We start from the raw sequence: 144,179 nt of genomic DNA on the forward strand, positions 1-144,179 counted from the left end.
AGGCCACAGAAGTTGGGGTGACTTGGGGTTATGTTGGGGTGCTACTTGTGTTCATTCCAGGGACTCTATGTGGGTCATTACCTGAATCTCCTGCAAGACGACCTCCTGGATGATCGCCCCCCTGTGGTAGTAGAAGGGCAGCACTGAGTACACGGCCCTTACTCAGTCATCGCAGCGCTCCTGCATTTCTGCTTCTCACATGCTAATCCAAGTTTGTAATTAGGTTGTTTGACAGGGGCCACAAAAAAAAACAAACTATGTTTTGGAACCCCAGGTGACCCTTCGTGCGGATGGCGAGAGGGCGAGTGTGGATCTCTGCCGCGGCGATAAAGACGTCATATCTCGGGTGAAGTCACATAAAAATAAATCATTTTATTCTGGAACAATTCACTTTATTTGACATCCCAAATCACACCATCCCCCTCCGCCCCATCATGTGACCTGCGCCCCATCCCTGAGGGAGTACCATAAGCGGGACACGGTAGCAGATTATAGCAGCTGGACATATAAGCGGGGTGCACAGACACCCGAGGGAGGGAAAGGCTCACACACGGCAAACACACTGAGGGGCCAGGGGCTCCTTCCTGTACATGGACCCTCCCAGACGCTGACTGACAGGCCTCGCAGCCAATCAGAGCTCACCAGACCCTCCTCTGCCCTGAAAGGCTTAAAAGCTGCCCTTCGGACTAAACGGATCCCATCTAATCCCTACAATCTTCATGGCTATGGGTTTGAGAAGCAGAGCGGCACAAATATGGCGATTGTCCATTATCCACCAGCGGCATCAGTCGAAGCCATGCCAGTCACTCTGCTCCGAGTCGTACTCCGGCTCGGCCCCGACGCACCGCACGCCCTCCAGCAGCATCGGGGTGCCGTGATGACGGTCTGCAATGAAAAAAAAGGGAGGTCAGGCGAACGCCGAGGTGATGAGAAGGAACCTGCAATGCAGCATGACCTCAATCAGCAACCCTGGAGCATCCCTGTGATGTAGCACTACAAGTAGCAGCACGTCATTTGGTTCTAGGGGCCACTTTGCACCTTCTTCGGCTGCAGTCAGACCCCTGAAGCCCATTTCTGCTCCGTGACGATTACTACACGAGGTCTGTAGGATACTCACTGAGGACTATGCTGGGACCACGTGGGGGTTGGGCTGGTACACCGCCACCATGGTTGGTCTATGACTACTGTAGGGACACGGCGGAGGCGCGATGGCAGCAGGCGCGTGGATTCAGAAGGACATCGATTATCAATCTAACAGGCCATTTAATATCTTGGCTTGTCTGAATGGGAACGCACTTGTTTATAGGGGAACGCGCCGTCACACGGGTGGGACGAGCCCACAGGACGCCGCGGACCACCGGAAACTGGGCATCGATCCGTCTGGACTGTCATGAAAACCTGCGATGAGGCTTGTGCGCTTTGGGTTGGTCCTGCGGCCCGTGTAAGAGCGCCATAAGTGCTACAACTGGCCTCCGCCTCAGAGGGTTCCTATCCTTTCACACAACTCACCCCCCCCCCCCCCACAGACGACTTACCCAGCACCCGCGCCTGGACCACCACCTTGATAAGAGTCTTCTCGTTTGCCTCGCTTGCCAGAATCATCTCTTCCCTTAAGACTCCTTCCTTCTGAGCCGTGTATTCACACGTAATGCTGTGTCCTGTGGAGAGAGGAGACGGACGGATCACCGATCATGTACCTCGTAGAGGATTCCTCAGCCAGGGGTCAGGTAGCTGCTGGTAAAGGCTTTGTTCACATCTGTATGAGAGATATTAACCACTTCAGCACCGCAGGGTGTTTATAGTCATTTGGCGGACCTGAAGTGTGTAAGGTGCGGGCTGGGGAGCAGAGCCCACTACGAGCCTGGCAGCTGTTCCGAACTGCCCGTAGCTGTCACGATCAGAGTTGGCGCTGACAGCGGCAGTTAACTGCTTAAGTGCCTCGTTCAAAGCTGCCCAACCACACCCCACTGGCAGCCCCCACAGCACGACTGGAGGGTGACTATGGGCTAGCCTGGAGCTGACTGAAATCTCCCAGGGCTGCTGTGCCTAGATGCTTGTGGGGGAATGGGGGTGGCTTGATATACAACATCCAATATCACAAATATAGTACAAGCGATGAAACATCACAAGTTCATGTGGGAATCAAATAAAGTGTAGGGGATAAAAAAAAAACGTACATGTTTGCTGAAAATGTTTAAATATCCTAAAAACTAAACAGTTAAAAGCGTACATATTTAGTATCGTCATGTATGCAGCAGTCCGAACTACGCAAATACCACAATATGTATCCTGAACGATAAGATATCAGGAGTGGCAGTGCCCACGCTGCGCCATCTTGTCCTGTCATAATGCCGCACACAGTGATGGAAACCCAACGGTCCCCCATTTTAGTCTATCGGGGCCATTTGGGCGCCCCTGGTATCAGTCATGTGACAGATCAGGGACCAGTGTCATGTTCATACTCGTGACGGAGTGTAATACAATGATCGGTGCAGTGCTCCTCCCCCCCCCTGTAGTGATATACAGGAGATAGCAGATACAGCAATCCCTGCTAACGCGGTCATAAATGAGACCAGATGTCTCACCAAGGACATAGAGGCCTGCGCATGGCTTCCCAGCTCACTCCCTCCCCCCCCAGTCACGGCGCCCCGCTTCCTCCCCCCCCCCCCTCTCCCCCTAGTCACGGCACCCCGCTTCCCCCCCCCCCCCCTCTCCCCCTAGTCACGGCGCCCCGCTTCCCCCCCCCCCTCTCCCCCTAGTCACGGCGCCCCGCTTCCCCCCCCCCTCTCCCCCTAGTCACGGCGCCCCGCTTCCCCCCCCCCCTCTCCCCTAGTCACGGCGCCCGCTTCCCCCCCCCCTCTCCCCTAGTCACGGCGCCCCGCTTCCCCCCCCCCTCTCCCCCTAGTCACGGCGCCCCGCTTCCCCCCCCCTCTCCCCCTAGTCACAGGCGCCCCCGCTTCCCCCCCCCCCCCTCTCCCCCTAGTCACGGCGCCCCGCTTCCCCCCCCCCCCCTCTCCCCCCTAGTCACGGCGCCCCGCTTCCCCCCCCCTCTCCCCCTAGTCACCGCGCCCTCTCCCCCCCTCGTCACCGCGCCCCTCTCCCCCCCTCTCCCCCTCGTCACCGCGCCCCTCTCCCCCCCCTCTCCCCCTCGTCACCGCGCCCCCGCTCCCCTTCCCTCCCCCTAGTCACCGCGCCACGCTCCCCTTCCTCCCCCTAGTCACCGCGCCCCGCTCCCCCCCCCCCTCCCCCTAGTCACCGCGCCCCGCTCCCCCCCCTCCCCTAGTCACCGTGCCCCGCTCCCCCCCCTCTCCCCCTAGTCACCGTGCCCCGCTCCCCCCCTCTCCCCCTAGTCACCGCGCCCCCACTCCCCCCCCTCTCCCCCTAGTCACCGCGCCCCTCTCCCCCCCCCTCTCCCCTAGTCACCGCGCCCCTCTCCCCTAGTCACCGTGCCCCGCTCCCCCCCCGCTCCCAAGTCACCGTGCCCAGCTCCCCCCCGCTTCCCAAGTCACCGTGCCCAGCTCCCCCCCGCTCCCAAGTCACCGTGCCCAGCTCCCCCCTCCTCCTACTAGTCACCGTGGCACCACATACAGGCTGCGGCACACGATAAACTCCGCAGTAGGGAGAGTACTAAGCTGGTGCGAGACAAAAGCTGGAGAAGCGACAGACTGCAGTGCCGGGGACAGAATAGGGCCGACCTGCGCCAGCCAAAAGACAGAGGGACACTCCGACCCCAGACAATGCTGCAGTATTGTTTGAGTCAGGAAAAGCAACAACACCCGTGCATCAAAGCCGCAAGTGAGGCCGGCCTCAACTGATAATGTGTGCGCACAGCAAACGTGGGCCCCCACTTATGCCGGCCTCTACATGGATATGGTATAAGAGTCGTACATATATACCTCCCCAGCCTGGACCAAGGTCCTGGTCTGCTGGGAGGTCTATTGATGACATTTTCTTCATTTGACGCGGTAGTGAACTTGAGTCGCTTGAGTTCCACCAGGAGATTAATCCAATTACCCCTGAACTCAAGTTCACCATCGCCTCTTCACCTAGCCAGATACAATTTTTAGACGTGTTAGTCCTCAAGCGCTGCGGAATAAGTTGGCGCTATACAAATAAAGATTATTATTATTATTATTATTATCAAGCCACCATCTGAGGAAGTGACCGACCGCTTCGTGACACCAACAGATCGCAATAATCTGCTGCTTACCGAAGTTACCATCCTCCACACGGATCCAGCTGCTCAGGGTACGGCGGATCGTGGATGGACCCCGATTTGATTCCCAGGTTGAGTCTATGTGCTTAAAATTCCTTGATGGGGGGGGGGTTACCCAAAATCTCTCTTGGATGGTCTGTCGACAAATTCTTTCTGTACCCAGTGATTCAACCCTCAGATAGGGTCAAAACGGGTGCCCTTTGTTTCCACCTTTGGCCCCGTTAGTGGCAGAGTTTCCAATATTCTTAGGAAACATTGGCCGATGTTGGGAAAATGCCACCCATGTGTGGAGGAGTTCCGGAGTCCCCCTTTGATGCGCTATAGCCGGGGACCCAATATCAGGGATTTGGTTGTTAATACTAGTAGTGAGGTCCCTCCTACTAGGGTTGGTCATTCTTTCTTACCTGGGCTAAACGTGGCTGTTTTCCATGCCTGAATTGTGCCAGTTGTGGCAACCTCATTCGAGGCGATTCATTTTGCCACCTGAGAACTGGCGAGATTTGACATCCGTGGTAGGTATACGTGCAGCTGCCCCTGTGTCCAGAAGGAGGCATCACCGCTGGTACGGACTGCCCACGGTCCTAGGAGATCAGTCAGCGCTTGTAAGCCAACAGTGTCCAGAAGGAGGCATCACCGCTGGTACAGGCTGCCCACGGTCCTAGGAGATCAGTCAGCGCTTGTAAGCCAACAGTGTCCAGAAGGAGGCATCACCGCTGGTACAGGCTGCCCACGGTCCCTAGGAGATCAGTCAGCGCTTGTAAGCCAACAGCGTCCAGAAGGAGGCATCACCGCTGGTACAGGCTGCCCACGGTCCTAGGAGATCAGTCAGCGCTTGTAAGCCAACAGCGTCCAGAAGGAGGCATCACCGCTGGTACAGGCTGCCCACGGTCCTAGGAGATCAGTCAGCGCTTGTAAGCCAACAGTGTCCAGAAGGAGGCATCACCGCTGGTACAGGCTGCCCACGGTCCTAGGAGATCAGTCAGCGCTTGTAAGCCAACAGCGTCCAGAAGGAGGCATCACCGCTGGTACAGACTGCCCACGGTCCTAGGAGATCAGTCAGCGCTTGTAAGCCAACAGCGTCCAGAAGGAGGCATCACCCGCTGGTACAGGCTGCCCACGGTCCTAGGAGATCAGTCAGCGCTGGTAAGCCAACAGTGTCCAGAAGGAGGCATCACCGCTGGTACAGGTTGTCCACGGTCCTAGGAGATCAGTCAGCGCTTGTAAGCCAACAGCGTCCAGAAGGAGGCATCACCGCTGGTACGGACTGCCCACGGTCCTAGGAGATCAGTCAGCACTTGTAAGCCAACAGTGTCCAGAAGGAGGCATCACCGCTGGTACAGACTGCCCACGGGTCCTAGGAGATCAGTCAGCGCTTAGAAGCCAACAGTATCCAGAAGGAGGCATCACCGCTGGTACAGACTGCCCACGGTCCTAGGAGATCAGTCAGCGCTTGTAAGCCAACAGTGTCCAGAAGGAGGCATCACCGCTGGTACAGGCTGCCCACGGTCCTAGGAGATCAGTCAGCGCTGGTAAGCCAACAGCGTCCAGAAGGAGGCATCACCGCTGGTACGGACTGCCCACGGTCCTTGGAGATTATCGGCAGAGATGCAGCTGATGGGTAATTGTAGAGCTCAAGCGCCACTGGCATCGCCAGCTCTGATCAGTACGAGGTTCCTTTAACCCTTAATGACGCGGCCCCCCTTTTTCTTTTCCCATTTTCGTTTTCTCCTACCCGTCAAAAAACTCATAACTCCTTTATTTACCCATCGCCGTCGCTGTATGAGGGCTGGTTGTTGTTTGTGGGACAAGTATTTTTCAGTGGTGTTATATAGTGTACCATATAATGTACTAAAAACGGTTAAAAAATTGTAAGTGGAGTAAAATGGGGGGGGGGGGGGGGGGTGGGGGGGGGTGGGAAACAACCCGACATTCCGCCATCTTTCAGGTGCGTCTTGTTTCTACGGCGCACAAACGGCACCAAAAGCGACATGGTACCTTTATTCTATGGGTCGGTACGATTACTGCGATACCAAACGTGCAGAGGGTTTTTCTTACTATACTACCCTTTTTTTCCCCATTTTTTTGCAGGATGTCCTGTAGCTTCCGTATCAATCTGGAATACGTACGACTTTTTATTCAGACGACGTTCACCGTGCAGGAAAAATAATGCACAACTTTGATAGATCGGGACTTTACGGACGCGGCGATACCAAATATGTATTTTGATTTCATGATTTTTTAATAATAGATATGGCAAAAGGAGGGGATTTATAACTTTTTTTTGCTTTGATCGCTCCTGCAGTATGATTTAATGCTATAGCAATACGTCATAACTGCCATTTAACAGGCAGTCCTTCAAGCCATCCCACGGGGGATGGCTTGATGGCTTGATAGGCAGTCTGGTAAGGCAGCCCTGGGGCCTTTCAGAAGGCCCCCCGGCAGCCATGACACCTGTACGGCTCCCCCGATCTCACGGGGGGGGGGGGGGGGTTAATAGCTGCGATCAGCCAAACGGCCGATAGCGGCTATTGTCTGCAGGTGTCAGCTGTAACAAACAGCTAACGCCCGCACTGTATGAAGAGAGGTCACCCCGCAACCTCTCTTCATACATAACCCATTCCCCCTCCATGATCTATAGGTACGTCATGGAGCGGCGGGGGTAAGGAGTGCAGATATTCCAGTACTTGTATACCCCATCTGCCGTGTCTGGTGTATTACTGCAGTAAGCCTCATTCATCTGCTAACAGGAGTAACTTGTATGCCGGGAAACAAGAGAGCCATCTGTAGCCAAGCGCGTGTGTGCGGGGAATAGCCGGAATACGCCAGCGAGGGGGTGGGCGCCAGAGGGCAATATATATGCATGCATTACATTCCTCTATACATACACTGTTCAAAGACCATTAACCCTTTCCAATCCAATTTGTATCCTGGTTTTCCTAGTGGGGGGCTTACTCTTTCTGCCATTATACAACAGCGCTATCTGCTGGCTAAAGCCAGTACTGCATGAGGTGACACGTTGGATAGGCTCCGACAGCAGTGTGACTGGCATATACAGTAAGAGAACCCCGACAGACGTCTTCCAACATCGGAGCTGTACAGCCTTAAATCATAATGTCTTAAGAAGTCGGACAGTGGCTTGGAAAGGGTTAGGGGACAGCGGAACTGGTGGAATCATGTCGTGGGGCAGATTCTGCAGCGATGGGCATGGAGAGCACCCGGATGGCAGGTAGAGGTGGACCGCCCATCGGATACTCCATCGCTAATCTGCATATGGCACATGATACAGTTGACAAGCCATATCTGGAGAGTGGAGACACTGAGGTTCTGTTTGGAAAGAAGTCACCGACCTCCATCATCTCTAGACCCCCATCGCCCGTGCAAACTTGCGATTTTCCCAGCGAGTGTGATGAGTTTTGTGAGAAAAATCTTGTCTGTGCGTGCGATGGTCATACAGATGGAAACAGTCAGCGAGGGGGGAAAAAGGCATTGCAGCTGCCTGAAGCTCCACCAGACTATCGCGCCCGTGTAATAGGACCACAACATGCATCAAGATACCGAGGGCCAAAGCCAAGAAGGAGCCACACGTGAGCCCCGGTGGCAGCCTCCGATCTGCGCAAATTGATTTCCCTTCCTCTCCACTGACGAGCCTTCTGTTCTCCTAACGAGTCGGACACTCGGGATCCCTTTACTATATGATCAGCGGGCCGGAGGGACCCATCACTACTCCCTGGAGATCCATCACCTGGCAGGAGAGCCGCAGATCATTGCTCCCCCGGCCACAAGATCCCCCCATCTATCCCAGCGGTGTCCCCCACATATTACGGCTCTGCGGCACTATGAGCCATGTAATACGGCGGTCTTAGTGCTCTGGTATATCTTCTGTACACCCACAGCCTCATCCCGTGTCTCCATGTAACGTGTTCTCCTGGAGTATCCTCCCCCACCAACCTGAGAGCGGGACCCTGCAGCATGTCTGCACAGTGTCAGTCAGGGGATAGTCACACGGAGGGGTTTCAGCGATTTGTTTTTCCTCTGTTTCGCCTGTGATCGTACCCCACGATGGCCCACATGAGGCCATTAAAGGTTCGGCACTTTTTTTTTTTTTTTTTATTGGTTACATGCTATAAAAAGTGCCTGCAGATGGCATCAAACAAGGCGGTCAGTGAGGCGGTCAGTGAGGCGGTCAGTGAGGCGGTCAGTGAGGCGGTCAGTGAGGCGGTCAGTGAGGCGGTCAGTGAGGCGGTCAGTGAGGCGGTCAGTGAGGCGGTCAGTGAGGCGTCAGTGAGGCGGTCAGTGAGGCGGTCAGTGAGGCGGTCAGTGAGGCGGTCAGTGAGGCGGTCAGTGAGGCGGTCAGTGAGGCGGTCAGTGAGGCGGTCAGTGAGGCGGTCAGTGAGGCGGTCAGTGAGGCGGTCAGTGAGGCGGTCAGTGAGGCGGTCAGTGAGGCGGTCAGTGAGGCGGTCAGTGAGGCGGTCAGTGAGGCGGTCAGTGAGGCGGTCAGTGAGGCGGTCAGTGAGGCGGTCAGTGAGGCGGTCAGTGAGGCGGTCAGTGAGGCGGTCAGTGAGGCGGTCAGTGAGGCGGTCAGTGAGGCGGTCAGTGAGGCGGTCAGTGAGGCGGTCAGTGAGGCGGTCAGTGAGGCGGTCAGTGAGGCGGTCAGTGAGGCGGTCAGTGAGGCGGTCAGTGAGGCGGTCAGTGAGGCGGTCAGTGAGGCGGTCAGTGAGGCGGTCAGTGAGGCGGTCAGTGAGGCGGTCAGCCGCCCTCTTCCCGGCTTCACATTTTTAGCTCATTCTGTCAAGGTCTCAGAGAGAAGTTACAGTTTATCCCAGATGCGAGATACGGAGGACAGACCCCACAACCCCGCCACGACGGGACCGGCCCACGGCGTGAGAAGTGTATAGAGGGGGATTGCAGGTTGACCACGCTCCACACAATGCGGGCGCCGGCTGTTTCTCACACCTGACCCCTGCACACAACATCTCCAATAAGCTGTGCCACTGATCGGAGTTGTCGCCGTCAATTGACAATGGCATTTAAATGCTCTGACCGATGTTCGGGGTCCTATACAGCCCCCCACAAGGAGATTGCTGGTTTCTGGATGGTGATCATGGCAGCCGAGGGCCCAGGGCTGCCATTGCAGAGTGCCCATCAAGGCATGCCCGTGGCTTTGATGAGTAGAAGGTCTGGCAGATTGCGGTATAATGTAACGCTATGGCAATGACTGCATACTGCAGGAGCGGTCAAAGCATCGCAGCCTCTCGCCTCCTCCGGGCACAAAACCAGCCCCCCGTTTTGCCATATAACAGTCTAATCTATGAAGCATACATGTATAACAAAGGTGATTGGTTTTATGATGTTCCAAATAGATCCAGCAGTGCAGACAAATCCATCTGTGGCATCGCAGCAGCCGGAAAAATCCAATCTGGAGGCGGCCTGGGTTTTCCTTCCTTAGTTAAAAAGCTGGTGCTTCATGTACCTGAGTGGCGCATCACTTGGTCCGAGGACGCATGGTATATTTATGTCACGCAGACAAGGCGCCCCCTGTTGGATTCTTCTCCATACTCCTACCATACCCCCCCCTCCCCCCCACGTCTTCTAGTAGCATCTCAATGACACAGAAGTAGCCTTCAGAATAGCCCCTCCCCGATCCTCGGCTCCTCGATGCCGCCCGTCTTACACGTTCTTCTCCTCGTCCCGCAGTCTCATTGGCACCTGCTCATCCCATCACAATAGAAGCCTCTCAGTCCGGATCCTTACAGGGAGCCAGATAATGGCCAGTTAATCACCAACCCCCAGAAAGACGAGGATGCCCAGACTGCCATCTTCATCCTCCAGCAAACACCATCCAAAAACCGCTGGCATCAGTATATGCTCCGTGTCTGAGCGGAGTGCGCTCTGGTGAGTTGCATTCTGGGAAATGCAAAAGTCTTTACACCCGATGTGCAGCTATCTGAAGAGGGGAAACCCAGCGCCCCCCCCCCCCCCGGGGTAAGATCTCATCTGTAAGAAGTCTTTGAGCAAGCCGATTAACCATTTCCAACAAGCAGAATTAGGAGTGCAGCTCTGGGGTATAAAACAAGCTGTGCAGCAGTTTTGCCGCTCATGTACAATCAGAGCCTTTCATCCAACGCATACCTGCGAGGAAGGAGACTCCTATGGAATCCACTTAGTGGGTGGCGGAGATGACCGCATGATACACCGGCGGTCACACTGCAAACACAGGGCCAGTCTGATGTGAGGCGAGGCTAATATCTACTGGCAGGGAAGGAGAAGCACCAATCAATTCTGGATCAATGTTCATCTGCTACAAGTGGAAAGCTCCGGCTCATCCGGGGGGGGGGGGGGGGGGGGGGGGGGGGGTCCACGCTCAAGTTCCTTAGGAGATTAGTTGGTCTCCATTGAGGTGAACACTTCCTGTAACCCACATGGGACTAACTGGGGCGAGCAAGCCTGTGGGAAGCCAGCCATCAGTGGGGAGGGGTAGTCAGAGATCAGTCCTACGGCCGGCGTGTGGTTGGAGTGATGTAAGAGTACTTCCCTCCCAGAACACTGAAGGGAGTCGTCACATGTTCACAGTAACCGCAGGAAAGAGTCCGAGGGATCCCTGATCCACAGCAGGTCACTATACTGCAGACTATTCTGGCAGAGCGTGGAGAGTTCTGCAGCAAAATCCACACAGATTTCAAAAGACCTGCTTTCTCTGCTTGTGGAGCTGTGGGTTCAGAGCTCAGCGAGAGGTACCTGTGAAGCCGCTCCTATCCTCTTTCTCTGAATGTTTCATCCTATATTCTAGCGGTCCTCCTAGCTTTCTCTGACATGCCTGCTTGTGGAGCTGTGGGTTCAGAGCTCAGTGGGAGGTACCTGTGAAGCCGCTCCTATCCTCTTTCTCTGAATGTTTCATCCTATATTCTAGCGGTCCTCCTAGCTTTCTCTGACATGCCTGCTTGTGGAGCTGTGGGTTCAGAGCTCAGTGGGAGGTACCTGTGAAGCCGCTCCTATCCTCTTTCTCTGAATGTTTCATCCTATATTCTAGCGGTCCTCCTAGCTTTCTCTGACATGCCTGCTTGTGGAGCTGTGGGTTCAGAGCTCACTGGGAGGTCCCTGTGAAGCAGTTCCTATCCCCTTTCTCTGAATGTTTCATCCTATATTCTAGCTGTCGTCCTAGCTTTCTCTGACATGTCTGCTTACGGAACTGCGAGTTCAGAGCATAGTGGGTATTCTCTTCCCTCCATGGCATAGTTAATTGCAATTTATGGGGGAAAAAGATAATTTGAAGATAATCTGTGTGAGAACAACAGGAAGCACTACAGTTCTCAGCAAAAAAAAAAAAAAGTGAAATGCTGCCACAACGGGAGTATCCCCAACGTGCAAAACACTTATTATTTCCCCAAGCACTAATGCTTTTATACTGCAGGAGGCGTCTCCAGGATGTTCAGCATTTACTTGTTTACTCATTAAACACAAGTCGCTTTTGCACGGTTCCCACAATCTGCAGGGAAAACAAAAACCCTGATGACTTGTATATTGTGACGGCTGCTCATTATAATCCCAGCAGCACGATAGACCAGGATTAGTACCAGATCTTCCTTCCTTCTGAGCCGCCGGTTTATAGCTCAAGGGATGAGGAGATTAAAGGCAACAAGATATAATCTGAGCAGCCTTCCCGGGGACACAGATCCCAAGAACCATTTGTTGGTCCCTTAAAGGGACACGGTCATTATGCTTGAGCCCCATAAACTATGTTCTAGGGGTCTAAGGCGATAGAACTGGGAGCGGCGTTAAATACCGGCCCAGCACCCCGCTACATCTGTGTCCCCGTCCGCCAGCAGCTACACCCTCTCTGCACGCGGATCTCCCATGGGAAGTAGGATATGTCCGTGCAAAGATAGTCAAACTGTCAGCGCACGGACATAGCGGAGATACAGCGCTGCAACGGGGCGCCTGACGAGAATAAACCAGCTCTTCAGATCCCTTTAACATCCATACCTTGCTTATAGCAGAGCCGGCTGATGCTACACCTTCCTTACATGCATCATTCTGAGAACACTGCTGCAATACTTAACCTGTAACATGCCAGAAGGAGCGCCTCCCTCAGGCTGTACCTACACCGGCGACTGCCCTGTAACCTGCCACGAGTAGCGCCTCCCTCAGGCTGTACCTACACCGGCGACTGCCCTGTAACCTGCCAGAAGGAGCGCCTCCCTCAGGTTGTACCTACACCGGCGACTGCCCTGTAACCTGCCAGAAGGAGCGCCTCCCTCAGGCTGTACCTACACCGGCGACTGCCCTGTAACCTGCCAGGAGTAGCGCCTCCCTCAGGCTGTACCTACACCGGCGACTGCCCTGTAACCTGCCAGAAGGAGCGCCTCCCTCAGGCTGTACCTACACCGGCGACTTCCCTGTAACCTGCCAGGAGTAGCGCCTCCCTCAGGCTGTACCTACACCGGCGACTGCCCTGTAACCTGCCAGGAGTAGCGCCTCCCTCAGGCTGTACCTACACCGGCGACTGCCCTGTAACCTGCCAGGAGTAGCGCCTCCCTCAGGCTGTACCTACACCGGCGACTGCCCTGTAACCTGCCAGGAGTAGCGCCTCCCTCAGGCTGTACCTACACCGGCGACTGCCACTGTAACCTGCCAGGATGAGCGCCTCCCTCAGGCTGTACCTACACCGGCGACTGCCCTGTAACCTGCCAGGATGAGCGCCTCCCTCAGGCTGTACCTACACCGGCGACTGCCCTGTAACCTGCCAGGATGAGCGCCTCCCTCAGGCTGTACGTACACCGGCGACTGCCCTGTAACCTGCCAGGAATAGCGCCTCCCTCAGGCTGTACCTACACCGGCGGCTGCCCTGTAACCTGCCAGGAGTAGCACCCCCCTCAGGCTGTACCTACACCGGCAGCTGTCCTGCACAAGCTTTCTGCTCTGCGAGAAGCATTCTAATTATCCTTAATGGTCTTCGTTTTCTCTCGCAGCGACTCCGTGAAGCACAAACATCTCAGCAGCTTCTGTTTTTCCACAATTTTGCCAGAAACTCACCAGTAATGTCCTGCGTTATAAGCAGCGCCTGGCTGCGGAATATGATGGCGCTATACAAATAAAGGTTATTATTATTATTACTTGATATCCGCGGGAGTTCTGCTAGTCCAATGCCATTTATTTCCCTATAGAGAAGCCCCGCAGTCGTCACGCGTGTTCAGCGATGCAGAGCCGATCTCTTGTAACGGACGTCGCACTCGCAGTGAAAATACATGTTTACAAGCGCCGTACCGGCTTCATGTCCTCAGACCAATTGTGGGAAAACAAACTGCCCCGTGCGTTCCAGAATCCAGCCGAGCCGTCAGGGCGGCCGCAGAGAAGCACCCCGGCCACGTCCAACAACCACGGCCACATATTTACCATCAGTATTACTTGTTGCCTCTTTAAATAAGTCTGTGACTACGTAATAAACCGCGGCTCCGAGACCCGCTGGGCAGGGGACCCTCAGGGCAGCTTCTAGAAGAACAGAGGCCCAAGATGGGGATCGCCCATCATCCATACGCTCCAATAGGACCATCCCCTATACAGGATCTGGTTAGACACCCCGTATACCTGCAGCACATCCAAGAGCCATCAGACACCCCCTCCTACAGCGTATAAGTACCGGTAGCGCAGGAGGGCAGCTCTGCTATATGTAGTCACACAGCTCATCCAGACCACTTACCTTGTCAGCAGGAGGGCAGCTCTGCTATATGTAGTTACACAGCTCATCCAGACCACTTACCTTGTCAGCAGGAGGGCAGCTCTGCTATATGTAGTTACACAGCTCATCCAGACCACTTACCTTGTCAGCAGGAGGGCGGCTCTGCTATATGTAGTTACACAGCTCATCCAGACCACTTACCTTGTCAGCAGGAGGGCGGCTCTGCTATATGTAGTCACACAGATCATCCAGACCACTTACCTTGTCAGCAGGAGGGCGGCTCTGCTATATGTAGTCACACAGCTCATCCAGACCACTTACCTTGTCAGCAGGAGACTTCTGGTCTTGGAAAGCAACAAAGACCGCGGTCGCCGACTGCAAATAACGAAGTGTCGGAGCAACGAGGCACAGGAGTTACATAGAATGTTTACCCGCTGAACGACCCGTCCGCGCTGGCGCTTTAATGTCTCACAAAAACCAAAAACCCCACACGATTCTATTAAACAAAAAAAAAATAAATAAAATCTTACGTAGCGGGGCCTCTTACACCGGTGGACACTTACCAGAGTATTCCGCTTACACCCCAAGGGGTGGGACAGACGTCCCGTAGCCCATTATAGCCTATGGACCCGTCACACCAGGCTTTCATCAGTCTTTCTGGACAGTGTTGTGTCCCAGATGAACCTACGGCCCGTGTGGACGGCGCTAACTGGGGTGAGAACGCCCATCAGGCGGCACAAGTAAGAAGCCTGCAGCAGACTGCCCGGTCGGCGACTACTTACCTTCAGGCACTGCTGTGATGTTGGTCACTCTGAGGTGCAGGTTAGGCAGAGGGACGGCGCAGATATTCCTCCCGAGGCGCTGCAGCGTGGGCAGCGTGAAGGAGATCTCGTACTTGTGCAGGATCTTCAAGAAGCCGACCTGCGGAGAGAAGCAGAAGCTGAGACGGCGTACGGATGAGAGGTCGGCCCCCGGGACCCCGTCCAGCAGGCAGCCGCGGCAGCTGAGGGGGGCGGTCACAGAAACAAGTCATTATATAGTGGAGCGCATGTCCATATAAAGCGTACCCATGGACTTCTTGTATCATACATGTAATAACTGCCAAACAGAACCTGAAGGTGCAAGATGAATCCCAAGAAGCCGAGAACACGAATAAGACGAGTATCTTCACCGGGACCTTCTGTGCTTCCTGCCATCAGATGCTGCTGTCCATTTGTGCCGGGTGTTCCAGCAGAGTCCGCAGTAGTCCGCCATCATAGGCTCCTCCCAGTCCACAGTCCCATTCTCCCACGGTCAGCAGTAGTCCGCCATCATAAGTGTCTCCCACCGTTCGCAGTCCCGTTCCCCCACGGTCAGCAGCAATCCGCCCTAAGCCCCTCCAACCGTCCGCAGTCGGGTTCCCCCTACGGTCAGCAGTCTACCATCATAAGCCCCTCCCACTGTACGCAGTCCCATTCCCCCACAGTCAGCAGCAGTCCGGAGGGCGACCGGTATCATGGTATAATGCCATCAGGCAGGTCTCAAAAAACGGAGCTCCTAGAACCAAACGGACGGGATCAGAATCGGCGGCACAACAATACCCAGAATCAGGCCTACCATCCCGGGCCCCGGGGGGCCCCCCTGTTCACAGCGTTGTTAGCATTCACTTGTTGTAACGATTTGTGAACGGTAATCGTTCCTCCTGAGAGCACCTGACTGATGGCCGGACGCCTGTCCCTTAGCATCCTCACTCAGACCGCCCCCTGCTGCTGCGTCTATCACCTGGGACTAAGAACAACCCCCAAACTGGGGGAAGCCTTTAAATATCTAGCTGCTACACCTCCAGCCACGAATACCTGCACCGTGTGGCCAGGAGGAACTACAGAGACACCACCTCCAGCCACGAATACCTGCACCGTGTGGCCAGGAGGAACTACAGAGACACCACCTCCAGCCACAAATACCTGCACCGTGTGACCAGAAGGAACTACAGAAGCACCACCTCCAGCCACAAATACCTGCACCATGTGGCCAGGAGGAACTACAGAGGCACCACCTCCAGCCACGAATACCTGCACTGTGTGACCAGAAGGAACTACAGAGACACCACCTCCAGCCACAAATACCTGCACCATGTGGCCAGGAGGAACTAGAGAGACACCACCTCCAGCCACAAATACCTGCACCATGTGGCCAGGAGGAACTACAGAGGCACCACCTCCAGCCACAAATACCTGCACCATGTGGCCAGGAGGAACTACAGAGGCACCACCTCCAGCCACAAATACCTGCACCATGTGGCCAGGAGGAACTACAGAGACACCACCTCCAGCCACAAATACCTGCACCATGTGGCCAGGAGGAACTACAGAGACACCACCTCCAGCCACAAATACCTGCACCATGTGGCCAGGAGGAACTACAGAGACACCACCTCCAGCCACAAATACCTGCACCGTGTGGCCAGGAGGAACTACAGAGACACCACCTCCAGCCACAAATACCTGCACCGTGTGGCCAGGAGGAACTACAGAGACACCGCCTCCAGCCACAAAAACCTGCACCATGTGGCCAGGAGGAACTACAGAGACACCGCCTCCAGCCACAAATACCTGCACCATGTGGCCAGGAGGAACTACAGAGACACCGCCTCCAGCCACAAATACCTGCACCATGTGGCCAGGAGGAACTACAGAGACACCGCCTCCAGCCACAAAAACCTGCACCATGTGGCCAGGAGGAACTACAGAGGCACCACCTCCAGCCACAAATACCTGCACCATGTGGCCAGGAGGAACTACAGAGACACCGCCTCCAGCCACAAATACCTGCACCATGTGGCCAGGAGGAACTACAGAGACACCGCCTCCAGCCACAAAAACCTGCAGCATGTGGCCAGGAGGAACTACAGAGGCACCGCCTCCAGCCACAAAAACCTGCACCATGTGGCCAGGAGGAACTACAGAGGCACCGCCTCCAGCCACAAATACCTGCACCATGTGGCCAGGAGGAACTACAGAGACACCGCCTCCAGCCACAAATACCTACACCATGTGGCCAGGAGGAACTACAGAGACACCGCCTCCAGCCACAAAAACCTGCACCATGTGGCCAGGAGGAACTACAGAGGCACCGCCTCCAGCCACAAATACCTGCACTATGTGGCCAGGAGGAGCTACAGAGGCACCGCCTCCAGCCACAAATACCTGCACTATGTGGCCAGGAGGAGCTACAGAGGTACAGACCTACGGTAGAGGAGTGATGAGGGTACTATACGAGTAACTATCCACAGACAGGTGTAAGTGTGGCGTCTACATTCGGCCATCTGATAAATGCTGAAGTTTCGCTCCAAACACCGTCATTTTCAATAACGCCCCTTTAAGAGATAAGGCATCGGACTAGGGCCCAGATTTCTACCATCTGCCATCATTGGGCACAGTGCCATCGGCAGGCAGGATACACACAGTAAGCAATTAGAAGACAAAGAGGTGGATGAGAGGCGCTCGCTGGGCTCTGCTGTAATCACCTCCTATAACATAATAAGCTCAGCAGAGCAGAAGCAGAGGAGTCCTGTGGGGGCACCGCTGCTCCTGCCGGCAGATCAGCAGAGCAGAGGCAGAAGAGTCCTGTGGGGGCACCGCTGCTCCCGCCGGCAGACCAGCAGCGCCCCAGGAGAAGCCCCCTCACACCTCCGTTGCCCCTCAGACCTCTGTACCTTTACTAAGTAATTGCCGCCTTCCTCCGGAGAGACCATCACCACCGAGTCATGCAGCTTCTCATCAAAGTGCACGTGACTGGGGGCCCCGTCCTCCGAGAGCCCCGCCGCGAACCGCACGCCGCACACCTTCGGCTTCGCACCTGCGGAGGGAGGAAATGCATTACAGTCAGGAAGGAAGACGATTAACTCCGCGAGCTCCAGGTTATAACAGAAGGAGAGCCTCAGAGAGAAGGCAGGGGACATCACACCGCCAGCCCGCCGGATTACATAGGGGGCGGTATTATAGTAGTTATATTCTTGTACATAGGAGGCAGTATTATAGTAGTTATATTCTTGTACATACGGGGGCAGTATTATAGTAGTTATATTCTTGTATATAGTTGTCACCGTAGCAATGAAATCCTTTTTCAACTTTAATGAAACTTGTCACCGAAAGGACCAAAAATAATAAAACTTAGCTTTTATTGATTTTTAAATAATAAAAAGGCGTCCTTATATTTTCTCATATGTGCTAGAAGTCACACAATAATTAAAAACAGTAGGGCTTAGATATATAGATGAACACTGCTCTGTCCCAACAATCTAGGTGCATTAGCCGGGAATCGAACCCGGGCCTCCCGCGTGGCAGGCAAGAATTCTACCACTTCTACCACTTTTGTATTCCCTGATGTCTTTTTCTATCCAGGGTTACTCAGATTTCTATTTGTCAATGACTTGCACCACCAGATGTTTATTAAAGTGTGGTGAAGCACTCACTGTCAATGACCTTGAACACTTTTAATTCACTATCACAGGGTAGGCCTGATGTCCTCTGATTAGTCACGGTACAGTGATGTCTGTTAATTTACAGTCAGTAATATTGTACCTGACACACACATTTACTAGTACTGTCGTCCCATTTATAACAGTTGCTCATTAATATTGCTTGGGTCGTATTTGTTCTTATTATTTCTAGAACAATATCGCGGTGATTGATTTATATAGAAATCACCCCGATATGTCACCATTAGGTGTTAGGTCCGGAGTATGTTTTTGTATAACGCAGACCCAAGCTTATATTGGCTTGATACTCTATGGTATTCCCTTATGCCTATGACTGATCGCATGAGCCATTCATTTCTTATGGCTCATGTGATTATATACCAAGGTTAATTGCAACCAGACGACAGTTTCAGTGATTATCAAGGATAGAGATAAGTTGTTCCAAATAATAGTGTGTTTTCAATATGTTCTCTCTCCTACTGTTTTTAATTATTGTGTGACTTCTAGCACATATGAGAAAATATAAGGACGCCTTTTTATTATTTAAAAATCAATAAAAGCTAAGTTTTAGTATTCTTGTATATAGGAGGCAGTATTATAGTAGTTATATTCTTGTACATAGGAGGCAGTATTATAGTAGTTATATTCTTGTACATAGGGGGCTGTATTATAGTAGTTATATTCTTGTACATAGGGGCAGTATTATAGTAGTTATATTCTTGTACATAGGAGGCAGTATTATAGTAGTTATATTCTTGTACATAGGGGGGCAGTATTATAGTAGTTATATTCTTGTACATAGGGGGCAGTTTTATAGTAGTTATATTCTTGTACATAGGAGCAGTATTATAGTAGTTATATTCTTGTACATAGGAGGCAGTATTATAGTAGTTATATTCTTGTACATAGGGGGCAGTATTATAGTAGTTATATTCTTGTACATAGGAGCAGTATTATAGTAGTTATTTTCTTGTACATAGGGGGCAGTATTATAGTTGTTATATTCTTGTACATAGGGGGCAGTATTATAGTAGGTATATTCTTGTACATAGGGGGCAGTATTATAGTAGGTATATTCTTGTACATAGGGGGCAGTATTATAGTAGTTATATTCTTGTACATAGGGGCAGTATTATAGTAGTTATATTCTTGTACATAGGTGGCAGTATTATAGTAGTTATATTCTTGTACATAGGGGCAGTATTATAGTAGTTATATTCTTGTACATAGGTGGCAGTATTATAGTAGTTATATTCTTGTACATAGGGGCAGTATTATAGTAGTTATATTCTTGTACATAGGAGCAGTATTATAGTAGTTATATTCTTGTACATAGGAGCAGTATTATAGTAGTTATATTCTTGTACATAGGGGGCAGTATTATAGTAGTTATATTCTTGTACATAGGAGCAGTATTATAGTAGTTATATTCTTGTACATAGGAGCAGTATTATAGTAGTTATATTCTTGTACATAGGAGCAGTATTATAGTAGTTATATTCTTGTACATAGGGGGCAGTATTATAGTAGTTATATCCTTGTACATAGGAGGCAGTATTATAGTAGTTATATTCTTGTACATAGGGAGCAGTATTATAGTAGTTATATTCTTGTACATAGCAGCAGTATTATAGTAGTTATATTCTTGTACATAGGGGGCAGTATTATAGTAGTTATATTCTTGTACATAGGGGGCAGTATTATAGTAGTTATATTCTTGTACATAGGGGGCAGTATTATAGTAGTTATATTCTTGTACATAGGGGTCAGTATTATAGTAGTTATATTCTTGTACATAGGAGGCAGTATTATAGTAGTTATATTCTTGTACATAGGAGCAGTATTATAGTAGTTATATTCTTGTACATAGGAGCAGTATTATAGTAGTTATATTCTTGTACATAGGAAGCAGTATTATAGTAGGTATATTCTTGTACATAGGGGGAAGTATTATAGTAGTTATATTCTTGTACATAGGAGGCAGTATTATAGTAGTTATATTCTTGTACATAGGAGCAGTATAATAGTAGTTATATTCTTGTACATAGGGGCAGTATTATAGTAGTTATATTCTTGTACATAGGGGCAGTATTATAGTAGTTATATTCTTGTACATAGGAGCAGTATTATAGTAGTTATATTCTTGTACATAGGAGGCAGTATTATAGTAGTTATATTCTTGTACATAGGAGGCAGTATTATAGTAGTTATATTCTTGTACATAGGAGGCAGTATTATAGTAGTTATATTCTTGTACATAGGGGGCAGTATTATAGTAGTTATATTCTTGTACATAGGAGGCAGTATTATAGTAGTTATATTCTTGTACATAGGAGCAGTATTATAGTAGTTATATTCTTGTACATAGGAGCAGTATTATAGTAGTTATATTCTTGTACATAGGAGGCAGTATTATAGTAGTTATATTCTTGTACATAGGAGGCAGTATTATAGTAGTTATATTCTGGTACATAGGGGGCAGTATTATAGTAGTTATATTCTAGTACATAGTGGGCAGTATTATAGTAGTTATATTCTTGTACATAGGAGGCAGTATTATAGTAGTTATATTCTGGTACATAGGGGGCAGTATTATAGTAGTTATATTCTAGTACATAGTGGGCAGTATTATAGTAGTTATATTCTTGTACATAGGGGGCAGTATTATAGTAGTTATATTCTTGTACATAGGGGGCAGTATTATAGTAGTTATATTCTTGTACATAGGGGGCAGTATTATAGTAGTTATATTCTTGTACATAGGGGGCAGTATTATAGTAGTTATATTCTTGTACATAGGAGGCAGTATTATAGTAGTTATATTCTTGTACATAGGAGGCAGTATTATAGTAGTTATATTCTTATACATAGGGGCAGTATTATAGTAGTTATATTCTTGTACATAGGGGGCAGTATTATAGTAGTTATATTCTTGTACATAGGGGCAGTATTATAGTAGTTATATTCTTGTACATAGGGGGCAGTATTATAGTAGTTATATTCTTGTACATAGGGGGCAGTATTATAGTAGTTATATTCTTGTACATAGGAGGCAGTATTATAGTAGTTATATTCTTGTACATAGGGGCAGTATTATAGTAGTTATATTCTTGTACATAGGGGGCAGTATTATAGTAGTTATATTCTTGTACATAGGGGCAGTATTATAGTAGTTATATTCTTGTACATAGGGGGCAGTATTATAGTAGTTATATTCTTGTACATAGGGGCAGTATTATAGTAGTTATATTCTTGTACATAGGGGGCAGTATTATAGTAGTTATATTCTTGTACATAGGAGCAGTATTATAGTAGTTATATTCTTGTACATAGGGGGCAGTATTATAGTAGTTATATTCTTGTACATAGGGGGCAGTATTATAGTAGTTATATTCTTGTACATAGGGGGCAGTATTATAGTAGTTATATTCTTGTACATAGGAGGCACTATTATAGTAGTTATATTCTTGTACATAGGAGCAGTATTATAGTAGTTATATTCTTGCACATAGGAGGCAGTATTATAGTAGTTATATTCTTGTACATAGGAGGCAGTATTATAGTAGTTATATTCTTGTACATAGGAGGCAGTATTATAGTAGTTATATTCTTGTACATAGGAGGCAGTATTATAGTAGTTATATTCTTGTACATAGGAGGCAGTATTATAGTAGTTATATTCTTGTACATAGGGGCAGTATTATAGTAGTTATATTCTTGTACATAGGGGGCAGTATTATAGTAGTTATATTCTTGTACATAGGGGGCAGTGTTATAGTAGTTATATTCTTGTACATAGGGAGCAGTATTATAGTAGTTATATTCTTGTACATAGGAGGCAGTATTATAGTAGTTATATTCTTGTACATAGGAAGCAGTATTATAGTAGTTATATTCTTGTACATAGGAGGCAGTATTATAGTAGTTATATTCTTGTACATAGGAGGCAGTATTATAGTAGTTATATTCTTGTACATAGGAGGCAGTATTATAGTAGTTATATTCTTGTACATAGGGGTCAGTATTATAGTAGTAATATTCTTGTACATAGGGGGCAGTATTATAGTAGTTATATTCTTGTATATAGGAAGCAGTATTATAGTAGTTATATTCTTGTACATAGGAGGCAGTATTATAGTAGTTATATTCTTGTATATAGGAAGCAGTATTATAGTAGTTATATTCTTGTACATAGGAGGCAGTATTATAGTAGTTATATTCTTGTACATAGGGGGGCAGTATTATAGTAGTTATATTCTTGTACATAGGGGGACAGTATTATAGTAGTTATATTCTTGTACATAGGGGGACAGTATTATAGTAGTTATAGTCTTGTACATAGGAGGCAGTATTATAGTAGTTATATTCTTGTACATAGGGGGGCAGTATTATAGTAGTTATATTCTTGTACATAGGGGGGCAGTATTATAGTAGTTATAGTCTTGTACATAGGAGGCAGTATTATAGTAGTTATATTCTTGTACATAGGGGGCGGTATTATAGTAGTTATATTCTTGTACATAGGAGGCAGTATTATAGTAGTTATATTCTTGTACATAGGGGGCAGTATTATAGTAGTTATATTCTTGTACATAGGGGGCAGTATTATAGTAGTTATATTCTTGTACATAGGGGCAGTATTATAGTAGTTATATTCTTGTACATAGGGGCAGTATTATAGTAGTTATATTCTTGTACATAGGGGGCAGTATTATAGTAGTTATATTCTTGTACATAGGGGGCAGTATTATAGTAGTTATATTCTTGTACATAGGGGGCAGTATTATAGTAGTTATATTCTTGTACATAGGGGGCAGTATTATAGTAGTTATATTCTTGTACATAGGGGCAGTATTATAGTAGTTATATTCTTGTACATAGTGGGTAGTATTATAGTAGTTATATTCTTGCACATAGGGGTCAGTATTATAGTAGTTATATTCTTGTACATAGTGGGTAGTATTATAGTAGTTATATTCTTGCACATAGGGGTCAGTATTATAGTAGTTATATTCTTGTACATAGGGGCACTATTATAGTAGTTATATTCTTGTACATAGTGGGTAGTATTATAGTAGTTATATTCTTGCACATAGGAGGCAGTATTATAGTAGTTATATTCTTGTACATAGGAGGCAGTATTATAGTAGTTATATTCTTGTACATAGGGGCACTATTATAGTAGTTATATTCTTGTACATAGGGGCAGTATTATAGTAGTTATATTCTTGTACATAGGGGGCAGTATTATAGTAGTTATATTCTTGTACATAGGGGGCAGTATTATAGTAGTTATATTCTTGTACATTGGGGCAGTATTATAGTAGTTATATTCTTGTACATAGGGGGCAGTATTATAGTAGTTATATTCTTGTACATAGGGGGCAGTATTATAGTAGTTATATTCTTGTACATAGGGGGCAGTATTATAGTAGTTATATTCTTGTACATAGGGGGCAGTATTATAGTAGTTATATTCTTGTACATAGGGGGCAGTATTATAGTAGTTATATTCTTGTACATAGGGGCAGTATTATAGTAGTTATATTCTTGTACATAGAGGGCAGTATTATAGTAGTTATATTCTTGTACATAGGGGGCAGTATTATAGTAGTTATATTCTTGTACATAGTGGGTAGTATTATAGTAGTTATATTCTTGCACATAGGGGTCAGTATTATAGTAGTTATATTCTTGTACATAGGAGGCAGTATTATAGTAGTTATATTCTTGTACATAGGGGCACTATTATAGTAGTTATATTCTTGTACATAGGGGCAGTATTATAGTAGTTATATTCTTGTACATAGGGGGCAGTATTATAGTAGTTATAGTCTTGTACATAGGGGGCAGTATTATAGTAGTTATATTCTTGTACATAGGGGCAGTATTATAGTAGTTATATTCTTGTACATAGGGGGCAGTATTATAGTAGTTATATTCTTCTACATAGGGGGCAGTATTATAGTACTTATATTCTTGTACATAGGAGCAGTATTATAGTAGTTATATTCTTGTACATAGGGGGCGGTATTATAGTAGTTATATTCTTGTACATAGGAGGCAGTATTATAGTAGTTATATTCTTGTACATAGGGGGCAGTATTATAGTAGTTATATTCTTGTACATAGGGGGCAGTATTATAGTAGTTATATTCTTGTACATAGGGGGCAGTATTATAGTAGTTATATTCTTGTACATAGGGGCAGTATTATAGTAGTTATATTCTTGTACATAGGGGCAGTATTATAGTAGTTATATTCTTGTACATAGGGGGCAGTATTATAGTAGTTATATTCTTGTACATAGGGGGCAGTATTATAGTAGTTATATTCTTGTACATAGGGGGCAGTATTATAGTAGTTATATTCTTGTACATAGGGGGCAGTATTATAGTAGTTATATTCTTGTACATAGGGGCAGTATTATAGTAGTTATATTCTTGTACATAGTGGGTAGTATTATAGTAGTTATATTCTTGCACATAGGGGTCAGTATTATAGTAGTTATATTCTTGTACATAGTGGGTAGTATTATAGTAGTTATATTCTTGCACATAGGGGTCAGTATTATAGTAGTTATATTCTTGTACATAGTGGGTAGTATTATAGTAGTTATATTCTTGCACATAGGGGTCAGTATTATAGTAGTTATATTCTTGTACATAGGGGCACTATTATAGTAGTTATATTCTTGTACATAGGGGGCAGTATTATAGTAGTTATATTCTTGTACATAGGAGGCAGTATTATAGTAGTTATAGTCTTGTACATAGGAGGCAGTATTATAGTAGTTATATTCTTGTACATAGGGGACAGTATTATAGTAGTTATATTCTTGTACATAGGGGGCAGTGTTATAGTAGTTATATTCTTGTACATAGGAGGCAGTATTATAGTAGTTATATTCTTGTACATAGGGGGCAGTATTATAGTAGTTATAGTCTTGTACATAGTGGGCAGTATTATAGTAGTTATATTCTTGTACATAGGAGGCAGTATTATAGTAGTTATATTCTTGTACATAGGGGGCAGTATTATAGTAGTTATAGTCTTGTACATAGGAGGCAGTATTATAGCAGTTATATTCTTGTACATAGGAGGCAGTATTATAGCAGTTATATTCTTGTACATAGGAGCAGTATTATAGTAGTTATATTATTGTACATAGGGGGCAGTATTATAGTAGTTATATTCTTGTACATAGGGGGCAGTATTATAGTAGTTATATTCTTGTACATAGTGGGCAGCATTATAGTAGTTATATTCTTGTACATAGAGGGCAGTATTATAGTAGTTATATTCTTGTACATAGGAGGCAGTATTATAGTAGTTATATTCTTGTACATAGGGGGCAGTATTATAGTAGTTATAGTCTTGTACATAGGGGGCAGTATTATAGTAGTTATATTCTTGTACATAGGAGGCAGTATTATAGTAGTTATATTCTTGTACATAGGGGGCAGTATTATAGTAGTTATAGTCTTGTACATAGGAGCAGTATTATAGTAGTTATATTCTCGTACATAGGGGGCAGTATTATAGTAGTTATATTCTCGTACATAGGGGGCAGTATTATAGTAGTTATATTCTCGTACATAGGGGGCAGTATTATAGTAGTTATATTCTCGTACATAGGGGGCAGTATTATAGTAGTTATATTCTCGTACATAGGGGGCAGTATTATAGTAGTTCTATTCTTGTACATAGGGGGCAGTATTATAGTAGTTCTATTCTTGTACATAGGGGGCAGTATTATAGTACTTCTATTCTTGTACATAGGGGGCAGTATTATAGTACTTCTATTCTTGTACATAGGGGGCAGTATTATAGTACTTCTATTCTTGTACATAGGGGGCAGTATTATAGTAGTTATATTCTTGTACATAATAGTATTATAGTACTTCTATTCTTGTACATCGGGGGCAGTATTATAGTACTTCTATTCTTGTACATAATAGTATTATAGTAGTTATATTCTTGTACATAGGGGACAGTATTATAGTAGTTCTATTCTTGTACATAGGGGGCAGTATTATAGTAGTTCTATTCTTGTACATAGGGGGCAGTATTATAGTAGTTATATTCTTGTACATAGGGGGCAGTATTACAGTAGTTATATTCTTGTACATAGGAGGCAGTATTATAGTAGTTATATTCTTGTACATAGGAGGCAGTATTATAGTAGTTATATTCTTGTACATAGGAGGCAGTATTATAGTAGTTATATTCTTGTACATAGGGAGCAGTATTCTAGTAGTTATATTCTTGTACATAGGGGGCAGTATTATCGTAGTTATATTCTTGTACATAGGGGGCAGTATTATAGTAGTTATATTCTTGTACATAGAGGCAGTATTATAGTAGTTATATTCTTGTACATAGGAGGCAGTATTATAGTAGTTATATTCTTGTACATAGGAGGCAGTATTATAGTAGTTATATTCTTGTACATAGAGGGCAGTATTATAGTAGTTATATTCTTGTACATAGAAGCAGTATTATAGTAGTTATATTCTTGTACATAGGAGGCAGTATTATAGTAGTTATATTCTTGTACATAGGGGGCAGTATTATAGTAGTAATATTCTTGTACATAGGACGCAGTATTATAGCAGTTATATTCTTGTACATAGGGGGCAGTATTATAGTAGTAATATTCTTGTACATAGGACGCAGTATTATAGTAGTTATATTCTTGTACACAGGAGCAGTCTTATAGTAGTTATATTCTTGTACATAGGGGGCAGTATTATAGTAGTTATATTCTTGTACATAGGGGACAGTATTATAGTAGTTATATTCTTGTACATGGAGGGCAGTATTATAGTAGTTATATTCTTGTACATAGAAGCAGTATTATTGTAGTTATATTCTTGTACATAGGGGGCAGTATTATAGTAGTTATATGCTTGTACATAGGGGGCAGTATTATTGTAGTTATATGCTTGTACATAGGGGGCAGTATTATTGTAGTTATATTCTTGTACATAGGGGGCAGTATTATAGTAGTTATATTCTTGTACATAGGGGGCAGTATTATAGTAGTTATATTCTTGTACATAGAGGCAGTATTATAGTAGTTATATTCTTGTACATAGGGGGCAGTATTATAGATACTACATTAATTAAGAGATAGATGACGTACAGAAGATCTCTGCTACTTAGGTAAAGCAAATAATGTTTCATCCTGGCACATGATGGAACAATTACCACACAGATTCCTGCAGGCGATATTGATTTTAAGTGTGAATCTACTCTTTTCAGCAATAACGCCCCCAGCTGTTTGAGCCGTGACACTTATGTAACAATAGGCAAGGACATCTCTACATTAATGTATTACAACAGTTGATTATGAGGTTTCTGAGTGACCCCATTAACGCTGCAGACATCTTTCACATTCTGACTCAGCAGGGGCGACACATCCCGGGTTTAGTGCCGACAGCTATATGGGCCTCTACCATATGCAGAAGTACAAACTGAGGTCTATCACTTACAGTGCAGGGTGACCGACTTACCTTTCCTAGCTGCAGCCATCGATGGTACCAGATGAAACCCTCCAAGTCAGAAATCTGTGGCCATCCTGGCACAGCGCCCCCAACTGCCAACACAGAACATAAAGTCATTGTTTATAGATGTACAGCCGGTAGGTGACCTACTTCACCAGGGATGTCGCAGGTTGTGTGCTGCCCGGGGCGGTTTACATGCCATGCTACACCTGCTGCCCGCACCACGCCTTTGTTGTGTGCTGCCCGGGGCGGTTTACATGCCATGCTACACCTGCTGCCCGCACCACGCCTTTGTTGTGTGCTGCCCGCGGGCAGGTTACATGCCACGCCTTTGTTGTCTGCTGCCCGCGGGCAGGTTACATGCCACGCCTTTGTTGTGTGCTGCCCGCGGGCAGGTTACATGCCACGCCTTTGTTGTGTGCTGCCCGCGGGCAGGTTACATGCCACGCCTTTGTTGTGTGCTGCCCGCGGGCAGGTTACATGCCACGCCTTTGTTGTGTGCTGCCCGCGGGCAGGTTACATGCCACGCCTTTGTTGTGTGCTGCCCGCGGGCAGGTTACATGCCACGCCTTTGTTGTGTGCTGCATATTGTATGGTGTAGCTGTGAAGCAGATCAGGAAGGAGATACAAGTCTGACAGCCAGGATGGAAGCGGCACGGATGCAGTTCTCATCATTTTTGCTCCTCCGGCTGTTTGTGCAATAGTCTCGGAATCAGACAATGGAAACAACGTGGTCCCCCGGATACCAGAGCTTCAAGGGAAGAGATGAAGAGCGCAGCAGCATTGTGCTGCACCGCCCTGCAACAATGTATGCCAAGGTGACTGCAGTGCACTTTGTACCACGACGGCGGGTGCGCTGCGTATAACACCCACGGCACGCCTGCCCGCAGCTGTCCACACCTTCCAGGGTCGGGCCGCAGGGTCCTTTGGGACCTTCCAGGGGTCCGGCCATAGTTACACAGGCGAGAGCGATATCGGTCAGAAACACAAAGCTGATATCACACCCAGATGTGGCTGTTACTGCGATGAACAGGCGCTCTGTGGGGGGTAACAACACCCACCCACACCGTGCCGCCTCAGTCACCCCCACTTCAAACAAACGGAATAGGTTGTATGCAGGATGTCCCGCAAACACCGCGCCTCACAGCTGTCACCGGGACACGAAGTCAGGGCGGCCAGAAGACGGGCAGAGCGAACAATTTATCCAAAGATATCTAATCAAAATGAGTACAGAGAGACTATACATGTGTGCGTGTCATAATCCTACTCATCACCCAGCAAAGCTGGCATTTTTGACGTAGTGCGCCGCCAAAACAACCCCCCCCCCCCCCCCCCTCAAGATGGCAGAATTTTTTCTTCTTCCATGTCACAATTTTGGAGGTTCTGCAGCCGTTATACGTTATAGTACCAGCGACAGAAGCGAGCGGCCGGCAGGCAGCTAGGGACACCCACAAGTAAAAGGATTTGTGAAAGAGGGGAGTCACTGATGTGGCCTATACATCCGAAGCCACCGACCGGAGACATAGCACCCGGGGGGCCGACTGACTGCCAGCTCACCAGATCCTGGACTCATGTCAGATGCAGACCAAATCACACCCCAACACAGCTCACTGCCACCACCGACCGCCCGGCAGGCCAGCCCCCCCTTGCTGCCACCACCACCGACCGCCCGATACCCAGCATGATCCAGTATTGTAGTAGGCATCGTAGTCATCTAGATAGATTTCTGATAATGTATTTTGAGTGCCGGCGCCCCTCTCTGGTCTCCGCTTCAGTCGTTAGTTGCAGCCATGTTTAGCGCACCGATTGATTTACTGGGAGTGCCGACCTTTCTCTCGGTAACAGCCAACACTTCGGGGTTATGGATACGGCGTGCAAGTACAATGACTAATAAAGAGTAAAGCGTCGTTATAAGAAGGGTTCATAGAGCTTGGATAATATATACAAGGAGATATTTACTGGGGGGGGGTACAAATACTAGGAGGGAGAAGAATAGAAAGTCCCGGTCTGCGAAGTTGTTTCCCCTAGTCGAGGCGCAGAGTATGCGGAACGGGGGACAGCGTCCATTAGATGCCACTACGGGGTATGACAATTCAGGGAAGGGAGCCCCCCGAGTCACATCTCCACCAATCTCGTCTTTCACATCATTGATTGGCTGAGCATGTGCGCCAATCTTCCGGATTCAAACTCAATTCAACATTTTCGCCATGTTTCCCCATAGTTCCCATTTAAGTGAATGGCCTGTAATACCAAGTCTGGCCACTTCAGTGAGAACAGGGTACATGAGCACGATCGCTTGGGAAACAGCTGATCTGTGAGGATCCTGGGCAGCGAACCTCCATTGGTCTGCCATTGATGATCTATCCCAAGACCAGAGACTGAGTAGTTTACAACTGAACCCCTTCACAGGAGATCTCACACCGTACTGTGGGTTATTCTGACTAAGGAGTAAGTAGGACATCTCATCCTCTGTATCCCTACTAATAATCCTTGACCTCTGATGCGTGTTACACTGTTGACCATGAGCACCTCCTCAGTATGCTCTGCTCCATCGGCCTACAGGACACTGCTCTCACCTGGTTCTCCTCCTACCTCTGACCGCTCTTTCAACATCTCCTTTGCTGGCTCTACCTCCTCTCCACTTCCTGCCACTGTCGGGGTCCCCCAAGGCTCAGCCCTCTGTCCCCTCCCACCTCTTCCACTTGCTGTTGGGGTCCCTCCAGGCCTCGGTCCCCGGCCTCCCCCCCCCTCCCCGCTTGCTGTTGGGGTCCCTCCAGGCCTCGGTCCCCGGCCTCCCCCCCCTCCCCCCTTGCTGTTGGGGTCCCTCCAGGCCTCGGTCCCCGGCCTCCCCCCCCCTCCCCCCTTGCTGTTGGGGTCCCTCCAGGCCTCGGTCCCCGGCCTCCCCCCCCCTCCCCCCTTGCTGTTGGGGTCCCTCCAGGCCTCGGTCCCCGGCCTCCCCCCCTCCCCCCTTGCTGTTGGGGTCCCTCCAGGCCTCGGTCCCCGGCCTCCCCCCCCCTCCCCCCTTGCTGTTGGGGTCCCTCCAGGCCTCGGTCCCCGGCCTCCCCCCCCCTCCCCCCTTGCTGTTGGGGTCCCTCCAGGCCTCGGTCCCCGGCCTCCCCCCCCCCTCCCCCCTTGCTGCTGGGGCCCCTTTAGGGCTCGGTCCCCGGCCCCCTCCCCCCTTGCTGCTGGGGCCCCTTCAGGGCTCGGTCCCCGGCCCCCTCCCCCCTTGCTGCTGGGGCCCCTTCAGGGCTCGGTCCCCGGCCCCCTCCCCCCTTGCTGCTGGGGCCCCTTCAGGGCTCGGTCCCCGGCCCCCTCCCCCCTTGCTGCTGGGGCCCCTTCAGGGCTCGGTCCCCGGCCCCCTCCCCCCTTGCTGCTGGGGCCCCTTCAGGGCTCGGTCCCCGGCCCCCTCCCCCTTGCTGCTGGGGCCTCTTCAGGGCTCGGTCCCTGGCCCCCTCCCCCGTTCCTCTTGCTGCTGGGGCCCCCTTCAGGGCTCGGTCCTCAGCCCCCTTGCTGTTGGGGCCCCCTCCCCCCTCTAATACGAACCTTACATGCTCGCCTACAGGACTTCACCAGAGCAGCACCGACACCCTGGAACGCTCTACCCCAAGACAACCGGACAATCTATGATGCACGGAATTTCAGACGTGCCCTAAAGACTCATCTCTTCAAAGAAGCATATCAACTCCCCGCCCTCAAATTATACCCATCATGATTATCTCCTGCCCATATACCTCCCCACCACATTCCCAGATCCTTTACCCGTTCCTCATAAGACATGATTTGCAGATCGCTCACCCTTTTGGTAACTTCTCTGAACTTGCACCAGTTTGTCTATTTTAAAGTGGGGCGCCCAGAACTAGATATTCCCGATGAGGTCTGACTAAGGCCGCCTGCAGACGGGTCTGATCCTGCTGGGAGAACTCTCGCAGCGGGATGTAGACCCGTGCCCTGCGGCTCACCCGCTTCCAGCGTCTTCCGCCTCTATGCGCCGCCTGCAGGCCAGCCGGCACATGTGCAGAGCGTAGCTGATGCGTTGCTACTGACGTTTCTGTGCAGGTCTCTGATGACCCGCACACAAGTAGGACAGGCCGCCATTTGTTTTCCGCGTGTTTTCGTGTAGACAAATCAAGCTTTTCTAGATCTTTTTGAATCCTCTCTCTCTTCCCTAGTGTTAGCTATCCCTCCTAGCTTTGTGCCGTTGGCAAATCTGATCCGTTTCCCATCAATTCCCTCCTCCAGATCATTTATAAACATATTGACCCCCTCGGACAGAGCCTTGTGGTCCCCCCCTTGATATGTTCTTCCACTTGGATGTGCAGCCATTTAGGACCCCTCTGAGTACAAATCACTCAAACAGTTGTGAATCCAGACTGTTAGGGGTGTTGGGACCAGTGGATGGGGGCACACAAGGTGACCGGGCTCAGGACGCCCCCTACAGACCACCAGTAGAGAGAAGTGTCTGACCAGACTGTTAGGGGGTGTTGGGACCAGTGGATGGGGGCACACAAGGTGACCGGGCTCAAGACGCCCCCTACAGACCACCAGTAGAGAGAAGTGTCTGACCAGACTGTTAGGGGGTGTTGGGACCAGTGGATGTGTGAGGGCACACAAGGTGACTGGGCTCAGGATGCCCCCTACAGACCACCAGTAGAGAGGAGCATCTCACCAGACTGTTAGGAGGTGTTGGGACCAGTGGATGGGGGCACACAAGGTGACCGGGCTCAGGACGCCCCCTACAGACCACCAGTAGAGAGGAGCATCTCACCAGACTGTTAGGAGGTGTTGGGACCAGTGGATGGGGGCACACAAGGTGACCGGGCTCAAGACGCCCCCTACAGACCACCAGTAGAGAGGATTGTCTGATCATCCGACAAGCTCCAACTGTTTCATTGTCCACCATCCAGAGACAGGGGGCGCCATAGTTACACCCCTGTGTCTGTAGGAACCATTTCCAGGCTCTTAGCTGAAGAACATTTGGTTTCCCAGCCCCCATTACACGTCGGGCCTCCGACCCCCGGCGCCGCCCCCATTACACGTCGGGCCTTTGACCCCCGGCGCCGCCCCCATTACACGTCGGGCCTCCGACCCCCGGCGCCGCCCCCATTACACGTCGGGCCTCCGACCCCCGGCGCCGCCCCCATTACACGTCGGGCCTCCGACCCCCGGCGCCGCCCCCATTACACGTCGGGCCTCCGACCCCCGGCGCCGCCCCCATTACACGTCGGGCCTCCGACCCCCGGCGCCGCCCCCATTACACGTCGGGCCTCCGACCCCCGGCGCCGCCCCCATTACACGTCGGGCCTCCGACCCCCGGCGCCGCCCCCATTACACGTCGGGCCTCCGACCCCCAGTGGTGTTGTTATCGATGAAAATGACGGTATGGGTTGTCTTCCGTGATGAACCCAGGTTTAGTTTGGATGCCAATGACAGTATTTGTGTCTGGAGACCTCAGAGTGAGCACCTCTGCCCCCTGCTGGTGTAATGGTTTGGGGGTCGATCGCATACGACAGTCGGTCACCCCTCATAATGGTATAAGCGATACTGACAGCTCAGCGATATGTTCATCCTGCAGGATAATGCTCGGCCGCACACACAGGGGGCCCCCAAGAGCCCCCACAACATTGTCACTTCTGTGGCTGCCCGTCACCAGATTGATCCCCAATAGAACATGTATCGGACCAGCTGGGACACCAACTGCAACAGCCGACAAGTTTGTAAGCATCCATACTCGTCTATATCAGATCTTGTATCCAAATTAGAGGCGGTACAACAGGGTACTAGAGCCTCCATGTCTGTCCGTATCACATCTTGTATCCAAGCTAGAGGTGGTACAACAGGGTACTAGAGCCTCCATGCCCACCTGTATCACATCTTGTATCCAAGCTAGAGGCGGTACAACAGGGTACTAGAGCCTCCATGCCCATCTGTATCACATCTTGTATCCAAGCTAGAGGTGGGACAACAGGGTTCTAGAGCCTCCATGCCCCCCGTATCACATCTTGTATCCAAGCTAGAGGTGGTACATCAGGGTACTAGAGCCTCCATGCCTGCCTGTATCACATCTTGTATCCAAGCTAGAGGCGGTACAACAGGGTACTAGAGCCTCCATTCCCTCCTGTATCACATCTTGTATCCAAGCTAGAGGTGGTACAACAGGGTACTAGAGCCTCCATGCCCCCCGTATCACATCTTGTATCCAAGCTAGAGGTGGTACATCAGGGTACTAGAGCCTCCATGCCTGCCTGTATCACATCTTGTATCCAAGCTAGAGGCGGTACAACAGGGTACTAGAGCCTCCATGCCTGCCTTTATCACATCTTGTATCCAAGCTAGAGGCGGTACAACAGGGTACTAGAGCCTCCATTCCCTCCTGTATCACATCTTGTATCCAAGCTAGAGGTGGTACAACAGGGTACTAGAGCCTCCATGCCCCCCGTATCACATCTTGTATCCAAGCTAGAGGTGGTACATCAGGGTACTAGAGCCTCCATGCCTGCCTGTATCACATCTTGTATCCAAGCTAGAGGCGGTACAACAGGGTACTAGAGCCTCCATTCCCTCCTGTATCACATCTTGTATCCAAGCTAGAGGCGGTACAACAGGGTACTAGAGCCTCCCTACACGGGGTCATTTCTCCACAATAAGTGATACCTCTGATCTGATATTGAAATCAGTTAATAACATTTAATCACACTGAAAGCTCCGCCCCTCTTCTTGGGCAGGGATGTTACTGACATACTATACGGCCAGCGCTCGGCCTGACAGCTCAGACGTCTCCTGGGGCTCACGAGCCGCCATCACAGAGGCGGATGGAGACATTTGTCTGATAACAGAAACAGAGGCTTCGGAAATAATGCTGCACTCCTACCAACTGCAGGGAGACCCCAGAGCTTCGGGGAGGGTCAGGAGACCTCAGGGGACCCACCACATGCTGCCCCTCATACTCCGGCCTGTGGGGGTCTGCCATTTGGTGTGAAGATTAGATGGTGATAACCAGTCCTTCCCCTGGCCTTCATCAGCAGTACCGCAGCGGGTCAGACCATAGTGCGGTCCAACTCATTGCCCAATACACCGCTCTTCTGAAGCTAATACTCTGGTCCAGACACTGGTGGCCGCTGCAAAACCTTCCCTCGCTGCAGACACTCAGCCTGACTTTACTGCTGGGATCACTAGTACGTCAGGAACGCCACACAGTCAACGTCCCCCGTACCACACGGCAAACAGCATAATAGCAGGTCCCACTCTTCTACATACACAGGAGGGGCAGTGGGCGGACCTCGTTAAACCCTGCCCCCACCCCCCCCCATGTAGAAGAGCGCACCTCATTAAATCCTGCCTGCCCCCCCACTACTATAATAGTAGTTATATTCTTGTACATAGGGGGCAGTATTATAGTAGTTATATTCTTGTACATAGGGGGCAGTATTATAGTAGTTATATTCTTGTACATATGAGGCAGTATTATAGTAGTTATATTCTTGTACATAGGGGGCAGTATTATGGTAGTTATATTCTTGTACATAGGGGGCAGTATTATAGTAGTTATATTCTTGTACATAGAGGGCAGTATTATAGTAGTTATATTCTTATACATAGGAGCAGTATTATAGTAGTTATATTCTTGTACATAGGAGGCAGTATTATAGTAGTTATATTCTTGTACATAGGGGGCAGTATTATAGTAGTTATATTCTTGTACATAGAGGGCAGTATTATAGTAGTTATATTCTTGTACATAGGGAGCAGTATTATAGTAGTTATATTCTTATACATAGGAGCAGTATTATAGTAGTTATATTCTTGTACATAGGAGCAGTATTATAGTAGTTATATTCTTATACATAGGAGCAGTATTATAGTAGTTATATTCTTATACATAGGAGCAGTATTATAGTAGTTATATTCTTATACATAGGAGCAGTATTATAGTAGTTATATTCTTGTACATAGGAGGCAGTATTATAGTAGTTATATTCTTGTACATAGGGAGCAGTATTATAGTAGTTATATTCTTGTACATATGAGGCAGTATTATAGTAGTTATATTCTTGTACATAGGGGGCAGTATTATGGTAGTTATATTCTTGTACATAGGGGGCAGTATTATAGTAGTTATATTCTTGTACATAGAGGGCAGTATTATAGTAGTTATATTCTTATACATAGGAGCAGTATTATAGTAGTTATATTCTTGTACATAGGAGGCAGTATTATAGTAGTTATATTCTTGTACATAGGGGGCAGTATTATAGTAGTTATATTCTTGTACATAGAGGGCAGTATTATAGTAGTTATATTCTTGTACATAGGGAGCAGTATTATAGTAGTTATATTCTTATACATAGGAGCAGTATTATAGTAGTTATATTCTTGTACATAGGAGCAGTATTATAGTAGTTATATTCTTATACATAGGGAGCAGTATTATAGTAGTTATATTCTTATACATAGGAGCAGTATTATAGTAGTTATATTCTTATACATAGGAGCAGTATTATAGTAGTTATATTCTTGTACATAGGAGGCAGTATTATAGTAGTTATATTCTTGTACATAGGGAGCAGTATTATAGTAGTTATATTCTTGTACATAGGGGGCAGTATTATAGTAGTTATATTCTTGTACATAGGGGGCAGTATTATAGTAGTTATATTCTTGTACATAGGAGGCAGTATTATAGTAGTTATATTCTTGTACATAGGGGCAGTATTATAGTAGTTATATTCTTGTACATAGGGGGCAGTATTATAGTAGTTATATTCTTGTACATAGGAGGCAGTATTATAGTAGTTATATTCTTGTACATAGGAGGCAGTATTATAGTAGTTATATTCTTGTACATAGGGGGCAGTATTATAGTAGTTATATTCTTGTACATAGGAGGCAGTATTATAGTAGTTATATTCTTGTACATAGGAGGCAGTATAATAGTAGTTATATTCTTGTACATAGGGACAGTATTATAGTAGTTATATTCTTGTACATAGGAGGCAGCATTATAGTAGTTATATTCTTGTATATAGGGGGCAGTATTATAGTAGTTATATTCTTGTATATAGGGGGCAGTATTATAGTAGTTATATTCTTATACATAGGAGGCAGTATTATAGTAGTTATATTCTTATACATAGGAGGCAGTATTATAGTAGTTATATTCTTATACATAGGAGGCAGTATTATAGTAGTTATATTCTTATACATAGGAGGCAGTATTATAGTAGTTATATTCTTATACATAGGAGGCAGTATTATAGTAGTTATATACTTGTACATAGGAGGCAGCATTATAGTAGTTATATTCTGGTATATAGGGGGCAGCATTATAGTAGTTATATTCTTGTACATAGAGGACAGTATTATAGTAGTTATATTCTTGTACATAGGGGCAGTATTATAGTAGTTATATTCTTATACATAGGAGGCAGTATTATAGTAGTTATATACTTGTACATAGGAGGCAGCATTATAGTAGTTATATTCTGGTATATAGGGACAGTATTATAGTAGTTATATTCTTGTACATAGGGGGCAGTATTATAGTAGTTATATTCTTGTACATAGGGGGCAGTATTATAGTAGTTATATTCTTGTACATAGAGGACAGTATTATAGTAGTTATATTCTTGTACATAGAGGACAGTATTATAGTAGTTATATTCTTGTACATAGAGGACAGTATTATAGTAGTTATATTCTTGTACATAGGAGGCAGTATTATAGTAGTTATATTCTTGTACATAGGGGGCAGTATTATAGTAGTTATATTCCTGTACATAGGGGGCAGTATTATAGTAGTTATATTCCTGTACATAGAGGGCAGTATTATAGTAGTTATATTGTTGTACATAGGAGGCAGTATTATAGTAGTTATATTCTGGTATATAGGGGGCAGCATTATAGTAGTTATATTCTTGTACATAGGGGGCAGTATTATAGCAGTTATATTCTTGTACATAGCGGGCAGTATTATAGCAGTTGTATTCTTGTACATAGCGGGCAGTATTATAGCAGTTGTATTCTTGTACATAGCGGGCAGTATTATAGCAGTTGTATTCTTGTACATAGGGGGCAGTATTATAGTAGTTATATTCTTGTACATAGAGGACAGTATTATAGTAGTTATATTCTTGTACATAGAGGACAGTATTATAGTAGTTATATTCTTGTACATAGAGGACAGTATTATAGTAGTTATATTCTTGTACATAGAGGACAGTATTATAGTAGTTATATTCTTGTACATAGAGGACAGTATTATAGTAGTTATATTCTTGTACATAGAGGACAGTATTATAGTAGTTATATTCTTGTACATAGGGGCAGTATTATAGTAGTTATATTCTTGTACATAGGGGCAGTATTATAGTAGTTATATTCTTGTACATAGAGGACAGTATTATAGTAGTTATATTCTTGTACATAGAGGGCAGTATTATAGTAGTTATATTCTTGTACATAGGAGGCAGTATTATAGTAGTTATATTCTTGTACATAGCGGGCAGTATTATAGCAGTTATATTCTTGTACATAGCGGGCAGTATTATAGCAGTTGTATTCTTGTACATAGGGGGCAGTATTATAGCAGTTATATTCTTGTACATAGAGGACAGTATTATAGTAGTTATATTCTTGTACATAGAGGACAGTATTATAGTAGTTATATTCTTGTACATAGAGGACAGTATTATAGTAGTTATATTCTTGTACATAGGAGGCAGTATTATAGTAGTTATATTCTTGTACATAGGAGGCAGTATTATAGTAGTTATATTCTTGTACATAGGGGGGCAGTATTATAGTAGTTATATTCTTGTACATAGGGGGGCAGTATTATAGTAGTTATATTCTTGTACATAGGGGGCAGTATTATAGTAGTTATATTCTTGTACATAGGGGGCAGTGTTATAGTAGTTATATTCTTGTACATAGGGGGGCAGTATTATAGTAGTTATATTCTTGTACATATGGAGCAGTGTTATAGTAGTTATATTCTTGTACATAGGAGGTAGTATTATAGTAGTTATATTCTGGTACATAGGGGTAGTATTATAGTAGTTATATTCTTGTACATAGGAGCCAGTATTATAGTAGTTATATTCTTGTACATAGGGGGCAGTATTATAGTAGTTGTATTCTTTTACATAGGAGGCAGTATTATAGTAGTTATATTCTTGTACATAGGGGGCAGTATTATAGTAGTTATATTCTTGTACATAGGGGGCAGTATTATAGTATTTATATTCTTGTACATAGGGGGCAGTATTATAGTATTTATATTCTTGTACATAGGAGCAGTATTATAGTAGTTATATTCTTGTACATAGAAGCAGTATTATAGTAGTTATATTCTTGTACATAGGGGGCAGTATTATAGTAGTTATATTCTTGTACATAGGGGGCAGTATTATAGTAGTTATATTCTTGTACATAGGGGGCAGTATTATAGTAGTTATATTCTTGTAAATAGAGAGCAGTATTATAGTAGTTATATTCTTGTACATAGGGGGCAGTATTATAGTAGTTATATTCTTGTACATAGGAGCAGTATTATAGTAGTTATATTCTTGTACATAGGAGCAGTATTATACTAGTTATATTCTTGTACATAGGGGGCAGTAATATAGTAGTTATATTCTTGTACATAGGGGGCAGTATTATAGTAGTTATATTCTTGTACATAGGGAGCAGTATTATACTAGTTATATTCTTGTACATAGGGGGCAGTAATATAGTAGTTATATTCTTGTACATAGGGGGCAGTATTATAGTAGTTATATTCTTGTACATAGGGGGCAGTAGTATAGTAGTTATATTCTTGTACATAGGAGGCAGTATTATAGTAGTTATATTCTTGTACATAGGAGCAGTATTATAGTAGTTATATTCTTGTACATAGGAGCAGTATTATACTAGTTATATTCTTGTACATAGGGGGCAGTAATATAGTAGTTATATTCTTGTACATAGGGGGCAGTATTATAGTAGTTATATTCTTGTACATAGGGAGCAGTATTATACTAGTTATATTCTTGTACATAGGGGGCAGTAATATAGTAGTTATATTCTTGTACATAGGGGGCAGTATTATAGTAGTTATATTCTTGTACATAGGGGGCAGTAGTATAGTAGTTATATTCTTGTACATAGGAGGCAGTATTATAGTAGTTATATTCTTGTACATAGGAGCAGTATTATAGTAGTTATATTCTTGTACATAGGGGGCAGTATTATAGTAGTTATATTCTTGTACATAGGGGGCAGTATTATAGTAGTTATATTCTTGTACATAGGGGGCAGTATTATAGCAGTTCTTTTCTGGTATTGAGTGTTTACATACAACCACCTGTGATAAGATAATCTTTAGATATCTGGCCTCTTGTGGTCATTAGATAACAGGTGAAGGACGTTGGTCAGAAGTTAGAACCACAAAAACAATTTCCAAGGTCAAATGAAGTACAAATATAGAAACTGCCAGGACTTTATAGAGCTGACTGGATCTGTCCATGTACTGCAGTGAGTTCGGCTCAGTACTGCCCCCAGCTGTTGACAGGAGATGTACACGGATCATTACATTGATTTATGTCTTCGTGATCGCTCAGATCAGATCACTTTGCCCCTTTACTGAGGCAGGATTCTGATTTGTCAATATCGTGAAATTTACGTAAGCCCCGCCCCCCATTGTGTCACAGCGATACGAATATTGTGCTTCAGAGCAGTTGATGTGTGGAGGCGCACACGGGCTGCGTATTACATGCAGATTTACTGTGTATCATACCCCCATAGCCTACACTGCAGGCAATACACAACATCGGATATACAGCAGCCCAGGGTACATGACCGGTTTGTAGGACTAGTACACCGTCCCACCAACACCCGAGCGAGTCCCAAGTCACATGACAAACCCCCTGAGAATACATGGTCCAGTGATCCCTGGTCTATCGCAGTGATAACGTTCCAGAGACCCCCGCCATACGATCACTGGAGCAGCGGCGTTATATTTACACAAACCAATCTGACGGGTGAACTGCCAATCACAAAAGGGAAGCAACAGACCGACGCTGTGATCAGTGAGCCAATCAGAGGCCAGGATACAGAGCACATTCCATCAGCAAATAGTGTGCCGCGTACAATCTCGCGTTGGCAAGCGCCAGTGGTGTACTGTATATAGCGCCAAGCTCCACGATACAGCGAGAAACTCTGCGACAGCAGAACTCCATATGGGCTACAATCAGTCACTAAAGCCGCCCTCCCCATACAACCAAATCCCCGGCGCCCTCCCCGTACAACCAAATCCCCGGCGCCCTCCCCGTACAACCAAATCCCCGGCGCCCTCCCCGTACAACCAAATCCCCGGCGCCCTCCCCGTACAACCAAATCCCCGGCGCCCTCCCCGTACAACCAAATCCCCGGCGCCCTCCCCGTACAACCAAATCCCCGGCGCCCTCCCCGTACAACCAAATCCCCGGCCACCTCCCCGTACAACCAAATCCCCGGCCACCTCCCCGTACAATTACCCTCCCCTTCCCATACAACCAAATCCCCGGCCACCTCCCAATACAATTACCCTCCCCTCCCCATACACCAAAATGCCTGGTCACCTACCCATACAATTACCCTTCTCCTCCCCATACACCCAAATCCCTGGCCACCTCCCCAGCCATCTCCCCATACACTCATCTCCCCCATACAATTACCCCCCTCACCCGCCTCCCCCCCCCAATATTCCATCCCCAGCCGCCTCCCCAATATTCCACTCCCCCCCCCAATATTCCATCCCTAGCCACCTCCCCCCATTGCATCTCCATCCCCCTACCCACAAGATTCCATCCCCTCCGCCTCACCAATATTCCACTCCCCCCCCAATAGTCCATCCCTAGCCGCCTCCCCCCATTGCATCTCCATCCCCCTACCCCCAAGATTCCATCCCCTCCGCCTCCCCAATATTCCACTCCCCGCCGCCTCCCCAATATTCCACTCCCCCCCCAATATTCCATCCCTAGCCACCTCCCCCCATTCCATCTCCATCCCCCCCACCTCCCCAATATTCCATCCCCCCAAAAAAAATATTCCAGCCCCAGCCACCTCCCCTATATTCCACACCCCCAATATTCCATCCCCGGCCGCCTCCCCATATAACCAACCCCCCCAATCACATAACACCCCAAGATTCCAGCCACCGCTCCATAACACCTATTACATCCCTCTCCCCATACAGTAACCTCTAACATCTTTCTCCCCTATAAACCCTTATTACACCTCCAACTAATTTCACAGCCACATATTACATAACTCTTTATTACCCCACCAGCTGTGTACAATAACTGCAATATCACCTCCCGTACAGCAACTACCACAGACACTATAAGGAAGATGTAATATGAAAGATGTAATATTAAGTCTTATCGTATGAAGGCGTAATGGGGATAGTGTTATATGGGGTGCCTATATGTAGTGGTTACTGTGTAATATTATATGCTGTGGCACTGTATAGCGAGGCATGTAATATAATTATATGTGACTGTATGGGAATATTGGAGTAATTGCAGCGATATTCCCTCCCATAGTCAGCATATAATAACCCTCCATTACACCTTCATATAATAACTATATTACATGCCTCTTCATATAACCCCTCCACATACCCCATACAATAAGCACCACATATAACACCCCCATATCGGCTCACACAGACTGAAGTTACTTCACACCAGTCGTCATAATAGGGGGGAGCAGAGACAGAGGGCAGCCATCTCCTCACCTGTCACAGGCAGTGAGTGATGAGGCAGCAGAGCGTTCCTCCCCCGGCACGTCCGTCACCAGTCCGGCGCTCAGACTGAGCCGGTGCTGCTCCGCTCCCTGACAAGACCGCAACTACAACTGAGATCCCGCCCACCGCTTCCTCATTGGCCGAAGCACATAAGCGGCTTCAGTCTCAACAGACCACGCCCATCATCAACTCTCATTGGTCAGCACAATCCGCGCCGTTTTCCTTCTTCCCGCCCCAATGCTTAATGAGTGGCGTCACCTCCGCCATCTTGTGTGTGGCAGAAAGGGCTTGGCTGTGTCTGAGGGCTGAGAATGTGAAGGGAGCCGGGCCCGAGGCTGCAGCCATGTAATACTGGTGTGAGGGCTGAGAATGTGAGGGAGCCGGGCCCGAGGCTGCAGCCATGTAATAGTGGTGTGAGGGCTGAGAATGTGAGGGAGCCGGGCCCGAGGGTGCAGCCATGTAATACTGGTGTGAGGGCTGAGAATGTGAGGGAGCCGGGCCCGAGGGTGCAGCCATGTAATACTGGTGTGAGGGCTGAGAATGTGAGGGAGCCGGGCCCGAGGGTGCAGCCATGTAATACTGGTGTGAGGGCTGAGAATGTGAGGGAGCCGGGCCCGAGGGTGCAGCCATGTAATACTGGTGTGAGGGCTGAGAATGTGAGGGAGCCGGGCCCGAGGGTGCAGCCATGTAATAGTGGTGTGAGGGCTGAGAATGTGAGGGAGCCGGGCCCGAGGCTGCAGCCATGTAATACTGGTGTGAGGGCTGAGAATGTGAGGGAGCCGGGCCCGAGGGTGCAGCCATGTAATACTGGTGTGAGGGCTGAGAATGTGAGGGAGCCGGGCCCGAGGGTGCAGCCATGTAATACTGGTGTGAGGGCTGAGAATGTGAGGGAGCCGGGCCCGAGGCTGCAGCCATGTAATACTGGTGTGAGGGCTGAGAATGTGAGGGAGCCGGGCCCGAGGCTGCAGCCATGTAATACTGGTGTGAGGGCTGAGAATGTGAGGGCTGAGAATGTGAAGGGAGCCGGGCGCGAGGCTGCAGCCATGTAATACTGGTGTGAGGGCTGAGAATGTGAGGGAGCCGGGCCCGAGGCTGCAGCCATGTAATACTGGTGTGAGGGCTGAGAATGTGAAGGGAGCCGGGCCCGAGGCTGCAGCCATGTAATAGTGGTGTGAGGGCTGAGAATGTGAAGGAGTCGGGCCCGAGGCTGCAGCCATGTAATAGTGGTGTGAGGGCTGAGAATGTGAGGGAGTCGGGCCCGAGGCTGCAGCCATGTAATAGTGGTGTGAGGGCTGAGAATGTGAGGGAGCCGGGCCCGAGGCTGCAGCCATGTAATAGTGGTGTGAGGGCTGAGAATGTGAGGGAGCCGGGCCCGAGGCTGCAGCCATGTAATAGTGGTGTGAGGGCTGAGAATGTGAAGGGAGCCGGGCCCGAGGCTGCAGCCATGTAATACTGGTGTGAGGGCTGAGAATGTGAGGGAGCCGGGCCCGAGGCTGCAGCCATGTAATAGTGGTGTGAGGGCTGAGAATGTGAGGGAGCCGGGCGCGAGGCTGCAGCCATGTAATACTGGTGTGAGGGCTGAGAATGTGAGGGAGCCGGGCCCGAGGCTGCAGCCATGTAATACTGGTGTGAGGGCTGAGAATGTGAAGGGAGCCGGGCCCGAGGCTGCAGCCATGTAATAGTGGTGTGAGGGCTGAGAATGTGAGGGAGTCGGGCCCGAGGCTGCAGCCATGTAATAGTGGTGTGAGGGCTGAGAATGTGAGGGAGCCGGGCCCGAGGGTGCAGCCATGTAATACTGGTGTGAGGGCTGAGAATGTGAAGGGAGCGGGGCCCGAGGCTGCAGCCATGTAATAGTGGTGTGAGGGCTGAGAATGTGAGGGAGCCGGGCCCGAGGCTGCAGCCATGTAATAGTGGTGTGAGGGCTGAGAATGTGAGGGAGCCGGGCCCGAGGGTGCAGCCATGTAATACTGGTGTGAGGGCTGAGAATGTGAGGGAGCCGGGCCCGAGGCTGCAGCCATGTAATACTGGTGTGAGGGCTGAGAATGTGAAGGGAGCCGGGCCCGAGGCTGCAGCCATGTAATACTGGTGTGAGGGCTGAGAATGTGAGGGAGCCGGGCCCGAGGCTGCAGCCATGTAATACTGGTGTGAGGGCTGAGAATGTGAAGGGAGCCGGGCCCGAGGCTGCAGCCATGTAATAGTGGTGTGAGGGCTGAGAATGTGAGGGAGTCGGGCCCGAGGCTGCAGCCATGTAATAGTGGTGTGAGGGCTGAGAATGTGAGGGAGCCGGGCCCGAGGGTGCAGCCATGTAATACTGGTGTGAGGGCTGAGAATGTGAAGGGAGCGGGGCCCGAGGCTGCAGCCATGTAATAGTGGTGTGAGGGCTGAGAATGTGAGGGAGCCGGGCCCGAGGCTGCAGCCATGTAATAGTGGTGTGAGGGCTGAGAATGTGAGGGAGCCGGGCCCGAGGGTGCAGCCATGTAATACTGGTGTGAGGGCTGAGAATGTGAGGGAGCCGGGCCCGAGGCTGCAGCCATGTAATACTGGTGTGAGGGCTGAGAATGTGAAGGGAGCCGGGCCCGAGGCTGCAGCCATGTAATACTGGTGTGAGGGCTGAGAATGTGAAGGGAGCCGGGCCCGAGGCTGCAGCCATGTAATAGTGGTGTGAGGGCTGAGAATGTGAGGGAGCCGGGCCCGAGGCTGCAGCCATGTAATAGTGGTGTGAGGGCTGAGAATGTGAGGGAGCCGGGCCCGAGGCTGCAGCCATGTAATAGTGGTGTGAGGGCTGAGAATGTGAAGGGAGCCGGGCCCGAGGCTGCAGCCATGTAATAGTGGTGTGAGGGCTGAGAATGTGAGGGAGCCGGGCCCGAGGCTGCAGCCATGTAATAGTGGTGTGAGGGCTGAGAATGTGAGGGAGCCGGGCCCGAGGGTGCAGCCATGTAATACTGGTGTGAGGGCTGAGAATGTGAGGGAGCCGGGCCCGAGGCTGCAGCCATGTAATAGTGGTGTGAGGGCTGAGAATGTGAGGGAGCCGGGCCCGAGGCTGCAGCCATGTAATACTGGTGTGAGGGCTGAGAATGTGAGGGAGCCGGGCCCGAGGCTGCAGCCATGTAATACTGGTGTGAGGGCTGAGGCTGCAGCCATGTAATAGTGGTGTGAGGGCTGAGAATGTGAGGGAGCCGGGCCCGAGGGTGCAGCCATGTAATACTGGTGTGAGGGCTGAGAATGTGAGGGAGCCGGGCCCGAGGCTGCAGCCATGTAATACTGGTGTGATGTGCTGAGAACCAGTGGCAGGAACAATACATCTATCTGTAGTATGTGAGCAGTGCCCCCATAATAGCAGAGGGCGCCCTCCAGAGGCATGATAGGAGGGACGTGCAGAACGAAATCCGGTGCCTTAGTGGGTGTGAGCGCTGCCGGCGACATCAGTGGGTGTGAGCGCTGCCGGCGACTGAGCGACATCAGTGGGTGTGAGCGATGCCAGCGACTGAGCGACATCAGTGGGTGTGAGCGCTGCCGGCGACATCAGTGGGTGTGAGCGCTGCCGGCGGCTAAGCGACATCAGTGGGTGTGAGCGCTGCCGGCGACAGAGCGACATCAGTGGGTGTGAGCGATGCCAGCGACTGAGCGACATCAGTGGGTGTGAGCGCTGCCGGCGACATCAGTGGGTGTGAGCGATGCCGACGACTGAGCGACATCAGTGGGTGTGAGCGCTGCCGGCAACTGAGCGACATCAGTGGGTGTGAGCGCTGCCGGCGACATCAGTGGGTGTGAGCGCTGCCGGCGACATCAGTGGGTGTGAGCGCTGCCGGCGACATCAGTGGGTGTGAGCGCTGCCGGCGACATCAGTGGGTGTGAGCGCTGCCGGCGACATCAGTGGGTGTGAGCGCTGCCGGCGACATCAGTGGGTGTGAGCGCTGCCGGCGACATCAGTGGGTTTGAGCGCTGCCGGCGACATCAGTGGGTGTGAGCGCTGCCGGCGACATCAGTGGGTGTGAGCGCTGCCGGCGGCTAAGCGACATCAGTGGGTGTGAACGCTGCCGGCGACATCAGTGGGTGTGAGCGCTGCCGGCGAGTGGGCGACATCAGTGGGCGTGAGCGCTGCCGGCGACTGAGCGACATCAGTGGGTGTGAGCGCTGCCGGCGAGTGAGCGACATCAGTGGGTGTGAGCGCTGCCGGCGAGTGAGCGACATCAGTGGGTGTGAGCGCTGCCGGCGACTGAGCGACATCAGTGGGTGTGAGCGCTGCCGGCGACTGAGCGACATCAGTGGGTGTGAGCGCTGCCGGCGACATCAGTGGGTGTGAGCGCTGCCGGCGACAATAGTGGGTGTGAGCGCTGCCGGCGACTGAGCGACATCAGTGGGTGTGAGCGCTGCCGGCGACTGAGCGACATCAGTGGGTGTGAGCGCTGTCGGCGACATCAGTGGGTGTGAGCGCTGCCGGCGACATCAGTGGGTGTGAGCGCTGCCGGCGACTAAGCGACATCAGTGGGTGTGAGCGATGCAGGCGACATCAGTGGGTGTGAGCGCTGCCGGCGACTGAGCGACATCAGTGGGTTCGAGCGCTGCCGGCGGCGTCAGTGGGTGTGAGCGCTGCCGGCGACGTCAGTGTGTGTGAGCGCTGCCGGCGACGTCAGTGTGTGTGAGCGCTGCCGGCGACGTCAGTGTGTGTGAGCGCTGCCGGCGACGTCAGTGTGTGTGAGCGCTGCCGGCGACGTCAGTGTGTGTGAGCGCTGCCGGCGACGTCAGTGTGTGTGAGCGCTGCCGGCGACGTCAGTGTGTGTGAGCGCTGCCGGCGACGTCAGTGTGTGTGAGCGCTGCCGGCGACGTCAGTGGGTGTGAGCGCTGCCGGCGACGTCAGTGGGTGTGAGCGCTGCAGAGGGTTGAGCGACATCAGTGGATGTGAACGCTGCCGGGATTGAGCGACACCAGTGGGTGTGAGCGCTGCCGGCGGCTGAGCGACACCATTGGGTGTGAGCGCTGCCGGCGGCTGAGCGACACCATTGGGTGTGAGCGCTGCCGGCGGCTGAGCGACACCATTGGGTGTGAGCGCTGCCGGCGGCTGAGCGACACCATTGGGTGTGAGCGCTGCCGGCGGCTGAGCGACACCATTGGGTGTGAGCGCTGCCGGCGGCTGAGCGACACCAGTGGGTGTGAGCGCTGCCGGCGGCTGAGCGACAAAAGTGGGTGTGAGCGCTGCCGGCGGCTGAGCGACACCAGTGGGTGTGAGCGCTGCCGGCGGCTGAGCGACACCAGTGGGTGTGAGCGCTGCCGGCGGCTGAGCGACACCAGTGGGTGTGAGCGCTGCCGGCGGCTGAGCGACACCAGTGGGTGTGAGCGCTGCCGGCGGCTGAGCGACACCAGTGGGTGTGAGCGCTGCCGGCGGCTGAGCGACACCAGTGGGTGTGAGCGCTGCCGGCGGCTGAGCGACACCAGTGGGTGTGAGCGCTGCCGGCGGCTGAGCGACACCAGTGGGTGTGAGCGCTGCCGGCGGCTGAGCGACACCAGTGGGTGTGAGCGCTGCCGGCGGCTGAGCGACACCAGTGGGTGTGAGCGCTGCCGGCGGCTGAGCGACACCAGTGGGTGTGAGCGCTGCCGGCGGCTGAGCGACACCAGTGGGTGTGAGCGCTGCCGGCGGCTGAGCGACACCAGTGGGTGTGAGCGCTGCCGGGACTTAGCGACATCAGCGGCTGTTTGCGCTGCCCGCGGCTGAGCGACACCAGTGGGTGACGTTTTTTGCACGCTGCCATGTTTTTTCTCTGCGGTGACGTTTCTTGCACGCTGCCATGTTCTTTCACCTTCTCTGCAATGATGTTTCTTTCACGCTGCCATGTTCCTCTGCCTCCTCTGCGGAGATGTTTCTTGCAAGCTGCCGCACTCCGCCTCATCTGCGATGACGTTTCTTGCACGCTGCCATGTTCCTCCACCTGCTCTGTGGGAAAGTTTTTTTGCACGCCCCCATGTTCCTCTGCCTCCTCTGCACGGACGTTTCTTGCACGCTGTTGCATCCTGCCTCCCTACGGGGACGTTTCTTGCACGCTGCCATGTTCCTCCTCCTCTGTGGTCACGTTTTTTTGCATGCTGCCATGTTCCTCCATCCCCTGTGAGGTGATGTTTCTTGCATGCTGCCATGTTCCTCCTCCTCTGTGGTCACGTTTTTTTGCTTGCTGCCATGTTCCTCCGCCTCCTCTGCGGTGACGTTTCTTGCACGCTCCCATGTTCCTCCTCCTCTTCATTGGTCACATTTCTTGCATGCTGCCATGTTCCTCCTACTCTTCATCGGTCACATTTTTGCATGCTGCCATATTCCTCCTCCTCTTCATCGGTCAGATTTTTGCATGCTGCCATGTTCCTCCTCCTCTTCATCGGTCAGATTTTTGCATGCTGCCATGTTCCTCCTCCTCTTCATCGGTCACATTTTTGCATGCTGCCATATTCCTCCTCCTCTTCATCGGTCAGATTTTTGCATGCTGCCATGTTCCTCCTCCTCTTCATCGGTCAGATTTTTGCATGCTGCCATGTTCCTCCTCCTCTTCATCGGTCACATTTTTGCATGCTGCCATATTCCTCCTCCTCTTCATCGGTCAGATTTTTGCATGCTGCCATATTCCTCCTCCTCTTCATCGGTCACATTTTTGCATGCTGCCATATTCCTCCTCCTCTTCATCGGTCACATTTTTGCATGCTGCCATGTTCCTCCTCCTCTTCATCGGTCACATTTTTGCATGCTGCCATGTTCCTCCTCCTCTTCATCGGTCACATTTTTGCATGCTGCCATGTTCCTCCTCCTCTTCATCGGTCACATTTTTGCATGCTGCCATGTTCCTCCTCCTCTTCATCGGTCACATTTCTTACAGGCTCGGTCACGTGCAGTACAAAAAGAATAGGCAGATGTAAACAATAGTAATTAGTCCCAACGGTGTTGTCACGTGACGCCAGTACCTCTTTTCAAGCAAACGGTTGCTCATAGTTAAATAAGGGAGTCCACAGATACAGAGAGAGTTTTCATACTGGAGGTTCAGGGTTTTTCTTTACTCAGTCCAACTTTGATTATCCAAATATAAAGCAAGTTGTGGGTCTCAGACACAAGACCTCTGGCGCCTCCTCCTGATTCTACTCTGTTACACACACCTTCTAGGAGAAATTTCCTTTCCTTAATCTAGGTGTCCTCAGTCTAAGTTATCTGATAGACAATGCCGGGAGGGGGGGCACTCCCGCCACGGCAGGTTCACACACAACGCTTGCCTTTTTGTGCTTGCTAGTTACTCCTCCAGTGTTGTTCTAGCTGGGACTGTTACTCTGAGCTTCAGTCCCCGGAGGAAAATGTCCCGCTGTAAATGAGAGGCTGACGGCTGTGCTTCTTCCTCCTCCACCGACTACATCTCTGCACACTCCTCACTCTCACTACTCTAGACTCCGCCTCGCAACTTCGACTAAACTCCCACAATGCCACAACAACAAGTTAGGTAGGACAGATTTGCCACAACAACTTACATAGAACAGATCAACACCAGTTTACACAAAGCGGACAACATAGACCTACTCTGAGGAAACCCAACTCTGGGCCACTACAATTGCACTGGTTGTAGATGCTCTGCAGCACATTACACTTGAGGTATCTATGATCTGTAGCCCATTGTACTGGCTGTATATCCTCTGCAGCACATTACACTTGAGGTATCTATGATCTGTAGCCCATTGTACTGGTTGTATATCCTCTGCAGCACATTACACTTGAGGTATCTATGATCTGCAGCCCATTGCACTGGTTGTATACCCTCTGCAGCACACTGCACTGGTTGTATCTATGATCTGCGGCACATCACACCTGTTATATACCCTCTGCAGCACATTGCACTGGTTGTATATCCTCTGCTTCACACTGCACTTGTTGTATATCTAGTGCAGCACATTGCACTGGGCCTATCCATCATCTGCAGCACATTGCGTAGTCCGGGCTGATTATAGCTCGGCGCAGGCTGGTGACCAGTTAGCGGGCAGATCACAGATGTCACCACCTATTTGTAGAATTGGAGTCTGATGCATTTTCCATTTCTCGACTTGTGTGTTTAGATGGAGATAAACATCTGCAATAATCCCAGCAGCGCTGTTTATGCTGCAGCCAAAGTGGATGAGACAATCACTTCTGGTTACTCTCATCTAGATGTAGAGCGCGTCACAGAGACACGGGAGGGCGGATCGGTGTCCATGCCCCATGCCACTCACAGGGCCCTGTCCTGTATAGCAGAGCCTCCTGACAACACTAGATCAGCTGGGTCCTGTCCTGTATAGCGGGAACCTCCATCCGCTGACAACACTAGACCAGCTGGGCCTGCCCTGTATAGCAGAGCCTCCTGACAACACTAGACCAGCTAGGCCCTGTCCTGTATAGCAGAGCCTCCTGACAACACTAGACCAGCTGGGCCTGCCCTGTATAGCAGAGCCTCCTGACAACACTAGACCAGCTGGGTCCTGTCCTGTATAACAGAGCCTCCATCCGCCTGACAACACTAGACCAGCTGGGCCTGCCCTGTATAGCAGAGCCTCCTGACAACACTAGACCAGCTAGGCCCTGTCCTGTATAGCAGAGCCTCCTGACAACACTAGACCAGCTGGGTCCTGTCCTGTATAGCAAAGCCTCCATCCGCCTGACAACACTAGACCAGCTGGGCCTGCCCTGTATAGCAGAGCCTCCTGACAACACTAGACCAGCTGGGCCCTGTCCTCTATAGCAGAGCCTCCTGACAAGACTAGACCAGCTGGGCCTTGTCCTCTATAGCAGAGCCTCCTGACAAGACTAGACCAGCTGGGCCCTGTCCTCTATAGCAGAGCCTCCTGACAAGACTAGACCAGCTGGGCCCTGTCCTCTATAGCAGAGCCTCCTGACAAGACTAGACCAGCTGGGCCCTGTCCTCTATAGCAGAGCCTCCTGACAAGACTAGACCAGCTGGGCCCTGTCCTCTATAGCAGAGCCTCCTGACAAGACTAGACCAGCTGGGCCCTGTCCTCTATAGCAGAGCCTCCTGACAACACTAGACCAGCTGGGCCCTGTCCTCTACAGCAGAGCCTCCTGACAACACTAGACCAGCTGGGTCCTGTCCTGTATAGCAGAGCCTCCATCCGCCTGACAACACTAGACCAGCTGGGCCCGCCCTGTATAGCAGAGCCTCCTGACAACACTAGACCAGCTGGGCCCGCCCTGTATAGCAGAGCCTCCTGACAACACTAGACTAGCTGGGACCTGTCCTGTATAACAGAGTCTCCATCTGTCTGACAACACTAGACCAGCTGAGCCCTGTCCTGTATAGCAGAGCCTCCTGACAACACTAGACAAGCTGGCCCTGTCCTGTATAGCAGAGCCTCTGTCCGCCTGACAACACTAGACCAGCTGGGCCCTGTCCTATATAGCAAAGCCCCCATCTGCCTGACAACACTAGACCAGCTGGACCCTGCCCATGTATGGAATAATCCTTATGAGACCATATTTACACAGATGAAAAAATCAGACCAATATCGTACTCGTGAACGTGATTTTACCCATGATTGTAATGCATTTAGCAAGTAGTGACAAACCACAGCAGCCCCCAATATAGTAGTGACAAACCACAGCAGCCCCCAGTATAGTAGTGACACCCCCCAGCGTGCTAGTGACACCCCACAGCGGCCCCCAGCGTGCTAGTGACACCCCACAGCGGCCCCCAGCGTGCTAGTGACACCCCACAGCGGCCCCCAGCGTGCTAGTGACACCCCACAGCGGCCCCCAGCGTGCTAGTGACACCCCACAGCGGCCCCCAGCGTAATGGTGACACCCCACAGCGGCCCCCAGCGTAATGGTGACACCCCACAGCGGCCCCAAGCGTAATGGTGACACCCCACAGCGGCCCCAAGCGTAATGGTGACACCCCACAGCAGCCCCAAGCGTAATGGTGACACCGCACATCGGCCCCCAGCGTACTAGTGACACACCCCAGCGCCCCCCGCCGTGTAATAATGACACTCCCCAACTCCCCCCGCTGCGCAATAGTGACACCCCCAACCCCCCCTGCGTAATAGTAACAGCCCCCAACGGTCCCACAGTCTGTGCTACAGCCGCTCCGTGTCCTGCTCTCTAGCTGCTGCTGCCGCCACTCCCTCCGGCCTCTGCTGGCAGTGGCTGTGCTCATGCTGCCGGCGCTCCCTCCAGCGCCCCTGCTGCTGCCGCCGCCGGCGCTCCCTCCAGCGTCCCTGCTGCTGCCGCCGCCGGCGCTCCCTCCAGCGTCCGTGCTGCTGCTGCCGCCGGCGCTCCCTCCAGCGTCCGTGCTGCTGCTGCCGCCGGCGTTCCCTCCGGCGTCCGTGCTGCTGCCGCCGCCGGCGCTCCCTCCGGCGTCCGTGCTGCTGCCGCCGCCGGCGCTCCCTCCGGCGTCCCTGCTGCTGCCGCCGCCGGCGCTCCCTCCGGCGTCCCTGCTGCTGCCGCCGCCGGCGCTCCCTCCGGCGTCCCTGCTGCTGCCGCCGCCGCCGGCGCTCCCTCCAGCGTCCCTGCTGCTGCCGCCGCCGCCGGCGCTCCCTCCAGCGTCCCTGCTGCTGCCGCCGCCGGCGCTCCCTCCAGCGTCCCTGCTGCTGCCGCCGGCGCTTCGCCTCCTGCTGCCGCTAATTTCTCTGCTCGGTCTGCTGCTGTTCCCTCTGCTCCATCCACTGCTGATGCCACACATGCCCCCGTCAGAAGCTTACATGTGAAACCCCTGTATTATGTTGCCACCCCTAACTTCTGGTGGCGACATAATACAAGAATACTGGGGAGCCGTGGCCCCTGCCGGTATTCACTAGTCGTGGATGTCCGATGGCGGCGCGTGCCAGCAGGGAGGGCTCTGCGTGCCACCTCTGGCACGCGTGCTATAGGTTCGCCACCACTGATATAAGGGCTCCTGCACACTTGCGTTTTTCTTGCGCGTTTTTTCCACGCGATTGTCAATCGGACTTTCTAATACAGTATTATAAATGCATCGCACATTCCCTTGCTTCTGTTTATGAAGCCCCTTAATTTAAGGACTGTAAAGTTTATATATTTTTTCCCACCTGCATAGTCCAATGCTACAAATAGCCTATGCTATCTTTATGCCGTTTTGTATGGATATGTTTATGTAACGTTAAAGTGTAAGATTATGTGCGGGAGGAGAACAAAGTCATACGCAAAGTAATGTTAATATTCTAAAAAGCTCCTGTTTCAAAGTGACCTCGCGAATAACGTGAATGATAAATGTGTATGAATGGAGGTTTTGTTCCCCACTGCGCGTCATTTGTGCCAGTGTCTGTTCACTGTCCTAGCTATCCCAGTAGACGGGGCATCCTTTTTACCTCATCCCCTAGTCCTGGATAGGGGGGTATTGACTTAAGCTACCATCAGTTAGAGTCTTTTCGTTTTTCAGAGAAAGTGATGGTCATTCCACTTGTTTTCCTGCCACTCGCCCTTCTCTATTCTCTAGTATCGGATCAGTGTTGTATTCTCTTTTTCAGAGGAAGTGATGTTCATTCCACTTACCTCATATCTTTTGGGAAAAGAATGATGTATGTGCCCCATAGCTTTGCCAGTGCATCCTGAATTTAGTTTAGCCTAACAGAAGTTCCTTCATGGTTTTGGCCAAAACCGTTTCATACTCGCTGTTATAATGTAGTGCTATACTAAGAAAGTGACATTCTTCAGGTGTCTCAGAACACCAGAATGGGTTAATGTTCTGTATAAATAACCGGAGGGTAGGAACTGTATTTATAGGTTTTGCCTTGCACACTCCGAGACTGCGCAGTGTGCCTAGAGGTGATTTTAAGTAGGGGGGAACTGTAGTGGTCTGAAGTCTATATATCTGGCCCTTCCATAATTGCCATACATGTCATTTCTTTAGTGTGGATGCTCTGTGCAAATTGTGTTGTAGTTAGTTATGTGTATTACACAGCTGCAGCATGTAAGAGGTTAATGTCTGTGACTGGCTGGGATATGTCTGGAAAATGTATCAAACTGTCTTGTCATGTGGCTATGAAAGGTATAAATATGAGTGCAAGCCAAAAGGTGTAGTCAGTCAGTCTGGTGCAGAGTTCCATTGCTTCAATGGTAGAGTGTGGAGGGAGAGTGCCGGCCACATGGTGGTACCTTCAACCCTTATGTGGTGAAGTATGGAAGCTGGGGAGAGGTATCCCGATGTCCTCATCCCAGGACCCCTACTTTAGGCCGCCTGCACACGGGCCACTGAAAGTTTGCATAGGAGTGCATTACAATATGCACTCCTATGCAGACGGCCGCGGTTTGGCCGCGCGAAATCTCCTCAGTATATACACATAGAGGGGAGGTAGATTCTCCTCAGTATATACACATGGAGGGGAGGTAGATTCTCCTCAGTATATACACATGGAGGTGAGGTAGATTCTCCTCAGTATATACACACAGAGGGAAGGTAGATTCTCCTCAGTATATACACAGAGAGGGGAGGTAGATTCTCCTCAGTATATACACAGAGAGGGGAGGTAGATTCTCCTCAGTATATACACATAGAGGGGAGGTAGATTCTCCTCAGTATATACACATAGAGGGGAGGTAGATTCTCCTCAGTATATACACATAGAGGGGAGGTAGATTCTCCTCAGTATATACACATAGAGGGGAGGTAGATTCTCCTCAGTATATACACATAGAGGGGAGGTAGATTCTCCTCAGTATATACACATAGTGGTGAGGTAGATTCTCCTCAGTAAATACACATAGAGGTGATTTAGATTCTCCTCAGTATATAAACACAGAGGGGAGGTAGATTCTCCTCAGTATATACACACAGAGGGGAGGTAGATTCTCCTCAGTATGTACACACAGAGGGGAGGTAGATTCTCCTCAGTATATACACATAGAGGTGAGGTAGATTCCCCTCAGTATATACACACACAGAGGGGAGGTAGATTCTCTTCAGTATATACACATAGAGCGGAGGTAGAGTCTCCTCAGTATGTACACATAGAGGTGAGGTAGATTCTCCTCTGTATACACACATAGAGGGGAGGTAGATTCTCCTCAGTATATACACATAGAGGGGAGGTAGATTCTCCTCAGTATATACACATAGAGGGGAGGTAGATTCTCCTCAGTATATACACATAGAGGGGAGGTAGATTCTCCTCAGTATATACACATAGAGGGGAGGTAGATTCTCCTCAGCATATACACACAGAGGGGAGGTAGATTCTCCTCAGTATATACACATAGAGGGGAGGTAGATTCTCCTCAGTATATACACATACAGGGGAGGTAGATTCTCCTCAGCATATACACATACAGGGGAGGTAGATTCTCCTCAGTATATACACATAGAGGGGAGGTAGATTCTCCTCAGTATATACACAGAGAGGTGAGGTAGATTCTCTTCAGTATATACACATAGAGGTGAGGTAGATTCTCCTCAGTATATACACATAGAGGTGAGGTAGATTCTCCTCAGTATATACACATAGAGGTGAGGTAGATTCTCTTCAGTATATACACATAGAGGTGAGGTAGATTTTCCTCAGTATATACACATAGAGGTGAGGTAGATTCTCCTCAGTATATACACACAGAGGGGAGGTAGATTCTCCTCAGTATATACACACAGAGGGGAGGTAGATTCTCCTCAGTATATACACATAGAGGGGAGGTTGATTCTCCTCAGTATATACACATAGAGGGGAGGTTGATTCTCCTCAGTATATACACATAGAGGTCAGGTAGATTCTCCTCAGTATATACACATAGAGGTGAGGTAGATTCTCCTCAGTATATACACATAGAGGGGAGGTAGATTCTTTTCAGTATATACACATAGAGGTGAGGTAGATTCTCCTCAGTATATACACATAGAGGTGAGGTAGATTCTTTTCAGTATATACACATACAGCGGAAGTAGATTCTGCTCAGTATATACACACAGAGGTGAGGTAGATTCCCCTCAGTATATACACACAGTGGGGAGGTAGATTCTCTTCAGTATATACACATAGAGGTGAGGTAGATTCTCCTCAGTATATACACATAGAGGTGAGGTAGATTCTCCTCAGTATATACACATAGAGGTGAGGTAGATTCTTTTCAGTATATACACATAGAGGTGAGGTAGATTCTCCTCAGTATATACACATAGAGGTGAGGTAGATTCTCCTCAGTATATACACATAGAGGTGAGGTAGATTCTCCTCAGTATATACACACAGAGGGGAGGTAGATTCTCCTCAGTATATACACACAGGGGAGGTAGATTCTCCTCAGTATATACACACAGAGGGGAGGTAGATTCTCCTCAGTATATACACACAGAGGGGAGGTAGATTCTCCTCAGTATATACACGCAGAGGGGAGGTAGATTCTCCTCAGTATATACACACAGAGGGGAGGTAGATTCTCCTCAGTATATACACACAGAGGGGAGGTAGATTCTCCTCAGTATATACACACAGAGGGGAGGTAGATTCTCCTCAGTATATACACACAGAGGGGAGGTAGATTCTCCTCAGTATATACACATAGAGGGGAGGTAGATTCTCCTCAGTATATACACATAGAGGGGAGGTAGATTCTCCTCAGTATATACACACAGAGGGGAGGTAGATTCTCCTCAGTATATACACATAGAGGTGAGGTAGATTCTCCTCAGTATATACACATAGAGGTGAGGTAGATTCTCCTCAGTATATACACATAGAGGGGAGGTAGATTCTCCTCAGTATATACACACAGAGGGGAGGTAGATTCTCCTCAGTATATACACACAGAGGTGAGGTAGATTCTCCTCAGTATATACACATAGAGGGGAGGTAGATTCTTTTCAGTATATACACATAGAGGTGAGGTAGATTCTCCTCAGTATATACACATAGAGGTGAGGTAGATTCTTTTCAGTATATACACATACAGCGGAAGTAGATTCTGCTCAGTATATACACACAGAGGTGAGGTAGATTCCCCTCAGTATATACACACAGTGGGGAGGTAGATTCTCTTCAGTATATACACATAGAGCGGAGGTAGATTCTCCTCAGTATGTACACATAGAGGTGAGGTAGATTCTCCTCAGTATATACACATAGAGGTGAGGTAGATTCTCCTCAGTATATACACATAGGGGTGAGGTAGATTCTCCTCAGTATATACACATAGAGGTGAGGTAGATTCTTTTCAGTATATACACATAGAGGTGAGGTAGATTCTCCTCAGTATATACACATAGAGGTGAGGTAGATTCTCCTCAGTATATACACATAGAGGTGAGGTAGATTCTCCTCAGTATATACACATAGAGGTGAGGTAGATTCTCCTCAGTATATACACACAGAGGGGAGGTAGATTCTCCTCAGTATATACACACAGAGGGGAGGTAGATTCTCCTCAGTATATACACACAGAGGGGAGGTAGATTCTCCTCAGTATATACACATAGAGGTGAGGTAGATTCTCCTCAGTATATACACATAGGGGTGAGGTAGATTCTCCTCAGTATATACACATAGAGGTGAGGTAGATTCTTTTCAGTATATACACATAGAGGTGAGGTAGATTCTCCTCAGTATATACACATAGAGGTGAGGTAGATTCTCCTCAGTATATACACATAGAGGTGAGGTAGATTCTCCTCAGTATATACACATAGAGGTGAGGTAGATTCTCCTCAGTATATACACACAGAGGGGAGGTAGATTCTCCTCAGTATATACACACAGAGGGGAGGTAGATTCTCCTCAGTATATACACACAGAGGGGAGGTAGATTCTCCTCAGTATATACACACAGAGGGGAGGTAGATTCTCCTCAGTATATACACACAAAGGGGAGGTAGATTCTCCTCAGTATATACACACAGAGGGGAGGTAGATTCTCCTCAGTATATACACACAGAGGGGCGGTAGATTCTCCTCAGTATATACACACAGAGGGGAGGTAGATTCTCCTCAGTATATACACACAGAGGGGAGGTAGATTCTCCTCAGTATATACACACAGAGGGGAGGTAGATTCTCCTCAGTATATACACACAGAGGGGAGGTAGATTCTCCTCAGTATATACACACAGAGGGGAGGTAGATTCTCCTCAGTATATACACATAGAGGGGAGGTAGATTCTCCTCAGTATATACACATAGAGGGGAGGTAGATTCTCCTCAGTATATACACACAGAGGGGAGGTAGATTCTCCTCAGTATATACACACAGAGGGGAGGTAGATTCTCCTCAGTATATACACACACAGAGGGGAGGTAGATTCTCCTCAGTATATACACACAGAGGGGAGGTAGATTCTCCTCAGTATATACACATAGAGGGGAGGTAGATTCTCCTCAGTATATACACACAGAGGGGAGGTAGATTCTCCTCAGTATATACACATAGAGGTGAGGTAGATTCTCCTCAGTATATACACACAGAGGGGAGGTAGATTCTCCTCAGTATATACACATAGAGGGGAGGTAGATTCTTTTCAGTATATACACATAGAGGTGAGGTAGATTCTCCTCAGTATATACACATAGAGGTGAGGTAGATTCTTTTCAGTATATACACATACAGCGGAAGTAGATTCTGCTCAGTATATACACACAGAGGGGAGGTAGATTCTCCTCAGTATATACACACAGAGGGGAGGTAGATTCTCCTCAGTATATACACATAGAGGTGAGGTAGATTCTCCTCAGTATATACACATAGAGGTGAGGTAGATTCTCCTCAGTATATACACATAGAGGTGAGGTAGATTCTCTTCAGTATATACACATAGAGGTGAGGTAGATTCTTTTCAGTATATACACATAGAGGTGAGGTAGATTCTTTTCAGTATATACACATAGAGGTGAGGTAGATTCTCCTCAGTATATACACATAGAGGTGAGGTAGATTCTCCTCAGTATATACACATAGAGGTGAGGTAGATTCTCCTCAGTATATACACATAGAGGTGAGGTAGATTCTCCTCAGTATATACACACAGAGGGGAAGTAGATTCTCCTCAGTATATACACACAGAGGGGAAGTAGATTCTCCTCAGTATATACACACAGAGGCGAGGTAGATTCTCCTCAGTATATACACACAGAGGGGAGGTAGATTCTCCTCAGTATATACACACAGAGGGGAGGTAGATTCTCCTCAGTATATACACACAGAGGGGAGGTAGATTCTCCTCAGTATATACACACAAAGGGGAGGTAGATTCTCCTCAGTATATACACACAGAGGGGAGGTAGATTCTCCTCAGTATATACACACAGAGGGGAGGTAGATTCTCCTCAGTATATACACATAGAGGGGAGGTAGATTCTCCTCAGTATATACACATAGAGGGGAGGTAGATTCTCCTCAGTATATACACATAGAGGTGAGGTAGATTCTCCTCAGTATATACACATAGAGGTGAGGTAGATTCTCCTCAGTATATACACATAGAGGTGAGGTAGATTCTTTTCAGTATATACACATAGAGGTGAGGTAGATTCTTTTCAGTATATACACATAGAGGTGAGGTAGATTCTCCTCAGTATATACACATAGAGGTGAGGTAGATTCTCCTCAGTATATACACATAGAGGTGAGGTAGATTCTCCTCAGTATATACACATAGAGGTGAGGTAGATTCTCCTCAGTATATACACACAGAGGGGAAGTAGATTCTCCTCAGTATATACACACAGAGGGGAGGTAGATTCTCCTCAGTATATACACACAGAGGGGAGGTAGATTCTGCTCAGTATAAACACACAGAGGGGAGGTAGATTCTCCTCAGTATATACACACAGAGGGGAGGTAGATTCTCCTCAGTATATACACACAAAGGGGAGGTAGATTCTCCTCAGTATATACACACAGAGGGGAGGTAGATTCTCCTCAGTATATACACATAGAGGGGAGGTAGATTCTCCTCAGTATATACACATAGAGGGGAGGTAGATTCTCCTCAGTATATACACACAGAGGGGAGGTAGATTCTCCTCAGTATATACACACAGAGGGGAGGTAGATTCTCCTCAGTATATACACACAGAGGGGAGGTAGATTCTCCTCAGTATATACATACAGAGGGGAGGTAGATTCTCCTCAGTATATACACATAGAGGGGAGGTAGATTCTCCTCAGTATATACACATAGAGGGGAGGTAGATTCTCCTCAGTATATACACATAGAGGGGAGGTAGATTCTCCTCAGTATATACACATGGAGGGAGCTCAGTGCACTGCACCCGGCCTGTCCCCCCCCCCCCCCCTTTCAGAGAGGGACACTGTGTAGCGGGAAAACCTAGCCGATGTCGGTACGTCTGAATAAGCGCCCACCGTGTTACTATGTAGATGCTGCAGCCATTGCTGATCGTGGTATCTAAATGTCTTTACAGTATAATAAAATGTCCATTTTTTCCCCTTAGGCCGCCCGCGGCTCCTAATCCATGGATTAGTCAGCCATTTTGCAAAAATCTCGTCCACACGGGGTGGCCAATCCGTCGCAGCAATGTCGGGCGGAACCGTCGCAGCAATGTCGGGCGGAACCGGCGATGCGTCGCGAAATGGACAGAAGCAGGATGTTAATTTTTTTTCCTGTTGCGGCCTCACTCCTCTATATGGGGAGAGAAAGCTGGAACAGAAAGCCAGCGGCCGGACCGCTCCAAAACCCACAGCAAAATGCCGCAGGTTTTGAGGCTGCGGCTCTCCCACAGAAATCTCGCAGCTTTTCAGTGTGGCCCAGCCTAGAGATTTCCATGGGACTTCCGTCCCGTAGGACCCAGCCTTACAGCTGCAGTGCTGAAAAAAGTTATGTCCCCCGGAACACTAAAGGGAAACGATTTATTGGTCTTGAGGAGGTTGTCCAGTTGCAGACTACTTGGGATAGACCATTAATATAGAGGGGTGGACAATAACATGGAAACCCCTGACCAATTTGTTCTTGGGCCGATGTTCACTTCTGCTAGGCGGCATCTGTGTCATATTACCTCCACTTATAATCGGTCTCCACACGTCTTATTGATATAATTAAAACTTACTGGTAGTATTGTAAAATATGATTTATAATCCCATGTAATTTAAGACTTACATTTTCTATGGTATTTCCATATTTTTGTTCACCCCCTGTAGGTCGGTAGTGGTCTGCTGTATAGGACCCCTGCCAATAAGCTGTTCTCTGAGCCTGTGTGATGGTGCATTGAGCTGATTTCTGCAGGAAGCATGCAGCTCCATTCTCTCGGCAGTGGCCAGGCTTGGTATTACAGGCAAAGTTACCATTGCAGTGACTGGGTGTAATACCAAGCTTGGCCACTGCCGTGAGAACAGAGCTGTCAACTTCCTGCAAAAATCAGCTCAGCGCATGCGCGCACAGAGCTGGCAAACAGCTGGGATCCTCAGCGGCAGATCGCCACTAATCTACTATTGATGTCCTACCCCAAGGATAGGCCATCAATTGTTTACAACTGGACAACCCCATTAAGGTTAAAATTAGTTATGTCACTAAGGAGTTAAAAATGCACTTAAGGTGACAGAGGTCTGCACCAAAGATATTTACATGAGACATAAATTCAAAAGCTAAAATAAGTGACATTTTCAGGAGGGTCTTTCCAAATTTAAAGTGACTGGGGTTAAAGCTATCAGCACCTCTCAGCCCTAAAAACTATGTTATGGGGTCAATGGGGAGCCAATAGGGAGTCTAGGCAACATCCACTGTTCCAGCACGGCACCCCGAGTAATCAGTGCACACGCAGCGTGACCGCTCAGAAGGCTCAGTGCATGCGCTCTCCCATAGAGATCAATGCGAGAGGCACCAAGAGCCTGCTGAGGAGTCACGCCCACTTGTCCGCTGATCATTGATTCCCACAGAGCTTAAAAATACTCCCTGCGAACAGGAAGATGTACAGCTGGCCTAGGGGTGACGAGGGATTCACAAGGGATTGTCCATCCCCGTAAACCAATTCTTGGCCTGTGTACAGGAATGGATTCAGGTGTGTTAATTAGCACTCGTTAGATTCCCTCCTGCTTGTAGCTGCAGTTTCCCTTTAAGAGAGTGTTACACCCCATGGGAGTTGCTGCCATCGTTGGGGTATACTCACCGCCTCCCCTGCAGGCGATTTATAATGTTTCGGAGAAGATAATCCGGCATAAATCGGATGAGGAGCTTTTTTGTTGTATTTGATGAAGTGAAATAATGAGAATTGCGTCCCAGCTCAGGAGATTATCCCCACATCACCCTGACACCGGAGGTTATAAATAGGAGGCGACATCCTATCACCTGCGCACAGAGAGGAGTTTGCGTTCGCACTTAAAGAAAGTCAAAGAACAACAAGCAAAATTTATGTAAGTGCTGAATAATCAGAGAAGGTAAAGGGATCATCTCCCTCCCATAAAGGCACTTTGTATAGAGGGTGGGGCCCACAGCCATACATTTATCACCTACCCTGACTGGGGGTCATCAGAATTTGTGTAATGTCCTGGATTTGAGGGACATCTCCTGCAGGAACAGTGTGACAGCCATCTGCAAGGCCAGCCCTAGCTATGTGTGACCAGTGAGGTTACACGAGGTATTGGTTTGTATTTTGGCCAAGACACTTAAGCCCACAAGCCTACAACAAGGGTCCTTGTTGTCTCATGCGTCCCTATTCTCACAAGAGAACTTACCCCAGTAGGGCAGTCATCCTAATAGGAACGGCCCCACGCTGGAACCTGAGGAGCTAACTAGCCTAAGATGGTAAACGATCCAAGCAAACAGGACACAGTTCACACCAACACACCAGGGAATGCATCCCACATAGAACAGGACTGTTCATGCCACCTGCTCAGACCCACAGAACATGTCACTGTCCACACCATACAGAACACCATGCATGGAAGCAAACACCAGGGTGTTGGGAAAACAGCATCCTCTAGCCAAAGAGGCTGGTATATACCCTGTTTCCCTGAAAATAAGACATAGCATGATTTTCCAGAATTTTTGAGGATGCAAAATGATTTTTCAGGCTTTTTGAGGATGCTTGAAATATAAGCCCTACTCCAAAATTAAGCCTTGCTAACAGTTAAAGGGGTTGTCCCGCGCCGAAACGTTTTTTTTTTTTTTTTTTAACCCCCCCCCCCCCCCCCCCCCCGTTCGGCGCGAGACAACCCCGATGCAGGGGTTAAAAAAACACACCGGGTAGTACTTACCCGAATCCCGGCGGTCCGGCGTCTTCATACTCACCTGCTGAAGATGGCCGCCGGGATCCTGTCTCTCTGTGGACCGCAGGGCTTCTGTGCGGTCCATTGCTGATTCCAGCCTCCTGATTGGCTGGAATCGGCACGTGACGGGGCGGGGCTACACGGAGCCGGCATCCTGCACGAGCGGCTCCATTGAAGAAAGAAGAAGACCCGGACTGCGCAAGCGCGGCTAATTTGGCCATCGGAGGACGAAGATTAGTCGGCACCATGGGAACGAGGACGCTAGCAACGGAGCAGGTAAGTATAAAACTTTTTATAACTTCTGTATGGCTCATAATTAATGCACAATGTATATTACAAAGTGCATTATTATGGCCATACAGAAGTGTATAGACCCACTTGCTGCCGCGGGACAACCCCTTTAATTAAAAAAGTCAAGGTAAATAGTGTCCAGGCAGCTATACATGTAAAAAAGTTAAACCTTTTTGAACAAAAAATAATATAAGACACTGTCTTATTTTCGGGGAAACACGGTATGTGCCACAGACTAGTGGGGATTAGCTGGCTGGAGAAACTCTACACCCAGCCAGCACAAACATCACACACCTGTGAAGTTGTTCTCCTGGAAACCCATAGAACTACAGGTCCCAGAAGCACAACCTAACAGCCGCAGCATTTTGTGGAGCCATATGAATCATCCTCCTTTTGGCTCTGGCTCCTCTGATGTTCTTAGGTGCTGCTGTCAGCCTATTGGGGCCACCGCAACACAATCACTTAGTTCAACTACTGTGTTCATGTTATGAGCTTCGTTCTGTTGCTGTATTTATGTTGCATACTCCATTTAGGTGCTGTATTTATGTAATGAGCTTAGCTTGGTTCTGCTGCTGTATTTATGCTATGAGCTTGGTTCTGGTGCTGTATTTATGTTATGAGCTTGGTTCTGGTGCTGTATTTGTTATGAGCTTGGTTCTGGTGCTGTACTTATGTTATGAGCTTGGTTTGGGTGCTGTATTTGTGTTATGAGCTTGGTTTTGGTGCTGTACTTATGCTATGAGCTTGTTTCTGGTGCTGTACTTATGTTATGAGCTTGGTTCCGGTGCTTTATTTATGTTATGAGCTTGGTTCCGATGCTGTATTTATGTTATGAGCTTGGTTCCGGTGCTGTATTTATGTTATGAGCTTGGTTCCGGTGCTGTATTTATGTTATGAGCTTGGTTCTGGTGCTGTATTTATGTTATGAGCTTGGTTCTGGTGCTGTATTTATGCTATGAGCTTGGTTCTGGTGCTGTATTTATATTATGAGCTTGGTTCCGGGTCTGTATTTAGTCACTGAGCTGTTGTGGATGCGGGTATGCTGCTGTCCTCCTACTCTCTTCACAAGCTGAATACAGACAGACTGCTCTTCAGTGCAATGTATATTGTTTTTTCCTATGGGGAGAATTCCCCTCAGGGTGCCATCAAACCTAAGGCCGGCACTGGCCATCTGTGCGCCCCATGTATATGTGTGCGCTGGGATAACGATGCACAAGAGCTCTTCCCAATATGAATGTGTAATTAAGCAAATAACACAACTGCAGCGGCGATACAATAACACAGAAAGTTCTCTAACTTTTAGTGTAACTTCCCCCTCATTAGAGCGGCGAGAGCTTCCGTATTTAGGGTAAAATGAGATTTACCAATCAGGAGTAATGAGCGGTGTGATTACCAGACAATAGATATGTTCTCCTCTCGGTCTGCGCACATAACGACCACTTACATCCCACCGTTAGCATCCAGGCCTGACGTAAGAGCCAGATGTAGATGCTACAGGGTGAAAGTGGCTCCTGCCGGGGCTCATTGTGCCGCTCTGAATGGCTGGCAGCTGCTCGGATGGAAGAGGCATGTAATGAGGATGATGGATGTTGATCTGTTTTTACTGAGTTGGGTTGTGTAAAGCCGGACTCACATGGCCGTAAGTAGCTGCACACTGAGCGCGTCTCTCATGTGCGAAGCCATGCCTACTCGCTGCATGTCACCAATCCCCGTACAGTGATAACCCCTTAGTGACCAAGCCTGCGTGCGCTTTAATGTGCAGGCCAAACATTGGTAATTGACATGTGTCACTTTATCAGAATAACCTTAAGGTGTTGTGGATGTTTAGGCGCCGTGACTTAGTCCCTCCTATATCTATATCGGACAATTTCCACTCTCGTCCTTAGAGGTGATTCATTTATCATTTGGTATACTGCGGCGCACACACCACTCCCCGCCCAGTATATTATGTATGTGATACGTGTCAGTCTGTCTGTATAGGCCTGTTATATATGAACTTGTATACTGCGGCACACACCACTCCCCGCCCAGTATATTATGTATGTGATACGTGTGAGTCTGTCTGTGTAGGCCCGTTATATATGAAGTAATATTAATAAAGTACCATATCTGTTTAACCCCTTGTATACTGCGGCACACACCACTCCCCGCCCAGTATATTATGTATGTGATACGTGTGAGTCTGTCTGTGTAGGCCCGTTATATATGAAGTAATATTAATAAAGTACCGTATCTCTGTAATCTGTCTACTCCTGTGAAGGGCTGCAAGTTCAAGTATAATAGACATTTACTGCCTCAGTGAAAAGCAATGTCAAATATGTGCAAACCTGCTGTAAGATATAGATTTCCATCTGTTTACTTTATTTTGGAAGCACATTGGAAAAACTTTAGCCACTTTTTTAACCATTTAAGAGACGCACAAATTTAACATCGATTGTTAAACTTTTGAGGAACATTTTGTTTTCTTACACCAAGAAAAGATTGCAAAGGCTCATAGAAGTCAGAATGATGGATACCCCCACAAATGAGCCCATTTTAAAAACTACACCCTTAACAAATTCATCTAGGGGTGTACTGCGTATTTTGACCCCACAGTTTTTGAATGAATGTAAGCAAAGCAAAAGGAAAAAATTAAGATTTTCACTTTTTTAGCAATTGTATCGTTTTAAAAAACAGGGTTTTTTCTATAGTGGACATGAAAAAGAGGATTTGCACCTCCAAAATGGATATTTTTGTTTGCCCCGTGTTCAGAAACAAACCCACTGTAGCCCCAATCTGCTTATAGGTCACATGGCTAGTCCTGCAATGGAGGGACCACCGATTGGATTTCAGGGAACAAGTGAATAAATTCCAGGCCCCGTTGTTCACTTGTAGAGCCATTAAGCTGCCAAAAGGAATGCCTCCCACAAATTACCCCTTTTTGAAATCTAGACCCCTTAGCCCCTTTATCTAGACCTGTACTAGTTTTTTGCAAAAATTATTATAAAAGAAAAGGTAATTTTTTTTTTCACAAATGTCACTTTCATGACGTTTTCTTTGTTTCAAGCAGGGAAAACTGGGGAGACATGCCCCGAATGTTATAGCACTAGTTCTTCTGTGTTCAGCAATACCCACAATGTAGCCCCAACCCGCTAACTGGACACATGGCTAGTCCTTTAATGGAGGGACCACCGATCGGATTTCAGGGCACAAGGAAATAAATTCCAGGCCCCGTTGCTCACTTGTGCAGAAAAAAATTAACTCCCTAAAAAGATTTTCCTGATGGGCGCAAGCAGAGAAGTCGGGGAAGGTCTGTGGATAAAGAGCCCGTCAGGGACTAAATCGGGGGTCTTAGGTAAGTAATTTCATCACTCCTCATAGATACAATTTGTGAAGGGGGATGAAACTTAAGGTTTTTTTTTAACGTTACATGATCTCCATTATCCATTGGATAACAATGATCACATGACCAGGGACCGCATACCGGTCATAGCGGGAAAGTGTCAGGGAAGTGCTGGAGAAGAGCGGGAAAGTGTCAGGAAAGGGCTGGGAAGTGTCAGGAAAGAGCTGGGGAAAGCGCGGGGAAGTGTCAGGAAAGGGCTGGGGAAAGCGCGGGGAAGTGTCAGGAAAGGGCTGGGGAAAGCGCGGGGAAGTGTCAGGAAAGGGCTGGGGAAAGCGCGGGGAAGTGTCAGGAAAGGGCTGGGGAAAGCGCGGGGAAGTGTCAGGAAAGGGCTGGGGAAAGCGCGGGGAAGTGTCAGGAAAGGGCTGGGGAAAGCGCGGGGAAGTGTCAGGAAAGGGCTGGGGAAAGAGCGGGGAAGTGTCAGGAAAGGGCTGGGGAAAGAGCGGGGAAGTGTCAGGAAAGAGCGGGGAAGTGTCAGGAAAGGGCTGGGGAAAGAGCGGGGAAGTGTCAGGAAAGGGCTGGGGAAAGAGCGGGGAAGTGTCAGGAAAGGGCTGGGGAAAGAGCGGGGAAGTGTCAGGAAAGGGCTGGGGAAAGAGCGGGAAGTGTCAGGAAAGGGCTGGGGGAAGTGTCAGGAAAGGGCTGGGGAAAGAGCGGGGAAGTGTCAGGAAAGGGCTGGGGAAAGAGCGGGGAAGTGTCAGGAAAGGGCTGGGGAAAGAGCGGGGAAGTGTCAGGAAAGGGCTGGGGAAAGAGCGGGGAAGTGTCAGGAAAGGGCTGGGGAAAGAGCGGGAAGTGTCAGGAAAGGGCTGGGGGAAGTGTCAGGAAAGGGCTGGGGAAAGCGCGGGGAAGTGTCAGGAAAGGGCTGGGGAAAGAGCGGGGAAGTGTCAGGAAAGGGCTGGGGAAAGAGCGGGGAAGTGTCAGGAAAGGGCTGGGGAAAGAGCGGGGAAGTGTCAGGAAAGGGCTGGGGAAAGAGCGGGGAAGTGTCAGGAAAGGGCTGGGGAAAGAGCGGGGAAGTGTCAGGAAAGGGCTGGGGAAAGAGCGGGAAGTGTCAGGAAAGGGCTGGGGAAAGAGCGGGAAGTGTCAGGAAAGGGCTGGGGAAAGAGCGGGAAGTGTCAGGAAAGGGCTGGGGAAAGCGCGGGGAAGTGTCAGGAAAGGGCTGGGGAAAGCGCGGGGAAGTGTCAGGAAAGGGCTGGGGAAAGAGCGGGGAAGTGTCAGGAAAGGGCTGGGGAAAGAGCGGGGAAGTGTCAGGAAAGGGCTGGGGAAAGAGCGGGGAAGTGTCAGGAAAGGGCTGGGGAAAGAGCGGGGAAGTGTCAGGAAAGGGCTGGGGAAAGAGCGGGGAAGTGTCAGGAAAGGGCTGGGGAAAGAGCGGGGAAGTGTCAGGAAAGGGCTGGGGAAAGAGCGGGGAAGTGTCAGGAAAGGGCTGGGGAAAGAGCGGGGAAGTGTCAGGAAAGGGCTGGGGAAAGAGCGGGGAAGTGTCAGGAAAGGGCTGGGGAAAGAGCGGGGAAGTGTCAGGAAAGGGCTGGGGAAAGAGCGGGGAAGTGTCAGGAAAGGGCTGGGGAAAGAGCGGGGAAGTGTCAGGAAAGGGCTGGGGGAAGTGTCAGGAAAGGGCTGGGGAAAGAGCGGGGAAGTGTCAGGAAAGGGCTGGGGAAAGAGCGGGGAAGTGTCAGGAAAGGGCTGGGGAAAGAGCGGGGAAGTGTCAGGAAAGGGCTGGGGAAAGAGCGGGGAAGTGTCAGGAAAGGGCTGGGGAAAGAGTGGGGAAGTGTCAGGAAAGGGCTGGGGAAAGAGCGGGGAAGTGTCAGGAAAGGGCTGGGGAAAGAGCGGGGAAGTGTCAGGAAAGGGCTGGGGGAGAATTGTTAAGCGTCAGGGTAGTGCTGAGGGAGAACGGTGAAGTGTCAGGGAAGTGCTGGTGAAGAATGGAGAAGCGTCACAGGAGTGCACGGATTGTTCCCTTGGCGCTCCGGGAGGAAGCAAGCTTTCCGTTCTTATTGAATAAACCGTTTCACTGCGGCATGCAGACGGGCTGTGTTGTTTCCCGCGTTAGTGATGCCAAGACTGAGAACCGGCTGATACAAGTGATAGACAGTCCGGTGAGTGAGGTCCGATGCTGTGGAGCCGGGCTGAGGATGTGGACATACAGTTTATCCTGGAGGACCTGGACCCCCCAGAAACTGCACTGACCCCGGTGAGCTGGGCACTGCCCGCTCCAAGCCTTCACCCACACCTGCCTGCGGACCGTCGGACAAAGAGTGCGATTATTACAGTGTGCGGTCCTGGTGTCATCTGCATAAACAGCCCCCATATAACCTTCCGCGACTTCACATATCCTCTTATCATCTACCGCCCTTCTATACGCACCAAGAATCTGGCACAAACATTCACCCAAATTGTCGTTTACCCGCTCATTGCACCATTCGAACGCGCCTCTGCAGTAACGAGCGCCAATCATCACGCCGTTTGTCGATCAGTTCTTGTTGTAACAGGCAGAGAATCGGTCTGTGTGAACGGGCCCGGACCCATCAGAGAGCTGTAGGCCAAATGCTGATCTGGCCCAGCCCACTCGGCAGCTAATGTGTATGGCCAGCCTAGCTGTAGTGTAAAGTATGGGGGAAGGATAGAGCAACAGCCTGACCCTCCAATAAGACAAACAGGCAAGAAAGGATTTTGGACGACCCCAGGCTTTATTACCCATTGCCTTTAACTACGCCCAAAAGAAACAACGCTGCAGTGTAAAGCAGGGGAGGAAGATCAGCAGAATCTGTCCCTGAATGACAAATCCCTCCGGTTCCAACAGACAATACAGCTCAGCTTAAGGGCTTCTACCAACTAGCGGTTTTTTATGCTGCAATATCGCTGCGTTTTTTTTCAATGGGACTTTCTGTTAAAATCGCACAAAAATTGCAAAAGCACAAACTTGCGATTTTAACATTAGAAAGCCCCATTGAAAAAAACGCTAGCGGGTAGAAGCTGTAAAGGCGCGGTCTGACTTTTTTACGTATAGCCGCAAATGTGTTAATATAACAAAAGCAGAGGAACCCCGCGTTCCTCCGACCCGACCGCTGTCAGTGGTCACATGACGTTCTCCTGGCCCAGCCTCTGCTCTGAGAGCGCCGAGGACGGGTAAGTACCGCTGTTTGTGTTATTTTAATACATTTTTGGCTAGTCTTAAAAAAAATGGACTGGCAGCGGACCGCCCCTTTAAGTCACTGATCAAAGTTGTACTATAAAGCATGGAGGATATGGAGCAGCGGCTCATGATATAGGAAGTGGTTCCAGATTATGGCATACTCTAAAACGCCCCCTTCACACGAGACCCTTAGGCCGGTGTCACACGGGCAGAAGCACATTTGAATTTGCACTGTGTATGTGTGGAATGGGCGCGGCGTATTTGCGCACACAAGTGTGTTTTACTGTACGTTTTGAGCGTGCAAATCCTGCGCAAAAAAACTCGCAGCCACGCACCCGTTCACTGAAATGGGCACGTGAGTTCAGGAGTCCAATATGTGCTATTTTTGTCCACAAATGTGCAGGAAAATACAACATGCTGCGTAATTGTGTGCGCAAACAAAACGTTTACGCGAAATGCACGCACGAGAACGAATGCACTGAAACCAATGGGCTCTATTCACTGCGTATCGCGCATGCACATTTTATATGTGCAAACATGTTCGTATGACACCGGACTCTGCTCTGACATTACCGTCCTTTTCGCATCCCATTCTATTTCTATGGCGCTCTTCGCCGTCCGCGGATATGAAATCCGTTTCATAGGAGGTAAAAAAATACATTAGTGACACATCTGTTCTTGATGCAGAATCCACCCTTAGGAAGTCCACAACCGGATGATCGCCCTCGGGGCTCAGCCCTGGATTTCTGCAGGGGGTCATGAGGTGACGAAGCCGTAGCGGAGGCCGCCAGCGCGCTCTTATGGAAGACATCTAAGGAAACGTTTACAGCGCAAAATTGTGTGGCATTTCTGCATCCAAGATGGGGTCAAAATCTGCAAAACAGACAAAACAATCGAACCGCGAGACGGACATGAAGGGCGCTGCGAGCGCCGCGGCCGTATAAAACCTAAATAAATACTTTATTTCTGTTACTTATAAACATCCAGGAAGTTAAAGGGACCATAAACCATCTAATCACAGTATATATATATATACTATCACAGCATATGGCTAGAGGGGTCCTGTACAGGGGGTGCAGAGGAGGTCCGGACATCCGGGGGTCATTTCTTCTCGGCCTCCTGCAGACGGCGGCTCAGGTCGTCTATCCGCACATTCTTCAGGTGCAGCAGCTGCTCCATCCGCCGCAGCTTCGCCTGTAATATCTGACAAGACACCGCTGATTAGTGACGGCGGCCATGCTTGTTACATGGAGGTCAGCTAGACCTGAGACTAACATGGGCTCAGAGTATCCGGTTGGATTTAGCTTCCTCCCCCTGGTGATCACTGTAGAGCTCTGCATGTAGAGGGAGAACAGGAGAAGCACCAGAACCCTTCCCCAGCGAGGGATGTAAGGCTTCCTGCACACGGCTGAGAAACTCGTACGATGTCCCCACGGATGACAGGCGCTCGTGTCAAAAACAACTGCCATCACTTCAGTCCTCCGGATCGGCAAGTGCTTCCCATGGTGGTCAAGGGAAAACCTCCATCGCACGCGTCCACCTCGCACTCCATTAAATGTGTTTGTCAGCCCCATTGAAAGCAACAGGCGCGGCGTTCCGCGGGAACACCCAAAAATAGGACATGCTGCGACTACGGTGCAGGGAAAGAACATCCGGCATGTGTCTGACCCCATTCAGAAGATGGCGGTGTATATTGGTGTGAGGTCTGCGCCTAAACGCACACATCTCTCACGATTCTCTGGTCGGTGTGAAAGCGGCCTAAGAGGCGAGTAACACGGAGGGCCTCTTCACGTCGGCAGGAGAGCGTCCATTTGGAACCTCCGTCACTGAATTCCGGTAGAATACATCATGAAATCGTGCGTCACGCTGCGCTACTGCGTCCTGTAAGACGCCGGGCGGACCCCAAATGACCCCATTATAGACAGCGGGTCCGTGCGGCGCGGTTTGTTCCGTCATAAGATGGATCTGTTTGGCCCCTGGCTGCCGTTATCCTGCAGACGTGCCCGAGCCCTCAGGGTGCTGACACGGGCGGTTCGCATGTGCGTGTAAACAACACGCCTGACAATCACACGTCACAGAGATGCCATTTCTTTTTCTTGTAAGACGCATCGCACTCACAGCAGAATTCGCAGCGGTCATGTGCATGCAGCCTCAGTGCTCACTCAGGCGGACGTGGCCGGCGCATTATTCACGGATTGTATACGCAACGCATGTAATACACGTGTAACATGCAGATTTGCTCCATACGTTATATCCCCGTAGCCTATACTGGCGCCTAATTGGCACAAACATAGGACATGCTGCGGTTTTTTCACGCGTATGAAAAATATATAGGTGCAAATGGCCCAATAGAAATGGGTTTTTAAGACCGCGGGATCCGCAGGCCACATATGAGCGAACCCGTGCGAGCGAACCCTTACGCTGAGTTTCTTTAACACAAGGGGGGTACGTTCGTTTTCCATATGATTGTGCAGTGCAGACACTGAACAAGCAGGGATACTGGGATATTTCATCCTTGAAGCCTACAGAATTATGATTGCAGCTCTGGAGCATAATATAAGATGGACTACTGGATACATAGTGAGGTACTGCAGGTCCTGGACACAAGGGATGCTGGGAGTCCTCCTTACCTGAATAGTCTCCTGGGAAGCCACCAGCGCCCGCTCCTTCTCTGCCAGTTGGGCACGGAGACTGTCATCTGAGTGGGCAGCCTGGGTGTACCCCTGCTGAGCTCTACTGGGAGAAGCCAAACCAACATTAGAGGAAATAATGCTAATTACATTCTAATGTAACAGTAATATACAGCGACGACGTCCTGGGGCAGCGGGGTGTAAACTGATGATTACCTCCGTGGACACTCGGGAGCGCCCCCACCTGTATAACCAGTGAGGTGCTATCTTATGAGGCTGAACACTGGCCAGCGCACTCATGGAGACACAACGTGCATTCTAGGATGAGGCCTGATAGGGGCGCCAGATGGACGGGGCACTGCACCTCTGAAGTTGTGTTGGTATTCACCATTGCTCCGCAGTGTAACGTACAAGGAATACGGCATAGAAGACATTACCGCCCACAGCGGACGCCCATGGAGGCTTCATTATGGCGACCGGCAGCGTCTGGCTAGTACTGTCCGTGAGAACAGAGAACCGTCTCCGGCAGAAATCACATCCGTATTCAGAGCAGGAGACCCCACAGGTCAGCGCAGGAGGCCTGACATGTATATCCCGCTGGTCAGCGCAGGAGGCCCGACGTATATCCCGCAGGTCAGCGCAGGAGGCCCGACGTATATCCCGCAGGTCAGCGCAGGAGACCCCACATATATCCCACAGGTCAGCGCAGGAGACCCCACATGTATATCCCGCTGGTCAGCGCAAGAGGCCCGACATGTACATCCCACAGGTCAGCGCAGGAGACCCCACATGTACATCCCACAGGTCAGCGCAGGAGACCCCACATGTACATCCCACAGGTCAGCGCAGGAGACCCCACATGTACATCCCACAGGTCAGCGCAGGAGACCCCACATGTACATCCCACAGGTCAGCGCAGGAGACCCCACATGTACATCCCACAGGTCAGCGCAGGAGACCCCACATGTACATCCCACAGGTCAGCGCAGGAGACCCCACATGTACATCCCACAGGTCAGCGCAGGAGACCCCACATGTACATCCCACAGGTCAGCACAGGAGACCTCACATATATCCCACAGGTCAGCACAGGAGACCCCACACGTATATCCCGCAGGTCAGCGCAGGAGACCCCACACGTATATCCCACAGGTCAGCGCAGGAGACCCCACACGTATATCCCACAGGTCAGCGCAGGAGACCCCACACGTATATCCCACAGGTCAGCGCAGGAGACCCCACACGTATATCCCACAGGTCAGCGCAGGAGACCCCACACGTATATCCCACAGGTCAGCGCAGGAGACCCCACATGTATATCCCACAGGTCAGCGCAGGAGACCCCACACGTATATCCCACAGGTCAGCGCAGGAGGCCCGACATGTATATCCCACAGGTCAGCGCAGGAGACCCCACATGTACATCCCACAGATCAGCGCAGGAGACCCCACATGTACATCCCACAGGTCAGCGCAGGAGACCCCACATGTACATCCCACAGGTCAGCGCAGGAGACCCCACATGTACATCCCACAGATCAGCGCAGGAGGCCCGACATGTATATCCCGCTGGTCAGCGCAGGAGGCCCGACATGTATATCCCGCAGGTCAACGCAGGAGACCCCACATGTATATCCCGCAGGTCAGCGCAGGAGACCCCACATGTATATCCCGCAGGTCAGCGCAGGAGACCCCACATGTATATCCCACAGGTCAGCGCAGGAGACCCCACATGTATATCCCACAGGTCAGCGCAGGAGACCCCACATGTATATCCCACAGGTCAGCGCAGGAGACCCCACATGTATATCCCACAGGTCAGCGCAGGAGACCCCACATGTATATCCCACAGGTCAGCGCAGGAGACCCCACATGTATATCCCACAGGTCAGCGCAGGAGATCCCACATGTATATCCCACAGGTCAGCGCAGGAGATCCCACATGTATATCCCGCAGGTCAACGCAGGAGACCCCACATGTATATCCCACAGGTCAGCGCAGGAGACCCCACATGTATATCCCACAGGTCAGCGCAGGAGACCCCACATGTATATCCCACAGGTCAGCGCAGGAGACCCCACATGTATATCCCACAGGTCAGCGCAGGAGACCCCACATGTATATCCCACAGGTCAGCGCAGGAGACCCCACATGTATATCCCACAGGTCAGCGCAGGAGACCCCACATGTACATCCCACAGGTCAGCGCAGGAGACCCCACATGTATATCCCACAGGTCAGCGCAGGAGACCCCACATGTATATCCCACAGGTCAGCGCAGGAGGCCCGACATGTATATCCCACAGGTCAGTGCTGGAGACCCCACATGTATATCCCACAGGTCAGCGCTGGAGACCCCACATGTATATCCCACAGGTCAGCGCAGGAGGCCCGACATGTATATCCCGCTGGTCAGCGCAGGAGGCCCGACATGTATATCCCGCAGCTCAACGCAGGAGACCACACATGTATATCCCACAGGTCAGCGCAGGACACCCAACATCTATATATCCTGCAGGTCAGAGCTGGAGACCCCACATGTATATCCCACAGGTCAGCGCAAGAGACCCCACTTATATCTCGCAGGTCAGTGAAAGAGACCCCACATGTATATCCCGCAAGTCAGCGCAGGAGACCCCACATGTATATCCCACAGGTCAGCGCAGGAGACCCCACATGTATATCCCACAGGTCAGCGCAGGAGACCCCACATGTATATCCCGCAGGTCAGTGCAGGAGACCCCACATGTATATCCCGCAGGTCAGCGCAGGAGACCCCACATGTATATCCCGCAGGTCAGTGCAAGAGACCCCACATGTAGATCCCGCAGGTCAGCGCAGGAGACCCCACATGTATATCCCACAGGTCAGTGCAAGAGACCCCACATATATCCTGCAGATCAGCGCAGGAGACCCCACATGTATATCCCGCAGGTCAGTGCAAGAGACCCCACATGTAGATCCCGCAGGTCAGTGCAAGAGACCCCACATGTAGATCCCGCAGGTCAGCGCAGGAGACCCCACATGTATATCCCACAGGTCAGTGCAAGAGACCCCACATATATCCTGCAGGTCAGCGCAGGAGACCCCACATGTATATCTCGCAGGTCAGTGCAGGAGACCCCACATGTATATCCCACAGGTCAGTGCAAGAGACCCCACATGTATATCCCACAGGTCAGTGCAAGAGACCCCACATATATCTCGCAGGTCAGCGCAGGAGACCCCACATGTATATCCCACAGGTCAGCACAGGAGACCCCACATGTATATCCCACAGGTCAGTGCAAGAGACCCCACATATATCCCGCAGGTCAGCGAAGGAGACCCCACATGTATATCCCGCAGGTCAGTGCAGGAGACCCCACTTCTTTATAACCTGCAGGTCAGAGCAGGAGACCCCACATGTATATCCCGCAGGTCAGAGCAGGAGACCCTCCAAGTTGTCCAGAACTGGTTGGAGGAGCATTCTGGAGAGCTCCTATAAATGGTGCGGCTGGCATGCTCACCCGACATGCATCCAACTGAGTATTTATGGGATGCGGTGGAGAGGACCACACCTGAGATCCTCCTACACCTACAGATACCCCGGAGATGTCTTCTGTCCGCCTGTGGAATTGATGCCACATGGCGTTGCTGCACTTTGACGGACAAGAGGGGTCTACATGGTATTAGTTCTTGTCACATATCAGTGTACAATAATAATCACCATACTAATATAACAATCATAAAAGAGTAATAATACAACCCCAATTCCAAAAAAAAAAAGTTATGCCGCTGTGTAAAATGTAACAAAATGTGAAGAATATAAGAATGTGATGATTTGGAAATGTCATCTAATCATATTTTACCCACAATAGAACATGGAACACGAATCAGAAGGGAAGGGGGGGGCGGCATTGTTCTATTTCAATTTAAGAAATTAAGTAATATAGAAATTGGTGTTCTAGTGACCCAAAACACCATCCTGGTCCCCTCCATAAATGTCATACATGTGTGGTCCTATGTCAGTGATTCCCAACCAGGGTGCCGCGGCTCTCTGGCTGGAAATCACATCGGTAGTGGCGTATCTTGACGCCACCAGAAGGTAGGGGTGTGACAGGGCTTAGATAGAGGGACGGCCGTGTCCCACCTCTAGGTGGCGATTGGCTCTTTGGTGCCACCTGCCGTACTCTCATTGGCACAGCGGTCCCCCCTGCCAGCATGCTAAATACTGGCCTCCGCTGCCAGTGGCGCCGCTGAAGGAGCTCCCCCCTCCCCGGTTGGCAGTAGCAAGGACACACACGGTGTCCACACACAGCTGGAGCGCAGCAGGGAGCAGGCAGCGGCGCGCTGCACTGCCTGACATGCATCACCCGCACACAGCATGAGGAGAGCAGGGAGCCTAGAGGGATGGCAGACACTCAGGCTGCTGCCGCATACACCAGGAGGACGACAGCTGGGAGGCCACAGCGCCGGGGCAGGGGGACAGGCAGTAAGCTGGCCACAGCTGTTCAGTGGCATTGCACATACAACGGCTCACTGCACTTACGTTTAGCACCTTCCAGGACCTTCCTGTCTTGACCCTAGCGGAAGCTAGGGGTGTGGGAGCAGCATTCCTCCTGTCAAACCCCTAGCTTCTGGTGGCGTCAAGATACAATAATACCCTCACTCAGGCCACAGGCTTTTCCTGTGCGGCTGTCCATAATTAGGATCACCACGCAGAGGTACTTTATTGTGACACCCACACGTCTGCTGTGCGGGGTGCGTATTGGCTAAGCCTTCAGTTAATACTTGTCTGCCAGAGAGTCTGCGGAGTGACCCCCTTCCTCCTCTGGAGTGCTCCCAATCCAGGACCAGTGACATACAGATAACGTGGACTGTGGGGCCGTATTCATCCTGTGTATCCTCCCTACCTCTTAGCTATAGCCTGTTAATGCTTAAAGTGAATTGTACCTGCATGACCTGTTAAACAAGTCATTATTCCTAAGCAAAGTTATACCGGGCCCTAACCGTTCCTGGGAACCCGGCGTACTATACACAAGTCTCCATGTTCATTACTCCGCCTATAATATCGGTTTGTGGGAACGGTGGCGTTGCGAGTGATTTTTATTACTACTCCCTCCATCCCCTTTACTGGTATTCCCTATCATAGGGTTGTCGAAGCTGGCCTGCCATCCTGCTCTGGCCTTGGGTACGTGTCATCCCTCAGGGACCACAGCCCGGTAAGTGCCACCGCGATGAGACACTTATCCCTCCCAGCTCTTCATGTTAGCCAGGTGCCCAGAGTCACCCCTCTGCAGTGTTGCAGTGGCAGCAACACCTCTCACAAAGGTTGGGAATGGTCCGTGTCTGCCGCTATGTAGCGTCCCCTCTTCTGGGCAGGGAGGAGGCCAGTTGCTGGAGTTTTGAGAGAGGAATGTTGTCCCATTCATGCCTGATGTAGAATTCTGGCTGCTCCACAGTTCTGGGTCTCCTCTGACGGATTTTTAATTTCATAATGCACCAAATATCTATTGGTGAACGGTCCGGACTGCAGGCGGACGGTTCACCCCGGACTCTTCCTCTGGAAGCCATGCTGCTGTGATGGAGGCAGTATGTGGTTTAGTATTGTCTTGCTGAAATATACAAGGCCTTCCCTGAAAGGATCGTTGTGTGGATGGAGTATATGTTGTCCGCTAACCTCTATATACCGCTCAGCACTGTTAGTGCCTGTAAGGATGTGTAGGCTGCCCGTGCTGTAGGCACTAATGCAACCCCATAGCGCAGGCTGGAAGGTCCCTCCCCTATTGGGTCTGCAGGACGTGGCATCCGTGGTTTCCAAAAGGAATTTCACATTTTGCTGCATCTGACCGCAGACCGGTTTCCACTTTGCCTCAGTCCATTGTAAATGAGCGTTGGCCCAGAGAAGAGGCCGGTGTTTCTGGACTCTGCTGATATACGGCTTCTGCTCTACATGATACAGCTGTAACTTACATGTGTGGCTTGTATGGAGAGCGGTGTTCACAGAAGTATCCTGAGCCCTGCAGGGATTGTATTACAGAATCACGCCTGTGTTTCATGCATTGATACCGGAGGGCACATAGATCCCAAGCAGCCCATATTGACCGTCAGCCTCGTCCCTTGTACACATGAGTTTCTCCGGATCCTCTGCATGATATTCCGGGCTGCAGACGGCGGGATATTCAAAGTCTTCACAATTATATGTTGAGGAACATTTTTCTGCAATTGTTCCACAATTTAAGGACGGTTCTTCACACTGGTGACCTCTGCCTGTCTAACATGCTCCAGTCTTACTTCTCCAGCCTTCTGTTCCCACTTTTGTGAGATGTGTTGCTGCCATCATTCCCCCCCCTCCCCCCCCCTCCGATACGTTCTCTGTTCTACTGTGAATAAAACATAGATGAGATTTCAATTCATTGCACTCTTTTTCTTTCCATTTACATACATTTTACACGGCGGACGGACTGTTTTAGCATGGTGGTTGTATAAGGTTATACCGCCTCACTATAAGACATGCTATTGTGATAGACATGTTGATTATTTTGGTATAAAATGTCTATCGATTTGTATAACCCAAATGTATTATGCTATTGTAATGACTTCAGCCTAATGTGGAACTCTGCTGCATAAGGAAAGAGTTAAATCACAGTGTTATATACAAGCAATATATATATATATATATATACATATATATATATATATATATATATATATATATATATATATATATATATCTTGGATGAATCCCCAGCTCTGCCCCCCACGCTGAAACTTCTACAACAAAGGAATTCCTTCAGCCTGAGCACATGTTGATAAGACTTGCCACATACACAGAAACTGCTTAAGGTTGCCTGCATAGAGGGCTATAGTGTTATGTGTATATCCTGTGTTCAATACTGAGTGTTTACCTAGGCCCCCTTCCTCTCCTCACCCAGGCTAGTTAAACAATGATTCATCACTACACGGAGCTGACTTCAGCTAGGACAAAAGTCCATGCTACATCAGCATTTGGAAGGGGGTGGGCAGAGAGGTGGGGGATTCTATATGATCCGACAAATGAGAATCTTATATGTTACTGATGTAATCTGTTGCACGCCCATTGAAGGGCGGTTGTCATGTGTTATAATAAAAGGCTTGAGGGGGCGTGGCCTGGCTATGGAGGAGTGAGGACACGTTTCTCCTCGGCTCCGTCTTCATACCCAGAGAAAACCAACAAAAATGGCACACAAAAACAATAAAACGGGCAATAGGAGGAAGAAATCGCTGAGGAGCAACACCCACCTACCAGACAATCCGACTCCAGCGGGCATCCAGCGGTTCTTCCCCGGCCAGAAGCGTCCCGAGGAAGAGGAATCCCAGCCTGGCATGGCGGCCGCGGCACACCAAAGCTCACCACAGACGGCGCAGCGGGAGGACCCCCCACCACCTGCACGGAACATAGCAGCGGCGGGAAACAAGGCGGCAGGAGAAGCAGAGAGCCGGGATCCCCCCCCTGCGCAGAGCGGGTCCCCTACACCAGCGCTGCCGGCAGGGCAAGACTTGGCAGCGGGGACGCCGGCGGAGATCTCTCCCGACAGCTCCATGACAGCGGAGGAGCTCCCGATGACGTGGGACGGTGCAGAGAGAAGACAGAGGCGGATGCGCTCCTCGGCGCCGCCGGAGCGCCCAGCAGAGGTGAGCGGGGGCCCAGCAGAGGTGAGCGGGGAGCGGCGGTCTCATGGCCCCACGCCGTCCAAGATGGCGGCCGCAGCGGGGCACACGTGGGCAGAGGCTCCAGAGGAGAGCGGGAGCGCTGAGGCATTCATGGACACCCCCAACAGAGATCCACAAACCCCAGTAGTAAGAGCTAATCCAGACTCCCCCAGTCATACTCAGAAAGCTCCTCCTGGCAGTAACATAAACATCCCTCTTGGAGGTACTGAGGTTGCTCTTCCTGGCAGTAACAAGATTGCTCCTCCTGGCAGTAACAAGATTGCTCCTCCTGGCAGTAACAAGATTGCTCCTCCTGGCAGTAACAAGATTGCTCCTCCTGGCAGTAACAAGATTGCTCCTCCTGGCAGTAACAAGATTGCTCCTCCTGGCAGTAACAAGATTGCTCCTCCTGGCAGTAACATGATTGCTCCTCCTGGCAGTAACATGATTGCTCCTCCTGGCAGTAACATGATTGCTCCTCCTGGCAGTAACAGGATTGCTCCTCCTGGCAGTAACATGATTGCTCCTCCTGGCAGTATCATGATTGCTCCTCTTGGCAGTAACATAATTGCTCCTCTTGGCAGTAACAAGATCGCTACTCCTGGCAGTAACATGATCGCTCCTCCTGGCAGTAACATAAACATCCCTCTTGGAGGTGCTGAGGTTGCTCTTCCTGGCAGTAACATGATTGCTCCTCCTGGCAGTAACATAATTGCTCCTCTTGGCAGTAACATGATCGCTCCTCCTGGCAGTGACTTGATTGCGCCTCCTGGCAGTGACTTGATTGCGCCTCCTGGCAGTGACTTGATTGCGCCTCCTGGCAGTGACTTGATTGCGCCTCCTGGCAGTGACTGGATTGCGCCTCCTGGCAGTGACTGGATTGCGCCTCCTGGCAGTGACTGGATTGCGCCTCCTGGCAGTGACTTGATTGCGCCTCCTGGCAGTAACATGATTGCGCCTCCTGGCGGTAATGAAAAGGCTTCTCCTGGCAGCAACACAACCACCCCACCCAGCATGATTGTAACTGCCCCACATGGTGGCAACTGGTTTGCTCCTCCCGGCAACATTATGAGCGCTCCTGCCGGCAATATCATGAGCACTCCTTCCTGCAGTAACACGAACGCCACTCCCGACAGGAGGAGGAGCGCTCCTCCAGGCAGCAAGACGAGCGTCCTCCCCGGCAGCAAGACGAGCGTCCTCCCCGGCAGCAAGACGAGCGTCCTCCCCGGCAGCAAGACGAGCGTCCTCCCCGGCAGCAAGACGAGCGTCCTCCCCGGCAGCAAGACGAGCGTCCTCCCCGGCAGCAAGACGAGCGTCCTCCCCGGCAGCAAGACGAGCGTCCTCCCCGGCAGCAAGACGAGCGGCCCTCCAGGCAGTAACAACAGCGCTCCTCCCGGCAGTAACAACAGCGCTCCTCCCGGCAGTAACAAGAGCGCTCCCCCCGGCAGTAACAAGAGCGCTCCCCCCGGCAGTAACAAGAGCGCTCCCCCCGGCAGTAACAAGAGCGCTCCCCCCGGCAGTAACAAGAGCGCTCCCCCCGGCAGTAACAAGAGCGCTCCCCCCGGCAGTAACAAGAGCGCTCCCCCCGGCAGTAACAAGAGCGCTCCCCCCGGCAGTAACAAGAGCGCCCCCCAGGCAGTAACAAGAGCGCCCCCCCCGGCAGTAACAAGGGCGCTCCTCCACAGTCTGCCAACATAGACTGTACAAACACAGCTGCCTACCCACCATCTAGAGAGTCTGCAGGCACCTCGGCGCTCACAGACATTGGAGCCCTCAGCGCACATATCCTGGCGATCCCAACAAAAGCAGACATGGAAGCGTATATTGCAAGGCTTGAAAATACTTACAAAACAGAAGTGGCAGCGGTGCGAGAAGAAGTGCAACAGGTAGATACGAGAGTCGCCACAGTGGAGACGTCCCTGACAGAACTGGCGACCAAAGTGAACGCTCAAGAAGCCTTATTACAGACCCAAGCCCTCCAATTACAATATCTGACGGACTCGCTGGACGATGTGGAGAATAGAGGGAGAAGGAACAACATCAGAGTCCGGGGCATACCGGAAACAATAGAACCACAACACCTGGAGGACACTCTTCGCCACCTCTTTAACCTCATCCTAGAGGTCCCGCCGGACACCCCGCTGGAGCTGGATCGCGCTCACAGATCGCTAGGCCCTAGAGCAACAGACCCAGATCGGCCACGGGACATTATCTGCCGGGTCCATAAATATAGAGTGAAGGAAGCCATAATGAAGAGGGCATGGGAGACCAGCCCCATACAATTCCAAGACAGGCCCGTACAGCTGCTCCCAGACCTATCACGACTCACTTTGATGAAGAGAAAATCCCTGCGCCCCCTGTTGGATATCATGCGCCAGCACAATATGGCCTACACCTGGGGATTCCCCTTCCGTCTGCAAGTCCGACATGCGGGCCGCCTAATAGTACTGCGAAACCCAGAAGATCTTGCCAACTTCAGCGTGGCTTTGGACATTCCTATGCCGATTATTCAAGACTGGCCCTGTCTGCCCTTGCCTCCTGGGGGAGGGGCCCCACGACCACAAAGAGAGAATTGGGGAAGAAGAAGAGGGGACGGAACAGGCCGACGTCGCAGATCCCGTAGTCCCCTAGCCAGATAAAGGACACTCCTAAACCTAAAAACCCTAGACCTCAAAGAGACAGGAGAATTGAAGAAACCCGCGACTCCACCTGAAATGGCGCATCTCCCACCGCCAAGCAAGCAGCATCCACAACGAGAGAAGAGTTCCAGATAGACCCTCACCTTGCCAGTCTTCTTTCTCCCTCCTCCCCTCCTCCCCCTCTCTCTCCTGCTCCTTTTTCTCCCATCCATATAGACTTTCCAATAGCAAGGAGCAGCGGCCTGCAATGTTCCTCACATCGTGGAGGGGATGGAGAATGGAGAAGGGAGGAACCCAGCACACAAGAGTTTCCAAGCCTCGACACCCAGCAACGGGAGGAAGAGAGAGACTGGGCATCACCACACCAGAAACCGGCGAGGGTAACGTCCGGATGGACAACCTACACAATGCACATACACAGATAGCGTTAGGCTTACTAGCGGTGGGAACACGTAGGCGCAACACAAATGATAGGTGGACATGGGGGTCGGTAGGCTAGATTTCTCAACCTGTTATAATAGTTAAACGTTCATGGTTATGTCCTCTGCCCATTAAAGCCATTTAGCTAGAAAATATAGTGCCATATACAGATAACTTCCCATAACATAACATTTCTCTGGGGTGAGGGAGAGCTCCGCCCAATAGAAAGCCCGCTACCCACTGGACCCCAGTGTCCATTAAAAACCGGACGCTAGCTAAATATAGAGCTGCCCTATACCCTCTCTTTAAGGTAGTTGTTCTCATCTGACATACTACCTCTACTAATCTTTCTTTCACCCTCTCCTCTTGCTAATTCTTCCTCTACTTCGTAGGTACTAGTTGACCTCCTTATTTAGGAGCAAATCGTTGTTAAGTGTTTGTCTCGTCTTTTTGCTTGTTTTTCGGTTTTGTTTTGTACGACCCTTCCCCCTCCTTTCTTTAACAACATGGCACCACTCAAACTTAGTTCACTAAATATTCGGGGATTTAATGTTCCCCAGAAAAGATCACAGGTCTTATACCAGCTACACAAGCAGAGGGTCCAAGTGGCACTATTTCAAGAGACACATTTTAAAGTGGGACACGTCCCTGCCATACGGGATAGGTATTACTCGCATTGGTTCCACAGCGCCAACCCCGACAGCCGGGCGGGTGGGGTTTCCATCGCGATACATAGGTCCCTAGCTCACCACCTCATAGAAACCAAAACAGACCCTCAGGGACGATATGTCCTCATTAAAGTGAAAATAGGAACCACTAAAATCACAATCGCAAACTGGTATGCACCAAACCAACAGCAGGCAGTAGCTAACCAGGCCTTCTTGAAGGTAGTGGCAGAGTTCGCAGAGGGGGTTGTCGTGGCTGGAGGGGACTACAATATGACTTTAAACCCAGAAATAGACTCCTCGGCGAACAGAGGCAATGTTCCCCCTGGGCAACTACGGACCTTTAAGAACGCAGCGCATGCACTCCAGCTGGTGGATGTGTGGCGTATCCTGCATCCACAGGATAGGGACTACACCTTCTTCTCACATCCACATAATTCCTACAGTCGCATAGACTACTTTCTTATGGGACACCATGCCCTGTCATGGCAACCTACGGCCACAATAGGGGATATGGTTTGGTCGGACCACGCTCCTGTATTCCTGACCCTAACCTTACCAGATCAAACAGACCGCCAGTGGACGTGGAGGTTGAATGACAACCTCCTGAAAGATAGCGTATGTGAAGCAGAAGTTAAAGAACAGATTGAAACATTTCTTGCGACACATGCCACAGACACCACTTCAGCTCCTATACAATGGGAGGCACTGAAGTGCGTCCTGAGGGGCACTCTAATAAAACATGGCTCTCGGCTCAAAAAAGAAAGAGCCACTACTATTACTAAACTCCTTAAACAGATCCACACCTTAGAGTCTGCGCATAAAAAAACCCTCTCGCCAGATACCCTGGCAGATCTGGTTCGGGTCAGGAAAGAGCTAAAATCTAAATTAGACCAGGCTTATACCCATCTAAGAAACCAACACAAGCGCTTTCACTATGAGTATTCTAACAAAGCGGGCAAACCCCTGTCCCGTCTGATCCACCCGAGGGCCACACAGACATTTATTCCACGAATCAAAAACGCGACGGGCACTGACACATATAATCCCACGGAAATCCTGGATATATTTCAGAAATACTATTCCCAGCTCTATAATCTTAAGGGACAATTCGCGGATATGAACGAAAATTTACTAAAAGACCGAATTTCCAAATATGTAGCAGAAACAGCCCTGCCGCTACTGGACCCCGACCACAGTGACGCATTGGAAAGGGATATCACAGCGGAGGAGATAGAGGAGGTTATCAAAAGCACCCCTGCGGGGAAGAGCCCAGGGCCCGACGGTTTTACCCCCGCCTTTTACAAATTTCTTAGACAGCAGCTCGCCCCTTTTCTAGCCAGGGCATTCTCTGCGGTCTCCCAGGAGTCCCCTTTCCCGCAACAGGCCCTTGAGGCACATATAAGTGTAATTCCGAAACCAGGAAAAGACCCCACAGTTTCCACTAACTATAGGCCGATCTCACTGATCAACGTGGACATAAAGATTTATGCCAAGGTCCTGGCCAACAGGCTTTCTCCGCATCTCCCGAGCATTGTACACACGGACCAGGTGGGCTTCGTCAGGGGGAGAGAAGCCAGAGATAATGTAATAAAAACCCTGCTCCTTGTGGCTAGGGCTCGAGACGGTGATGCCCCAATGTGTTTGTTGTCGGTAGATGCGGAGAAAGCCTTTGACAGAGTTCATTGGGGGTTTCTTGAGGCAGCCCTCAGGCAGATAGGGCTGGGTCCTAAATTTTTGTCCAGAACACTAGCTCTTTACACTTGCCCCACGGCCAGGGTTAGGATAAATGGCACACTATCCTCCCCCATCCACATCAGGAACGGGACCAGGCAGGGCTGCCCCCTGTCTCCTCTGCTGTACGTCTTAGTGATGGAGCATCTAGCAACAGCAATTAGAAATAATCCGAACATCAATGGACTGACAGTGGGAGGGACCCAGTATAAAGCGGCCTTATACGCCGACGACATACTGCTATATATCACACAACCCCGCATCACTCTGCCCTCCTTGATCGATGAATTCGAAAAATTTGGCCACCTATCTAATTTTAAAATAAACTATAGCAAAACTGAAGCACTAAATATATCCTTAGGCCCAGAAACAAAAAAACACATAATAGAACACTTTCCCTTTAAGTGGCAACAAGAGGCTATAAAGTATTTAGGAATACATATTCCATCGGATCACTCCAAACTGTTCTCCATGAACTACTCTACCCTACTGGATCGCACTCTTAAAGACCTGACCGCCTATTCCACCAGAGTTTTGTCATGGTTCGGGAGGATACAAACCATTAAAATGGATGTCCTACCCCGATTCTTATACATCTTCCAAGCTATCCCTATAACGGTACCCCAAATATTTTTTAACAAACTGAAGTCCGCACTTATCAGATTCGTGTGGGGGGGGCAAAGACCACGAGTAAGCACGCGCACGTTATCGTACCCCAAATCAAAAGGAGGAACTGGTTTACCTGACTTCAAGAACTATCATACGGCGGCGATTCTTACACACCTGCTAGACTGGCACTATCACACCAACAACAAACAATGGATAGCACTGGAACAAACAGACAGTACAATCCCTCTGAGGCTACTCCCATGGGTAAAAAAAGAGGATAGGGCCCAAGCGATAGGTCCCAACTACTTCCTAAGGGGTACACTTAGACTATGGGATATACAAACACGTCAACAGCTACTGTCCAGGGAACATAGCCCTTTGACGCCATTGTTTAATAACCCAGCTTTCCCACCGGGGAGGGAGCGAGAACGCTATTTGGGTTGGGAGAATCGGGAGGATACCAGGGTCCAGCAGGTTCTGGGTGGGCAATCAATTCCCACTCTGCAGGAACTCAAACACCGATTCGGAGACATTCGTGTCTCCTGGCTCGAGTATTTTCAGTTACGCTCCTTCCTTACACCTTGGGAGGGAAGCGACACCCCGGGCCTGGAATTGACCCCCTTCGAGAGGTTGTTCGAGTTGCGGTCGCCTCCGGAGCACGTGCTATCACAAATATACGGCCTTCTGATGCATGAACTTAGTTGCACAAGCCCGGGCTTCAAGTGGGCTTGGGAGCAGGAATTAGGAGAGGAAATCACACAGAGCGACTGGGAAAAATCATTTATTTTCACACACAAACTAACCATGGCATGCGCTGCTCAAGAGAAAGGGTACAAGGTGTTGGCTAGATGGTACAGATACCCGACGCGACTCCATGCGATATTCCCCTCGGTGTCGGACATGTGTTGGCGCTGTGGGACTGATAGAGGCACTCTGTTACATGTCTGGTGGGGTTGTGATAAACTGCGGCCCTTCTGGAACGGGGTGTTTGCCACATATAACTCAATGTGCAGAAAATCGATTAGCAATACGCCGCAGATAGCTCTCCTCTCCATCCTGCCGGGCTCCATTAGTGCACAAAAGGGAGACTTGCTCCGGTTTTGTATTGCAGCAGCCAGAGCAGTCATCCCTCGTCACTGGCGATCCACACAAGTTCCCTCAATGAGGGAGTGGCAGCAGGAGATGGCATACCTTAGCCAGATGGAGGAGCTATGTGCGGAGCACTCTCGAGAGCCCGAAAAACAAAAGGAGAAATACAGAAAGACCTGGCAGCCCTGGATTATGTTCGAGTCCTCAGCAGAGTTTGCCAGCTTGTTCTACTAAACGTACTCACGAGCCCTGTAGGGGCCGCAGGGCCTTTGAGGTTGGGGACCGACTGGAAGACGCTCAGGGTGCTCCCGCCCCCCCCCCTCCCCCTTTTTTTTTTTTTTTTTGTTGTTGTTGTTGTTCGTTCTTTTATTTTATGTGTGAGTGTATGTGTGAGTGTATGTGTGGTTCTGTCTGTGTAGAGGTGTTCAGTGAGCTATAGTCAAAGTACCTTGTCTTCCTACGCTATCTAATTAACTTGCTCAGATCGTTTCTATATCTTCCCCCCCCCCCCCCCCTCTTTTTCTCTTCCTTCTTTCCTCAAATGAAAAGGATCCCCACCACATAAACCATAATATTCATCACGACATAGACCCCACCTTTCCCGTCAGTTAAATATGCGTTGATATAGTGAAAGAACAGTGGATTGGGGGCAAGGGGGTCCGGGGATCATCTATGGGCTAGACGAATTGACTGTTTTATTTGTTGTTTACAAGAAGATGTGCCCAATTGTTGTACAATATGAACCATAGGCCCTGCGAGGCCTATTTCCATTTTCCTTTTTATTGTTTTTCTTTTCTTTTTCTTACTGATATTTCCTAATGTTTGTAAAATATTCTGAAAACCTAATAAAAAGAGATTAAACATAATAAAAGGCTTGAGCCTCTACACATTGTAGAGACTCTCCCGGTTTTCGATCAGCATTTGTGTCTGATTCTGGTCGATGAAGTGTGCACACGATATAATTCGGAAGCGACAAAATACCCCAAAAGCCTGCTGGAGAAATCATAATCCAGAACACTATATTTAGGACACACCTCCTGCTGTCACCCACCTTGCAGCATCCCCCTTGTCTGCGCCGTTACTCTTCTCCTTTGTAGAGTAGCCTGGAGGATGAGCAGACACGTGATTGGATAGATTTCTATACAGCACATAAGAGACATTAACCCTTTCCTTTCCCAGCAGTGAATACTAAATTCAGCTATTGGTGTGACTGGAGCGTAAAACACGATGCAATGACAGAATATTCAATGCAAGCCTGGAAGATATCACAGCAGAAGTGTGAATGCTGCTCTGGATGTGACTGGAGTGTAGCACATGATGTTATGATAGAAGTGTGAATGCTGCTCTGGATGTGACTACATATACATGGAGGGTTTAATCACACAGCCCCATTATAGGTCTATATGGCTATATACATGGAGGGATTTATCACACGGCCCCATTATAGGTCTATATGGCTATATACATGGAGGGTTTTATCACACAGCCCCATTATAGGTCTATATGGCTATATACATGGGGGGTTTTATCACACAGCCCCATTATAGGTCTATATGGCTATATACATGGAGGGTTTTATCACACGGCCCCATTATAGGTCTATACGGCTATATACATGGAGGATTTATCACACGGCCCCATTATAGGTCTATATGGCTATATACATGGAGGGTTTTATCACACAGCCCCATTATAGGTCTATCCGGCTATATACATGGAGGATTTATCACACGGTCCCATTATAGGTCTATATGGCTATATACATGGAGGATTTATCACACGGCCCCATTATAGGTCTATACGGCTATATACATGGAGGGGTTTTATCACACGGTCCCATTATAGGTCTATATGGCTATATACATGGAGGGATTTATCACACGGTCCCATTATAGGTCTATATGGCTATATACATGGAGGGTTTTATCACACGGCCCCATTATAGGTCTATATGGCTATATACATGGAGGGTTTTATCACACAGCCCCATTATAGGTCTATATGGCTATATACATGGAGGATTTATCACACGGTCCCATTATAGGTCTATATGGCTATATACATGGAGGGATTTATCACACAGCCCCATTATAGGTCTATATGGCTATATACATGGGGGGTTTTATCACACGGTCCCATTATAGGTCTATATGGCTATATACATGGAGGGATTTATCACACAGCCCCATTATAGGTCTATATGGCTATATACATGGAGGGATTTATCACACGGTCCCATTATAGGTCTATATGGCTATATACATGGGGGGTTTTATCACACAGCCCCATTATAGGTCTATATGGCTATATACATGAAGGGTTTTATCACACGGCCCCATTATAGGTCTATACGGCTATATACATGGAGGATTTATCACACGGCCCCATTATAGGTCTATATGGCTATATACATGGAGGGTTTTATCACACAGCCCCATTATAGGTCTATATGGCTATATACATGGAGGATTTATCACACGGCCCCATTATAGGTCTATATGGCTATATACATGGAGGGATTTATCACACAGTTCCATTATAGGTCTATACGGCTATATACATGGAGGGGTTTTATCACACAGCCTCATTATAGATCTATATGGCTATATACATGGGGGGTTTTATCACACGGCCCCATTATAGATCTATACAGCTATATACATGGAGGGTTTTATCACACGGCCCCGTTATAGATCTATATGGCTATATACATGGAGGGTTTTATCACACGGCCCCATTATAGGTCTATATGGCTATATACATGGAGGGTTTTATCACACAGTTCCATTATAGGTCTATATGGCTATATACATGGAGGATTTATCACACGGCCCCATTATAGGTCTATCCGGCTATATACATGGAGGGTTTTATCACACAGCCCCATTATAGGTCTATATGGCTATATACATGGAGGGTTTTATCACACGGCCCCATTATAGATCTATATGGCTATATACATGGAGGGTTTTATCACACGGCCCCGTTATAGATCTATATGGCTATATACATGGAGGGTTTTATCACACAGCCCCATTATAGGTCTATATGGCTATATACATGGAGGGTTTTATCACACAGTTCCATTATAGGTCTATACGGCTATATACATGGAGGGGTTTATCACACAGTTCCATTATAGGTCTATACGGCTATATACATGGAGGGTTTTATCACACAGCCTCATTATAGATCTATATGGCTATATACATGGAGGGGTTTTATCACACAGCCTCATTATAGATCTATATGGCTATATACATGGGGGGTTTTATCACACGGCCCCATTATAGATCTATACAGCTATATACATGGAGGGTTTTATCACACGGCCCCATTATAGGTCTATATGGCTATATACATGGAGGGTTTTATCACACGGTCCCATTATAGGTCTATATGGTTATATACGTGGAGGGTTTTATCACACAGTTCCATTATAGGTCTATACGGCTATATACATGGAGGGTTTTATCACACAGTTCCATTATAGGTCTATACGGCTATATACATGGAGGGTTTTATCACACAGTTCCATTATAGGTCTATATGGTTATATACATGGAGGGTTTTATCACACAGCCCCATTATAGGTCTATACGGCTATATACATGGGGGGGTTTTATCACACAGCCCCATTATAGGTCTATACAGCTATATACATGGAGGGTTTTATCACACGGCCCCATTATAGATCTATATGGCTATATACATGGAGGGGTTTTATCACACGGCCCCATTATAGGTCTATATGGCTATATACATGGAGGCATTTATCACACAGTCCCAGGTCTAAACAAATAACCCTTGGCATGTACCATGACTGTCCATTCCATGGATGAGACACAGGACATGTTACCAGGATGGCTGTATCTGCGGGTCACACCAGAGAGTACACGGATAGCAGTCCATATTCTGTGTGTGCTGGATAGAATATGGACTGCTATACGTGTACTCTCTGGTGTGACCCGCAGATACAGCCATGTGCACCTCCTCTTATAGGACAGACCAGGTCCTGTGGGTCAGGGGTCCCCAACTCCAGTCCTCAGGGACCCCAACAGGTCATGTTTTCAGGATATCCTATAGTAAGAACCCCTGTGGCAATGTGTGAGGCACCGACAATAACAACATCACCTGGGCAACACTGAGGAAATCCTGAAAACATGACCTGTTGGGGGTCCCTGAGGACTGGAGGTGGGGAACACTGCTGTGGGTGATACGGCTCATCCTCTCCTAATCACACCGATGACCGCGGCAGCCGCCATTACCTGTGTCTGCGTGACTGTTGGGCTCCGAGCGCGGGCTCATCGTCTCCTACGTGGAAATAAAGATCACAGGATGGGTCACACTGTTCCCCCGATCCCAATCCTGAGGCTTATGTATATACTGATAACTCAGCAGCGATGCACACAGACTGTAACCACTCCCATCACCCGTAACCACTCCCATCACCCGTAACCACTCCCATCACCCGTAACCACTCCCATCACCCGTAATCACTCCCATCACCCGTAACCACTCCCATCACCCGTAACCACTCCCATCACCCGTAACCACTCCCATCATCCGTAACCACTCCCCTCATCCGTAATCACTCCCCTCATCCGTAATCACTCCCCTCACCCGTAATCACTCCCATCACCCGTAACCACTCCCCTCATCCGTAACCACTCCCCTCATCCGTAATCACTCCCCTCATCCGTAACCACTCCCCTCATCCGTAACCACTCCCCTCATCCGTAACCACTCCCCTCATCCGTAACCACTCCCCTCATCCGTAACCACTCCCCTCATCCGTAACCACTCCCCTCATCCGTAACCACTCCCCTCATCCGTAACCACTCCCCTCATCCGTAACCACTCCCCTCATCCGTAATCACTCCCATCACCCGTAACCACTCCCCTCACCCGTAACCACTCCCCTCATCCGTAACCACTCCCCTCATCCGTAATCACTCCCCTCATCCGTAATCACTCCCCTCATCCGTAATCACTCCCCTCATCCGTAATCACTCCCCTCATCCGTAATCACTCCCCTCATCCGTAATCACTCCCATCACCCGTAACCACTCCCATCACCCGTAATCACTCCCATCATCCGTAACCACTCCCATTATCTGTAATCACTCCCATCATCTGTAATGATTCCAATTATCTCGAATTACTCCCATCATCCATACATATTCCCATTATCTATAATCACTCCCATCATCCTTAGGGACTTGAAAGCTCACAACCCAATCCCCCATCACACACACTGTATCATCCCCCGCAGTTACCGGCTCACTCTGCCTCAGGCGCTCCTCGATCTTCTGTCGCAGGGTGCAAAGGACGAGCTCCACCACCCCCGGGGAGCACTGGGCGATCCTGCGGATGACGTCATCTGGGACCGAGAAGCTCATCTTACTCAGAACCTTCCTGAGGAATCGGGAGACAAAGACACTCAGGACCTTCTGCCCCCCTCTGGGAGGGCTCAGCTCCTGACCTACAAAATCTCTGCCTGCTGTCAGTGAATGGGAACACTAATTATATACAACCAGGGGTTAAAGCATCCGTTCTCACCTGCTCATGCTCACACAGCTGAAGGATTGTTACAGTGTACCAGTCTAGATAAGGGCCATTGCAGCGTCCCGTAGGGTGACCCCGGACACATGGCGTACGTTGAGGAGCTGGGAGGGTAAAGTGTTGGTTTGTCACGGCGGTACCTACCATGCTCCCTCCCGGAGGGACGCACGCAGCCAAGGCCAGGGCAGAGCAGGGTCTCTTCCGGATCCCCTAGGACAGGGATGCCCAATAAACGGTAGAACAGGGACAGGTATTGTCACGGGTGACGCCACCATTCCAATACACACCGGAATGGCTTTCGGCAGAGAATAAATGAGCTGCAGACAGATATAACGTACCTCAGGTCCCTGGGAAGACAATCTTCCAAGTGCAGGCATTTAGACAGACTTGATTAGGAGTACCTCCACACGGCGATCCCAGGCTTCAGGACGCCTGTGTGTGGACAATTAAAGACACGTACCTCCACCCGGCGGTCCCAGACTTCAGGACGCTCGAGTGTGAACAGAGTGTGAACAAGTGAAGAAGAGTACCTCTGTACCGAGAAAACTCCACTTGCTTCTCTCTCACGCTCTCTCTCCAATTGGGGCCCACTCCTCTCTCATGCTAGATCAGGCGATCCAGGGAACCTCTCCTCCTCTCTCATGCTAGATCAGGCGATCCAGGGAACCTCTCCTCCTCTTCCATTCTCCACCACATGGTACCCCCATGTAGCTGGCACTCTTTATCAGGAACCCAGAAGACATGAATCTCTTCCCGCTGTCAGACACTCCTATTGATACTCTCACTCATACCAGCGACAGGACATAAACTGATACATTCACAGGCAATCTGCAGGCAAACACTTAACCCCTCACATGCTGCAGCTGTACAATACACATACCAGAATGACTAGACAGATTTGCACACAACACCTACAGAAGACATGACATGTATGGCATTATGGAGGGGGCCAGGAAAGCATGTACTGGGCCACTACACCATCAGCCTGGAGTCTCAGTCTTCAGCTTGCAGATCGAGGACAGGTTTTCAGTCTTTGAATGTAAATAATAATGTTCCAATTCACTGACAGCAAGCAGAGGTCTAGAGGGGAGCTAGAACTCAACTTATATAAAAGGAAGATTACTGGAGCTCTCTGGGACTGAAGGTCCCAGAGAGCTCCAGTGGGGCAGGTATTATTACTGAGCAGGTGGGGCAGGTATTATTACTGAGCAGGAGCATGCGGGGGACCCTCCTGGGGGGGGCAGATATTATTACTGAGGAGGAGCATGCGGGGGAACCTCCTGGGGGGGGGGGGGGGGGCAGATATTATTACTGAGGAGGAGCATGCGGGGGACCCTCCTGGGGGGGGGGGGGGGGGGCAGATATTATTACTGGGGGGATGCATGTGGGGGATCCTCCTGGTGGGGCAGATATTACTGAGGAGGAGCATGCGGGGGACCCTCCTGGTGGGGCAGGTATTATTACTGAGGGGATGCATGCGGGGGATCCTCCTGGTGGGGCAGGTATTATTACTGAGGGGATGCATGCGGGGGATCCTCCTGGTGGGGCAGGTATTATTACTGAGGAGGAGCATGCGGGGGACCCTCCTGGTGGGGCAGGTATTATTACTGAGGAGGAGCATGCGGGGGACCCTCCTGGGGGGGCAGGTATTATTACTGAGGAGGAGCATGTGGGGGACCCTCCTGGGGGGCAGGTATTATTACTGAGGAGGAGCATGCGGGGGACCCTCCTGGGGGGGCAGGTATTATTACTGAGGAGGAGCATGCGGGGGACCCTCCTGGTGGGGCAGGTTTTATTACTGAGGAGGAGCATGCGGGGGACCCTCCTGGGGGGGCAGGTATTATTACTGAGGAGGAGCATGCGGGGGACCCTCCTGGTGGGGCAGGTTTTATTACTGAGGAGGAGCATGCGGGGGACCCTCCTGGTGGGGCAGGTATTATTACTGAGGAGGAGCATGCGGGGGACCCTCCTGGGGGGGGGGGCAGGTATTATTACTGAGGAGGAGCATGCGGGGGACCCTCCTGGGGGGGGGGGGGGGCAGGTATTATTACTGAGGAGGAGCATGCGGGGGACCCTCCTGTGGGGGGCAGATATTATTACTGAGGAGGAGCATGCGGGGGACCCTCCTGGGGGGGGGGGGGGGGGCAGATATTATTACTGAGGAGGAGCATGCGGGGGACCCTCCTGGTGGGGTAGGTTTTATTACTGAGGAGGAGCATGCGGGAGACCCTCCTGGTGGGGCAGGTATTATTACTGAGGAGGAGCATGCGGGGGACCCTCCTGGTGGGGCAGGTATTATTACTGAGGAGGAGCATGCGGGGGACCCTCCTGGGGGGGGGCAGATATTATTACAGAGGAGGAGCATGCGGGGGACCCTCCTGGGGGGGCAGATATCACCTGTACTGCCTGCTTATTCCACATACAGCAGAGTAAATATCAGGTAAGATGCAGCGGCCATAGAGGAGAGAGAAGGCTGAGGGGTACGAGCGGACAGAGCGTGCCGGGGTCTGGGGGGGGGGGGCTCACCGGTTCAGGATGGTCCAGTTACTCAGCTTCTGCTGGGTGGAGTTGGCTGGGACGTAGTTGTGCATCTCCACAAGTTTGGGGAAATAATATTTAACCACTTCTGCTGTTAATACTGTGAGGACAGAGAGGCGATATATTAGTATTACACATTATACCGTTACTATATATACACGGTTACTATTAAACATATATGATATTGTGTTATTACACATTGTACAGTCTTTGTCAAACCCCGCCCCCAGAAGAAGTTGTGGTTTTGCTGCAGATTCGGCATGCAGTTCCATCTCCCTTGTGTGTAGTGACCTCTTCTTCCGCTTGTAGAGCTTGTTGCCCACTAGACGCCTCTACGGCACAGAGAAGAGATTTCACCCCGTTACCAGTGGGGGGCGCATTATTGGGATGTGAGAAGCTGGAGGGTCATATCCATGAATTGTATACTAGTTATATATATATATATATATATATATATACACACACACATACACACTCTCCTTCTCGGGGGGGGGGGGAGGGGGATGTTACTGACACTGAGTGTATTACACATCTAGTAAAATGAGATATTATGCTATTATCACACATTGCTCTCAGCACATACTGATCTGTATTAGAGCTATCTCCCAGAATCCTTAGCTGTAAGCCTATGGGGGTGTTATGGACCAGATGTGTTCACCCCACAGAGGACTGACTACACCGATACAATTGTAACGAATCTTCAGCCTCGGATGAAGCGTTATTAACAGAGGACAGGACCCGCTGCTTCAGTAACCAAGATCATTTCTGGGGCTGACAACAGATATTTCCTTACCCCCCCCCCCCCCCCTCCACCGTACAATAGTCAGGAACCCCATATGTCCCTTACAGTAACATGATAGGATTCTGTCTGCCTGCAGCCACCACTAGGGGGAGCTCCTGTGTGTACAGACTTATGCTATTGAACTCAATAAATTAGTAAATGAAATGCTCCCCCTACTGGCAGATACATTTTTTTTCATTGATTGCTATGGTGCCCGGAAGCAAATTGGGGCCCTCGAGTGCAGTAGCCCCTATATTCTGTATGCTGTGTGAGCACATGACTAGTGTGGCCAATCACTGTACAGAAGGCCTGTGCAGTCTCCATGCATACAGAGTAATAGCAGGTATTGGGTACTACAACCCCCAGCAATCAGGAGTATTCCATCATTAGCTTTGTCTCCACGAGGCTGGGGGGCGCTCCCGTGCCAGGTCTGTCTGATTTGAGAATGACAACACGCAGGGAGAGGCCTCCCCCATCCGGGCGGCTTCCGTCACACCGCTGAGGCTTCGCTCAGACTGATAGTCGCGGCAGGTCCAATGGTTGGGTGACCCTTGTTCAAGAATGGCCTATTATGCCCTATGGGAGCGTCCCAACAATGGATCACATGATCACAGGCCACAAGGGTGATCCATTTATAAAGCATTTACTATTGGATCCACTTTATGGCGAACTTGCATCACACAGCCATCAAGACTGCAGCTGGACTGCAGGGAAACAGTCAGGTCTTCACTGCGCTCGCTGAGTGATGCCAGAGTGCTCCATGTCCTGCTGTACTGGGTCCTGTCCACTAGAGGGAGCCAGGAATCAGGCCGCACTCACAGCGGTTTCATCTCACCCTTATATAGTGTATAATGTACGGCTAAGGGTGGTCCTGCAGTGATAAGTGATCACCCCCGGGGGGCGCTGTATAACCACCTACTGAGGATCTCACCCCGTCTGATGCCTTGCGTATTGCGTAGAGTTCAGCATTCTTTATTGAAAAGAGTCCGATCACAATATATCGGCTCCCCTCCGTGTCCAGTAATGGGTCACAGGGACCCTCCGGACCTGTAAATACACATGACGATGTTTCGGACATCGCGGACCTTTATCAAGCGTCGTCTGAAGAGTCGGAGGATGAAGAATGCCCCACTAGAACACAGATGCTGCATCGCCCCCATAATAGTGACAGCACAGTGCCTCTACTGGTGGAGGCAAGAACTGCCTTGACTACTGGGAAAGTTGGTGGTGAGGGGGGCTTTCTGAAACTGCAGGGGAAGTAGTGGGAGAGAAGGGACTCCTGTGACTACTTGGGCAGGACCTACTGTGACTACTGCAGTGTGGCATGACTACTGGGGAGGCAGCTGTGACTACTAAGGTAATGAGGAGGAAGGGCTGTGAATACTGGGAGGCTGCAATGACTACTGGGGAGGCAGCTGTGACCACTAAGGTAGTGAGGAGGAGGGGCAGTGGCTGTGACTACTGGGGAGGCAGCTGTGACTACTAAGGTAATGAGGAGGAAGGGCTGTGAATACTGGGAGGCTGCAATGACTACTGGGGAGGCAGCTGTGACTACTAAGGTAGTGAGGAGGAGGAGGGGCAGTGGCTGTGACTACTGGGGAGGCTGCGATGACTACTATGCTAGTGAGGAGGAGGGTTGGTGGCTGTGATTTCTGGCGGCTGCTATGGCTGGGGAGTTCGTGGCGGCAGCCGCTGATGGTGGGGACCCTGGTGCTGCCGCCATGCTGGGGGAAGGCAGCGCTCAAGATTACTGCGATCAGCCTGATGCCACGGGGGTCACGATGGAAAACATGAACGGAGAGGGACCTGGGAACGGCGAAAGCTGCAGGAATGGCGTATAACGGTGTGCGCACTGCGGAGACTGGCGGACGGGGTTATAATTATGCTGCGGCCAACACTGCGTGAGTCATGAGGTTCGTGATGTGCCAGGCACTGCGGGGTTAACAGCGCTGTGCGCCATTGAGGGATGTGAGATGTCTGTACACACCTACGGTGCGTGAGTCCGCGGGGAGGCGGAGCTCCGACATTTCGGATGTACTCTGGCTCATCCGGCTGTGATGTCGCCGACCTTGGAGAGACCGTATGGAGTATTACTAGTAGGATGTGAGTCGCTGGATGGTACGGCGGTCGCCCCGGAGAGGAGAGACGTACCGCGGCACCGGCCTCGGAAGGATGGAAGGCTGAGTCAACCTTGAGCCGGCTACCTGAATCATGTGGGGATCGAACTTGCAACCTTCAGGTCGTAGGCGAGAGCTTACACTCTGCGCCACACGAGGCTCATTAGCGGTTGCCGGGTGAGGGCGTGCGCCGCGCTCAGTATACGGAGGGGGGAGGAGCCGTTATGTGCGGCCTGAAGCCGAAGGCCAGGTAAGGTCTGCAGCGTTTCTGCTACGTGTGAGCGGACCCTTAAAGGGACAGTGACCCCCTGGACTGCGGACTCTGCATTGGTCAGTGACCACACGGCATGCACATCAGCGCCCCCTATTGGGACGTGTCCGGGTACAGATGTACTACCTGCAGACTCGCCGCCGCCATGTTTCCATTTTAAAATCGGCATTTCATAAACTCGGCTGATGCGACTGTAAAGTTATGCGCAGCTCGTACGGCGATTGTACGTTCGCAGGACAGGCAGTGGCGTAGGGGGCGCTAATAACGCTACCAATAAATCCGTGTCCAAGGGACGCCATTCCAGAATGTTCCGCCATGCACAGCCATTTTTCCATACATTGCATGCACTTCTACAGGCGGTTTACGGTTTCGCGCACGCCGCACACACCTCCATCGCTGAAGTCGCGGCAGATGTTCTTCTTGGGGCGGGACAGCGGGATCTTGTCCACCCAGGCGTACAAGTCCTGCAGGCTCTGCTCATCAAACTCCAGTGTGGCGGCCATCAGCGTCCGTCCGCACTCCACCTGCAGCCGCACTGTGTACCTGTCGCCCTGGCAACGGCTGCCCAGCAATGCAACAAGCTTTCTTTTTTTCATTCAACAAGCTTTATTGTCCGTGACGAATCTTCACAGCTGGGAGTGTGTTGAGGTCCGCTCTGTGCCAGGCGTGCGATTGTGCTGTGCGAATAAAGCTACACCGCCGCGTGTTCAGTCCTGTCTGCGAACACAACGGCGCTCGGGGATCAGTGAGCCCGCCGTACGGGGGTGCCCGGGCGTATTAACCCCGTAGTCAGGCTGTACGGGGGTGCCCGGGCGTATTAACCCCGTAGTCAGGCTGTACGGGGGTGCCGGGGCGTATTAACCCCGTAGTCAGGCTGTACGGGGGTGCCGGGGCGTATTAACCCCGTAGTCAGGCTGTACGGGGGTGCCGGGGCGTATTAACCCCGTAGTCAGGCTGTACGGGGGTGCCGGGGCGTATTAACCCCGTAGTCACGCTGTACAGGGGTGCTGGGGCGTATTAACCCCGTAGTCACGCTGTACGGGGATGCCCGGGCGTATTAACCCCGTAGTCATGCTGTACGGGGATGCCCGGGCATATTAACCCCGTAGTCACGCTGTACGGGGGTGCTGGGGCGTATTAACCCCGTAGTCACGCTGTACGGGGGTGCTGGGGCGTATTAACCCCGTAGTCAGGCTGTACGGGGGTGCTGGGGCGTATTAACCCCGTAGTCAGGCTGTACGGGGGTGCCGGGGCGTATTAACCCCGTAGTCACGCTGTACAGGGGTGCTGGGGCGTATTAACCCCGTAGTCACGCTGTACAGGGGTGCTGGGGCGTATTAACCCCGTAGTCACGCTGTACGGGGATGCCCGGGCGTATTAACCCCGTAGTCACGCTGTACAGGGGTGCCGGGGCGTATTAACCCCGTAGTCATGCTGTACGGGGATGCCCGGGCATATTAACCCCGTAGTCACGCTGTACGGGGGTGCTGGGGCGTATTAACCCCGTAGTCACGCTGTACGGGGGTGCTGGGGCGTATTAACCCCGTAGTCACGCTGTACAGGGGTGCTGGGGCGTATTAACCCCGTAGTCACGCTGTACGGGGGTGCTGGGGCGTATTAACCCCGTAGTCACGCTGTACGGGGGTGCCGGGGCGTATTAACCCCGTAGTCACGCTGTACGGGGGTGCCGGGGCGTATTAACCCCGTAGTCACGCTGTACGGGGGTGCTGGGGCGTATTAACCCCGTAGTCACGCTGTACGGGGGTGCTGGGGCGTATTAACCCCGTAGTCACGCTGTACAGGGGTGCTGGGGCGTATTAACCCCGTAGTCACGCTGTACGGGGGTGCTGGGGCGTATTAACCCCGTAGTCACGCTGTACGGGGGTGCTGGGGCGTATTAACCCCGTAGTCACGCTGTACGGGGGTGCCGGGGCGTATTAACCCCGTAGTCACGCTGTACGGGGGTGCCGGGGCGTATTAACCCCGTAGTCACGCTGTACGGGGGTGCTGGGGCGTATTAACCCCGTAGTCACGCTGTACGGGGGTGCTGGGGCGTATTAACCCCGTAGTCACGCTGTACAGGGGTGCTGGGGCGTATTAACCCCGTAGTCACGCTGTACAGGGGTGCTGGGGCGTATTAACCCCGTAGTCACGCTGTACGGGGGTGCTGGGGCGTATTAACCCCGTAGTCACGCTGTACGGGGATGCCCGGGCGTATTAACCCCGTAGTCACGCTGTACGGGGGTGCCCGGGCGTATTAACCCCGTAGTCACGCTGTACGGGGGTGCTGGGGCGTATTAACCCCGTAGTCACGCTGTACGGGGGTGCTGGGGCGTATTAACCCCGTAGTCACGCTGTACGGGGGTGCTGGGGCGTATTAACCCCGTAGTCACGCTGTACGGGGGTGCTGGGGCGTATTAACCCCGTAGTCACGCTGTACGGGGGTGCTGGGGCGTATTAACCCCGTAGTCACGCTGTACGGGGGTGCTGGGGCGTATTAACCCCGTAGTCACGCTGTACGGGGGTGCTGGGGCGTATTAACCCCGTAGTCACGCTGTACGGGGGTGCTGGGGCGTATTAACCCCGTAGTCACGCTGTACGGGGGTGCTGGGGCGTATTAACCCCGTAGTCAGGCTGTACGGGGGTGCCGGGGCGTATTAACCCCGTAGTCACGCTGTACGGGGGTGCCGGGGCGTATTAACCCCGTAGTCACGCTGTACGGGGGTGCCGGGGCGTATTAACCCCGTAGTCACGCTGTACGGGGGTGCCGGGGCGTATTAACCCCGTAGTCACGCTGTACGGGGGTGCCGGGGCGTATTAACCCCGTAGTCACGCTGTACGGGGGTGCCGGGGCGTATTAACCCCGTAGTCACGCTGTACGGGGGTGCTCGGGCGTATTAACCCCGTAGTCACGCTGTACGGGGGTGCTCGGGCGTATTAACCCCGTAGTCACGCTGTACGGGGGTGCTCGGGCGTATTAACCCCGTAGTCACGCCGTACGGGGGTGCCCGGGCGTATTAACCCCGTAGTCACGCCGTACGGGGGTGCCCGGGCGTATTAACCCCGTAGTCACGCCGTACGGGGGTGCCCGGGCGTATTAACCCCGTAGTCACGCCGTACGGGGGTGCCCGGGCGTATTAACCCCGTAGTCACGCCGTACGGCTGTGCCGGGGCGTATTAACCCCGTAGTCAGGCTGTACGGGGGTGCCGGGGCGTATGAACCCCATAGTCACGCTGTACAGGGGTGCTGGGGCATATGAACCCCATAGTCACGCTGTACGGGGATGCGCCGAACGTATTAATCCTGTAGTCCTGCTGTACTGGGATGGCCGGGCGTATTAACCCCGTAGTCACGCTGTACGGGGGTGCCGGGGGCATATCAACCCTGTAATCCCGCTGTACAGGTGCGCCAGACGTATTAACCCCGTAGTCACGCTGTACGGGGAGGGCTCATTCACACCTGCGGATGAAGATTTGGTCCTGGAATAACGCAGTTTTCATTGCACGTGTATTTGTGTTTTTATGTCCGTGTTTCATCCATGTTTCTTCCGTCTATGGGTGGTGCGCGCCCCTGTCCACAGGTGAGCGGCGCCTGACGGCCGCATGAGACCGCACTCCCTCCTGTCGGATACCAGCGCCGGTCTGAGCAGCACTGCAGCGCTGTCCTGGGAGAGCATTAAGGCGCAAACGGGTGCCATGTTGTAGGGTGCTAGACGACGTCATTTTGTCGCAGCCTCATAGAGGCTTAAAAGAGAAGGCTCCGCCCCTTTGATGCAGTGCTAACACAGTTATTGCATCAACGCTGTTAAGGACGCCCCTAAGATAGGCAGATAGTGCAGGCCAGGCCCAGCCCATCACCGGGGCACAAGAAAAGTTTTTGGCACAAATGGAAGGATTTACCGCTGCATCAGGCTAACTTCATATGGGCAAACGCGATATCTAGCCGTGAATCCCAGTACGATACCGCGTTCGCAAACATGCGGTTTTTTGTTTTTTTTTTCCCCGATTTCAAAACCACTCCGGGGAAGCAGCGAACCTCCACCGTGACAGCAGAGGATGGCAGTGTGATGAGAAGGGTATTGAGCGGGGACGGGGTGCTTAGAAGATAGCGGCGCCGCGCTAAGATGAAACTCCGGCACCAATGGCGCAGTGACCCTGCAATCCACGAATACCGCGACTGTCATCTGGAGATGTTCGCTATAAGTGGGGACAGCTAGTTGAATTTACGCAACTTTCAAAGTTTTCGCCCCCCCCCCCGGGGGGGGGGGGGGCAGATAACCAGTTCGTTCAGTAAAGTATATGGCCTCCATCTGTCACCGCTTCTCCATCCTGAATCCGTGTCACACCATCACCCGCGGCACGTTTTTTATGTGTGCCAAAAAAAATAGGCCCAAGTGATGTCAGTTTTGTCACAACCTACAGAAAACGGGGTGCAAAAAAAAAAACGCCATGAATATGGATGCCAGCGGATATTCTCAGTATTATTTAAGCTCTGGTAGACCTTCATCCGGCTTCACATGGGCGTAAGTGTATTTATGTACGCCTCTGCGCACATCTGTTCATATTTCAATGTCTTTTGGCGTGTCCATGCCCTACATGTTTGCATGTGCAAGAAGACATGAAAGCATGCTCCCTTTGATTTCGGCACCCAGTTAAGCGTAATACGGGATAATTGGTGTAAAATACGTACCTTAATAGGATATGATGCATATTTTTGCGCAACCGAAATGAGCGCACAAAAAACGCAAGTGACCGAACCCTTTGGAATCGATGGATTCGATTCACTGTGTAATACCGTCTGCACACACAATACGCAGCGCCAGTGCCGTCATGTGAATGAGCCCCTAATGGGGGATGTGGTCCCTGAATGGGACCTTTACAATCTGCTGTATTGTAGTGAGCTGAGGTGCGCGGCGCGGGGACGGTTCGCTACGGCTCCTGCGCAGGACTACAGCGATGATAAATCAGTAGGCACGGCAATCAAGAACAGGGGCGGCCGGCACGGCCCGAGGGGAATCTGACTCTGCAGCTCACTAGAAAACTACAAATGCAGATTATTCGTTAGGGATGACAGAAGCAAACGGTGGCAAGGAAACCCCATTAGCAGCTGTAACGGCTTAACGTGGATCGCATTGTGATACCTGGATGACCGGTTCCCTGTAAAGGGGTTAGACCAGAATTACAAGTTCTCCCCTCTCCACGGGATATCCGCAGACCCCAGAGTCCTGTTCTGCTGTCATTGCAGAGCTTGTTTCGCCCCCACAATAACATTAGCATGAAGGGAGTAAGTTATCCCCAATCCAGTGGGTATTCCTTCATTCTCGAGGGTAGTCCCCTCCTCACTGAACCCTGTGACAACAGTGGCAGGGTGTTCAGTCATGAGGGGACTCCCTGTGGGGGTGAAGGAATCCCCTGCTGCTGCTGTAACAGTGTTCAGTGATGAGGGAACTCCCTTCAGGGATGAAGGAAAACCCTGCCGCTGCTGTCAGTGTTCAGTGGCAAGGGGACTCCCTGTGGGGATGAAGGAATCCCCTGCTGCTGCTATTAGTGTTCAGTGGTGAGGGTACTCCCCGTGGGGATGAAGGAATCCCCTTCCGCTGCTGTCGCAGCAGCAGAAGATTGCAATGTTATCACTTTGTTTTCAATGGGGTCAGCGCTGCTGCCATCGGCCCCATTGAGAACAAGTTTAAGCCTCTGGATCTGACAGCCTCACATCCCTGCGGAGCTAAAGGAATCCCCTGCTGCAGCTGTCGCAGCCGCAGCAAGGGATAGTGATCTTCTCCCATTGCTTCCAATTGGAAACAATGGACAAGGATTTGAAAATAATGGACATGCTGTGATTTAGTTTTCACACTACATCGCACGTGTGATGTGAGCCATTGGCTTCATAATTTAGCGATTTCCTCTAGCCTCGGGAGAAACTGTTATTTTATGGCCATTAATAATGGTGAATGTTTATTCTCATCGTTTGTCTAATCGCTCACACTGCACCCTAGTGGCCAGGTTGGAAAATAAGAGTCCATTGACACGGGACGAATGTCGGGCAAACGATACCCGACACTCGTCCCCATACTGTCACACGGGAGCTAGCGGAGCTGGCTCGCTCACTGGGCGGCAGCAGATTTCTCTCCTCGCACTCCCCTGCCCCTCTCCATTGACTTGATACAGCGGCCATTCAGCACTGAATGGCCACTATTTACACTGAAGGATGAGCGATCAGCTGGTCGTCCATTGTTTATGCAGCTCCCTGCTGTCACGAACTGTGATTATTTTTATTTTTTTACTTCTCCCATTTTAATTACTTGTGGGTTTCTGCCGCGGTCAGGAGGGAAGCATTGGATTCGTTGCCACCGCCCTCACTCACCAACTCCTCTGCGGGTGGGCACCACAGTTATGGTGTAGATCGGTCTTTCCCATTTCCAGTCCACCCCCCCCCCCCCCAACAGGTCATGTTTTCAGGATTTCCCCAGTGTTGCACAGGTGATGTAATTATTGTTGATGGCACAGACATTGCCACCGGTGTTCTTACTACAGCATATCCTGAAAACATGACCTGTGGGGGGCGCTGAGGACTGGAGTTGAGAAACACCGCTGTAGATTCCACTCGGTGGTGAAATGGTTCTGCAGGAATATCGGCCCCTGCGGACAGGAAGCTTCTTGTAGATTAGATGGAGATACTGACATGATCTGACCGGCTGACAGGAAGGGGTCAGCGATTCATGCTGCTTGCGCCAAATTCTGCGCTCCCATTCCGCTGCTCAGTGATACGAGTTTTGCTGAATACGAGCTAGCTAGATACTATGGTGGGGGCTCAGTGAACAGACCGGCCTCCGCCGCTGGGGATATGGATGGAGATATTCCACCTCCATGTGCGGCGGGATGATGTCAGCTCACAGCCGCGGCTTCCTGACACTTATCCTGATTTCTGGGACGTCTGAAATAAATGGTGGCAGATTGTACAGGTGACATTCAGTAATTGTCCTGGAAATAGCTGCAGTGCCGCCGCCGCCCGCAGTCATCTCCCTCATCCCCAGGCTGACAGCTGGCGGCCCTCCCCTCTGCAGAGCGTTGCACCTGTCCTCTTCCTCTCCAGAGACCTGCACAGGTGGAAAGGGAAAAGCCTCCACATACAGCAGCTGCTGCCGGAGTCCAATTACATGGATACAATAGTGAAGGGATACAGTCAGAGCCGCCCGCCAGCAACATGTCCCCCTCACTTATATACTGTACACTCTGTCAACCATCCCGCCCCCAGAAGAAGTTGTCGGTTTGTTGCAAAACCCATTCTGCAGTTTCATCTCAGGCAGATCTGTAATGATGGGAGTTGTGGTGATTAGATGGACGGTCACTGGAGGCTCTAAAGGTGGTTCCCCCTCTTGTCCTATAAGAGGCTCTCGGAGGCTCCTTCTGTGCAGTGACCTCTTCTTCCACTTGGGTAGACCTTGTTGGCCAATAGACGCTTCTACGACACAGAGAAGAGATTTCACCCTTTACCAGAGTCTGAGGGGGGTGCATTATTGGGGTGTGAGAAGCTGGATGGTCGTATCCATGAATTGTCCCCCACCGGCCATTCTAACCAGACTGTTAACGAGTGTTGGGACCAGTGGATGGGGGCACACAAGGTGACCGGGCTCAGGACGCCTCCTACAGACCACCAGTAGAGAGGAGTGCCTAATCAGACTATTAGGAGGTGTTAGGACCAGTGAATGTGTGAGGGCACACAAGGTGACCGGCTCAGGACCTCCTACAGACCACCAGTAGAGAGGACCATCTGACCAGACTGTTAGAAGGCGTTGGGACCAGTGGATGTGTCAGGGCTCACAAGGTGACCGGGCTCAGGACGCCCCCTACAGACCGCCAGTAGAGAGAGGCGTATGACCAGACTGTTAGGAGGTGCTGGGACCAGTGGATGTGTGAGGACACACAAGGTGACCGGGCTTAGGACGCTCCCTACAGACCACCAGTAGAGGACTGTCTGACCAGACTGTTAGGGGGTGTTGGGACCAGTGGATGGGGGTACATAAGGTGACCGGGCTCAGGACGCCCCCTAGAGACCACCAGTAGAGAGGACTGTCTGACCAGACTGTTAGGAGGTGTTAGGACCAGTGAATGTGTAAGGGCACACAAGGTGACCGTGCTCAGGACGCCCCCTACAGACCACCAGTAGAGGAGCGTCTGACCAGACTGTTGGGAGGTGTTGGGACCAGCGGATGGGGGCACACAAGGTGACCGGGCTCAGGACGCCCCCTACAGACCACCAGCAGAGAGGACTGTCTGACCAGACTGTTAGGAGGTGTTAGGACCAGTGAATGTGTGAGGGCACACAAGGTGACCGGGCTCAGGACGCCCCCTACAGACCACCAGTAGAGTGAGCGTCTGACCAGACTGTTAGGGGGTGTTGGGACCAGTGGATGAGGGCACACAAGGTGACCGGGCTCAGGACGCCCCCTACAGACCACCAGTAGAGTGGGCTGTCTGACCAGACTGTTAGGAGGTGTTGGGACCAGTGGATGAGGGCACACAAGGTGACCGGGCTCAGGACGCCCCCTACAGACCACCAGTAGAGAGGAGTGTCTGACCAGACTGTTAGGAGGTGTTGGGACCAGTAGATCGGGGCACACAAGGTGACCAGGCTCAGGACCCCCGACAGACCACCAGTAGAAAGGAGTGCCTGATCAGACTGTTAGGAGGTTTTGGGACTAGTGGATGGGGGCACACAAGATGACCAGGCTCAGGGCGCCCCCTACAGACCACCAGTAGAGAGGAGCGTCTGATCGTCCAACAAGCACCAGCAGTTCCAACTGTTTCATTGTCCGCTCTCGAGACAGGGGGCGCCATCTTTACACCGCTGTGTCTGTGGGAACCATTTCCAGGCTCTGGGCTGAAGCACATTTGGTCTCTTGGCCCCCATTACACGGACGGCCTCTGACCCCTGCTATCATCTGTTTGTAATGATGTCGTAAACGATGAGACTGGACGCTATGGCATCCACTGATCTTTGCATTCAATTTTGGCTGTATGTGACTATTATTCGTCTGTCTCTACACACACAGCACACCCCGGTGCCCGCTGCGGTAGTAGTCACATTATATTGCTCCTGGCATTGATACCAATCTGATATTTGTAGTATGTCATAAAGTAGATATAACCCCTCTACCCATCTTCTTGCTCCAACATATAACTGGCAGCAATAATCTTACTTTTGCTCCTAAATGACTTTTGCTATAACTTCTTTTTCTGTGGGGGCAGCCATGATCTTATTATTGCTCCTCCTGTAAATGTTGTACCACCTCCCCACACTAGGTGGCAGCCCTAATTTTAATTGTTGCACTGCAGTGATTGTTTGTAAAGTCCATAAAGTGACCAAAAGTCAGCCTTTTTCTTCTAGAGGGCAGCCAGGATGTCATTTTTGTTCCCTCTATAACTTTGTCTTACCACCTCCCTCCACTAGAGGGCAGCCATAGTCTTATTTTTGCTAAGCAATGCTATTTCTGATCCCGCTATAACTGCTGTTCTTACCACCTTCATCCACTGGGGGCAGTCATGGTCCTTTTCCTTCTTCCTCTGTGGTCATTACCAGTTTACACCTGTAGCTGACAGCAGGGGGGTCAGTGGCGGGTGGTGGCAGGTTGGGGTGTGATGTGCTTTTTGACCGTTCCTGCAGGTTTTCGTGCGCATTACTACACTGTGTATTTACGTGCACAAGCAACCCCGCAGAAGGGCCCATTGATACAAATATGCAGCGAGCACGCAGGTTTCCTGCATATCCACTGCATATTTGCGCCAGCCCACTCACCTCTATGGTCTATTGCGGTGTGGAATACGCATCAAAATAAGACATACTGCTGTTTTATCACCTGACTGAATATCGCGTGAAGAGTCCCCAGATGTGAATGAACCCTGTAGGCCACCGCAACTCCATGTTTATGGGTAAGGACAAAGTGCTTATTCCAACCCAACTCCTCCTCCCGAGCTCCCCTCCAGCTAGGGGCAGAGTCCCCGATCCCCCATCCAGCAACAACCTGTCCATCCGGTAAACCCCATGTGACGCGGCCGCCGATGAGAGGCAGATGTTTTCAGAGAAGAGGAGTTCCAGCTTCCCTGAGGCCCCTGCCCAAGTTGGAGAGAGGTCACCAAGACATCGCATATACCAGGAAATGGAACCTGCGGTAAAAAACATAAAGATGTACTGGACACCATACATGGCAACCAACCAGGGCTGTAAGAGAGCCAAGGGAGGAGACCGGTCGGGAACAGCAAGCAAATCCATGCCAGGCCCGCAAGTGAACAAGCACGAGAGGGGACGCTCTGGACGAAGACCAGTCCCGCATGGAATCAAAAAAGTCACAGGTTCTCTTGCCTCCCATATCTTGGTTGTCCTGAGAAGATGTCAGTAGCAGGCTGGGTAGGGTGTGCGTCTTCAGGGCATTAACCCAACAAACCAAGAAAATGGTGACCGACTCCAAGCTGTAAGATCAGATTCAAGGGTACGGAGAAGGGGGTTATAGTTTAATCCAAACACCCAACTGATGTCAGGCGGGAGAAGAATCCCAAAATATCTGCAGTATCGCTGCTTCATCCCAAACGTGGGCACTTACCACGAGCCCGTTACAGAAAGATGCCCCCGGTGGAGGGTGAACAGCAGTGGATGGCTCTGTTCTCACTCTGCTGGTGTAAGTGAGACCACATTATCACATGACTGGTGAGTGACCACCCGCATGCCCTTTGCCCAGCGTCACCTACTACTTACTGCCCGGGCATCATATAGAACTGATGCAAGATTGCCGTCATGAAAGTCAATCGTCCGCGTTCCACAACCGATTTGCATCAGCCTGGTGTCATCAGATCCCATCTACACCTTACTTAAATCAATGCGCCCCTTCCCCCAGTGCTGCTGGACGCAGCCGGTTCATGAAGGAGTCTAGTTAACATAAATATCAGGAGAAGCGAGAATGTTGCTGCCTCCAGGGATCCTGAGCTCCAAGGAAGGCTTCACCCACCAGGCAGGGGGCAAGAATCAAAGGGACCGCTGTCCCAACCCCAAATATAAGGGTGGGGGGTCATGTACACCATGGGACTGGAGCTTCAATCCACACTTCAGGCCTCTGAATAGCAGTCTTCTGCCCAACTCAATGGGGCACACAAGTGGCTGAGTGTTGTGTTGGTGGCCAGGTATTTGGCACAGATGGGTTATAACCGTTGACCGCGTTATTGTATCTTAGTATCAGGAAAACAAAAATGTGACTCCAGCGCACCCATAAACTGCACAGGAGAAGGGAAAAAGTTGTCAGCAGCAATCTATCATACTCCATCATGTGGGTCAATATATGGACTGGTCATGGTCATGTATGGTGGGGAATGTTCTCCTGGAATTGTTTTGGTCAGCCATCACCAATTTAAGTGCCCGGGTCTCCTAAATCTCCTCCACCTGCTCTCCACTCAAATTGTGATTCAAATGAACCCATACATTGGGCCAGTCGGGAACACTGTCAATGGTTCCCTGTTGTGTGATGTCACTGACGGAGGTCCTGTCAAGGACTAGGACATGTTCTCCTGGCACTTCACCCAAGGCTAAGAAGAAGAATCAAATGATGCGACTGTTCTGCCTTACTTCCTGTCCATGAAGTTGTCATCTGGCTCAGAACTACGTCTTTGATATGCAAACCACAAAGTGCAACCTCAAGGCGCTCCACCCTGCAGACGACACCAGCTGCACCCTGCAAATGTAAAGCCCCGGCACAGACAGGAACCGCAGGACGCGGCGAGGCATATGGCCGGGATTAGCAATTTGTACAAGACAAAAGGCCTTCTGCCTCTGAAAGAGGAAATCCACCTAAACCCCCCACCAAGATGAATACCTGCTACACCATGTAATCTCCAGCCAACCGTAACTCCCGGCCCAAGGAGCATTTACCCCTAAAATCAAAGACTCCCCAGTAAATGAGAGCCATCGCCTTCAGTCGTGATATTCAAAATTCTATGAAGCTGATTATACTAATATATCTGTTTGAAGGAAAGGTGGATGATAACCAATATGGCCGCCATGACAGCTGTCACCCAACTTTTCTAAGAACCTGAAGGGCAATATAGGGGAGTATGGGGAATGTCTTGTATACAGCTTCAGTGGAGATCCAGACAGTAGCGATTCCACCAAAGAGACAAGGAACCTCAAGTACACCCTCTCTCTAACGGCCATGCAGTAAACGGAAGCTATTGTTCCTTGCAGTCAGCCAGAAAGAAGCCAACGCTACTGTCCCTTTTAAGATCCTCTTTAGGAAGTGTCACGCATATGAAAGGCCCGGATGAGTCCTTCGCTCTGCAAGGTGTAAATAGAGGTCCTGACGACTTGTTTTTTCAGCAAATGCCTCTTTATGTCACAGAGCTTCAGACCAAACCTAAAAATCAACAGGAAGCCCCAATGACTTGTGAACCACGCCAGACTCTCCCACTCACACAGCAGCTCACCGGGCCTTAGGTTATTTTTTGCGCCTCCCTGTCATAAGAAAGAAAACCTATATATGTATATTGCACTGATTGGCAATTTGTCTAGATTTTGCTTGTGCAGAAAGCAGCAAGATAGAACCTACAACCAGAACAGCTCATGGAATAAGAACTGTACCAGAACCAAGCTCCGTACATAAATACAGCACCGGAACAGCTGAGGAAATAAGAACCAAGCTTATATAATAAACTAGCGTACCCGTCGCGCGTTGCTGCGAAGACAGACATACATACATACATTCATTTTTATATATCTAGATGACGGCAGCAGCGACCACTGAGGTTTTGTAGGCCGCTGCTTCCCCCTTGCAGGCTGAATAAAATAGCCGTTGTGTGGAACATCCAATTTATCCGGCTGCTGTGGCTTCTTGGGAAGATAGCCTAGTACATGTTTGCCCACTTCCAACTCCAATGGAGACTGACTGTAAATGGCTGGCGTGCTCTAGTATTTATGGTTTCAAGCTGTACGTGTCATTGCATACAGTCTATCTATCTATCTATCTATCTATCTATCTATCTATCTATCTATCTATCTATCTATCTATCTATCAGGGTTATTGCATACAGTCTATCTATCTATCTATCTATCTAGGTTATTGCATACAGTCTATCTATCTATCTATCTATCTATCTATCTATCTATCTATCTATCTATCTATCTATCTATCTATCTATGACATCCGGAAATGAGAGAATTAGATTCTGTACATAAAATTTGAACGCTAATTCTTTGGCGCTTTGAATTGAATAATCGAGTTGGGACCCATTAACTTTTCCTATTTATGACATAATCAATGCTCGTGCCAAATTTCAAGTTTCTATGACATTGGGAAGTGAGAGAATTAAATTCCGTACATAAAATTTGGACGCTAATTCTTTTGCGCTTAGAATTGAATAATCGAGTTGGGATGAGACATAAGGCCTTGCCCATAAGCATTCCCCAACCTCCAAGAACTGAACCTACCTACCTGAATGAGATTTTGTAGGCCGCTGCTTCCCCCTTGCGGGCTGAATAAAATAGCCGTTGGGTGGAACATACAATTTATCCGGCTGCTGTGGCTTCTTAGGAAGATATCCTAGTACTTGTTTACCCACTTCCAACTCCAATGGTAATTGGCTGGCGTGCTCTAGTGGTTCCAAGCTGTACGTGTCATAATAGAGCCTTAATGACATCACAATGCAGCTTTATAGAACACTAGCGTACCCGTCGCGCGTTGCTGCGAAGACAGACATACATACATACATTCGTTTTTATATATCTAGATGACGGCAGCAGCGACCACTGAGGTTTTGTAGGCCGCTGCTTCCCCCTTGCAGGCTGAATAAAATAGCCGTTGTGTTGAACATCCAATTTATCCGGCTGCTGTGGCTTCTTGGGAAGATAGCCTAGTACATGTTTGCCCACTTCCAACTCCAATGGAGACTGACTGTAAATGGCTGGCGTGCTCTAGTATTTATGGTTTCAAGCTGTACGTGTCATTGCATACAGTCTATCTATCTATCTATCTATCTATCTATCTAGGTTATTGCATACAGTCTATCTATCTATCTATCTATCTATCTATCTATGACATCCGGAAATGAGAGAATTAGATTCCGTACATAAAATTTGAACGCTAATTCTTTGGCGCTTTGAATTGAATAATCGAGTTGGGACCCATTAACTTTTCCTATTTATGACATAATCAATGCTCGTGCCAAATTTCAAGTTTCTATGACATTGGGAAGTGAGAGAATTAAATTCCGTACATAAAATTTGGACGCTAATTCTTTTGCGCTTAGAATTGAATAATCGAGTTGGGATGAGACATAAGGCCTTGCCCATAAGCATTCCCCAACCTCCAAGAACTGAACCTACCTACCTGAATGAGATTTTGTAGGCCGCTGCTTCCCCCTTGCGGGCTGAATAAAATAGCCGTTGGGTGGAACATACAATTTATCCGGCTGCTGTGGCTTCTTAGGAAGATATCCTAGTACTTGTTTACCCACTTCCAACTCCAATGGTAATTGGCTGGCGTGCTCTAGTGGTTCCAAGCTGTACGTGTCATAATACAGCCTTAATGACATCACAATGCAGCTTTATAGAACATGTTGGGGCATGTTCAAGGGCGTCCGATGTTGATGACATCAGTGATGACATCACAATAGCAGGTGGCTTACTTATTCGATCTACGTGGGGGGGGGGCGTAACTTTCGACGACGCTCGCGCGCCATTTATCGTAGGATATTTGTACTATGCCTATAATCTTCCCAGGAGTGTACTTAACAACTTCCCAAAGTTTCATGGCGATCGGATGAATGGTGTAGTAGCGCATAAAGGACAAACAGACACGCAGACACGCAGACACGCAGACACGCAGACACGCACGCAGACAGACATACATTCAATGTACCCGTCGCGCGTTGCTGCGAAGACAGACATACATACATACATTCGTTTTTATATATCTAGATGACGGCAGCAGCGACCACTGAGGTTTTGTAGGCCGCTGCTTCCCCCTTGCAGGCTGAATAAAATAGCCGTTGTGTGGAACATCCAATTTATCCGGCTGCTGTGGCTTCTTGGGAAGATAGCTTAGTACATGTTTGCCCACTTCCAACTCCAATGGAGACTGACGGTAAATGGCTGGCGTGCTCTAGTATTTATGGTTTCAAGCTGTACGTGTCATTGCATACAGTCTATCTATCTATCTATCTATCTATCTATCTATCTATCTATCTATCTATCTATCTATCTATCTATCTGGGTTATTGCATACAGTCTATCTATCTATCTATCAGGGTTATTGCATACAGTCTATCTATCTATTTATCTATCTATCTATGACATCAGGAAATGAGAGAATTAGATTCCGTACGTAAAATTTGAACGCTAATTCTTTGGCGCTTTGAATTGAATAATCGAGTTGGGACCCATTAACTTTTCCTATTTATGACATAATCAATGCTCGTGCAAATTTCAAGTTTCTATGACATTGGGAAGTGAGAGAATTAAATTCCGTACGTAAAATTTGGACGCTAATTCTTTTGCGCTTAGAATTGAATAATCGAGTTGGGATGAGACATAAGGCCTTGCCCATAAGCATTCCCCAACCTCCAAGAACTGAACCTACCTACCTGAATGAGATTTTGTAGGCCGCTGCTTCCCCCTTGCGGGCTAAATAAAATAGCCGTTGGGTGGAACATACAATTTATCCGGCTGCTGTGGCTTCTTAGGAAGATATCCTAGTACTTGTTTACCCACTTCCAACTCCAATGGTAATTGGCTGGCGTGCTCTAGTGGTTCCAAGCTGTACGTGTCATAATAGAGCCTTAATGACATCACAATGCAGCTTTATAGAACATGTTGGGGCATGTTCAAGGGCGTCCGATGTTGATGACATCAGTGATGACATCACAATAGCAGGTGGCTTACTTATTCGATCTACGTGGGGGGGGGCGTAACTTTCGACGACGCTCGCGCGCCATTTATCGTAGGATATTTGTACTATGCCTATAATCTTCCCAGGAGTGTACTTAACAACTTCCCAAAGTTTCATGGCGATCGGATGAATGGTGTAGTAGCGCATAAAGGACAAACAGACACGCAGACACGCAGACACGCAGACACGCACGCAGACAGACATACATTCAATTTTATATATATAGATAGATACAGTACCAGAATCAAGCTCATAAGATAAATACAGCTCCAGAACCAAGCTTGTATAATAAATACAGTACCAGAATCAAGCTCATAAGATAAATACAGCTCCGGAACCAAGCTTATAACATATGCAGCACTCAAACCAAGCTAGGTTTGGGTGCTGCATAGGCAGGTGAACCTAACACGGGGTGATTTTCCCAGCCTGGTGCCCCACTACTAGCTCGTGGCTGGCATCCTGTGCGACCGTATCGGTCACACACAGATGAGGTCAGCCATGCAGTGTCACAGCTTTACCCCTGCAGTCCGGCTCATTGCCATTAGTCACATAATGGAATATCATTCTTTACTCTTTGGTATCGGCCATGTCCTGCTCCAGTGAGGCTGTCCTGTTAGTGTGGGATGGAAGGCGAATGGTCAACCATCTTGACCGTCAGGCCGTGAGCCCATGAATATAGGATAGCTACAGAAACAATAAGTGTTCAGCGATCACCAGTTGTATGCAGAGGAAGAGACAGAAATGTACTTTTTGAAGAGGTTGGTAGACATATAAATCCCATCAGGGGAAGTGTGAATCCCGAGAGCGACTCCCAGGGCAGAAGACAGACGTTGCAGGCCCGAAGCCCGAGGTGAAACCACTGAGATTCGTGACCCCAGAGCTGTCGAGTCCCATCAATATCCACATGCTGAGCGTTGATGTAGATTCTTCTCTTATCGCTCACGGTTGGTTGGAGTGAAGATGAAGCTCTTACATATCAGGTTGATTATTAATGTCAATAGAAGACTGGGAACGCGCAGCACTCTCTTCCTGGGCACCGCGGTCCGTCATCCAGCCTCAGCGGTGGGACTGCATAGACATGAAGTACCTGTCCTTAAGGCTTGGAGATGATGCTAGGCAGGGGACTCTTACCTGTCCTGCAGGCTTGGAGATGACGGTAGGCAGGGGACTCTTACCTGTCCTGGAGGCTTGGAGTTGACGCTAGGCAGGGGACTCTTGCCTGTCCTGAAGGCTTGGAGATGACGCTAGGCAGGGGACTCTTGCCTGTACTGGAGGCTTGGAGATGACGCTAGGCAGGGGACTCTTACCTGTCCTGAAGGTTTGGAGATGACGCTAGGCAGGGGACTCTTGCCTGTACTGGAGGCTTGGAGATGACGCTAGGCAGGGGACTCTTACCTGTACTGGAGGCTTGGAGATGACGCTAGGCAGGGGACTCTTACCTGTCCTTAAGGTTTGGAGATGACGCTAGGCAGGGGACTCTTACCTGTCCTGAAGGTTTGGAGATGATGCTAGGCAGGGGACTCTTACCTGTCCTGAAGGTTTGGAGATGATGCTAGGCAGGGGACTCTTACCCGTCCTGAAGGTTTGGAGATGATGCTAGGCAGGGGACTCTTACCTGTCCTAAAGGCTTGGGAGATGACGCTAGGCAGGGGACTCTTACCCGTCCTGAAGGTTTGGAGATGATGCTAGGCAGGGGACTCTTACCTGTCCTAAAGGCTTGGGAGATGACGCTAGGCAGGGGACTCTTACCTGTCCTGGAGGCTTGGGAGATGACGCTAGGCAGGGGACTCTTACCTGTACTGGAGGCTTGGAGATGACGCTAGGCAGGGGACTCTTACCTGTACTAAAGGCTTGGAGATGACGCTAGGCAGGGGACTCTTACCCGTCCTGAAGGCTTGGAGATGACGCTAGGCAGGGGACTCTAACCTGTACTAAAGGTTTGGAGATGACGCTAGGCAGGGGACCCTTACCTGTCCTAAAGGTTTGGAGATGATGCTAGGCAGGGGACTCTTACCTGTACTGAAGGCTTGGAGATGACGCTAGGCAGGGGACTCTTAGCTGTACTAAAGGCTTGGAGATGACGCTAGGCAGGGGACTCTTACCCGTCCTGAAGGCTTGGAGATGACGCTAGGCAGGGGACTCTTACCTGTCCTGGAAGCTTGGAGATGACGCTAGGCAGGGGACTCTTACCTGTCCTAAAGGTTTGGAGATGATGCTAGGCAGGGGACTTTTACCTGTACTGGAAGCTTGGAGATGACGCTAGGCAGGGGACTCTAACCTGTACTAAAGGTTTGGAGATGACGCTAGGCAGGGGACCCTTACCTGTCCTAAAGGTTTGGAGATGATGCTAGGCAGGGGACTTTTACCTGTACTGGAAGCTTGGAGATGACGCTAGGCAGGGGACTCTTACCTGTCCTAAAGGTTTGGAGATGACGCTAGGCAGGGGACTCTTACCTGTCCTGAAGGCTCAGAGATGAAGGTAGGCAGGGGACTCTTACCTGTCCTGGAGGCTCAGAGATGATGCTAGGCAGGGGACTCTTATCTCCACTCCTGAACCCTTAAGCGCATTAGCTTAGTGCAGATAGTCATTATCGACAAATAAATCCTCTCCTGGGATTATCACTATGGCTGAGGATCTGTGAGGTGTCACTGATGGGGCTGTTATCTGCTGGGAAAGGAAACTGCATTTACAGGCAGTTAATGGCTGACAGATTACAGGAGGACGGTGGCAGGACAGCCACCATATTGTCCATGAGGACAATGGAACTTGCACTGTAGGGTGATGGTATCAGAAGAATTATCTGAGTGGTAGGTGGTGTCTGTGAGGAATTCACATAAGCAGATTAACAGGGGTAAGATAGTGGACTGACACCAGCGCCCTCACCCCTACAGGAGGTCTCTGCAGATGACATGTCCGACCTCCTCAGGAGACCCCCAGGGGTGTAATATACACAATGATGACACAAGTATTGGGACGCAGGTAGACTACGATCAAATTAGATTTTATTCCCATATTTCCGTACCGCTTTTGGCCGCCTTTGGCGAGGCATGTACGGATACAGCATTCTAGTTTGCCCCAATAACATGGCCAACAGTAGATTCTGGAAGGTCCAGAGGCTGCGATGTCCTTACTGATTGATTGGTGACATCCCCTTCCCCCCACCAGACCCCATTGTCAGTTCTGCACCTGGTGACATCCCCCCCACCAGACCCCGTTGTCTGCTTTACACCTGTTGACAACCCCCCCCACCAGACACCGTTGTCAGCCCTACACCTGGTGACATCCCCCCCACCAGACACTGTTGTCAGCCCTACACCTGGTGACATCCCCCCCACCAGACCCCGTTGTCAGCCCTACACCTGGTGACATCCCCCCCACCAGACCCCGTTGTCAGCCCTACACCTGGTGACATCCCACTACCATTCCCAGTTGTCGGCACTACACCCGGTGACATCCCCCTGCCAGGCCCCGTTGTCGGCTCTACACCTGGTGACATCCCGACACCAGACCCCGTTGTCAGCTCTACACCTGGTGACATCCCCACACCAGACCCCATTGTCAGCTCTACACCTGGTGACATCCCCACACCAGACCCCGTTGTCAGCCCTACACCTGGTGACATCCCCACACCAGACCCCGTTGTCAGCTCTACACCTGCTGACATCCCACTACCACATCCTGTTGTCAGCTCTACACCTGGTGACATCCCCACACCAGACCCCGTTGTCAGCTCTACACCTGGTGACATCCCCACACCAGACCCCGTTGTCAGCTCTACACCTGGTGACATCCCCACACCAGACCCCGTTGTCAGCTCTACACCTGGTGACATCCCCACACCAGACCCCGTTGTCAGCTCTACACCTGGTGACATCCCCACACCAGACCCCGTTGTCAGCTCTACACCTGGTGACATCCCCACACCAGACCCCGTTGTCAGCTCTACACCTGGTGACATCCCCACACCAGACCCCGTTGTCAGCTCTACACCTGGTGACATCCCCACACCAGACCCCGTTGTCAGCTCTACACCTGGTGACATCCCACCACCAGACCCCGTTGTCAGCTCTACACCTGGTGACATCCCCACACCAGACCCCGTTGTCAGCTCTACACCTGGTGACATCCCCACACCAGACCCCGTTGTCAGCTCTACACCTGGTGACATCCCCACACCAGACCCGTTGTCAGCTCTACACCTGGTGACATCCCACCACCAGACCCCGTTGTCAGCTCTACACCTGGTGACATCTCCCCACCAGTCCCAGTTGTCATCGCTACACCCGGTGACATCCCCACATCAGACCCCGTGGTCAGCTCTACACCTGGTGACCTCCCCCCACTGGACCCCAGTTGTCAGCTCTACACCCAGTGACATCCCCACATCAGACCCCGTGGTCAGCTCTACACCTGGTGACCTCCCCCCACTGGACCCCAGTTGTCAGCTCTACACCCGGTGGCATCTGCTGATTTCTGTACTAGGGTATGCCTGTGTGATCCTCTCCTTTTATGCAATGCCAATAGCCTATTGGTTTCTACTGGCACACTCACACCGGTGTTTCTTTTTTTTGTATTACTCACGTGAAAAAAATTGCGGAATGTCCTATTTTGGTGTATTACATGCCAAGATAGTGTATGGAGATTGGCGACACGCAGCAAGTTCACGTCATTGGGTACTTGCTGCATGATCGCGTGCGAGAGATACACACGTGACCCGCAGGTAAACACAGTTGTGTGAGCGCGTGGTAATGCCCACACCGCCGATCTGCATGTACCCTTCACCCAACGGCATATTGTTGTCCGAGCGGGATACCAGCTGAAACAATAGTATCAGCTGCATCCCGCTAAGAACTAAGCATGCGGTCATGCTGAAAGACAGGGGTGAGCAAATCGGGTCTAAATGGGCCTTATCACACATGACATAATTAGATACACAGATGAGCAGACAGGGACTAAGCAGACGGTATCACACATAATAGAATTAGATACAAAACTGAACACAGTAAGATGGGCTTAGATACTGTAGACAGCATCACACCTCATAGGATTACATACAGATCTTATCAGATGGTATCACACATGACGGATTAGATACGAAGCTCAGAAGACTGTATCACACATGGTTGGATTAGATACAGATCTTATCAGACGGTATCACACATGATGGGATTAGATACATCTGTTTCCATATCTTAGTGATTCAGGGTCTGTACATTCATCGTCTCGGCAGAGCAGACGCTCTTTGTCGCTGCCTGTGATGGAGCCCCTCGGTGCCGGCTGTAAGAGGGGGTCACAGTCTACATGTTTAGCACTATGTAAGTGTCTGTGTACACAGTAATTTGGGGTCTGAGGGAACACAGACCCCATTGTGTGGTCTCTCGTGGTCTGCTCTGCCCCCATTGTGTGGTCTCTCGGGGTCAGGGGTCTGCTGTGCCCCCCTTGTGTGGTTGGTCGGGGTCCGCGCCCTCCTCTCATTAGTGGAGTAATATTGTTCTTCCTGTTTAAACAAGACAATTTTCACCCAAGCTGCGGGCTGGTGGGTGGGGGAGGGGTGTATTATCATACCAGCATCAGAGGTGTCAGCGGGGCTCGGCGTCCTTGTCCCCTTCATGGTAATGATATGTAAATTGTCTCATTTCTGGTCCAGTAATTCTATTATTCCCTGGCTTGGCAGGCTGCCAGCGGCCTTTGTAGGGTGAAGCTGCTGATGTCACCAGCGTTGTCGTGCTACAATCTAAAGAATGATTATTATCTGACCCGACAACCCATCAAATAGCTTCTTTTTCCCATTTATGTCATTAACTAAATCTAATTACTGGGGTGGGGAAGCGGGGGAGGGGCTGCTGTCTGCCCCAACATGCTGCACTATGGCTGATGACATGGCGATCTGGGTGACCCTTATAATAATGAAGGTTGCTCCCACTTTGTGGTAAGGTGATGGGGTCCCCCCTAATCATGGTACTACCGGTTACTAATGGGGAGCAATAATTGTAGAGACACTTAAGGCCCTGCAGGTAGAGACAAGGAGGGAGAAAGAGAAGGAGAAATAAAGACAGAGAAGGCGAGAGAGAGAGACCGGGGGAAGGAGAAAGAGAGAGAAAGAGAGAGAAGGAGAAATAAAAAGAGAAGGCGAGAGAGAGAGACCGGGGGAGGAGAAAGCGAGAAAGAGGGAGAGAATAAGAGAAGGGGGGAGAGAGAGAGCCCGGGGGGAGGAGAAAGAGGGAGAAAGAGAGAGAAGGAGAAAAAAAAAGACAGAAGGCGTGAGAGAGAGAGCCCGGGGGAAGGAGTAGAGAGAGAAGGAGAAAGCGAGAGAAAGGGAGAGAATAAGACAAGGGGGGAGAGAGAGAGAGAGACCGGGGGAAGGAGAAAGAGGGAGAAAGAGAGAGAAGGAGAAATAAAAAGAGAAGGCGAGAGAGAGAGACCGGGGGAGGAGAAAGCGAGAAAGAGGGAGAGAATAAGAGAAGGGGGGAGAGAGAGAGCCCGGGGGGAGGAGAAAGAGGGAGAAAGAGAGAGAAGGAGAAAAAAAAAGACAGAAGGCGTGAGAGAGAGAGCCCGGGGGAAGGAGTAGAGAGAGAAGGAGAAAGCGAGAGAAAGGGAGAGAGAGAGACCGGGGGAAGGAGAAAGAGGGAGAAAGAGAGAGAAGGACAAATAAAAAGACAGAGAAGGCGAGAGAGAGAGACGGGGGAGGAGAAAGCGAGAAAGAGGGAGAGAATAAGAGAAGGGGAGAGAGAGCCCGGGGGGAGGAGAAAGAGGGAGAAAGAGAGGAGAAATAAAAAGACAGAGAAGGCGAGAGAGAGAGACCGGGGGAGGAGAAAGAGAGAGAAGGAGAAAGCGAGAGAAAGGGAGAGAATAAGACAAGGGGGGGGGGGAGAGAGAGAGAGAGAGAGACCGGGGGGAGGAGAAAGAGGGAGAAGGAGAAATAAAAAGACAGAGAAGGCGAGAGAGAGAGACCGGGGGAGGAGAAAGCGAGAAAGAGGGAGAGAATAAGAGAAGGGGAGAGAGAGAGCCCGGGGGGAGGGGAAAGAGGGAGAAAGAGAGAGAAGGAGAAAAAAAAGACAGAAAGCGAGAGAGAGAGAGAGCCCGGGGGAAGGAGAAAGAGGGAGAAAGAGAGAGAAGGAGAAATAAAAAGACAGAGAAGGTGAGAGAGAGAGAGACCGAGACCGGGGGAAGAAGAAAGAGAGAGGGAGAGAATAAGAGAAGGGGAGAGAGAGAGACCGGGAGAAAGAGAGAGAAGAAATAAAAAGACAGAGAAGGCGAGAGAGAGAGACCGAGACCGGGGGAAGGAGAAACAGAGAGAAGGAGAAATAAAAAGACAGAGAAGGTGAGAGAGAGAGACCAAGACTGGGGGAAGGAGAAAGCGAGAGAGAGGGAGAGAATAAGAGAAGGGGAGAGAGGGAGCCCGGGGGAAGGAGAAAGAGAGAGAGAAGGAGAAATAGAAAAACAGAGAAAGCAAGAGAGAGGGATAGAATAAGAGAAGGGGAGAGGGGGAGAGAGAGTGTGTGAGTGAGCCCGGGGGAAGGAGAAAAAGAGAGAAGGAGAAATAAAAAGACAGAGAAGGTGAGAGAGAGAGACCGAGACTGGGGGAAGGAGAAAGCGAGAGAGAGGGAGAGAATAAGAGAAGGGGAGAGAGGGAGCCCGGGGAAAGGAGAAAGAGAGAGAGAAGGAGAAATAGAAAAACAGAGAAAGCAAGAGAGAGGGATAGAATAAGAGAAGGGGAGAGGGGGAGAGAGAGAGTGTGTGAGTGAGCCCGGGGGAAGGAGAAAGAGAGAGAAGGAGAAATAAAAAGACAGAGAAGGGCAGAGAGAGAGAGCGCCAGGGGGAAGGAGAAAGAGAGAGGAGAAAGCGAGAGAGAGAATAAGAGAAGGGGAGAGAGAGAGAGCGCCCAGGGAAAAGAGAAAGAGAGAGAAGGAGAAATAGAAAGACAGAGAAAGCGAGAGAGAGAGACCGGGGGAGGAGAAAGAGAGAAGAAATAAAAAGACAGAGAAGGCGAGAGAGAGAGACCGAGACCGGGGGAAGGAGAAAGAGAGAGAAGGAGAAATAAAAAGACAGAGAAGGTGAGAGAGACCGGGGGAGGAGAAAGAGAGAGAAGGAGAAAGCGAGAGAAAGGGAGAGAATAAGACAAGGGGGGAGAGAGAGAGAGAGAGACCGGGGGGAGGAGAAAGCGAGAGAGAGGGAGAGAATAAGAGAAGGGGAGAGGGGGAGAGAGAGAGAGAGTGTGTGAGTGAGCCCAGGGGAAGGAGAAAGAGAGAGAAGGAGAAATAAAAAGACAGAGAAGGCCAGAGAGAGAGAGCGCCAGGGGGAAGGAGAAAGAGAGAGGAGAAAGCGAGAGAGAGAATAAGAGAAGGGGGGAGAGAGAGAGAGAGAGAGAGAGAGCCCAGGGAAAAGAGAGAGAGGAGAAATAGAAAGACAGAGAAAGCGAGAGAGAGAGACCGGGGGAAGGAGAAAGAGAGAGGAGAAAGCGAGAGAGAGAGAGCGCGGGCGTGCGCCCAGGGGAAGGAGAAAGGGGGAGAAAAAGAGAGGAGAAATAGAAAGACAGAGAAAGCGAGAGAGAGAGAGAAACAAGAGAGAGGTAGAAAAGCAGAGACAAAGGGAGAGAGAAATAAATAGAGAGAAAGAAGGAGGGAGGTAGAAAGAGAGAGAGAACCCGAGGGAAGGAGAAATGGAGAGTACAGGAGCGAAAGCAAAACAGAGAAAGAAAGAGACAGAAATGGCAGAGAGAGCGGCACTGTCTAAAAAAAAAAAAAAATTCCGCTATGATCACATTTGTCGCTTTACGTTGTATTCACGGGGGACTGCAGTCTCAGTACGTAAAAATCAGTCTGTTTTGTGCGTGTGTCCCCCCCCCCCCCCCCAGACATTTTCTGCAATATCCCTCTGTTTTGCATCTGGTTGTCCCCCACATCAGTACCGATTCCCGGCACTCCCGCTGCTATCTGTACGCTTTCTTCACAGCCCCCCGGTTACATGCATTACAACCGGATGGCGCCTGCAGCTTGTGAGTGGGATGCGGTTACTTTTTTAACACAAACCCGCTGACCTGAATGGACACCCTTCATCAGAAATAGCGCGCCCCGCGTTGTTTGTAGTCGGACTGAGCGCTCGTGGGAACGTCCCGCAGATCAATGTCTTCCACTTCCATGCGATTTCGGACTGATTTATTTTTGCACCCCAGATCATGGGTGTGATTGTGCCCTCCGAGTACGGAATATTCTTGTGCCGCTGTTGGTGGCTTCCAATAATCCACAGCTGCCATCTGGAGACCGTCAGCAGTGACTGCGCTGTTGATGGTTTCCTATTGGGGACTTTTAGTAACTGACAATAACTTTTTTTGTAAGCCATGAAGGGAGGCGTTACCCTGCTTGTAGTTCCCTGCCCGTCCCTGTGTGGGGCAGACTGAGCAACAGAATGTCCCCCTCCAGGCTCGGGTGCAGGAGGACATGACTAGTAGTACTGCCAGCCCCGCTCAGAGCGAGAGGACAGCTGGACCAAATGTGACCCCTGTGACATGCTGGTTCCTGTTGTCCACATCAATAAATTACAGTGCTTATTACATCAATCAGTGACCGTGAATCTACATGTTATTTTGGGTTGGATTCACCATTTTTCTCTGGTTTTAGTCGTGTGAGCTCAGAGCTTCCTCATCTCCCATATAACAGTGTCAGCTGCAGCATGTCGCACGTATGAGGGGTGATCAACGGCTCTGGTGACGCCTCCTCTGGTGAACGTGTTCTTGCGCACATTATCCCCATCGCTGGGGGTCGGCCATTGTGAATGTGCATTACCCAGAAAGTCTGTAATAAGTGTCTGTGTGCTTCTAGACCCGGGAGGGGAGGGTGAGGCGGGATAATGATGGGCGCAGTGTAAGGGGGCGCTGACCTGTATGTAATGTGTCCGGTGGAAATTAGCTGAGGAATAATTGTCACAGCCTGCCGCTATGCACCATGGCGGCTTATCCGGAAATTGTAACGAAGCTTCATGTGTATGTGGGATCCCCAGTCCTGGAAACATAGAAACTTCAGGCACAAAATCATAGAAACACGACAGCAGAAAAACCTCCTAACTAATCTCAGATTGTCCTCTTGTTCTAGTGCTTAGCTTCCCCATTTATACTTGTAATATATGTAATGATTTCCATCATGTCCTCCTCTCCCTTCTCTCCTCCTGTAACATATATAAAGGTTTCCATCATGTCCTCCTCTCCCTTCTCTCCTCCTGTAACATATATAAAGGTTTCCATCATGTCCCCCTCTCCCTTCTCTCCTCCTGTAACATATATAAAGGTTTCCATCATGTCCTCCTCTCCCTTATCTCCTCCTGTAACATATATAAATGTTTCCATCATGCCCCCCCTCTCCCTTCTCTCCTCCTGTAACATATATAAAGGTTTCCATCATGTCCTCCTCTCCCTTATCTCCTGTAACATATATAAAGGTTTCCATCATGTCCTCCTCTCTCTTCTCTCCTTCTGTAACATATATAAAGGTTTCCATCATGTCCCCCTCTCCCTTCTCTCCTGTTGTAATATATATTTAAAGGTTTCCATCATGTCCTCCTCTCCCTTCTGTCCTCCTGTATTATATATACAGGTTTCCATCATGTCCCTTCTTTCCCTTCTCTCCTCCTGTAACATATATAAAGGTTTCCATCATGTCCTCCTCTCCCTTCTCTCCTCCTCTAACATATATAAAGGTCTCCATCATGTCCTCCTCTCACTTCTCTCCTCCTGTAACATATATAAAGGTTTCCATCATGTCCCCCTCTCCCTTCTCTCCTCCTGTAACATATATATAAAGGTTTCCATCATGTCCTCCTCTCACTTCTCTTCTCCTGTAACATATATAAAGGTTTCCATCATGTCCTCCTCTCCCTTCTCTCCTCCTGTAACATATATAAAGGTTTCCATCATGTCCCCCTCTCCCTTCTCTCCTCCTGTAACATATATATAAAGGTTTCCATCATGTCCTCCTCTCACTTCTCTTCTCCTGTAACATATATAAAGGTTTCCATCATGTCCTCCTCTCCCTTATCTCCTCCTGTAACATATATAAAGGTTTCCATCATGTCCCCCTCTCCCTTCTCTCCTCCTGTAACATGTATAAAGGTTTCCATCATGTCCTCCTCTCCCTTCTGTCCTCCTGTATTATATATAAAGGTTTCCATCATGTCCCCCTCTCCCTTCTCTCCTCCTGTAACATATATATAAAGGTTTCCATCCTGTCTCCCTCTCCCTTCTCTCCTCCTGTAACATATATAAAGGTTTCCATCATGTCCCCCTCTCCCTTCTCTCCTCTTGCAACATATATAAAGGTTTCCATCATGTCCCCCCTCTCCCTTCTCTACTCTTGTAACATATATAAAGGTTTCCATCATGTCCCCCTCTCCCTTCTCCTCCTATAACATATATAAAGGTTTCCATCATGTCCCCCTCTCCCTTATCTCCTCTTGTAACATATATAAAGGTTTCCATCATGTCCCCCCTCTCCCTTATCTTCTCCTGTAACATATATAAAGGTTTCCATCATGTCCTCCTCTCTCTTATCTCCTCCTGTAACATATATAAAGGCTTCCATCATGTCTTCCTCTCCCTTCTGTCCTCCTGTATTATATATAAAGGTTTCCATCATGCCCCCCTCTCCCTTCTCTCCTCCTGTAACATATATAAAGGTTTCCATCATGTCCCCCTCTCCCTTCTCTCCTCCTGTAACATATATAAAGGTTTCCATCATGTCCCCCTCTCCCTTCTCTCCTCTTGCAACATATATAAAGGTTTCCATCATGTCCCCCCTCTCCCTTCTCTACTCTTGTAACATATATAAAGGTTTCCATCATGTCCCCCTCTCCCTTCTCCTCCTATAACATATATAAAGGTTTCCATCATGTCCCCCTCTCCCTTATCTCCTCTTGTAACATATATAAAGGTTTCCATCATGTCCCCCCTCTCCCTTATCTTCTCCTGTAACATATATAAAGGTTTCCATCATGTCCCCCTCTCCCTTCTCTCCTCTTGCAACATATATAAAGGTTTCCATCCTGTCTCCCTCTCCCTTCTCTCCTGTAACATATATAAAGGTCTCCATCATGTCCCTCCTCTCCCTTCTCTCCTCTTGTAACATATATAAAGGTTTCCATCATACCCCCCTCTCCCTCCTCTCCTCCGGTAACATGTATAAAGGTTTCCATCATGTCCTCCTCTCCCTTCTGTCCTCCTGTATTATATATAAAGGTTTCCATCATGTCCCCCTCTCCCTTCTCTCCTCCTGTAACATATATATAAAGGTTTCCATCCTGTCTCCCTCTCCCTTCTCTCCTCCTGTAACATATATAAAGGTTTCCATCATGTCCCCCTCTCCCTTCTCTCCTCTTGCAACATATATAAAGGTTTCCATCATGTCCCCCCTCTCCCTTCTCTACTCTTGTAACATATATAAAGGCTTCCATCATGTCCCTCCTCTCCCTTCTCTCCTCTTGTAACATATATAAAGGTTTCCATCATACCCCCCTCTCCCTCCTCTCCTCCGGTAACATGTATAAAGGTGTCCATCATGTCCCCCTCTCCCTTCTCTCCTCTTGCAACATATATAAAGGTTTCCATCATGTCCCCCCTCTCCCTTCTCTACTCTTGTAACATATATAAAGGTTTCCATCATGTCCCCCTCTCCCTTCTCCTCCTATAACATATATAAAGGTTTCCATCATGTCCCCCTCTCCCTTATCTCCTCTTGTAACATATATAAAGGTTTCCATTATGTCCCCCCTCTCCCTTATCTTCTCCTGTAACATATATAAAGGTTTCCATCATGTCCTCCTCTCTCTTATCTCCTCCTGTAACATATATAAAGGCTTCCATCATGTCTTCCTCTCCCTTCTGTCCTCCTGTATTATATATAAAGGTTTCCATCATGCCCCCCTCTCCCTTCTCTCCTCCTGTAACATATATAAAGGTTTCCATCATGTCCCCCTCTCCCTTCTCTCCTCCTGTAACATATATAAAGGTTTCCATCATGTCCTCCTCTCCCTTCTCTCCTCCTGTAACATATATAAAGGTTTCCATCATGTCCCCCCTCTCCCTTCTCTCCTCCTGTAACATATATAAAGGTGTCCATCATGTCCCCCTCTCCCTTTTCTCCTCCTGTAACATATATAAAATGTTTCCATCATGTCCCCCTCTCCCTCCTCTCCTCCTGTAACATATATAAAGGTGTCCATCATGTCCCCCCTCTCCCTTCTCTCCTCCTGTAACATATATAAAGGTTTCCGTCATGTCCCCCTTCTCTCCTCCTGTAACATATATAAAGGTGTCCATCATGTCCCCTCTCCCTTTTCTCCTCCTGTAACATATATAAAATGTTTCCATCATGTCCCCCCTCTCCCTTCTCTCTTCCTGCAACATATATAAAGGTGTCCATCATGTTCCCCTCTCCCTTCTCTCCTCCTGTAACATATATAAAGGTTTCCATCATGTCCTTCTCTCCCTTCTCTCCTCCTGTAATATATATAAATGTTTCCATTATGTCTCCCTCTCTCCTCCTGTAACATATATAAAGGATTCCATCATATCCCCTTCTCTCCTCCTGTAACATATATAAATGTTTCCATCATGTCCCCCTCTCCCTTCTCTCCTCCTGTAACATATATAAAGGTTTCCATCATGTCCCCCTCTCCCTTATCTCCTCTTGTAACATATATAAAGGTTTCCATCATGTCCCCCTCTCCCTTATCTCCTCTTGTAACATATATAAAGGTTTCCATCATGTCTCCCTCTCCCTTCTCTCCTCCTGTAACATATATAAAGGTTTCCATCATGTCCTCCTCTCCCTTCTCTCCTCCTGTAACATATATAAAGGTTTCCATCATGTCCCCCTCTCCCTTCTCCCCTCCTGCAACATATATAAAGGTTTCCATCATGTCCTCCTCTCCCTTCTCTCCTCCTGTAACATATATAAAGGTTTCCATCATGTCCCCTCTCCCTTTTCTCCTCCTGTAACATATATAAAATGTTTCCATCATGTCCCCCCTCTCCCTTCTCTCTTCCTGTAACATATATAAAGGTGTCCATCATGTTCCCCTCTCCCTTCTCTCCTCCTGTAACATATATAAAGGTTTCCATCATGTCCTTCTCTCCCTTCTCTCCTCCTGTAACATATATAAAGGTTTCCATCATGTCCCCCTCTCCCTTCTCCCCTCCTGTAACATATATAAAGGTGTCCATCATGTCCCCCTCTCCCTTTTCTCCTCCTGTAACATATATAAAATGTTTTCATCATGTCCCCCTCTCCCTCCTCTCCTCCTGTAACATATATAAAGGTGTCCATCATGTCCCCCCTCTCCCTTCTCTCCTCCTGTAACATATATAAAGGTTTCCGTCATGTCCCCCTCTCTCCCTTCTCTCCTCCTGTAACATATATAAAGGTGTCCATCATGTCCCCTCTCCCTTTTCTCCTCCTGTAACATATATAAAATGTTTCCATCATGTCCCCCCTCTCCCTTCTCTCTTCCTGTAACATATATAAAGGTGTCCATCATGTTCCCCTCTCCCTTCTCTCCTCCTGTAACATATATAAAGGTTTCCATCATGTCCCCCTCTCCCTTCTCTCCTCCTGTAATATATATAAATGTTTCCATTATGTCTCCCTCTCTCCTCCTGTAACATATATAAAGGATTCCATCATATCCCCTTCTCTCCTCCTGTAACATATATAAATGTTTCCATCATGTCCCCCTCTCCCTTCTCTCCTCCTGTAACATATATAAATGTTTCCATCATGTCCCCCTCTCCCTTCTCTCCTCCTGTAACATATATAAATGTTTCCATCATGTCCTCCTCTCCCTTCTCTCCTCCTGTAACATATATAAAGGTTTCCATCATGTCCCTCCTCTCCCTTTTCTCCTCCTGTTCTTGAGACCTTCCACCATTTTTGTAGATCATCTTTGGACTTGTTCTATGTTGTCAATGTCTTTCTGTAGACAAAGTTCCAAGAACTGAGCCCAGTGTCCCAGATGAGGTCTCACTAGACCTCTGTCCAGCGGGATCTCACTGGTAACACCTCCAGCTATGCCGCCCAGTGTCCCATGTGCTTGCTATGCTGCCTGACCACATTGTGGACTCATTTTGAGGTTGTCAGAAATCAGAATCCCTAAATCCTTCTTTTCTTGAGTCCTGACAGAAGATCGGACATGACGGCCGCTCGGAGGATTCCTTCTCCTCTGGTGCTTTATATTTTACATTTGGAAAAGCTGACCTGCAGGTTTGGGCGATATTGGTATGAAGGATGTAATGGCAGCCATAATACTTTCCCTAAAGTGGAATAACCCTAACTGTAGATTGGGGGCACATTGTGAAGGCCATCAGAGTGGAGGATGACGCCCGCCCTGTGTCGCCCTGTAGGGCATGATCTTGCACTCATTATTATGCACCAGTGATTATTCGGATTGCTACAAAGTCACTAATAGTTCCGTTTGTTGTTGGTGACTGGTTACATTTTACACTCAACTGTTACAACAAAGTCGTAACCCCGGCAGCGCCCGCCCGCCCAGCCCTCCACCCCATTTCTCATTCACAGCATATACGCTCCTTGCTCATGAATGAGAATCGGAGATGGCAATAGTCAGAGTTTTGCACACGTGTCTGTGCATAGTACCGTGATTTGCGCGCACGGGGACAGATTACACGCATGCGTGACGCTCTCTTTTCGTGGAATTGAATGGCTTTTAAAGCCTAATAAGGGCCGCTGTCGTCTTTTTCTGCATTTTGCGCAATGTTTCACGCTTCCCCCTTGCGCATTTCTGTACCTCCCATAGACTTCTATTGCAGGTTTGCTGCGCAAAAGGCAGAAAGTTAGAGCCGGTGGTACCCGCGATCGTGCGAAGGCGTCCTCAGTCAGTGGAAGAATCGCACATGTGACTATCTGCATTTACTTTAATAGGTCCGAGTTCTGCCAGCTACAAACCTTAATGCAACGCGGATGTTAGTTACCCATGTGAGCAGGGCCTAAAATCGGTACGTGCGCAAAAAGAGGAGTACATTCGCATGTGTGTGTGCGCCATTTTACTCCACGCACCCTTGAACTTCAATGGACAGAGATCGGACCACCTTCTATTTTTTTATTGTAAATGTGCGTGAAAAACCGATTACGCTCGGATGACCCTTGTAGGTCAAAAATACAAAAAAAGCAACAAAAACACACGTACACTCACAGTGAAATCGCCAAAATCGCAATCCCCCCGTGTGAATAGCAGTGAGGCTGGATAATTATAGTGGACAGATATATACGGAACACAAAGGGTTAAACATACTTAATTGGTCCAGTTGGATCGCTATATGGGGTCAGGGGCGTTTTCACTTTAGGGCAGATGTGTAGCAGATTCTACCCCCCCCCCCCCCCGTCCCCCTCCTTCCACCGGTTGAGGCAGATTGTAGTGAAGAGTCTATCAGAGCCGTATTCGCACAGCGCGGCTGTAGATCACGCGGTCCTGCGCCAGCTGCGCGGTCTTAGGGTTACATGCGGTAACGGTCTTCACATTGCCTGTAGATCCTATGATAACGCAGTAAATGAGTGCCGCCGATACTCCGCCGCGGAGCGGTCGCAGCCGGCCACAGGCAGGTTGTAATGCAGTTCTATGAGTAAACTGTGTGATAATAATCGGGTTATTACAGCGCAGAAGCTATATCACACTTTTGTCCTTTGTTTTCCTCCAGTAGTGACGGGGTTAATTCCGGGAGCTCCTTGAAGTCGCGCTCTTTTCTATGGAAGAATAGAAGGCCAAGTCTTCAGAGACAGCTGGCAACCGCCTGACGGGCACAGCTGAGGCACCCGCACAATGGGCAGCTGTCTGCCCCATCACTTCATGCAGTACCCCACCCCCCAAATATACAGTTATACATGAAGCACCCCACCCCCAAAATATACAGCTATACATGGAGCACCCCACCCCCCAAATATACAGCTATACATGGAGCACCCCACCCCCCAAATATACAGCTATAAATGGAGCACCCCCCAAATATACAGCTATACATGGAGCACCCCACTCCCAAATATACAGCTATACATGGAGCACCCCACCCCCCAAATATACAGCTATACATGGAGTACCCCACCCCCCCAAATACACAGCTATAAATGGAGCACCCCCCAAATATACAGCTATACATGGAGCACCCCACCCCCAAATATACAGCTATACATGGAGCACCCCACCCCCCCAAATATACAGTTATACATGGAGCACCCCACCCCTCAAATATACAGCTATACATGGAGCACCCCACCCCCCAAATATACAGCTGTACATGGAGCACCCCACCCCCCAAATATACAGCTATACATGGAGCACCCCACCCCCCAAATATACAGTTATACATGGAGCACCCCACCCCTCAAATATACAGCTATACATGGAGCACCCCACCCCCCAAATATACAGCTATACATGGAGCACCCCACCCCCCAAATATACAGCTATACATGGAGCACCCCACCCCCCAAATATACAGCTGTACATGGAGCACCCCACCCCCCAAATATACAGCTGTACATGGAGCACCCCACAACCCAAATATACAGCTATATATGGAGCACCCCACCCCCCAAATATACAGTTATACATGGAGCACCCCACCCCCCAAATATACAGTTATACATGGAGCACCCTACCCCCCAAATATACAGCTATACATGGAGCACCCCACCCTCCAAATATACAGCTATACATGGAGCACCCCACCCCCCAAATATACAGTTATACATGAAGCACCCCACCCCCCAAATATACAGTTATACATGAAGCACCCCACCCCCCAAATATACAGCTATACATGGAGCACCCCACCCCCCAAATATACAGCTATACATGGAGCACCCCACCCCCCAAATATACAGCTATACATGACGCACCCCACCCCCCAAATATACAGCTATACATGGAGCACCCCCCAAATATACAGCTATACATGGAGCACCCCACCCCCAAATATACAGCTATACATGGAGCACCCCACCCCCCAAATATACAGTTATACATGGAGCACCCCACCCCCCAAATATACAGTTATACATGGAGCACCCCACCCCCCAAATATACAGTTATACATGGAGCACCCCACCCCCCAAATATACAGCTATACATGGAGCACCCCACCCCCCAAATATACAGCTATACATGGAGCACCCCACCCCCCAAATATACAGTTATACATGGAGCATCCCCCCCTCCAAATATACAGCTATACATGGAGCACCCCACCCCCAAATATACAGCTATACATGGAGCACCCCACCCCCCAAATATACAGTTATACATGGAGCATCCCCCCTCCAAATATACAGCTATACATGGAGCACCCCACCCCCCAAATATACAGTTATACATGGAGCACCCCACCCCCCAAATATACAGCTATACATGGAGCACCCCACCCCCAAATATACAGCTATACATGTAGCACCCCACCCCCCAAATATACAGCTATACATGGAGCACCCCACCCCCCAAATATACAGCTATACATGGAGCACCCCACCCCCCAAATATACAGCTATACATGGAGCACCCCACCCCCAAATATACAGTTATACATGGAGCACCCTACCCCCCAAATATACAGCTATACATGGAGTACCCCACCCCCCAAATATACAGCTATACATGGAGCACCCCACCCCCCAAATATACAGCTATACATGGAGCACCCCACCCCCCAAATATACAGTTATACATGAAGCACCCCACCCCCCAAATATACAGTTATACATGGAGCACCCCATCCCCAAATATACAGTTATACATGAAGCACCCCACCCCCCAAATATACAGTTATACATGGAGCACCCCACCCCCAAATATACAGTTATACATGAAGCACCCCACCCCTCAAATATACAGTTATACATGAAGCTCCCCACCCCCAAAATATACAGCTATACATGGAGCACCCCAACCCCCACATATACAGTTATACATGGAGCACCCCACCCCCCAAATATACAGTTATACATGGAGCACCCAACCCCCCAAATATACAGCTATACATGGAGCACCCCCCAAATATACAGTTATACATGGAGCACCCCCCCCCCAAATATACAGTTATACATGGAGCACCCCACCCCCTAAATATACAGTTATACATGGAGCACCCCACCCCCCCAAATATGCAGTTATACATGGAGCACCCCCCCCCCCCCAAATATACAGCTATACATGGAGCACCCCCCAAATATACAGTTAGACATGGAGCACCCCACCCCCCAAATATACAGCTATACATGGAGCACCCCACCCACCAAATATACAGCTATACATGGAGCACCCCACCCACCAAATATACAGCTATACATGGAGCACCCCACCCCCCAAATATACAGGTATACATGAAGCACCCCACCCCCCAAATATACAGCTGTACATGGAGCACCCCAGCCCCCAAATATACAGTTATACATGTAGCACCCCACCCCCCAAATATACAGTTATACATGAAGCACCCCACCCCCCAAATATACAGCTATACATGGAGCACCCCACCCCCCCAAATATACAGCTATACATGGAGCACCCCACCCCCCCAAATATACAGTTATACATGGAGCACCCCACCCCCCAAATATACAGCTATACATGGAGCACCCCACCCCCCAAATATACAGCTATACATGGAGCACCCCACCCCCCAAATATACAGCTATACATGGAGCACCCCACCCCCCAAATATACAGCTATACATGGAGCACCCCACCCCCAAATATACAGTTAGACATGGAGCACCCCACCCCCCAAATATACAGCTATACATGGAGCACCCCACCTCCCACAAATATACAGTTATACATGGAGCACCCCACCCCCCAAATATACAGTTAGACATGGAGCACCCCACCCCCCAAATATACAGCTATACATGGAGCACCCCACCCCCCCAAATATACAGCTATACATGGAGCACCCCACCCCCCAAATATACAGTTATACATGGAGCACCCCACCCCCCAAATATACAGCTATACATGGAGCACCCCACCCCCAAATATACAGTTATACATGGAGCACCCCACCCCCCAAATATACAGTTATACATGAAGCACCCCACCCCCAAATATACAGCTATACATGGAGCACCCCACCCCCCAAATATACAGTTATACATGAAGCACCCCAGCCCCCAAATATACAGCTGTACATGGAGCACCCCACCCCCCAAATATACAGTTATACCTGGAGCACCCCACCCCCAAATATACAGCTATACATGGAGCACCCCACCCCCCAAATATACAGTTGTACATGAAGCACCCCACCCCCCAAATATACAGCTGTACATGGAGCACCCCACCCCCCAAATATACAGCTATACATGGAGCACCCCACCCCCCAAATATACAGCTGTACATGGAGCACCCCACCCCCCAAATATACAGCTGTACATGGAGCACCCCACCCCCCCAAATATACAGTTATACATGGAGCACCCCACCCCCCCAAATATACAGCTATACATGGAGCACCCCACCCCCCAAATATACAGCTATACATGGAGCACCCCACCCCCCAAATATACAGCTATACATGGAGCACCCCACCCCCCAAATATACAGCTGTACATGGAGCACCCCACCCCCCAAATATACAGCTGTACATGGAGCACCCCACCCCCCCAAATATACAGTTATACATGGAGCACCCCACCCCCCAAATATACAGCTATACATGGAGCACCCCACCCCCCAAATATACAGCTATACATGGAGCACCCCACCCCCCCAAATATACAGCTGTACATGGAGCACCCCCCCCCCCCAAATATACAGTTATACATGGAGCACCCCACCCCCCAAATATACAGCTATACATGGAGCACCCCACCCCCCAAATATACAGCTGTACATGGAGCACCCCCCCCCCAAATATACAGCTATACATGGAGCACCCCACCCCCCAAATATACAGCTATACATGGAGCACCCCACACCCCAAATATACAGCTGTACATGGAGCACCCCACCCCCCCAAATATACAGTTATACATGAAGCACCCCACCCCCCAAATATACAGCTGTACATGGAGCACCCCACCCCCCAAATATACAGCTATACATGGAGCACCCCACCCCCCCCCCAAATATACAGTTATACATGGAGCACCCCACCCCCCAAATATACAGCTATACATGGAGCACCCCACCCCCCCAAATATACAGTTATACATGGAGCACCCCACCCCCCAAATATACAGCTATACATGGAGCACCCCACCCCCCAAATATACAGCTGTACATGGAGCACCCCACCCCCCAAATATACAGTTATACATGGAGCACCCCACCCCCCAAATATACAGCTATACATGGAGCACCCCACCCCCCAAATATACAGCTGTACATGGAGCACCCCACCCCCCAAATATACAGCTGTACATGGAGCACCCCACCCCCCCAAATATACAGTTATACATGGAGCACCCCACCCCCCAAATATACAGCTATACATGGAGCACCCCACCCCCCAAATATACAGCTATACATGGAGCACCCCACCCCCCCAAATATACAGCTGTACATGGAGCACCCCCCCCCCCCAAATATACAGTTATACATGGAGCACCCCACCCCCCAAATATACAGCTATACATGGAGCACCCCACCCCCCAAATATACAGCTGTACATGGAGCACCCCCCCCCCAAATATACAGCTATACATGGAGCACCCCACCCCCCAAATATACAGCTATACATGGAGCACCCCACACCCCAAATATACAGCTGTACATGGAGCACCCCACCCCCCCAAATATACAGTTATACATGAAGCACCCCACCCCCCAAATATACAGCTGTACATGGAGCACCCCACCCCCCAAATATACAGCTATACATGGAGCACCCCACCCCCCCCCCCCAAATATACAGTTATACATGGAGCACCCCACCCCCCAAATATACAGCTATACATGGAGCACCCCACCCCCCCCAAATATACAGTTATACATGGAGCACCCCACCCCCCAAATATACAGCTATACATGGAGCACCCCACCTCCCAAATATACAGCTATACATGGAGCACCCCACCCCCCCAAATATACAGCTGTACATGGAGCACCCCACCCCCCCCCCCCCAAATATACAGTTATACATGGAGCACCCCACCCCCCCAAATATACAGCTATACATGGAGCACCCCACCCCCCTAATATACAGCTGTACATGGAGCACCCCACCCCCCCAAATATACAGCTATACATGGAGCACCCCACCCCCCAAATATACAGCTATACATGGAGCACCCCACCCCCCAAATATACAGCTGTACATGGAGCACCCCACCCCCCCAAATATACAGTTATACATGAAGCACCCCACCCCCCAAATATACAGCTGTACATGGAGCACCCCACCCCCCAAATATACAGCTATACATGGAGCACCCCACCCCCCCAAATATACAGTTGGACTTGGAGCACCCCACCCCCCAAATATACAGCTATATATGGAGCACCCCACCCCCCAAATATACAGTTATACATGGAGCACCCCACCCCCCAAATATACAGCTATACATGGAGCACCCCACCCCCCAAATATACAGCTATACATGGAGCACCCCACCCCCCAAATATACAGCTATACATGGAGCACCCCACCCCCAAATATACAGCTATACATGGAGCACCCCCCCCCCCAAATATACAGTTGGACATGGAGCACCCCACCCCCCAAATATACAGCTATACATGGAGCACCCCACCTCCCACAAATATACAGTTATACATGGAGCACCCCACCCCCAAATATACAGTTATACATGGAGCACCCCACCCCCAAATATACAGTTATACATGAAGCACCCCACCCCCCAAATATACAGTTATACATGGAGCACCCCACCCCCCAAATATACAGTTATACATGAAGCACCCCACCCCCCAAATATACAGTTATACATGGAGCACCCCATCCCCAAATATACAGTTATACATGAAGCACCCCACCCCCCAAATATACAGTTATACATGGAGCACCCCACCCCCAAATATACAGTTATACATGAAGCACCCCACCCCTCAAATATACAGCTATACATGGAGCACCCCACCCCCCAAATATACAGCTATACATGAAGCACGCAACCCTGTTGTACCGCCTCTAGTTTGGATACAAGATGTGATACGTGCAGACATGGGAGTCTCTGGTACTCTGTTGTACCATCTCTAGCTCGGATAGACGCTCCTCTCTACTGGTGGTCTGTAGGGGGCGTCCTGAGCCCGGTCACCTTGTGTGCCCCCATCCACTGGTCGCAGCACCTCTTACAGTCTGGTCAGACGCTCCTCTCTACTGGTGGTCTGTAGGGGGCGTCCTGAGCCCAGTCACCTTGTGTGACCTCACACATCCACTGGTCCGAACACCTCCTAACAGTCTGGTCAGACGCTCCTCTGTACTGGTGGTCTGTAGGGGGCGTCCTGAGCCCGGTTATCTTGTGTGCCCCCATCCATGTGTCCCAACACCCCCTAACAGTCTGGTCAGACGCTCCTCTCTACTGGTGGTCTGTAGGGGGCGTCCTGAGCCCGGTTATCTTGTGTGCCCCCATCCACTGGTCCCAACACCTCCTAACAGTCTGGTCAGACGCTCCTCTCTACTGGTGGTCTGTAGGGGGCGTCCCGAGCCCGGTCACCTTGTGTGCCCCCATCTACTGGTCCCAACACCTCCTAACAGTCTGGTCAGACGCTCCTCTCTACTGGTGGTCTGTAGGGGGCGTCCTGAGCCCCGTCACCTTGTCGGAGAAGAGCGGCGTATTTACTGCACAATGCAGTAGAGCATTTTGCAGTATATGATTGCATTATTTGAGCACAGTATGGCGGTATATACATTGGGTAGCAAAGTTCAGTATATTAAATCTGCAGGGTACGGCGGTATTGTTTCTATACAGTGTTTGTAAAATGCAGTATATTACGTTTGCAATGTACCGTGCTATTATTTGAGCACAGTATGGCGGTATATACATTTGTGTTGCACAGTGCAGTATGTCTGCAGTGTATGACGGTATTATTTGTACATACGGTAGTATGTGGCATTTACATTGTGTGGCATTGTACAATGTATTATGTTTACTGTGTATGGCGGTATTACAATATACTGACACAATGCAGTATATTATTTTTGTGGTGTGTGGTGGTATTATTTGAGCACAGTATGGCGGTATTTTCATTGGGTAACACAGTACACTATATTATGTTTGCAGTGTACTGTGCTATTATTTGATCACGGTATGGCGGTATATATACTATGTGGCCCTGTACAGTGTTTTATTTTTGCAGTGTATGGAGGTATAACTTGTGCACTGTATGGTGCGATTTATATTGAATAGTGCAGTGTTATTTTTGCATTATATGGCGGTATTTGAGCACAGTATGGTGGTATTTACATTGTGCAGCACAGTGCAGTATATCCTTTCTGTAGTGTTTGGCGGTGTTACTTGGGCCCAGTATGAGGTAGTTACTTTATGTTAGCAGTGCATGGTGGGTGGCGCTGCCAGCCATGCCACATATTAAGCTGTCTGGGCACCGTATGCTCTGGTTATTTCCGCACTCTGTGAACGTACGCCGTAGGGGGGAGTAAGTCTTGCAATAAATGATGGATTTCTGATTTTCCGGCCGCTCCGTCCCTTACGGCACCCGCCAGATATACTATGTAGATGTCTGTAATTGCCATCACACAACTGCCCGGTGACTTTGATTGTGGCGCAACTGTCACATGACTACATCTGCAGACTGTGATTGGACGGGGTTGCGTACATTACGTGAACATGCCGTTGTCCATCCATAGCTCACCGCTATGTGAAGAAGGGGATGGTCCATAAGGGGTTAAATACCAGCAGTGCCGGATTACAATGCTGCATCTCCCTGGAGGGGAATCCTGACAAGAGGCGGGAAGGGGTCCGCGGCCCCCTGTGTGTAGGGTCACTAGCCTGAGGGGGCTCACTGACAGGTGGCGGGGGCTCAGCTGATAACCAGGCAGACCGGACGCCAGCACAAGCCAGAAGACACCTGCTACCTGGAGGATATACAAGTAACCGTGCATACTACTGAAACGTCCTTTAATCCGGCAGCAATGGGACCTGATAGCGGACAGAATGTCAGATGTTCTGGACGATCAGATGGAAAAGCTGGCAAAAAATAAAGGAATTCAGAAGCCAAAAATCTACTGCAAACAAGTGCCGGATTATCAGATGCTGCTGATTAAAGGACGTCCATCCCCTTATTGTAAACTGTGGGATGATGAATAGTGGGGCTGCAATCCAGAAATATCACCCCTGCTGCTTCCTGCACGGAATGCCAGTGACAGTTGGATGGTCTGATGGGCACATCGCTGCCCGCTCCGATCCGGACCCTCACCACCTCCTGCCCTTACCCAATGGAGTCATGATTGGTGTTTCCAACTCTGGATGCAGGAGACATCTCGCTGTCCAAGTATTCTGTGCCGCGCCGTGACGCACGCTCCGCCAGCGATATTCTGAATGATGTAATGCACTTGCACAGTTTAGGACCCCCTCCTCACCCCCCCCCCCCCCACCCCCCATTTCCATACACATCGAAGTCGTCCAGCTCCACCTCCATTATTGTCGGGTTCAGATGACTAAACACTAAAATTGATTGGAGGCCTTTGGGATGGATCATACGTGTAAAGGCCCATTTACACTGGACGATTATCGCTAAAATCTCGCTAATCGGCAATCGTTTTAGCGATATTTGGTGCGTGTGAATTGGCGCGGGGCACCCGCATTTCGGGCACTTTTTGCTGATCGTTAAAATCAAGCTGACTTGATTTTAGCGATCAGTTTTATCAGTTGTTCTCCAGTGCTGATAGCATTATTTCCCCGTGGAGAACAAAGGTTTTGAGTGCAGGTAGTAGCCTCCGGCTATTAGCGGAGTTCAGGGAAGGCTTCATTTACATATATAATTGGCATTTAATGAGCTGAGAAGCTACTTGAATACCAATTATTTCTTTTGCTAAATAATCACTCAAAGCTGTCGCTATCTGCTCGTGTAAACGAGCCTCTTCAGTCCGGCATTGATGGGACTTGAAGGCTGCTGGATTATCAGATTATCCCAGATTAATGACGGGGGCGGGGTTATCAGGCTTTGCACATCCCTTGCATTTATCATGGCCTAACTTGACATTCAGGAGTCTGGAGAAGCTGGGTGCGGCCCGTAAGGAGCTGTAATGGAGGCATTGCCCCACTTTCCCATGTTGCAAGTCCGGCAGCACACCTTTATAATGCAAATCCTATGCAGAGCCACCTCTGGGGCCACGGGTCTCCAGGCCCAAATGAATCCAGTAATTAGCACTGAAGCAGCAGCATCAATGGGGGAGTAAAATAGAAAAAGGATTTATACATAAAAATGGAGCATTAACCTTTTATCTATTTTACTCCCCCATTGATGCTGCTACTTCAGTGCTAATTACTGCCCCGCTCTCCCAGACTCCAGAGACGGACGGTCAGCGACTAGGGTTGCTCTATTGTCCTGCTGAACAGGAGGATTGTGGATTCAGTCCAGTTCTGGAAGCTAAACAGGGGGCTCTGATGGGTCACTTTGCATTGAATGGCCTAGTTGTGGTCAGCGGGGACGGGCGAGGCCTTACTGGTCAAGAACAATAGGGACAATCAACAGGGCATTGTGTGTATATATGCTGTATACTCTTGCACCCCCCAGGGGGCAGCTGGGGCATTATTAATATTAACTTGTCACTGAAACCTTCATCGGCTCCATCCAAAGGTCGAGCGCCCCTCCTCTGTCAGTCCTGAGAGTACACTGCTGATGGACTTGTTACAATGTATCAGTGGAGGCAGATGTACTTTATTGTATACACATAGGATCTCCCCCCCCCCCCCCCCCCCCTTCACCATCCCCTCCATTGACGACCCTTGTAGGATGCATCCTTGGTTGTTCTAGGCTGGGAACCTTTTCTATCAATCTGATCCCACTTTTCATGTCAGCGGATAACACTCCTTCCTGTCTTCTCTTCTTTGGGGGTCCTGTCCTTGGCTCGGCACCATCACCTGGCATGGCATTATCATTGGGCATTGTCCTTCTCCTCATATTACCTCAGCATCCCATATAAAACTCTATCTCTCCATAAGCCCTGAATAAAAGCTCCTACAACAATGGGCTCCGTGTTTGGTCGTAGACGGGGCTGGTAGGGGGCACCAATGGGATTTCCATGGCTGTTGTCATTAATTAGGCTCATCTTTTATGGGAGGCCTGGTGATGAACACCATTAAAGTGAGGCCTTGAGATTCTTTACAGATGTCTTCTCGTTCACCCTACCCCCTTCTTCTAGAAAAGATCTCGCTGGGTTAGCAAAACAAACAGTGGTGAAATGGGGGGAGGCTGGGGCCCCCTGTAGACCTGCAATAGACTTATCTCCTGGAGGGGTTCTATTACAGATCATGGCCACCAAGAAGCTGGTTTTCCCTCCTTTATTTGCATTATAAAGACCCCTGGATTGCTCCTTTTCTAAAATGCACATAAACCTATGGAGACATTGGAGGCCAATCAGATTCTACTGTATGATCCATCAACTACTGGAGTCCTACCAGACTCTACAATACAAGGCATCTACTACTGGAGTCCTACCAGACTCTACAATACAACGCATCTACTACTGGAGTCCTACCAGACTCTACAATACAACGCATCTACTACTGGAGTCCTACCAGACTCTACAATACAACCCATCTAGTACTAAAGTCCTACCAGACTCTACAATACAACCCATCTAGTACTAAAGTCCTACCAGACTCTACAATACAACGCATCTAATTCTGAGGTCCAACCTGATTTTATTATTCGACCCATTAACTGCTGAAGTCCAATTTGACTCTATTATATGACCGCTCTACTATATGACCCTTCTACTGTTGGGGTCCAAAGGGACTCTACTGTATGACCCTTCTAGTGCTGGGGTCCAACCGAACTCCATTATATAACCCTTTCTACTGCTGGTGTCCAAACAGACTATTTTATGACCCTTCTACTTCTGGGGTCTCACCGAACTCTACTGTATGTCGCTTTGACTGCTGTGGTCCAAACAGACTCTATTACATGACCCTTCTACTGCTGGGGTTCAAACAGTCTCTATTACATGACCCTTCTACTGCTGAGCCCAAATGGACTCTACCATACAGCACATCTACTGGTGGGGTCCAACCAGGCTAGATTGTATGACCCAGCTATTGCTGAGCTCCAGGTGGATTCTACTGTATGACCCATCTACTGCTAGGGTCCATCTGTGGGCATTGTAGGAGCTCGGGCTGGGTTTTATGCATCTGTCCACCATGACCACTCATTACATGGTGGGCACATACATACAGTACATGGGTACATAAAACGGTTTCATATGGAGATATTTATGAGTCTCCTCCAGAGACCTCACAGCTTCTCCTGTGAAAGGAGACCTGGAGCTGAAGGCCACCATGACGCCGTCATGCAGTTACTGTTGCATTTGTATGTAAAGTGTTATCATGTGACTGGGAGCGGGCATTGCAGTTCACATGTAAATATGTCATTGATGCTCCGGCACCCAATAAATCTCTTGTACACAGATGGTGAGGGCAACGCTGTCTATCATGTCCCCTCCAGATTCTCTTGTGGCAGCAGCGGGTATAGAATGCGGTCGATTCTTAATCCACGCAGTTTTTTATTTTGCTGTTGCAGCGTCCTGTAGGGTGACTCTGAACACGGGGCATAGGCTGAGGAGCTGGGAGGGTAGAGTGGTCACTTGTCACGGTGGCACTTACGAGGCTCCCTCCCGGAGGGACACACGTAGCCTCGGCCAGAGCAGCGCTGGGCCTCATCCGGACACCACTAGGGGAGGGATGGCCAATAAACATGAGAACAGGAGATAAGGTTGTCACGGGTGACGCCATTGTTCCGTTACCCACCGGAATCGCCCTTGGT

The 144,179-nt window shown here is 49.8% G+C and overlaps 2 protein-coding genes across 3 annotated transcripts; both read right to left on the reverse strand.

Annotated features, from left to right (window-relative positions):
• Positions 1 to 352: 352 nt before the first annotated feature.
• ADISSP (adipose secreted signaling protein) lies at positions 353 to 42,721 on the reverse strand. The gene is made up of 6 exons (XM_066572869.1): positions 42,616 to 42,721; positions 27,867 to 27,949; positions 17,584 to 17,726; positions 14,672 to 14,810; positions 1,536 to 1,658; positions 353 to 885 (listed from the first exon to the last, which is right to left on the reverse strand). Exons 2-6 carry the CDS (start codon positions 27,883 to 27,885, stop codon positions 785 to 787), a joined length of 525 nt encoding a protein of 174 aa, XP_066428966.1. The 5' UTR covers positions 27,886 to 27,949; positions 42,616 to 42,721; the 3' UTR covers positions 353 to 784.
• A 28,789-nt stretch (positions 42,722 to 71,510) lies between these two features.
• On the reverse strand, positions 71,511 to 99,856 carry SPEF1 (sperm flagellar 1). Of its 2 annotated transcripts, none has more exons than XM_066572871.1 (7): positions 99,691 to 99,856; positions 96,122 to 96,233; positions 93,310 to 93,448; positions 92,299 to 92,344; positions 89,082 to 89,133; positions 73,200 to 73,302; positions 71,511 to 71,772 (listed from the first exon to the last, which is right to left on the reverse strand). In XM_066572871.1, the coding sequence occupies exons 1-7, from the start codon at positions 99,803 to 99,805 to the stop codon at positions 71,671 to 71,673; spliced, it is 669 nt and encodes a 222-aa protein (XP_066428968.1). In that variant the 5' UTR covers positions 99,806 to 99,856; the 3' UTR covers positions 71,511 to 71,670. The 2 variants fall into 2 exon arrangements, with proteins under 2 accessions (XP_066428968.1, XP_066428967.1); XM_066572870.1 differs by having other exon boundaries at positions 73,200 to 73,305.
• Positions 99,857 to 144,179: the final 44,323 nt, after the last annotated feature.

Source organism: Eleutherodactylus coqui, chromosome 7, assembly GCF_035609145.1.
Source record: "Eleutherodactylus coqui strain aEleCoq1 chromosome 7, aEleCoq1.hap1, whole genome shotgun sequence".
NCBI classification, from domain to species: Eukaryota; Metazoa; Chordata; class Amphibia; order Anura; family Eleutherodactylidae; genus Eleutherodactylus; species Eleutherodactylus coqui.

Bases quoted from the DNA above. Each gene is read 5' to 3' on its own strand.
- ADISSP (XM_066572869.1), bottom strand. The intron at 14,811-17,583 runs GTACAGAGGTCT...TTCTCTCCGCAG, and splicing joins GCGGCAATTACTTAGTAAAG to GTCGGCTTCTTGAAGATCCT. The intron at 1,659-14,671 runs GTAAGTAGTCGC...CTCTCTCCACAG, and splicing joins CATCACAGCAGTGCCTGAAG to GACACAGCATTACGTGTGAA.
- SPEF1 (XM_066572870.1), bottom strand. From the start codon at position 99,805: ATGGCCGCCACACTGGAGTTTGATGAGCAGAGCCTGCAGGACTTGTAC. The intron at 93,449-96,121 runs GTGAGCCCCCCC...CCGATTCCTCAG, and splicing joins AACTGGACCATCCTGAACCG to GAAGGTTCTGAGTAAGATGA. The intron at 73,306-89,081 runs GTGGGTGACAGC...GGCTTCTCCCAG, and splicing joins GACAAGGGGGATGCTGCAAG to TAGAGCTCAGCAGGGGTACA.